This window comes from Balaenoptera musculus, chromosome 3, assembly GCF_009873245.2.
Source record: "Balaenoptera musculus isolate JJ_BM4_2016_0621 chromosome 3, mBalMus1.pri.v3, whole genome shotgun sequence".
Lineage (NCBI taxonomy): Eukaryota > Metazoa > Chordata > Mammalia > Artiodactyla > Balaenopteridae > Balaenoptera > Balaenoptera musculus.
Genome location: NC_045787.1, coordinates 136812816 through 136956994, shown reverse-complemented (window position 1 = coordinate 136956994; position 144179 = coordinate 136812816).

The following is a 144179-nucleotide window of genomic DNA, read 5'->3' as shown; positions in this document are numbered from 1 at the left end:
CACTGCTCCTTCCCCTGGGTCCTGATGCACACACTACTTTGTGTGTGCCCTCCAGGAGCGGAGTCTCTGTTTCCCCCAGTCCTGTTGAAGTCCTGCAATCAATTCCTGCTAGCCTTCAAAGTCTGATTCTCTAAGAATTCCTCCTCCCATTGCCGGACCCCCAGGTTGGGAAGTGTGACGTAGGGCTCAGAAGCTTCACTCCAGTGGATGGACTTCTGTGGTATAAGTGTTCTCCTGTTTGTGAGTCACCCATCCAGCCGTTACGGGATTTGATTTTATTGTGATTGCGCCCCTCCTACCGTCTCATTGTGGCTTCTCCTTTGTATTTGGATGTGGGGTATCTTTTTTTGGTGATTCCAGTGGCTTCATGTTGATGATTGTTCAGCAGTTAGTTGTGATTCCGGTGCTCTCGCAAGAGGGAGTGAGCGCACGTCCTTCTATTCAGCCATCTTGAACCAATCTCTACTCTTCTCTAAATGTTTGATAGAATTTGCCTGTGAAGGCATTTTCTCCTGGCCTTTTTTTTGTTGGAAGATTTTTAATCACAGTTTCAATTTCAGTGCTTGTGATTTGTCTGTTCATATTTTCTATTCCTTCCTGGTTCAGTCTTGGAAATTTGTGCTTTTGTAAGAATTTGTCCATTATTTCCAGGTTGTTCACTTTATTGGCTTATAGTTGCTTGTAGTAATCTCTCATGATCCTTTGTTTTTCTGCAGTGTCATTTGTTACTTCTCCTTTTTCATTTCTAATTCTGTTGATTTAAGTCTTCTCCCTTTTTTTCTTGATGAGTCTGGCTAATGGTTTATCAATTTTGTTTATCTTCTCAAAGAACCAGCTTTTAGTTTTATTGATCTTTGCTATCGTTTCCTTCATTTCTTTTTTCATTTATTTCTGGTCTGATTTTTATGATTTCTTTCCTTATGCTAACTTTGGGGGGTTTTTTTGTTCTTCTTTCTCTAATTGCTTTAGGTGTTAGGTTAGGTTGTTTATTTGAGATGTTTCTTGTTTCTTGAGGTAGGATTGTATTGCTATAAACTTCCCTCTTAGAACTGCTTTTGCTGCATCCCATAGGTTTTGGGTTGTCGTGTTTTCATCGTCATTTGTCTCTAGGTATTTTTTGATTTCCTCTTCGATGTCTTCAGTGATCTCTTGGTTATTTAGTAGCATATTGTTTAGCCTCCATGTGTTTGTATTTTTTAGGTTTTTTCCTGTAATTGATATCTAGTTGCATAGTGTTGTGGTCAGAAAAGATACTTGATACCATGTCAATTGTTTTTTTTTTTTTTTTTTGATTTACCATGGCTTGATTTGTGACCCAAGATATGATCTATCCTGGAGAATGTTCCATGAGCACTTGAGAAGAAAGTGTATTCTGTTGTTCTTGGATGGAATGTCCTATAAATATCAATTAAGTTCATCTTGTTTAATGTGTCATTTAAAGCTTGTGTTTCCTTATTTAGTTTCATTTTGGATGATCTATCTCTTGGTGAAAGTGGGGTGTTAAAGTCCCTACTATTATTGTGTTACTATCGATTTCCCCTTTTATGGCTGTTAGCATTTGCCTTAGGTATTGAGGTGCTCCTATGTTGGGTGCATAAATATTTTCAATTGTTATATCTTCTTCTTGGATTGATCCCTTGATCATTATCTAGTGTCCTGGTTTGTATCTTGAAATAGTCTTTATTTAAAGTCTATTTTGTCTGATATGAGAATTGCTACTCCAGCTTTCTTTTGATTTCTATTTGCATGGAATATGTTTTTCCATCCCCTCACTTTCAGTTTGTATGTGTCCCTAGGTCTGAAGTGGGTCTCCTGTAGACAGCATATATATGGGTCTTGTTTTTGTATCCATTCAGCCAGTCTATGTCTTTTGGTGGGAGCATTTAATCCATTTACATTTAAGGTAATTATCAATATGTATGCTCCTATTACCATTTTCTTAATTTTGGGGGGTTTGGTATTGTAGGTCTTTTACTTCTCGTGTGTTTCCTGCCTAGAGAAGTTCCTTTAGCATTTGTTTTAGAGCTGGTTTGGTGGTGCTGAATTCTCTTAGCTTTTGCTTGTCTGTAAATGTTTTAGTTTCTCCGTCAAGTCTGAATGAGATCCTTGCTGGGCAGAGTAATCTTGGTTGTAGGTTTTTCCCTTTCATCACTTTAAATATGTCCTTCCATTCCCTTCTGGCTTGCAGAGTTTCTGCTGAAAGATCAGCTGTTAACCTTTGGGTGTTCCCTTGTATGTTATTTGTTGCTTTTCCCTTGCTGCTTTTAATATTTTCTCTTTGTATTTAATTTTTGATAGTTTGTTAATATGTGTCTTGACATGTTTCTCCTTGGATTTATCCTGTATGGCACTCTCTTTGCTTCCTGGATTTGATTGACTCTTTCCTTTCTCATATTAGGGAAGTTTTCAACTATAATCTCTTCAAATATTTTCTTTGTCACTTTCTTTTTCTCTTCTTCTTCTGGGTCCTCTATAATTTGAATGTTAGTGTGTTTAATGTTGTCCCAGAGGTCTCTGACACTGTCCTCAATTCTTTTCATTCCTTTTTCTTTATTCTGCTCTGCAGTAATTATTTGCACTGTTTTATCTTCCAGGTCACTTATCCGTTCTTCTGCCTCAGTTATTCTGCTATTGATTCCTTCCAGACAATTTTTAATTTCATTTATTGTGTTGTTCATCATTGTTTGATTGCTCTTTAGTTCTTCTAGGTCCTTGTTAAATGTTTCTTGTATTTTCTGCATTCTGTTTCCAAGATTTTGTATCATCTTTACTATCATTACTCTGAGTCCTTTTTCAGGTAGACTGCCTATTTCCTCTTCATTTGTTTGGTCTGTTGGGTTTTTACCTTGCTCCTTCATGTGCTGTGTGTTTCTCTTTCTTGTCATTTTACTTCACTTACTGTGTTTGGGGTCTCCTTTTTGCAGGCTGCTGGTTCATAGTTCCTGTTGTTTTTGGTGTCTGTCCCCAGTCGGTAAGGTTGGTTCAGTGGGTTGTGTAGGCTTCCTGGTGGAAGGGACTGGTACCTTTGTTCTGGTAGATGAGGCTGTATTTTGTCTTTCTGTTGGGCAGGGCCGTGTCTGGTGGTGTGTTTTGGAGTGTCTGGGAACTATTATGATTTTAGGCAGCCTCTCTGGTAATGGGTGGGGTTGTGTTCCTGTCTTGCTAGTTGTTTGGCATGGGGTGTCCAGCACTGGAGCTTGCTGGTCGTTGAGTGGAGCTGGGGCTTAGCACTGAGACGGAGATCTCTGGTAGAGCTCTCGCCGATTGATACTATGTTGGGCCGGGAGGTCTCTGGTGGACCAGTGTCCTGAACTTGGCTCTCCCACCTTAGTGGTTCAGGCCTGGCACCCGGCCGGAGCACCAAGACCCTTTTGGGAAGCCTGAGGTCTTCTGCCAGCGTTCAGTATGTGCTCTGTAGGAGTTGTTCCACACGTAGATGTATTTTTGATGTATTTGTGGGGAGGAAGGTGATCTCCATGTCTTACTCTTCTGCCATCTTGAAGGTCTCCCCTAGAGCAATTCTTGACTCCTCTTTTCTTTAACACTTCACATCCAATCCATTTCAGTTTTCAAAATATCTCCACAGTCTGACCATGTTCCATCATCTTCATTGCTACCATCCTGGTTCAAGGCATCATCATCTCTTGCCAACATTATGATGACTACTTCCTATTTGGTCTCCCTACTTCTCTCATATTCTTACACAGCAGCCACATGATCCTTTAAAACCTCAGGTCTGATCATAGCTCAGAACTTTACAGTGGTTCTCTCATCTCCACTCTAGCTTCTTCCTCTGTCACTCATTCTGGACCAGTCACACACTAGTCTCCTGTCTGTTCCTGAGACATGACCACCTTGCACCTACCTCATGGACTTTTGTTCTAGCTCTTTCCTTTGTCTGAACTGCTTTATTCTTCGAGAAACCATTTGGCTAACTTCCCTGGCAATTTCAAGTCTGATCAAATCTCCCTTCAATGAGGACTAGTCTGACCACAATACTTTATACTGCAACTTGCACAATTCCCATTATTCTGCTCTATTTTTCTTTCCATTTTACATATCACCTTGCAACACAATATATATTTTACTTATTTTTCACATTCTTTATCTATATCCCTTCTAAAATGTAAACTCCGAAAGTGCAAGCATTTTTGTTTTGTTCATTGATGTTTCTCTAGCACATAAAAGAGTGCCTAGTAATAGTGAATGTTCAGTCAGTGCTTTTTGAATAAATGAATGAATTAAAATCAATAAAAAAGAAAGCTGGAAAGTGGGCAAGTGCTATAAACAGACAATTAGTTGAGCGGAACACTCAAATGACCAGTCAACATAGGAAAACCTGCTCTACATTGTAATAATTGGCAAAATGAAAAACTAAATGAAGATAGCATTTCCTTTTCATCTGACTGGCAAAACAAATTAAGTCTGGTAACACAAAGTGTTGGTGAGGATTTGTGGAAACAAGCAATGATACAAAGTCTGGTTTGAATGTAAATTTCAACAATCATTTTGAAGTTCACTTTAGTAATACTGAATAAAATTATACAAACTCTTTGAACCAGCACCATTACTTCTACATACTTTCCCCAAATAAACTCTCCCACATGGACAAGGAGATGTTGGCAGCACTGTTTATAATATTAAAAAAAGGGAAAACAATATAAATCCTTCAACAGGATAAATCAGTACTACATAAACCAGTACTACCTGTATTAACAAATTTAATGTGGAGTGAAAATAAATTAAAGAATATATACAGTCTATAACTCTATTTGAATTTTTTAAAGACACAAAATAGAAGAGAATATATATATATAACATATATATATACACATATGTATATATAATTCAAAAATACAAACTACAGAAAAAGCATGGGAATGGCAATGTTGACTTCAGGAGGGTGACAACCTCTGGGGAGGGAGTAAAAGAAGGTTTGGGCGGTAGGGCTTTTAGTGTTATCATTTATTAGTTTCTGGTAAAATATTTTAAGTATGATAACTATTAATATTTACTTAATCTCAGTTGTGGTAGTCTTTTATATTATTTTCTGTGATATAATGCTGAACTTAAAATTTTAAAAAATTAAGGTAACATTTTGGCAAGTAAGAGGAGAAACGAGAGGTAAAAAGAGAGATTGGTTGATAACAAAGGAACAGCGAGAAAAATGTAAAATTCTGTTTGGAGAGGGGAGATATAAGTATATTTGTAAGCAGAAGAGAAGGGGCTTTGAAGAAAGGTGAAATAGACAATATAAAAGGTAAAAGAGTAAAATCACGATGACACATGTAGGATGTCAAAACAAAGGCACACAGGTAGCTGTTAGTTTTGACATGAGGGAGTCATATTTCTTCTACAAGCAGAAGGAGGAAGGAAATACTGGTTGAACTTTCAGAGTAATACTGAGATATAGAAGAGAAAGTTAAAAAGAAATTAAACAAAGTTAATGTTGTCAATAAAGTTGAAGACAATGGTATATCAAGACTAATTCCAGTCAGTAAGGTACTCAAAGGTTTTGGTAATTTGAGAAGACAAGAGAAGACTTGAAACCTCTGCAGGTATTTAATAGTTTGTAACATACAAATAATAGTTACACACACAAATATTTATAATACACAGATAATAGTTACGAAGCAACCTTGTAAAAATAATTGTGTTAGGAATTAGTGGGTTTCATGCTGTACCTGATTTTTCAACTTCATCCAGCAGTGTTCAGAAGCCAAGGAGTATAGAAAACGGATTGGGAGAGGGAAAACTGACTCAGGGTTGAAAATCAACAGGATTGTTAAGTCAGAAAAGAAAAAAGGGGGAGGCAGGAATCTATGGTATTTTTTTTTTATTGAAGTATAATTGCTTTACAATACTGTGTTATTTCTGGTGTACAATGAAGTGAATCAGCTATATGTATCAAGGCTGAGGAAAGAGGAAAATGAGATCTTCCAAAATCTGATGGGAAGGGGAAATAGTAAGAAGTTGGAAATGTGAAGGTTATCATGAAGACAAAGTAATATTTTCAGCAAGATTGCAATGACAGGAGGAATAAAGCAGGAAGGTGAAGGTACACTGGAATTTTGGAGATTGTCATCTTAGACATTACTTAGTTGAGGATTAAATCATATGTTTAAAGCTGGGCAAAATGAGTGAAAGTGGTCATTAAAATGTGGAATAGTACTTTGAAATCCAAGTATTGGATGATATCACAAGTATTATTATTGAAATAGCCGATGGTGTTGGAAGTGATGAAGTGAAAAGAACGGCAAGATAGTTGTTGAATTATTAAAAAGAGAATACTACTATTAATTTAGGAACAAGGGTAAAGAGTGAATGCTAACTCCCTCTTGCAAGAACACTGGAATCACAGCTAACTGCTGAACAATCATTGACAGGAAGACTCTGGAACTCACCAAAAAAGATACCCCACATCCAAAGACAAAGGAGAAGCCACAGTGAGACGGTAGGAGGGGCGCAATCACAATAAAATCAAATCCTGTAACTGCTGGGTGGGTGACTCACAAACTGGAGAACACTTATACCACAGCAGTCCACCCACTGGAGTGAAGCTTCTGAACCTCACGTCAGGCTTCCCAACCTGGAGGTCCAGCAACAGGAGGAGGAATTCCTGGAGAATCAGACTTTGAAGGCTAGCGGGATTTGATTGCAGGGCTTCGACAGGACTGGGGGAAACAGAGACTCCACTCCTGGAGGGCACACACAAAATAGTGTATGCATCAAGACCCAGGGGGAAGGAGCAGTGACCCCACTGGAGACTGAACCAGACCTACCTGCTAGTGACGGAGGGTCTCCTGCAGAGGCAGGGGGTGGCTGTGTCTCACTGTGAGGACAAGGACACTGGCAGCAGAAGTTCTGGGAAGTATTACTTGGCGTGAGCCCTCCTGGAGTCCACCATTAGCCACACCAAAGGGCCTGTAGGCTTCAGTGCTGGGTCCCCTTGGCCAAACAACCAACAGGGAGGGAACTCAGCCACACCCATCAGCAGACAAGCGGATTAAAGTTTTACTCAGCTCTGCCCACCAGAGCAACACCCAGCTCTACCCACCACCAGTCCCTCCCATCAGGAAACCTGCACAAGCCTCTTAGATAGCCTCATCCACCAGAAGGGCAGACAGCAGAAGCAAGAAGAATTACAATCCTGCAACCTGTGGAACAAAAACCACGTTCACCGAAAGATAGACAAAATGAAAAGGCAGAGGACTATGTATCCGATGAAGGAACAAGATAAAACCCCAGTAAAACAACTAAATGAAGTGGAGATAGGCAACCTTCAAGAAAAAGAATTCAAGATAATGATAGTGAAAATGATCTAGGACCTCAGAAGTAGAATGGAGGTAAAGATCGAGAAGATGCAAGAAATGTTTAACAAAGATCTAGAAGAATTAAAAAACAGACAAACAGAGATGAACAATACAATAACTGAAAAGAAAAATACACTAGAAGGAATCAATAGCAGAATAACTGAGGCAGAAGAACGGATAAGTGACCTGGAAGACAGAATGGTGGAATTCACTGCTGCAGAACAGAATAAAGAAAAAAGAATGAAAAGAAATGAAGACAGCCTAAGAGACCTCTGGGACAACACTAAATGGAAAAACATTCGCATTATAGGGGTCCCAGAAGAAGAAGAGAGACAGAAAGGATCCGAGAAAATATTTGAAGCGATTAGAGTCGAAAACTTCCCTAACATGGGAAAGGAAATAGCCACCCAAGTCCAGGAAGCGCAGCAAGTCCCATACAGGATAAACCTAAGGAGAAACACGCCAAGACACGTAGTAATCAAATTGGCAAAAAGTAGAGACAAAGAAAAATTATTGAAAGCAGCAAGGGAAAAATGACAAATAACATGCAAGGGAATTCCCATAAGGTTAACAGCTGATCTCTCAGCAGAAACTCTACAATCCAGAAGGGAGTGGCATGATATACTTAAAGTGATGAAAGGGAAGAACCTACAACCAAGATTACTGTACCCGGCAAGGATCTCATTCAGATTCAAAGGAGAAATCAAAAGCTTTACAGACAAGCAAAAGTTAAGAGAATTCAGCACCACCAAACCAACTCTACAACAAATGCTAAAGAAACTTCTCTAAGTGGGAAACACAAGAGAAGAAAAGGACCTACAAAAACAAACCCAAAACAATTAAGAAAATGGTAATAGGAACATACATATCAATAATTACCTTAAACGTGAATGGATTAAATGTTCCAACCAAAAGACACAGGCTTGCTGAATGGATACAAAAACAAGACCCATATATATGCTGTCTACAAGAGACCCACTTCAGACCTAGAGACACATACAGCCTGAAAGTGAGGGGATGGAAAAAGATATTCCATGCAAATGGAAATCAAAGGAAAACTGGAGTAGCAATACTCATATCAGATAAAATAGACTTTAAAATAAAGAATGTTACAAGAGACAAGGAAGGACACTACATAATGATCAAGGAATCAATCCAAGAAGAAGATATAACAATTATAAATATATATACACACAACATAGGAGCACCTCAATACACAAGGCAACTGCTAACAGCTGTAAAAGAGGAAATCGACAGTAACACAATAATAGTGGGGGACTTTAACACCTCACTTACACCAATGGATAGATCATCCAAACAGAAAATTAATAAGGAAACAGAAGCTTTAAATGACACAATAGACCAGATAGATTTAATTGATATTTATAGGACATTCCATCCAAAAACAGCAGATTACACTTTCTTCTCAAGTGCGCAAAGAACATTCTCCAAGATAGATCACTTCTTGGGTCACAAATCAAGCCTCAGTAAATTTAAGAAAATTGAAATCATATGAAGCATCTTTTCTGACCACAACGTTATGAGATTAGAAATCAATTACAGGGAAAAAAAAGTAAAAAACACAAACACATGGAGGCTAAACAATATGTTACTAAATAACCAAGAGGTCACTGAAGAAATCAAAGAGGAAATCAAAAAATACTTAGAGACAAATGACAATGAAAACACGACGATCCAAAACCTATGGGATGCAGCAAAAGCAGTTCTAAGAGGGAGGTTTATAGCTACACAAGCCTACCTCAAGAAACAAAAATCTCAACTAAACAATCTAACCTTATACCTAAAGGAACTAGAGAAAGAAGAACAAAGAAAACCCAAATTTAGCAGAAGGAAAGAAATGATAAAGATCAGAGCAGAAATAAATGAAATAAAAATAAAGAAAACAATAGCAAGGATCAATAAAACTAAAAGCTGCTTCTTGGAGAAGATAAACACAATTGATAAACCATTAGCCAGACTCATCAAGAAAAAGAGGGAGAGGACTCAAATCAATAAAATTAGAAATGAAAAAGGAGAAGTTACAACAGGCACCGCAGAAATACAAAGCATCCTAAGAGGCTGCTACAAGCAACTGTATGCCAGTAAAATAGAAAACCTGGAAAAAATGGACAAATTCTTAGAAAAGCACAGTCTTCTGAGACTGAACCAGGAAGAAATAGAAAATATGAACAGACCAGTCAGAAGCACTGAAATAGAAACTGTGGTTGAGAATCTTCCAAGAAACAAGAGTCCAGGACCAGATGGCTTCACAGGTGAATTCTATCAAACATTTAGAGAAGAGCTAACACCCATCCTTCTCAAACTCTTCCAAAAAATTGCCGAGGAAAGAACACTCCCAAACTCATTCTATGAGGCTACCATCACCGTGAAACCAAAACCAGTCAGAGATACTACAAGAAAAAGAAAATTCCAGACCAATATTACTTAAGAATATAGATGCAAAAATCCTCAACAAAATACTAGCAAACAGAATCCAACAACACATTAAAAGGATCATACACCATGATCAAGTGGTATATATCACAGAGATGCAAGGATTCTTCAATATATGCAATCAGTCAGTGTGATACACCATATTAACAAACTGAAAAATAAAAACCATATGATCATCTCAACAGATGCAGAAAAAGTTTCTGACAAAATTCAACACCCATTTATGATAAAAACTCTCCAGAAAGTGGGCATAGCAGGAACCTACCTCAACATAATGCCATATATGACAACCCACAGCAAACATCATTCTCAATGGTGAAAAACTGAAAGATTTCCTCTATGGTCAGGAACAAGACAAGGATATCCAGTGTCACCACTTTTATTCAACACAGTTTTGGAAGTCCTAGCCACGGCAATCAGACAAGAAAAAAAAACGAGGAATACAAATTGGAAAAGAAGAATTAAAACTGTCACTGCTTGCAGATGACATGATACTATACATAGAGGATCCTAAAGATGCCACCAGAAAACTACTAGAGCTAATCAATGAATTTGGTAAAGTTGCAGGATACAAAATTAATGCACAGAAATTACTTGCATTCCTATACACTAATGATGAAAAATCTGAAGGAGAAATTAAGGAAAGAATCCTATTCACCATTGCAACAAAAAGAATAAAATAACTAGGAATAAACCTACCTAAGGAGGTTAAAGACCTGTACTCAGAAACCTATAAGACATTTATGAAAGAAATCAAAGTTGACACAAACAGATATAGAGATACACCATGTTCTTGGATTTGAAGAATCAATATTGTGAAAATGACTATACTACCCAAAGCAATCTACAGATTCAGTGCAATCCCTATCAAACTACCAATGGCATTTTTCACAGAACTAGAACAAAAAGTCTTAAAATTTGTATGGAGACAAAAAAGACCTCAAAGAGCCAAAGCAATCTTGAGGGAAGAAAACAGAGCTGGAGGAATCAGACTCCCTGATTTCAGACTATAGTACAAAGCTACAGTAATCTAGACAATATGGTACTGCCATAAAAACAGAAATATAGATCAATGGAACAAATAGAAAGCCCAGAGATAAACTCACGCACCTATGGTCAACTAATCTATGACAAAGGAGGCAAGGGTATACAATGGAGAAAAGACAGTCCCTTCAATAAGTGGTGCTGGAAAAACTGGACAGCTACATGTAAAAGAATAAAATTAGAACACTCCCTAATACCATACACAAAAATAAATTCAAAATGGATTAGAGACCTAAATATAAGACCAGACACTATAAAACTCTTAGAGGGAAACATAGGAAAAACACTCTTTGACATAAATCACAGCAAGATCTTTTTTGATCCACCTCCTAGGGTAATGGAAATAAAAACGAAAGTAAACAACTGGGACCTAATGAAACTTAAAAGCTTTTGCACAGCAGAGGGAACTCTAAAGACGACAAAAAGACAACCCTCAAAATGGTAGAAAATGTTTGCAAACGAATCAGCGGGCAAAGGATTAATTTCCAAAATATATAAACAGCTCATGCAGCTCAATATCAATTTTTTTATCTTGCCCTGATATAATAGTGCAGAAATAACAAACAACTCAATCAAAAAATGGGCAGAAGACCTAAATATACAGTTCTCCAAAGAAGACATACAGTTGGCCAAGAAGCACGTGAAAAGCTACTCAGCATCACTGATTATTAGAGAAATGCAAATCAAAAATACAATGAGGTATCACCTCACACTGGTTAGAATGGCCATCATCAGAAAATCTACAAACAACAAATGATGGAGAGGGTGTGGAGAAAAGGGGACCCTCTTGCACTGTTGGTGGGAATGTAAACTGATACAGCCACTATGGAGAACAGTATGGAGGTTCCTTAAAAAACTAAAAATAGAATTACCATATGACCCAGCAATCCTACTACTGGGCATATACCCAGAGAAAACCATAATTCAAAAAGAGTCATGTACCCCACTGCTTATTGCAGCACTATTTACAGTAGCCAGGTCATGGAAGCAACCTAAATGCCAATCGACAGATGAATGGATAAAGAAGTAGTGGTACATATATACAATGGAATATTACTCAGCTATAAAAAGGAACGAAATTGGGTCACTTGTAGAGATGTGGATGGACCTAGAGACTGTCATACAGAGTGAAGTAAGTCAGAAAGAGAAAAACAGATATCGTATATTAACGCATGTATGTGGAATCTAGAAAAATGGTATAGATCAACCAGTTTTGCAAGGCAGAAATAGAGACACAGATATAGAGAACAAACATATGGACACAAAGGGGGGAAAGCAGTGGTGTGTGGAGTAGGTGGTTGTGGTGGGATGAATTGGGAGATTGGGACTGTCATAGATACACTAATATATATAACATAGATAATAAGAACCCTGCTGTATAAAAAATAAATAAAATAAAATTATAAAAAAAAGAAAAATAGAGTGAATGCTGTTTCTATCTAAATATGTATAATTTTTTAGTCCATGTAATGTTATTTGAGATATAACCATATTGATAGCATGTATATCTAATCCTTTTAATTTTTCTACACTGTGTATTTGTACAAATATGCTAATATATTATCTACTCTCTAACTGATGGAAATTTAGGTTGTTTTCAATTTTTTTATCTCACCCTGACATAATAGTGCAAAAATAAATTTTATTTTAAATGTGTTTCATTATGTACCCATGAGGGAATATCTTTAGGACATTTATGTAGAAGAGAAATTCCTGGGTTGTAGGCATATACATCTTCAGCTGGAATATGCAAGGTGCAGGAAGATATATACAGTAAATACCATTTTTGTAAATTTTTAAGACATGAAAACTTTATGTACATGCATATCAACTAAAAATATAAAACTTGCTTAGGAAATACCAGGACAAATAATTACTCTAAAGAAGGAGAATTAATTGTTTATTGCTTTTTTAATATGTGTTTAAAATATATCATAATAAAAAGATAAAAATAATATGTTTTCAAAATGATGTAGTTCATTATAGAAAGTGCAATTAAAGAAGTAGCTGAAAAGAAAATAACCTTTCATCTCAGTACTCTGAAATAAGAACTCTTAATAATTTGGTATTATCTTTTTATTATGTATACACATATGTGAATATAAATGACTTATACTTTATATCATGTTTTAAAACATGCTTCTGTTTTACTTAACAGTACATCATAAATATGTTGCTAAACTTAAGGTTTTAACTCCAACATGTTAAGACGTTGGAAATTATCACTCACATCCTTAAAAAAAAAAAAACTGAATAAACTGAAAACGATTATTATTATTATTTTTGTGTTTTGGATCCATTAGTTAACTGAGGTTCCAGGGCAAAGTGCCACTGCAAAATCTAGAGAGGAAGGAGAGTTCAGAGAGGCATAGCTAAGCTCTGCATACTGGAGCAGATAGTGCTGGAGCCATAAACGGGTAGGAATGCTTAAATGGTAATTGTAGCGAATTGTTGGAGGCTGTGTGTGGATTTGCTTGAGAGTGAACAACTCCTTGGGGCGCCCTGGTCTCCGAGGTTCCCTATACATGAGTGAGCTTTACCTCTAGGAACCCCACCAGGTTCTCTTGGCAAAAAGCCAGGAAAGATCCCCCTCATGGCTCTGCCAGAGGAGGGGAAGGGTAAGCATTATGAAGTATGCCTAGTACATTATCCAAAATTAAGGTCTGCTCTCCAGAAAATACTTTACCAGAACCTTATCCAAAGTGGGGAAATATCCCATGGAGGGGTGGGGTAAGGATCTAGGAAATACTTTGTGAAGCTCACGGCCCAGGGACACATGACCACTAAATGATTGAGATGTAAGTATATGATTATGAAATGCTTCCCCATGTCCTGTATTTTATCACCATATGAAAACATTTCCAGTATAATGGCAGTGTATTAAAACTAAAAGAGCTGCAAGACACAGACTTGATCTGAGGAGGAGTTCTTAGAGAAGTCCAGAGAAAACATGGGTATCAAAATCCAGGCTTCTGGAGAACTTTGAAGCCTCTAGCACCTATAGCTATAACAGAGGTAAAGCACAGACCAACTGCAAGCCAGATTCATGTAAAACCTTAAACTGAAGGCCTATTTATCTCAGTTCTTATTACCTGCAAGGTATGCTAAAAAGTGAGTAAAAACATGGTCCTAAGTGACAAAGGAAACATGAGAACCAGACCTAGATATGGTAAAGATTTTGGCATTATCAATCAGAGAAATTTAAAATAACTATGATCAATTTGTTAAGAGCTCTAGTAGAAAAAAGAAGACAACATGCAAAAACAGATGGTCAGTGTAGTAAGAGAGTTGGATATTCTAAGAAAGAATCAGAAAGAAATGCTAGAAATAAAAAACACTGTAACACAAATGAAGGATACCTTTGGTGGTCTCATCAGTAGACTGGACGTGTCCAAGGAAAGAATCAGTAAGTTTGAAGATAAATTAGTAGAAAGTTTCCAAATTGAAATGAAAAGAGGAAAAAGAATGAAAAAATATAACAGAATAGAAATCCAGGGACTGCTGGTAACTTCACAATCTGGCATACACACAACTGGTATACCAGGGAGAAGAGAGAGAGAGAGAGAGAGAATGAAGCAGAAGAAATATTTGAAGGAATCATGGTCAAGAGTTTTCAAAAATCAGTGAAAGACACTATACCACAGATGAAGGTAACTTAGAGAACATCAAGCAGAATTAACACCAAAATATCTACATTTAGGCATATTGTATTCAAATTGCAGAGAACCAAAGACAAAGAGAAACTTTTGAAGAATTCCAGGGGTGGGAGAACACTTTCTCTACGGAGGATAAGAATCCAGTGGACTGGGCTTCCCTGGTGGCGCAGTGGTTGAGAATCTGCCTGCCAATGCAAGGGACACGGGTTCGAGCCCTGGTCTGGGAAGATCCCACATGCCGCGGAGCAACTAGGCCCGTGAGCCACAATTACTGAGTCTGCGCTTCTGGAGCCTGTGCTCCGCAACAAGAGAGGCCGCGATAGTGAGAGGCCTGTGCACCGCGATGAGGAGTGGCCCCCACTTGCCGCAACTAGAGAAAGCCCTCGCACAGAAATGAAGACCCAACACAGCCATAAATAAATAAATATACCTTTAAGAATCCAGTGGACTTTTTTTTTTTCCTCCAGTGGACTTTTCATCAGAACCATGCAAGGAAGAAGATGGTAGAGTGAAATATTTGAAGTGTTGAAAGAAACCACCAACCTGAAATTCTATATCCAGCAAAAGTGTCATTTAAAAATGAAGGATAAATAAAGACTTACTTGAAAAAAAATGAGGGAATTTGTCTCCAACAAACCTGCTCTGTAAGAAATGTTAAAAGGAGTTTTTCAGGTAGAAGGAAAATGTATGTCAGAAATTTAGATCTATATAAAGAAAAAAAGTGTTGGGAAAGGAACAAATTATGGTAACATTTTATTTTTTAATTTTTAATTGATTTTAAGTGAGAAAATCCAGTCTGAAAAGTTTACAAATTATATGATTCCAACTATATGACATGTTGAAAAAGGTAAAACTCGAACAATAATATAAAGGTCAGTGGTTGCCAGGGATTCAGGGTGTGGAGTTGTGTTGAATAGGTGAAACACGGGAATTTTTAGGGCAGTAAAACTATCCTGTGTGACAGCATAGTCATGGGTACATGGCACTGTGCATTAGTCAAAGCCCATAGAACTTTATAGCACAAAGAGTGAAATGTACACAAGTTTTTAAAAATTAATTTAATTGTTCAGGGGTTTCCAGGGTGGAAATCAGAATGTGATTTTTTAAAAATCTTAAGTGTATTACAAATCTACAAAATATTCGCACAGGAGAAAAGGTGCTGACCTAAGTAACATTGGATATGAGTAGAGTCTGCAAGAATAAAGTCAAAACAAACTATACATAAGCACTGTACTCTAGGTGATAAAGTTGATTCACACAGATGTATGAGTTAACAGTGCTGAAACTGATATCCATGTATCCTGAAATGGAAAAATTAAGTAAATGAATGACAAATGGTGGTAGCCAGGTTTCTCACTGTTGAAGTGGGAATTTATAGGTAAGCAAAGGGGAAAGTCTAGAATGACCCAGGTGATAATGGATTAAGAGTTGGAGACATCAATATGAACTCATATTTAGCTTAATACAGTTACAGATGGTTAAATATGGAACTATTTATAATTATGTATATATACTCTAGTTAGTATACTCATATATTCCATTGCTCTGTTAAGCATAGAAGCAATGACACCTCAATAGCAGTGAGCACACCTGCTACCCAGATTTTTGTTTCTAATACCATTCTTCAGTGAAGAGAACTAGGGCTCCTTTGTGAAATGACTGATTCTAGGTTTGGGGCAGAAAATGTAGAAGATGAGCATCTTATACTACAAGAGAGTAAGACAGTGCTAAAAACAAAACAAAAAACAAATAGACAAACAAAACAAAGCACAATGATGGGGGTATATTAAAGGGACATAAGAGTGAACTAAAAGAATATTCAATGGCCAAAGCTGAAACTAAGCAATAAAATAAAACAAATTAGAATATGACCTAAAGTATAAAATAAATATTCATAATTTTACGCTGATATAAATAAATTATTGAATAAATAAATAAATGGGAGAGAAGAGACAAATCTCCTATGCAGAAGAATTCTAAACAATTTATGTACATAGCCTGTTCTCAAGGAGTTGGAACGAAACTCCCCACTCCTAAAGTGTGGGCTGTGTGTAATGACTTCCTTCCAAAGAATAGTCTGAAAAGGGGGGAAAAAAGAGTAATTGTACAGTGAAGAAATCTGACAAACCCTGCTTCAGACAGGTGACCAAATTCAGTGTCAACAGTGATAAGCCATCCTTGCTATGACCTGATAAAAATGGCACATTATTCTGTGTCTCCTCCCCCAAAGCTGTAACTGCAGTCTATTTATTTGAGAAGTTGGGGAAAGTCTTCCTGAGAAAATAGCATTTGAGCTAAGCACTAAATGTTGACTGCTCTCTCCACAAATTAAATTCCTTTTACAATGGTGGCATCTAATCTTTTTCCCCATTTTGCGTGGATGAGACATGCTTATCACAGTGACACACTTACAGTTCCTTCGTGTGCCTCATGACAGGAGTTATTGGAAGTTAGGCACGTGGTGGCATGGGAGGCATCAGAAAACACCTGTGAAAATACAAGGCAAGTCACCAACAATGTTCATGAATCCACTTGAGGTGGCTTCGTTGAGCTGGTCAACGCTTCACTGCCCAGTTCGATAAAATATCCCTTTCACATGACCCTATTCTTGGTACCACAACAATGCCTGCTGAATCTTCACTGGGGCAAACTGTTTGGTATTCCATTTATTACTGTTCTTAGTTTTTTTTTTTTTTTTTCTTAGTTTTAAAATCTGTCAAAATGTACAGATTATAAAGAAGCATCTTCATGTCTGAGAGCACAGGTGCCTACTTGTGCTTGGTGGAAGGAAGGGAGGGGAGAAGGAGAGGAAGAATTGAGGGATGTAGAGAGGGAGAGAGGGAGGGAGGGAGGAAGGAAGGAAAGAAGGAGGGAAGGAGGGAGAAGGGGAAAAATAAAAAGGCAAAACAAAATAATTCCACCTTGTTTGAATAGGATTTATAATTTAGGTATATGATAAGGCTAATAGATAAGGAGATGACTGCCATTGAAAAGATAGTTCATTCTACTCAGTTCTCAAGGTTGAGCATACGTGTCGCACTAGAGAGTGGTACATGGCACACATGGGGTCGCTGGGGTCTGTCACAAGGCAGAGGAAGATGGGAACTGCATGCAAGCACCTTTACTGTGGTTTCCAAGGGAAGAAATGGCAAATCAGGGTAAAAAGGCCTAGGACTGGCTAGTGTGAATGATTTCAGGGGGGCTCTGGGGCAGAGGGCTTGTACCTCATTGTATGGTACCTGGCCTTGGGGTGATTACAGTGGGGTTATAGTGGCCAGGAGTGTGAGTGCCTGACATGGGAGATGTTCTGGGGTGTGGACTTAGCTGCTCAAGAAGAAGAATTAACTGGCCTTTAGCCAGGGCCTCAGAACAAGAACAAGACAGCATTTAAAAAACAGTATTACACATCTGAATGCTACCAGATCCAAAGAAGCAATTTATATGCTGTATACTTTCTTAGGGGGTGAGGGGGTGTATTCTCAGGTTTAGCCACTAATTTTCAGATGATTGAACAAACACAAAACCCAAACTAAAAATAGTCAAGTTCATAGAGAATTTGTTTTATCACTTTGCCTATTAAAAGCAGTGAAAGTCCATTACAACATACCAATTAAAACATCTTTATTTTAAACAGATATGAGGCAGGATTTATCTGAAGGAAAGGTAGTGCTACACTCCATTAATTATATTAATGTTTAATTTAGCACTATTCACAAATTTGAGGCAATTTATGCAGTTATATTTACCAGTAGCATTTTACTTGAAAATCATTAAATTCTGGTCTGTTATCAGTAATGTCAAAGCAGGTTTCATGTAAAGATTCAGGGGAAAGAGAATGAATTTGTGTGCTCAGAAGGCTAATTTGCAGGTGATGTAGAAAATGTCACTGGAAAGCCCAATGATGTAAGCTAGCATCAAGGTCATTAATTTTTGGTTTTACTAATAAAAATGGTGCTTTAATGAATTGGGAAAATTAAGAAAACAAGGACAGGTAGTTAAATTCTGTAGTTAAGTATATGACTCTCCATCTATCCAAATGGCTTGTATTGACATAATTTCTAATATGAATAAAACATCACCAAGATCAATATCTAGTGTTTGTTCCAACCAAAATGTGACAATAATCCATCCATGGCAGCATTTATTTGATCAAAGACTTTATGGTTCTTCAATCTATTTAACAAAAAAGCAATATCATTTTACTGAAAATTAAATTAGGGTTTTAAATGCAAGGCAGTATTCTTTCTAAAAGTATTTTGGCAGGAAGCATTCATTCCAACAGGGACATCTTTAATGATATCTAGCACTTATAAGGCATTCTCATCTTCTAAGTGTTTTACTAACACCGATTAATTAATTTTCATTATATTGCAACAAGATAGGTAAATAACAAGTTAAGGAGAAAGCCAGTTTTTTTCAGTCCAGACGGGAAGTCAATGTCAAAATTTAAATTATGCTTAGGATTTTGGCTTCAGTCCTTTGTCCCAATCATTAAGTAAACCGTACCTACCTCAGTATCGTCAAATGCTATGAAATCACGCCTTTCAAGAAAAAGAAAAAAAAAACCCACAAAGTCAAGAACTAAAGCTGAAAGGATGATTTCAATTTTTCAAGACTTCCTCTGTACTTTCCTCTAAAAGAAAAAGGTGGGGAGGGGAGAAAGAAAACAAGAGTAGTGCCTTCTAGTGCTTTCCCTATCTCCCTCTTTATAAAATATCTTTATAGTCTTGATAAGTTCAAACTGTAGTCCCTACAATATGAAGTCTGGTAGTTTTCAAATTATCTTTAAAAACAGACTATTTTTCATAAAAGTGTTGGTGAGAAAATACTGAAAAGAATCAGATGTGCAAACTGTTTGTTACTGCTCAAGGATGTCTGCATAACAATGTGAGAGAAAGAATTCTTTTCAAATACACTTACACTCAAGGTATCTTTATATAATGGAGACTTAAAAAAATTACTACAGGTTTGAATAATGCATACCTTCTTTTGTCACAAGATTCCATTCTTTAAATAAATAATAAATATCTCACAGGCTAGCCCTAAAAGAAAGCCACATGAAGATTTCAAACTGTGGTTAATGGCAACAAAGGCAGTCCCTTTGTCAGAGTGATTGGAATACTGGTGTAACTTTATATAGACTAAATGTATGTCCCTTTTCCCAAGTCATAGTTGTAAATGAGAGCAGTGTTAAAACCAAGGAAGTTTCTGGGCTATGTTAGAAAATCTTTGACCATTGGTTCCTTTTCAGGGATTGGCAAACTATGGCCAGTGTGGGTCAAATCCAGCCACCCACCTGTTTTTGTAAATAAAGTTTTATTGTGACATTGCAATGCACATTTGTTTACACATTGCCTATAGCCACTTTTGTACTTCAACACTGGACTTGAGTAGTTGCAGTAGAGACCACATGGCCAGAAAAAGTTAAGGTATTTACTCTCTGACCTTTTATGGAAAACATTTGTCAATTATCTGCTCTATTAAAGGTGACAAGTTGAGTCCCTGAGAAAAGTCAGACTATACTCATTGAAACAAGAAGGAGGCTACTAAATATGAAAAGGAAATGAATTTATATTTACATAGGGAGTCTCTACCTTCTGAGACAGGCGTGATCCAAAATTCATTTGTAAGTCACTTATTTCTCACTCTCTCATGTTCATCAACTCATAACATGACATGATTTATAGGCCAGACTATGGATATTTAAAGTATTGGTTCCCCCATCTTTTAAGAACTCCTGTGGGGGGACTTCTCTGGTGGTCCAGTGGTTAAGACTCTGCACTTCCACTGCAGGGGGTGCAGGTTTGATCCCTGCTTAGGGAACTAAGATCCCGCGTGCTGTGCGGTGAGGCCAAAATAAATTAATTTAATTAAATGTTAAAAAAAATAAAGTTAAAAAAAAAAACAACTCCTGTGGGTCCTGAAGTTACCTAGAGAAGATCAAAACAAATCCTGTTCATAGTACTTTATTCTTCTGAAGCCAGAAGATTCCATTGGGAGTGAGCAGTGTAACATGTCTAGCTTGTTTTAAAGGAGGTTTGTAGAGGTCACAAAAATGACTTCTTCACAATGGATAGGAAGGGGACTTATGCATTTTTTCTGGGGGATGTATATTTTGTGTGATGTTCATGTAAAGTAGACTCCTCTTATGTTTCTGACCTTCTCAGATTTCCTGGACCCGTGATGAAATCTTCAAGCTGTCTAACTTTTAGTGATGAGGATGACAATAATGATATATAACCCTTTCCAAGTGTGTACTGTGTTCTCTTCATCGTTTTAAGATTTGATATGTATTGATCAATCTTCATAGCAATCTCAAGAATTAGAATTATTATTACCCTTTACAGAAAAAGAGATAAATAAGTTCTAATAGGTTACACAGCTAATAAGGAATAGAGGAGAAAACAGGTCCCTATCAAAGCCTTAAAGATAAACTAATTTCCCTTAGCCTCATGAATCTCTTCAGAAGCCCTACTTCTATAGGTTTATTTCAACCCAGACAAGATACATATGCTTAAATTAGCTTTCAGTTAATTATCTATTATTGCCACTAGATAGTAAAACTCATGGTTTCTGAATTCTACCCTACTTCATTCCAACCCTGCCTCAATTTTATTTTTCATTAAGTTTTGTGAGTTTATGAACCAGAGGCTAGAAAATAGTGTTTGTTTTTAGTAGTATTTGGGAGGATTGGATTGAGTCACTGGAAGGAGGGGAAAAAAAGTTTAAAGCCTGTTAGAATTACATCTTTCAAAGAATGAATATATAGTGAGGTTTTTTGCCATTTACTTCAAAGATGGTTACATTTTAATTGTGGACAGGAGTAATGAATTGCTCACTGTACTAATACAGCAAAAGAGAGCAAAAACATTCAAAATGTGATCAGTAGTGTGCATGGTGGGTTCATTAGCTTTCAGCATCTGCTTGTAAACCTGGAATCAAATAATAGGCATACATATATATTACAAGTTATATATATATACATTCTTAATTAGTGGACCATATTTGTTAATAAATACTGGTTTTCTATGCTGTTTAACTATATTAGCTATTTTGTCAATCGGTTTTAGTAATATTAATACTGTCTTAAAATTTCCTTTACCTTTTCTCATACTCTGATCATTTAGTAATATGCAACATTACTTTTTATTATAAATTTATTTATTTATTTGTTTATTTATTTATTTTTGGCTCCGTTGGGTCTTCATTGCTGGCGTGGGCTTTCTCTAGTTGCGGCGAGCGGGGGCTACTCTTCGTTGTGGTGCGTGGGTTTCTCATTTCGGTGGCTTTTTTTGTTGTGGGGCACAGGCTCTAGGCGCGTGGGCTCAGTAGTTGTGGCTCACGGGCCCTAGAGTGCACGGGCTTAGTTGCTCTGTGGCATGTGGGATATTCCTGGACCAGGACTCGAACCCATGTCCCCTGCATTGGCAGGTGGATTCCCAACCACTGCGCCACCAGGGAAGTCCCAACATTACTTTTTTAATCAACTTACTTTACTAAAGAAAATCTAAATGCTAACTATTTCAGCTTTTGATCTAAATCATATAAACTTTTACATTATTATGAAAAATTGTATTATTTTATATTATTGTAAAGATTATTTAGACTTCAGCTTCTACTAATAAATCGCCAAGAAATTTGGACTAAATTTCTTTTTTTTTTTTTTTTAACACTTTTATTGTTTATTTATTTGTTTATTTTTTGGCTGTGTTGGGTCGTTTCTATGCGAGGGCTTTCTCCAGTTGTGGCAAGCGGGGTCCTCTCTTCATTGCGGTGCGCGGGCCTCTCACTATCGCGGCCTCTCTTTTTGCAGAGCACAGGCTCCAGTCGCACAGGCTCAGTAGTTGTGGCTCACGGGCCTAGTTGCTCCGCGGCACGTGGGATCCTCCCAGACCAGGGCTCGAACCCGTGTCCCCTGCATTGGCAGGCAGATTCTCAACCACTGCGCCACCAGGGAAGCCCTGGACTAAATTTCTTATGAAGACAGCTAGAAAACTTAAAATGTAAAAATGCCTATTTGAAACCTTTGGAGAACAAATAAGGTTGCTTGGCTGGGATCTATAAGATGGTGGAGGGCCTGAGAAGGATCCTATTCTTAGGGCTATTTTTCCTGGAGTGTTTTCTGATCATTAAGCTAATCACCTGAGAGACTGAAGATTATGCAGCACTATTAAATAGCTCATGGACCAGACAGGAGGTCAGAGCCCACAAGGGGAAGGAAAGGAGGCTGTTGTCAAACTCTGATCACTTTGGTTTGTGACTCTGTAGGACTGAATCCTTAGAGTAGCAGAAACTAGATAAATTCTCACAGGGACTGCAGATCGCTTTCAAACTAACCTAAATTGGAAATTGGATGGAAGAATCATAGGTTAATTGTGCCCCTGGGCATCTTATGAAAATAAATATTACTTTTTTTATCAAGAGGAAAAATAACATTATCCAAGACTTAAATTTCTACATTTGTTTAATTAAATGTTTAGTACACATTTTTAAAAGGAAGCATACAAATTTATGAGATAACATAAATAAAAGCCAGCACAAATAACTTACAGCGTGAATAAATGCCAACAGAAACAAAAGAGAGTAAAAACAGTTTCATGGAGACTTCAGATATTAAAGTTATGGAATATAGATTTTAAAGTAACCATAATTGCTATGATCAAGAAAACAAAAGAAAATGCTAAAATTATAGGAAAAAGTGAAAATAAGAAAAAAAATAGATATTTGAGAGCTGAGAAAATAGAATAACCAAAATTAAACACTCAGTAGGTAACTTTATCAGTGGATTAGACACAGACAGACTTAGTAAACTAGAAGATAAATAAGAAAATGTCCAAAATAAATCATAGACAAAAGTATAGAAAATCACAAGAAAGTATAAAAGACATAGAGGATATGATGAGAAGGTCTACAAATGTCAGGAATGAAAAATGTCAAAACTCCATATCTACAGATATTAAAAGGATAAAGATATGACAACTTTATGCCAATCAACATATACATTTACAGAATCAATTTTAAATCTAAGCATATCTAATTATTAAATTTAATTTATACATTAAAATCTTCCAAAAAATAAAATTTCAGGCCCAGGAAATTCTAGCAAACATTTTTGGAAGAAATGATGTTAATCTAGCACAGATTCTTTCAAAACCTAGAAAAAGGAGGAAATACCCGTTTTATGAGTTCAGCATAAATAATCTTGATACAAAAATCCTGAAAAGCTCATTATAAGGAAAAGAAATTAATGGCCAATATCACTCATGAACATAGATGAAAATATCCTAACCAAATTATTAACAAACCAAATTCAGCAATTTAAAAAAGAATAGTGCGTCATGAATAGGCTTATGCTTTGAATGCAAGGTTTATTTAATAGTTGAAAATAACTGTAATACAACATACTAACAGAAAAAGGGAAAACTATCATACAATTTTCACAAGAGATACAGAAAATTTTAATAAAATATAATTCTTTATTGATAAAAAGTTCAGCAAAATGAAAAGAGAACTTTCTTAATTTATAAAACTTACAAAACAAATTCAAAAATTAAAAAATAAACCACATCCAACATTATATTTAATGTAAAATATTGCAAGCTTTCTCTCTGAGATCAAGTGTAAGGCAAGTTTGCCTACTAACATAACTTCAGTTCAGTATTGCACTAAATGTTGTAGCCAATATAATAAATCAAGGGGAAAAAAAGAATCAGTAACAATTGGAAACCAAGAAATAAAACAGTTCATTTGCAGACAAATCTACATGAAAAGTCCAAAAAAGCTGACTTTAAAATGTTGGAATTATTAAGGTCAGTATATAAAATCAACTGTATTGACTATACTAAACAAGCAATTAGAAAATGAATTTTATAAAACCACACCATTTATGATAGTGTCAGAAAAACAAGCCACCTAGGAACAAATCTAATGAAAGCCATGCATAACTCTCCAAATGAAATAATATAGTATTGAGAGAAGATAAAGATGATCTAAATAAATTGAGTGGAGGTTTTAAAATTTTTCTTCTACTTGGTATAACTTGACATGTTGATGAACTTGACAAGTTGATGGTAAATGCATATGGAAATGCCAAGGGCCAAGAATAAACAGTATAATCTAGAAAAGATGAAGTTGGAAGAGTTATTCCACCCAGTAACAAGACTTTATTTTAAAGCTATGATAATTAAGGCAGAATAGTATTGCTGTAAATGTAGACAAACTAAGCAATGAAACAAAAATTCCATAAATAGCTTTATCCATGTACTGATTCTTGATTTATGACAAAGTTGGTACTGCAGCATGGGATAAGTACAGTCTTTTCAATAAATGCTGCTTATTCATTTGGAAATCCTCATAGAAAAAAATGACCCAACTTCATATCATACACAGAAATTAATTCCAGGTGAATTGTAACTTAAGTTGTGAAAGATAAAACAAAAACCTTTCTAGAACACAATATTTGGCATAGGGAAAATTTTTTAAGGAATATAATAGTCATAAACATAAAGAAAATTGGTAATTGGACTGCATTTATATTAGGAACATTGATATATTAAAGCATAGGATTAATGGGGTGAAAAATTAAGCCTCAGAGTGGGAGAATATATTTTCATTACATATTACACACAAAGGGCTTAAATCCAAAATATACAGAGGTCTCCTACAAATCATTTAGGAAAAGAGAGAGAGCACAATAGGGAAAAAAAAATGGATAAGTACTTGAACAGTCATTTCATAAAAGATGCCTGATACACATATGTTTATTGTGTGAGTCTCATTAGTTATCAGGGTTATGCAAATTAAACCCACAATGTGATTTGACTATACACCCAGCAGAATGCCTAAAAATAAAAAGCCTGAGAATACGAAATGCTGGCAAGGAAGTGGAGCTCCTGGAACTCTCACACACTGCCGGTCGGTTGGCACACCTTCTTTGGAAAAGCATCCTTTGGATTCTTAAATAATAAAGAAACATAACACAAAAAATTAACACATTCTTCTTGTCTTACCTCACACTTGTAAGTGTTGGATGCCATTGTAAACAAACATTGAGAAGTTCCTCTCAACAGCAGTCAAGTAAGTGGGTTACATCTTGGAGATCATATGTGTGAACTTTGCATAAGAGTGGGAAAACCAGCAAACAAAGTGTTCAAATGTTTTATGAAAACTGCAAGCTGCATGGTGTGGCAAAAAAAAAAAAAAAAAAATTAAGAAAAATTCTCTATTTCTAAAAAATTAGAATAAAGTGAAAATGATGTGAACTGGAAAAACTGTTAAGTAGGTCAAAAAGTGACTTTATTGGTGATGAAGACTGATGTTGAAAATGCCACTCAAGAGTTTGAATAAAATTGTTTCAGAAAATGTGAAAATATGAAAATATTCCTAGGTTAATAATTTTAAAATATCTGATTCTGCATATATGTTCAAACAAAAACTGTACATGAATGTTTATAGCAGCATTATACATAATAGCTAAGACGTAGAAACAATGCAGATGTCCGTCAACTGACTAATGGATAATCGAAAGTGGTATATGCATACAATGAAATACTATTGAGCCCTAAAAACGAATGGAGGATGGATATGTGCTACAACATAGATGAAGATTGAAAACATTATGCTAAGTAAAATAAGCCCAGGGAACTCTACTCAATACTCTGTAATGGCCTGTATGGGAAAAGAATGTGAAAAAAAAGAGTGGATATATGTATATGTAGAACTGATTTACTTTGCTGTATACCTGAAACTAACACAACATTGTAAATCAACTATACTCCAATAAAAATTTTTAAAAAATAACTCAGTTACAAAATACCACATATTATTCCTTTCCTATAAAATGACTGGAACAGGGAACACTGTAGTGAGAGAAAGCCTATTACTGGTTGCCTGAGGCTGGAAAAAGTGATGAACTGATAGAGAGGTGACAGCCAAAGGGTTTAAGCTTCTTAATGAAACTCTGAATATCTTAAAAAGCATTGAATTGTACTCTTTAAATAGGTGATTGGTACAATATGTAAATATATGTAAATAAAATGTTTAAAAACATCTAATCTTGAATAGGTATGTGTAACTAAATTGATAAATATAAGTAGACATTTGATGATTTCAACTGTAGCTCGAAAAGTATACATGTTCACACTAGCCCCAAACATTTCTTTGTAGATCTCCTCTTTGGGAAAATGGAGGCCCTCTCCAACTATATCTTGGTTAGCCATAGGAATGAAATAATGGGTCATTGTGAATGTTGAAGAATATCAGTTCAATCCATTTTCAATTCTTCCTGCCATGATTGTCCATACCAGTTTTGATCTCCATCCCTGGTCAATTACCACTTGGTCCATACTTTTCCCTTGACCATGTTTGAGTGTTGGAAGATGGAGGCAGGAACGGATTAAGACCTTATTGGTTCTAATCAGGGAATTGACCACATTGTCAACAGCTATACATAATTCAAAATAAGAGAAAACAAAATCTAACTCAAAATTTACATAAATGTGGAAATTAGAATAGCTTTCCAACTTTTTTGATTGTAAAACTCGAGATAAGTTCATCAAAACTGCCTTCTCTCTCCCCTTTCCCTTTTTCTTTTTGATCAGATGACATACTCTACAATGATGCCAGTGCCTTAAGTAATGTTTCATTTGCTGGTCAGTTGGCCGAGCATGGAAAGTGGGTAAAGGCAGATGCTGAGCATCAAGACATATCTTGCTTTGGCTCTGAGTAGAAAAATTAGCATGTATAGAAATGCAAGAGTGTAACTATGCTGTAGTTTTAGCGTTTGCATAGAGGCGCACAGATGACATTTTCCTTTCTTTTCTTTTAGAAATTTGCTTCTGCCATAAATCCTTAGTTTAAACCTTCCTGTCTCTGACAGTGTGTAAAAGATACCTTAAGTAATGGAGGGGTGGGGGAAGTGGGTCAAAGAGTTTGATTTGATATGGGTGAAAAGTAGCAGGAAAGTATTAAATTGATAAACCTAGTTTTCCTGTATATTTCTATAAAAATGAAAGAGGCTAATAGAAATACACAATCAGCATACACATGCAAGCATAAACCATGTCCGCCTGTGTTCTCCTAATGATTGAATCATTAGTGGTGCCATATTGTTATCGGTGTCTTCAACACTGCCTTAGGCATGACAGTCAAAATATGACTACTACACTCATTGACAGTTTGACAGTTTCCACCTGAATCAGAATCCTAAGACAAGCTTGCCATTTTAGAAGGTAACTACCACTGCAAAATTAAACCTAAAATAATTTACAAATATATCATACTATATTTTAAGCAGTCACTCTATTAGCATGTTTTAGGCCTTGTTAAAAAGGTTTTTATCTAGTTATTAATTGTTATTTTATTTTCTCACACAGTATGTTGAGACCCTTCTCTGCACTACTAAAATTAAAAAGAAATTTTAGTAACATGAAAATGCTAAGATGACAAACATTCACTAAAAATGGGGAAATCTTAAAATTTATTGTTTTAAATGTAACACCAAAAAAAAGAGACAGTTGAAAAAAATCAGAATATATTGAGGGATTTTATCTGTTTTATCCATAAGTTTAAGATCATGGAATGATTTTATGATTCTGGAGGCTTTTCAATATTATTCCTTCAGTAACTAACCTGCATTTACTCAGAATATCACTCAGCTGCATTTTTGTAGTGCATAAAACACTCTCTAATTAAGCTTTATTTAATTTGTTTTAACTCGGAGTGTAAAGGAGATGACACAATGTGAATTACTCATTATAGCAACCTCCCCTCAAGACTACAAATGGGTACGAAGTAATGTCTGTGTGTGTTTTTATACTGTAACGTCACTTACAGAAGGAGTTCCTCAGAAAGATAACAATAGTAATGACACTTAACATTTATATAAGCGTTCTCTCTCTTCACAACACTTTATAAACCTTAACTGAATAATAGTACTTGCTGGAATGAGGTTGCAACACCAGTGAATTAGCATGTCCCTTGCTGTAATGTTAGAGCTCAGAAACGTCACCTCACTGTGTCTGTACCTGTGGGAATGATTGCCCCCTCATGATGGATTAAAACCAGATACAATTGATTGGCTGATCTCTGCCTGCACTGTGAAAGAACCTTCATAACCTTTGGATGTTTATACTGATTAACTCAAGCAAAGGCATCTTTATTTGTGGTCTCAGACCAGCCCCCCATTGACATAGCCAAGTGGAGAGTTTCGGGTAATTATTTGGACAATTCAGTCCCAAATCTCCACTGGCTCAGAGTCAAAGAGGTAAGTTGCCTCATTACTCTATACCAGGGTTTCTCAGACTCAGCGGTATTGACATTCGGGGCTGGAAAATTCTTTGTTGTTAGGGCCATCCTGTGTATGGCAGGATGTTTAGCAGCATCTTTGGCCTCTATCCACCAGATGCCAGTAGCACCTACCCACCCCACCCCCTAGTTGTGAAAACCAAAACTGTCTCTAGACATCGACAAATGTTCCCTGAGGCTCAAAACTGTCCCCAGTTCAGAACCATTGCTCTGTGCTTTGCTGGTGGCCAGCATCCTTATCCTGCATCTCAGCACTACATATTTGTCTCCAGCAACACCTCCTTTGGCAGTGAGCTTTGGGTACATTATTCCAGTCTGAGTCTCACTAACCAGGAAACTCCAGTGTGTTGGTTTCGGAAACCTTCATTTCAAGTCAGTTTGGATGACATGTGGCCTTCCTACCTCCCCCAGTCAGCCCAGAGTCAGGAATCCTCCCACGCTGAGTACAGAACAGCGGTGTAAACATACCCTGAAAATCAGTTTAGCATTACAAGTTATGAAAAACTTATTTCACAGGGTTCTGAGAGAAGTTGACAGAGGCTAGTTTGAAAGCTCAGCCTTACACATTTTGCTTCTTAGCTGGGCTTAGAAAATTGTGATGACTGTAGTTGTAAGGAAGATACTACCTCAAGGCCCCATCATAACAGCTTCTATCTGCCAGATGTCTGCAGTTATTTTTGATTCTGTATTCAGTAAGTTTTATGTGGATCTAATTCCCAGAAAAACTCTCCAGTCTGTTTACATGGACAGGATAAACTGGCTGTGTTTTCTTTGTATTCCTAGTGTGAGCTGGTAATTATCCATCTACTGCTGGGATATTTCATGTAACTGGTGGACATTTTAGACACCATGTGCATCCTTAATCTCCCTAGGATTCTCTAGCAACAAAATTATTTGATATGAAAACCTTTGATATTACAAGTTGTGTTTAACATTTCAAGCCACATTTACATCAGTTCAGTTCAGTGAGCTGCTATGCATACAGGACGATGTATCATGGAGAGAAGGAAACCTATAGATGCACTCAGTAGCCTGAAGGTATATTACGCCAAATAAGAAGAGTGAACTGCTGAAGGAGTATCTAAAAATTTATTAGCACAGAGTACATTAGTGAGGCAGTTGAGCACCATCCCAGGATATTTTTCCAAATAAATAAATAAATGAGAAGATGGGTGGCCAGTAAAAATGATGATGAAGTTCTTGATGTATAGATTACATATAGTATGACTATGGCCTAATCTGTTGTGAACTAATTATCCAAGCGTGAATGTACCAAATCCTCTATCTATTTAAATACTACAGTTTAAAATCTCAGTCTTTTTTATTTTCTGCAAATCACTAAAGGCTTTGACAATTTCCATGCGGGCTAGAACTAGGCAAGCCCTCAAACAGTTACTGTAGATCAAGGAGGTACTAATGGCTGTAGCTGAAACACCTGCTAACCTGCTATTGTAAGCATTTATCCACTATTTGCCTGCGGCAGAAATAAATGAATAAATAAACTTTTGCTAGTCATATTACATGAGTTAATGCATTATAGCATTATGTAAATCAGCAAAGCGCATTCTTCTGGGGCTTTTTAAAAATCATTATTTGTGGCAGGTTAGAACATATCTGCTGGCTTCTCTGCTCCATTTTCCTCACTCAGGTTTCTGTCAGAGCCCTCACAACTACAGGGCTGGTTAGCCTTTGCTCTCTGAAGAGCACCATTGAGACAAACAGAATGCTGAATCCTCAGAGTTTGAAAATGGCATTGCAAACATGATGAATGTATTAAACACCTCAGCTGTCGATGAGCAGAATCAATAACAGTGGGTACCGAGCTTACGTTATATCTACTTACACAAGGTTTGCACATATTTGAAAAGGAGATCTTTTCTTTTGACAAGTTGGCACCAGCTGTTTCGAGAAATAACCCAGCTGTATATCCCCAACACACCTGGCTCTCCTTTTATAATTTAAGGAGAAAGGATATAAAGCAATGACCGGAAAGGGCAGACCACTGCTAGAAGCCTTATTAGCAGGTATATTTTCATTCGTATGTTTAAAAAGGCTAAATTATCAATTAAAAATAAAAATGTAGGTTGGTTGCTCTGATCTTTTAAAGCTATAAGGATACAATACTTTAGTCAGTAAAATATATAAAATACATCTCTACAAGACAGTATCATGAAACACAATGATTATAATGAATAGCATCACTGAACATAGTATGAATAAGAATGTGTTGTGCTTCAAAATACACTGTCCGTAGACTTGCCTTGATCTAAACTTCCAAGGTTAAATTTATGTTTGCATTTTCTATAGGATTTGCTCTAATTTTTGGAGATCTCTTTGCTTTCCTAATTCAGGAATCCTATACTGAAAATTGTGCATATTAGGACCTAATATGAGAGTATGCTTCCAGAGAGAGATGTCACCTAAAACAAAGGGAGAAGAGAGTTTAACTCTCATCATTTTTAGCATCCTCTTTAAACATTTGGTATTTTACTGCCTGTGGGAGAAATGTTCCTGATTTAACTTCTTCAGTTGTTGTTGCTTAATTTTCTTATACTGCAACAGGAATACTATGGTAGAAATTAAAAATGGAAAACATCCTTGGCATTATACAACTTTGCATAAAATTAGCAATGTGCCATATTTCCTTCCAAGACAATTGCCTAAATCATTTACATTTAATGCATTAAATTTTGGAATATATCTATGGAAATGATATTAAGAAAACAATACCATTTACAATAACATTAAGAAGAATAAAATAATTATTATGGAGCGTAAGACATGTACACTGAAAACTACAAAAATTTTGGAAGAAATTAAAGAAGATCTAAATAAATGGAAAGACGTCCAATGACCATGAATCAGAAGATTTAATATTGTTAAGATGGCAATATTCCTCAAATTGATCTACAGATTCAGCACAATCCCTATCAAAATCCCAGTGAGCTTTTTTGCAAAAATTGACAGACTAATCCAAAAATTCATGTAGAAATGCAAGGGAGAATATCCAAAACAATTTTATAAAAGAAGAATAAAGTTGGAAAACTCACACTTCCTGATTTCAAAACTTACTAAAAAGCTGTAATACTCAAAACAGTGTAGTACTGGCATGAGGATAGACATATAGATCAATGGAAGAGAATTGAGATTCCAGAAATAAAACCTTACATTTATGGCCAATTGATTTTCTACAAAGGTGGCAAATCAATTTTATGGGGAAAGACTGGTCTTTTTAACAGATGGTGTTGGACAACTGGATAGCCACGTACAAAAGATTGAATTTGGACCCCTACCTCACACCATACACAAAAAATTAACTCAAAATTAATTATAGACCTAAATGTAAGAGCTAAAACTTTTAAAATCCTGGAAGAACACATTGGAGTAAATCTTTGTGACCTTGGGTTAGGCAATTTTTTCATTTTTTTTAGATTTGAAAAGCAGCAAATAGATAAAGTAGACATCATTGAAATGAAATACCTTTATGCTTCAGAATACACAATAGAGAAAGTGAAAAAGCAACCCACAGAATGAGAGAAATATTTGCAAATCATGTGTCTAGTGACTTGTATCTTAGATATATAAAGAACTTTAAAAATTCAATAAAAAGAAAAATAATCCCATTAAAGAATGAGCAAAGGATCAGAATGGATATTTCTTCAAAGACTATGTACAAGTGACAAATAAGCACTTTAAAAGATACTCAACATCAATAGTCACTAGGGAAATGCAAATCAAAAACATAATGAGATATACCACTCCATACCCTCTAGGATTGATACATTAAAAAAGACAGACAATAATAAATGTTGAGGAGGTAGAGAAATTGGAAGTCTTGTACATTGCTGGCGGGAATCTAAATTGGTGCAATGACCTTAGAAAACAGTTCCTCAAAAAGCTAAACATAGAGTTATCATATGTCCCAAGTTATCATATTCCCGGGATAAATGAGAACACACATCCACCCAAAACTTTTACATAAATGTACAAAACTTGTGCATGTGTATTCATAGCAACATTATTCATAGTAGCCAAAAAGTGTAAACAATCCAGATATCTATCAACTGATGGATGGTTAAATGTGGTATATCCATTCAATGAACTATTATTCAACAGTAAAAATAAGTGAAATACTGATACATGTTATAACACAGATGACCTTGAAAATATTATGGTAATGAGAAAACTAATCATAAAAGACTATCATATAATTCCATATAGATATAATGTGTAATAATGAAGGATAACTAGACATAAAGCCTCTGTGTTTTCTTCAGCTTTTTTGTCAGTAACAAGTCTTAGTGTTTTTCAATATCCAGAAGATAAGATGCATGATATCTAATAGTGTTACCAAAGGAAAGAGTCATTACCATTTGGGAAATTTCTCTGAATTTTTTATTTTTATTGAAGGGAAGAGGTCTATGATTTGTGGCAAAACACTAAGGTTACTGGGTGTTATGTGTAAAAATAACTTCTATGAAGTAAAAAGTTGCTAAGTTCAGTCACTGATTTCAGCACAACTATGTAATGAACCCCTGCAATGTATCTAGTGCTATTTTAGGCCAAGGGTCTTTAATGGTGAACAAGCTTCTATGAAAACAGACACTAAACAAGTAAACAAATTAATAAAATGCTTGCAGATGGTAATAACTGTTATGAAGAAAACAAAAGAAGGTAATGAGATAGAGTATCTGGGGGAGGACTAAATGAGGGAAAAGATCTGCAGAATCCAAGGAAAGAGAGCTCCAGGCAAGTGTAAAAGGCAAAGACGGGCAGGTAAAGAGGAATGAGTTTGATGTCACCAGGAGCAGCAGGGAGCCTGTGCCTGTGGTGATTCACACGGAATGGGAGGAGGTCAGATGAATAGGCAAGACCAAACCATTTGAGGTCTGGTAAGACCACCGTGAAGTCTGGAATCTATTTAGAGTACAATAGCAAGTTGTTGGGGGGAGGGGGGTTTAAGGCGGGGAGGCGCCAGGATCAGATAGGATTTTAAAAATTATATTGGACACAGACCTACTAGAGAATGGACTTGAGGATATGGGGAGAGGGTGGGGTGAGATGTGACAGGGTAAGAGAGTGTCATGGACATATATACACTACCAAATGTAAAATAGATAGCTAGTGGGAAGCAGCCGCATAGCACAGGGAGATCAGCTCGGTGCTTTGTGACCACCTAGAGGGGTGGGATGGGGAGGGTGGGAGGGAGGGAGATGCAAGAGGGAAGAGAAATGGGAACATATTGTATATGTATAACTGATTCACTTTGTTATAAAGCAGAAGCTAACACACTATTGTAAGGCAATTATACTTCAATAAAGATGTTTAAAAAAAAAAAAAATTATATTGACTGTGTAGAAGAGTGTAGAGGCAGGGGCCTGTGTAGCTTTTCTTCAGGCCAAGGTCAGTGGTGCCGTGGATGTGGACGGCAGCCACGGAGATAGTGAAAAGAGCTCAGATCCCAGTTACTTAAGACATTTCTTTTTCTGTTTGATTTTGTTTTGTGGGTTGTAAGAATATCGAACATTTTGTTTAGAGTTTAAAAGTGAATTCTGACTGATTATCTGGTCTTGCCAAAATGAAAGGCACACAAAGGCATCTGTTTCTGGGCAGCTCTAGCCACCTCTACTTCAATTCTTAGGGTGTAATCAATAAACATAACAGAGGCTATTCATTCCACCAGGATGGATTCCAACAGAAGGGCTCTATTCACACTGGTAACAGGCGGACTTCACCCATTCCATCACAGTATGTATTATGACTAGCATCTTCAGTCACCTACCTGCTTTACTGCTTCATGGTGATGAAGTGCTCTGTTGGCGTAAGAATGACTATCAGCTGGGCTGTTTACACTTGTGGTGGCCAAGACGATGTCCTTCCAGTGGAGGGTGAGTCCCTGTGTATGATGACAGATCATTCACACGTTTGAAAGATTGTGAAATTTAGTGTCTGCTAAAGGTTTGGATTGGGTTTTAAAGGTGTTCTCCCAAAAAAATAGTATTTTCAGTGCAACCTTTTAAATTGGTGTTAATAGGTTTGGTGGATTTTAGTGGACACGTGGTACTGGTGACATTTAAACAAACGTGGTTTTTTTTGAGGCATGGTCATTATCTTCTGCCCAATCTCTTCCATGGTGAGGAGCCATCTACCTTTTCTTGGATTTGAATTCACCAGGCCAATGGCAGTATGGATACCTACAAGCCCTTATAAATAGTGAACATTCATTCACTTGAGCTTTTTCAGTAGAAGGCTGGTGTTCTGGGTTTATTTTAGAGCAATTAAATATGATTTATTTTCCATCATTTATTGACTTATTCATCCAGCAAATGATTATTGACTGCTTACTGCTATGTTATACAATGTGAGGCAGACAAAGCAGGCTAATTAATAATAATAATGGCTAGCATTTGTCAAATAGATACTAAGATCCAGCACTCAGTGCTTCATATGTTTATTTGACTTATTAAAAATACCTGACGATGCAGCTGCTATTGTTATTTACAATTTATGGAGAAGAAAACTGAGGCATAAAGAGTTTTAAAAATAAGCCCACGCTAGTACATGGTAGATCTGGGAAGTGAATTCAGGAACTCTGCCTCAGCAGCCCTTGCTTCAGTGCTAACATATTCAAACTGCCCAGAGATGGCTAACATCCTGTCCTCAAGAAGTTTGTATGCTGGTAGGGGAGAGGCCACTTAAGCAGACAAGGATAGTTCATAGTTAATTCAAATAAAAAAGCAGGTAAAAACAAAAAGCTATAGGTATTGAAAGAAAAAAGTCACTTCTATCCAAAAGCAGTGGTTCTCAATTTCGGCGGAAGGTTGTAATCGCCTGAGGAGTTTAAAAAATATATATTGATGCCTTGGTCCCAGCCCCAGAGATTTTGACTTAGTCGACCTAGCATGCCCTTAGGCAGCTGGAGTTTTGAGCGTTCCCGAGGTGATTTTCATGTGCAGCCAAGTTGAAAACCCTGGGCTAGAGGGACTAGGGAAGAAGTGAGGAAGGGGAGAGGTTCAGAGTTGTTTTGTCAAGAAGAAGTAACTATTTTGAAAGTCAAGAATGTCAGGGGTGCAAATGGGAGTGGAAGGTCATGCTGTGATATGGAAGAGGTCCTCGCTACTCAAATTGTGGTCCTGGGACCAGCGCACCGGCATCACCGTGGCGTTGGTTAGCAGATGTGGCATCCCAGGCTGTCCCAGACCCCATGAATCAGAATCTGCATCCCCAGGTGATTTGTGTGTACATTATAGTTGGAGAAGTGCCAGCACAGAACAAAAAAATCAAGATGGGAAACTACAGAGCATATTTGGTGGTTGGCAAATGGTACCAAGGGCCAGTAGGTGGCGTAGAGAGTGGAGCACGTGCGTTGGCCTGCTTTGATTGATAAAATAAGCAGGTAAAATTTTACCCTCTATGGTTGGAAGTTGAAAAACTTCCAAGCAAAAGTGATGTGTACAGGGACGGTTTAAGATAATAACCTGGTGATAAATTGCAGAACAGATAGGAGAAGGGAAGAGCCACAAGTGTAGAGGTGCTCAGAGAGGCCTCTGTGTGAATTCTCTATTCACAAACACCCAAAGAGTGAAACTCAGACCAGGGGGTGCAATTCAGTAGGCGAGTTCTTATCTTCAAAACACGTTGTTTTACTTTCAGGAATTCTTCTTTTCCAGCAGTCTGACTTTAGAGCTACATTATGTATCTGAGTAGAGATAGAGACTGCATGGCAGCCAGTGTGTATAGAACAGCTTTGCCATTTCATCCATAATACACTTTCCTCCCCAATAGTAGAAGACTAAATAGAGGAACAAGAACAGAATTCTAATGGTATAAGAAAAACATTTCTGTTTTTCCAGTAGCAATATGATAACTATTGTACTATAAATTTTTTATGTCATGATGGAACAGGATATTGATAAACTGTTCTGACTGTGAGAGGGGTTACTATGAATTCTTGGGAAATGGTATCTTCAGATATTACACCAGCTGAAAATACTTAATCCTGAACCCATATTGAATGTAATTTTTAAATTTGATAGTTATGACATTCTTTAAGATCAATAGCAATTACAGTGCCTAAGGATCATCATTAAAAGGGCAGCAACCATTTGATGCCTGAAAATGAGCTTATTTATAGAATTTTTGGTTGGCCAAGTGCTGGGCACATACACTGACATTATATTCTTTTAATCTAAGAGAAAACTTTTTATGATACAATGTCTGATACATTGTTTTGCACATAATAGTTCATTTGTTAAAGTAAGAAATGCAAAGTTTTGATATGAAAGGATATTGTATAATGAATAGACTTTAGAAATCAACTTTATAAGGATAAAACTTATGTAGGGCTTCCCTGGTCGCGCAGTGGTTGAGAATCTGCCTGCTAATGCAGGGGACACGGGTTCGAGCCCTGGTCTGGGAAGATCCCACATGCCGCGGAGCAACTAGGCCCGTGAGCCACAACTACTGAGCCTGCGCGTCTGGAGCCTGTGCTCCGCAACAAGAGAGGCCGCAATAGTGAGGCCCGCGCACCGCCATGAAGAGTGGCCCCCGCTCGCCGCAACTAGAGAAAGCCCTCACACAGAAATGAAGGCCCAACACAGCCAAAAATAAAAAAATAAATAAATAAAAATTAAAAAAAAAAAAAACTTATGTAAAATAAACTGCAGTTGTTTAAAGTGTATAGACTTTAAAATTGAAAATAACTGGATACTGAATAATCACCTGCATTACAAGTATCTTTGAAGTTATCTGTTAATAATATAATATATTACCACAGTGATCACAAGGTAATAACTCTTAGTGTGGTTCATATTTTTAAATTTAAACTTGCAGGTAGAAATTTCCAAAGTTTACCCATGTCTTAAAACTTGATATTGCAATTTGTCTGTGTTGCCACCAGATGATGGTGTTTGCTTTATTCATGATCACTTGATCTCAGCCACTGTTACCCTTATAAAACAAGTGAGGTGAACTGATATTCAAACTATGAACACCCAAATCTTTTTTCATTTGTCCAAAACAAAACCAAGAAAAACACTAACAGATTGCTTTTTTGTTGGCAGGCATTCACAATATAAATAAGAATAAGACATGGACTCAAGCCCTCAAATTATTCAATATCCTAGTAAGGTATTATAGAATACAATTACTATGATAGAGGAAATTATACAGTAAAAGAATTGTTAAATATAATATAAGAGGTAATAAAGCAGCACAGAGGGGAGAATGCTGAATTCTTCCTAGTGAAATCTGGGAATATTTCAGAATAATATTTTTCTATTAATCAAAGCTTTGAGGGATGAATAGTTCACCAAATGTGGAGAAGAAAAGGAGAATATGCATAGGGTAGGAAGCAAGACATGCCATGGCACAGAGCATAATTATAAGTAAAAAGATAGTCTGTGATCAAAATATGGGGTCCATGGCTGAAGTGGGGAAAGACAGTACCTGATAGTAGGTTTAAAATAGATGGTCAAGGGCAAGGCATACCCTACCGTTGGGTTTAAGTCTCATTTTTTAGGCAGTAGGGAACAATTGAAGATGTTTAAGAAAAAGATGTCATGATAAAATCTCAAAGATAAAGAGATTTTAAGAAATTTATGGATGTAATTTTGTCTTATTAGGAAGAAACACAGCTCGTAAGAAGATTCTTGGTGAGGAAACATTCTCAACAAGAATTTTCCAGTAGCCTCTCATTTCCTCTGCTTTTTTCCCTGCTAGATTATCAAATCAATTTGTGCTGCAGTCTCTTACCATTTGCCCTAACATTCAGGGAATGGAGTGACTTGTAGTTGCTTGTTAAAGCCTCTCTCTTGCTTCCTCCTCGGGACCTTCTCTCTAGCTGAAATGTGGTTGGGATGTATTTTTGGCCTTCTTTCCCCTCTTCTCTTTTTTCCTTCCAATGACCATGGCTGTGCCCTGGGCTGTTAGAGCTCTCTATAAAGGTTTGCAACCCATTTGGGATGAGGTTGGGGGTAGGAATGGGATAATTACTTTTCCTAATCTAAACCCTTTAATGGCTGCTTTGTTTATTGCTTGCCTTTACCTTGAGTGTTTAGTCTTTTTCTTAAAATAGAAGTGAGGGCAATGTGCCCTATATCTGTTTTGTTCTAAGAATAGTTGGTTTGCTCATATGGGGTGCTAAATGCTGCCTAACTCTGGGTGCCCTGGGATAAGGGCTACTTCTCTGTTTTCCATAGAAACTGCTTTTTGGAGCTGGCTTTTCTCTCCACTAGGCTTGCCAAAAGACCAAAGGCTCACAGTTTGGTCACTGATAATACTAATGCTCTCCGACAATTAGTTGGCAACCCTTCCTATTAGAATATCTTTGAAGTGTATCAGGTTGGGGCTGGAGGCTAGAATTTGGGCTGGCAGGAAAGGATGCAGGCTTTTTCATCTGAGAACCAAAAATACCCTCCCGACTCCTTATTTCTCAAACTTCATTGCACTGTGGAAGGCGTTCTGCCCCTCTCAGTCACCTTGCCGTCATTACAGGGCACTTCCAAGTGCTTTTGGAAGCCTGGCAGTGAATGTTGTCTCCTTACCAGAGAAATAAGGTTGCGAAGATGCAGCGAGTACAGCGTTCTTATTATAACTCACCTTCTCACCGGCATCTGGGCAGAGCTCTCACCTGCCCTTAATCTGTTACTTCTCTGAGCGTGTTTGTTGATGGCTGGGAACTGTTCAAAGGCTATAGGGAAGAAAAAAGAAAGAAAAATAGAAAGTTGAATTCCCAGCCATTCAATATCCCCTCCTTGAGCTAGTGCACGGTATACGGTGCCTCTTAGGATGTGGAGCATGTGAGGGGACCACAGCAGCAAAGGTTCCTGAAGCCTCTTGAAAGCACGTATAAGTGAGAGCAGCTTCTGAACTGTTTTTTGCTGCCACTTAACAGAATTGTACGCTGTAAGAAAGATCTTTCTCGATGTTGCCGCCATCCCTCTGCTCCTTCTTGCCTCCTCCCGGGCCCACCTTGAACAGCTTATTTTAAGCACCATCTTTTCTCCTGAAGGGAGCATACACCACCTCCAATACCACTGCTAACACTTAGGTAGTGTCCCATGCCCTTTCCATAGAATAACTCATTTTCTACTCACAACAACCCTAATGAAGTGTTAGTCGCCATTTCTTTGATGGAAAAACTGAGGCTTAAAGAGGTGGCATAACTTGCCTGAGATGACTGAGCTGGTGGAAAAAGAGGGTCAGATGTGCTCTGATGCATTACTCAATCATCTCTCTGTCTTTAGCATCTTTATATCTCACATCTGAAAGGAGCCTTATTAACGACACAACCATTAATGAGAACCCTGCTGCCAGTTAAGACCAGTGAATTGTGCACGTCTGTCTTACTGGATTCTAGCCCCTGTGCTGGATACCTGTTCTCGGAATAAACTTGTCCATTTCAGAGACTGTACATCCTGTTCATCTCATCAACCTTTTCATTACGGGGGGACACAGCTGAACCAACGGTTTCAGTGACATTACTCTGCTCCACTCACCATTTTTGGTGCCTGGAAGCCGTTGCAAATCATAGCATCTATTAATCTTTCAAAAGATGTTCACAGATATTGGAAACAAATGTGGAGAACTATTGTGCTGCCTGGGAATTTGTTGATATGTCTTTCAACAGGTCAGGCCACACAAGTTTGAGGGGGAGGAAGAAGAGGAGATGGAGGGAGAGAGAATGTTAGAATGAGTATTTTTTGTGCAGCACCTACTACAATCTGGCATTGCTAGGTGCTTTCCCCGTATGTCACAGATAATGCTCCCAACAAATCTAGGTGAGAAGTGGGTTTTTTTGACTCCATTTTATCAATATGATGATTGAGGTTCAGAGATGTCAAGTAATAAGGACCAGGGTGACACAGCTAGTAAGGGGCTGAGATCATGTGAAACTATCATCCGAAGCCCTTGCTCTTTCACTCTATTAAGATGCTCTTAAAGAAAGCATACGACAGTTGCTTTTAGCCAAAGGGAAATTGGAGGTTCATGACCCAGGACTTCATTCTCACCGTGGTGCCATGTCATTTGATGGTAATGAGGATTTTAGGGGCCTCGTCTGTGGGCAGAATGTCAGGTGATCCTGGGAGTATTTAAATATAGATCTTCACTTTGGAAATGAAGCTAAATCACCTTTGCCATGTGAATTAGTTTCACCAATAGGACATGTTGGCCTCATTTACTTTCTATGTGTTAATTTATTAGTGGGTCATCAGATACTGTAAAGGTAGTATTTTGTTGGAATTTCTGTCTTTTACTGCCTCTCATTTTCCTCTTCTTGCCCTCTCCCCTCTGCCCTTCCTTCTAGCATCATGGACAAGTGCTGAGGTGTGTCACAAGCTGTTCATGACCTTGGGTGAGCCACTTAACCTTTCTAATCCTCAGTTTCTCTGTCTGTAAAATGTGTATAACAATAGTACCTCAAACAGTTGTTTTGAGGAGAATATTAATTAACATGTTTATGCAAGGTGCTTGAACAATACCTAGAATACAGTAAGCTTAAATTCATCATTGTTACTCCTTAAATAAATAGGTATTAATCCAGACATGGTGCAAGGCAACTGGGAGTCTTTGCTGGGGCGCAAATGGAATTTCCCTGGTAGAGGGTATCACTAGTTTCCATCATGGTGCTCCTCTCCATTCTCTTGTATGATTATATTTCAAATATAGTTTAAAAATGGATTTTCAGAGTCTTTTTTTCTCATTCCCTGCTCCCTGGCGTCCCATCTCTTTGTCTCTTTTCTCTCAGAGTACTTGGCACCATGCCTCTGCGAGGGTACATGGGCTCAGGGAGCGATCTGGGAGGAAAACAAACCTAGTAATGTGGAAAACCAAGGTACACAGGAAAAATAACAATTATGTAGCCCTCACCAAATGTTTTTCATCTTGAAAGTGCTTTGAAAACATTAACTAATTAATTAATCAAAGAGAATTTCTACCAATCAGTGAAAATGCTCTTTACAATGTATTAAGCCTCTTGAAAGGTATGATTTATTCAGCGATGTTTCTATTTAGTCTTAAGGGAATCATCAGTTTCCTTCTTTGGAGACATTTCAGGAGATTTGGGGAAATCTCTGCACACCCCTCTGATTCTGTGCATCCCAGCCAGCATGAGCAAGTAAACACACACCCACACTCACCCCCATACACACAAACACAAAATATTCCTTTATCATGATGCCCCTTGACATTAAATATGGTAAAATATTACATAAGATTCTCTAATCTACTCTGCTTATCAACCTTTTATTGACCTGCCAGCAAAGTCAAGACAAAAAATTCCTGTTGAGTGTCGAGTATCAAGGTCACCTGTTACATCCATCTACTTTCCTGTCTCCTCTACTGGCCTGGGAGCCTCTCAAGAGCTGGGACTTTATTGCCATATCCTTAGAGCCTAGCTACTCATAGAAACTCCCCAACGTTAGCCCTATTCTCTAGCCTACAAAATGCCACTTCATCTCTTTGTGACATAGCAGGAGATTAGTAATAATAATCTTATGTTCATTCATTCAACAAATATTGAGCATCCGCCATTCATTTATTTATATATTCCTATAGCATACACTTTATTCAGTGCAAGTCTTTGTGTGACTCATGGTGATGGATTAAAAAATGATCCAGAAAAAAAAAAAAAAAATGATCCAGACAGGGTTACTGCATTCAAGAAGTTTGTTGTCCAGGAGGAAAGAGAAGGCAAGAACATGAATGACTTTAATGTAAGGGGAAAATGGTATTCACCTACAGTGAGTTACCTTCAGAAAAAGGGGAGAGGATTTCTGGCTGGGGCACTCAGGGAAGACTTTTGGAAATAGTTGATGACACCTGAGTGGGATATTTGAAGAGGAACTGGCTTGTGGAAATTGTGAAGGAGGCGATGGTGCGCCAGACAACGCGAAAGTAAGAGGGGCAATCCATGGACAAAGGAAAGCACGGTTGTATGGGAATCACTGATTTTTGCCTAGAGCCTAGGCTGGGGGAGAAGGTTAGGGGACATAATCTAGGAAAGGAGAATTGGTTCTATGTTCGGGAAATGCATGGCACATGCAGCACTATACTGGGTCAGACCTGGCAACAGCCATCACTAATCTATCTCAGCACTCAGAAAAATGTATTATAGTTCACAGGAATGTGGTGTCCAAATCCCTCTTCAGACCTCTCTCCAGGAAGTCACTTTTTTTTTAATTGAGGTATAGTTGATTTACAATATTGTGTTAGTTTCAGGTGTACAGCAAAGTGATTTGGTTATACATATTATATATGTATATATCTATATACTTTTCTATTCTTTTTCATTATAGTTTATTACAAGATAGTGAATATAGTTCTCTGTGCTATACAGTAAATCCCTATTGTTTATCTTTTATATATGGTATTGTTCATCTGTTAATTTCATACTCCCAATTTATCCCTCCCCACCCTTCCCGTTTGGTAACCATAAGTTTGTTTTCTATGTCTGTGAGTCTGTTTCTGTTTTGTAAATAAGTTCATTCATACTGCTTTTTAGATTCCACATATAAGATTCCATTATATGATATCATATAGTATTTATCTTTCTCTCTCTGACTTATATCACTTAGTATCAATCTAATTTCAAGATGCCTTGAAACACATTTGTTCAGGAGAGGAGAATCACAAGCCACTCCTGGGCCACACCATGGAGAGCCTTAAGTGATAGGCTGAGGAATCTAGGCTTTATTTCTCTGCCTTCAAGTAGTAATCAAGTATGGATTCAGAGTCAACACCATTAATATCATTTGCTGGACTATAATAATGTAATCCGAAGATATACAGAATTTCTGTTGAAATGTGGGTGTTCGGAGGCTTACCTGAACATTAAATTAAGCCTTTCAAACATTTTATGTAAAATTTAAATTTTATCTCCTCCTTTATTCTCTGGTTATCAGTTTCTATTTCTTGTTATTATTAAGTTTCTAACGAGATCTGTTTACCTCTTGTTTTCTAGTTCCCTACAGGCTTGTAAATTCAGACCTGTTGTAATATTACATAAAATTAAAATATGTAGGTTCTGAGCAGTTTTTTGAGGGGTTTTCAGAATTTAAATTCAGATACTATTACAACTATGCAAGCTACTCAGACATTATTTCTTTGACTGATTTTTGGAAAGATGAATGATTACTGTACAAGTTACAATCTCTACCATTAAGTTACAGAACCAAGACAGTCATCAGTTATTCTCTTCTATACAAGGTGTAGCCTATGCAAAAATGCAAATACTGGTACATGGGTAACTACTTGGCACCGAATTAATCTGGCTGGATAGAATCACATTCTGAGGGTCTTTCCTGACCTTTCTCAAAAGCAAAAATCTACTGAATTTTCAAAAGTATGTTTACAGACATTGGAAACAAATATAGAGAAGTGCAGTGATTTTAAAAAGCTTCTAAATTTCCCATTCTTATGAAAGTAAGACTTTTCCAGAATATTCTCTGTAAGGATTCTAGGAAATTGAAGAGAATATCTATTAAGAGTGAATGATCTGGGAATTGGTTGACAACCACATTGCAATGCTGTTTAAAAGGAAAGGGAATAAAGGCTTGTCAAAGGGGACTCAGAATGCTTTGCTCCAATGACACTCATTTTGATTGGGTCCTCCCACCAAGCTCGCTCGCACTCTCTCTCTCTCTCTCTCTCTCTCTCTCTCTCTCTCTATATATATATATATATATATATATATCAGATTTCTAATTTGCCAAATAAACTAAATAATGCTCCTTTCGAGGGGCTATCTAAACTGCATTTAGTTTCCTAGGAGGATAGAGATATTACCGTACTTAAATTATTGTGCACACCAAGGGCAAATTAGCCACTGCCCTCACCACCACCCCTCCCCACATCCAGCTCCACGTGCAAAGGGGTATCAGGAATTCAAGACAGCAGAATGTAGAGCTCACTACACAGGTGATGGCATCAGCGGACCTGGATTTGCATCCCAGGTCACTTACTCACTAGTTGTATAACTTTGCCCTAAAGGGTTTACTCTTTCAGAGCCTCTGTTTCTTAATCTGTAAAATGGGGATCATGACTGTACCTGCCTCAGAGAATTACTATGGGGAATAACTCTCCCAATCTCTGTTAAAGTACTCAGCAGTAGAATTATTAGGAGACTCCTCAAAAAGCTTTAAAGTTCCTTTCTTGGGGACCACCGCAGAATAGTCACTAACATTTCAGGTTTCCAACACAGCTTTCCTTGAAGGTTGCCCTTTGTGACTTTCTTAACGGGTTATCTTATCGTGAGTTAAAGATTCTGCTGCTCTCATGAGAAAAATCAGCAGCCTAACATATACATAGGAAGGTGTTATTGAGAATCCCAGAGAGCTTTCTGCCATCTGAGACATTCTCCAGGGGATAAATGTATTCTTAGGGGGAAGGAAAGAGGGTTAATATTTAACATTTTCTTAGTAACCCCTCACTCACTTTCTTCATAATATTTCAGTGTAGGGCAAGTTAATAGCCAGAGAGTTGCAGGAGACATATCCACAGTCAAGGGCCGGTATGTATTTATAGCCGGAGGTATATGTCTACAGCTGTGAGCTATGTAAGTACATGGACACAGTTTGTGGATGCTTTTTGTGTGCACAGAGAGGACAGAACAGGGAGATGAATACTAGAGATAGGGTAGAACATACATGGGATGGAGGTGTTTTTCCGTATCTAAGCATCTCATTCTTAAAGGCTAGGAATCTGCAAAGAGCTACACACCAATATCCCCTTTAGAGGTAATACTCCAAAATGGAAAGGTGTTTAACAAAAGCTTCCTATTCGTAATCAAAGCCTCCCCTTGTCACTGAGCAAGCCCAGCAGTCTGCTAGGAGCAGAACCATACAAAATGCAATTTTTACTTTCCTGTGGTTTGGAGCCACTGCTGGTGCTGAAAATGAGTGGGGAGGCAATGAGGCATTGAGTTCAAGGTCAGGCCTGAAAAGGCAGAGGAATGAGACCTAAAAAAAGGTAGAACCCAGAGGAGTGGTGACAGGTGGGAAGGGAGGTGCCAAAGGTTCGCTTGCTTCCCTGCAGCATTTCCTCCGAGGGCTCCCCAGGTCCCCGTCCCCTTCCCCAGCCAGGAACCTCTGAAAAGCTTGGATACTCTGTCTGCCACTCATGACTCTGTGCCACAAGTCTGTCGTGAAAGAGGCCTGGGTGTAAAACCTGGCTCTGCATGGTGACCACTGGCTGTGACCTGGATCAGGTAACTTTCAGTCTCTGAATCTCAGATTCCTTGTAAGATTTAATGGGAAAGAAAAGCACCAGCAGTGTCTTCCTCTTGGTAGACCCAGATGTATCCTCAGACCCAATAGCCTGGTTAAGCTGCAGACCCCATAATGACCCCCCAATCCCGATCTCCCTTGAAACTCTCAAATCAGGCCTAGGTTCAAATCCCAGCTCTGTGGCTTACTCGCTCTAAGACCTTGGGCAAGTTGCTTGATATTGTGTGTGTGTGTGTGTCTATGTGTGTGTGACAGTGAAAGAGAGAGAGAGACAGCGAGTGAGTTTAAAGTTTGCTAGGTACTATTGGATAAAATGGAAAATAAAAATAGATATCTCAGTTTTCCCCTCGAGTTTATAGTTTAGCAGATTTCTTTTTGTTGGGGAGCCTCAGTTTCCTCATCTATAAAATGGGAATCACAGCATTTAGCCAGAAGAATCATTGTTAAAGTTAAAATTAAAAAAGTTCTGAGCAAGGTGCCTGTCATGTGGTGGGTGCTCAGTAGTGGATTACTGATGTCCTATTGCATGCAGTTTCTACAATATTGAATTATCTCTGTATTCCTCCCACGATGCCATCCCCAGAAATCTGTCTACTGTATTTCCCATGAGCCACTTTTGCGTAGTCTGATTGGTTACTGGATAACATGAGCCAAGCAGCAGAGCCTGAGGGCTAGTCACGTGGACTTAAGCACCAGATGAACCTGTTTGAGTCCTTCTCTGCCACTTATCCAAATGTGTGACCTTGGGAAAGCTACTTAACCTCTCTTAGCCTCATGTTACTCATCTTTGAAATGGACTCCTACTCATCTTTGTAAGAACAGTTCCTACCCTAAGAATCATTGCTCCTGTTCTAAGAGTTGTGTGTGCACGCACCCATAAGAGAGAGAGTAAGTTTAACGTCTACCAGGTATTCTGAGATTAATAATATGGTCTAGAGAGTTGTGTGCATTGGGAAGACTGTACAAACTAAATCACAGCACTAATGGAAAATTGGAAATATGGCAACTTTTAAAAAGAAAAGTGAAATGATGCCTTGAAAGCCTATACTAAGGGGGATTTGACTCAGCCAGAGAGATCACAGTTGGCTTCCCTGAAGAAGTGACAGTGGAGTAGAAAACTGAAGGACAGATAGGAGTTTGCTAGATGAATAGGGAGGGAAGGACGTTCATTCCTAGCAAGCTTTCAGCATCTGCATCACAAGCATATGATTGCCATCTTCTCGTCAGACTATAACCTCAAAGAGCTCTGAGATGTGTCTTTGTCATCTTCTGTCACCTCTCAGTTCCTTGAAGGAAGTAAATGCTTAGTAAATTTCTTGAATGAGTGAATGTTAATAGGAAATCAATATGTGTTTGTTGAATGAAATAAAAAGTAACTGCTCTGCCCTCATCTCGTGGCTTTATTCAGGATGCACTTAAGGAAGACACATAATTTAGTAAAAAAAAACAAAACCAAAAACGACATGGACCTTGCAGGCGAACAGACCACGCCCTCCTTATTTTGGCCCTATCACCTTGAGGAAGTCACAGGACATCTCTGTGTCAGTCTCCTCATGCGTAAAATGGGAATAAGGGTAGCTTCTTTACAGGGTTATTTTAAAGGTTATTATGGTAAGTCTGCAGCGCCTAATTAAAAGGGTGACTCAGAGTACACAGTCAAGAGATGAGTGTTGTGAATATTATTAGTATTAGAACATTGGCAAATTGCAGGCATGCAGTTTTTCAAAGACTTGCAGATTGCTGAAGACAGGCTAGGTACCGCTTGAAGGCCAGAGGGTGTTATCATCTGGACATCCCACAGACCTTTACTTTGCTGGAAATGTCTAGAGTTCATCAATGCACTGCAATCTCTTTCCAGTGCCTGAGTCAAATTGCAGGTTCAGATTCCCGGATGCATTGGTTATCATTGACTAGCAGCAATTGGTAAAATATCCTGGGGCCTCAGTTTCCTTCTAGGGTTAATGATACAGTGTTTGCACAAGATAAAATCAGTTAATTCATGGGCATCTCATAGCACAAAGCCTGCACAGGATAAGTAAGCAATACCTGTTAGCTGTTACTATTTAGATGGCCAGGCCCTGCTGGATTTTCTGTCAACTACTCTGTAACTGAATCAGCCTTTCCTGGGCTGGGAATTGCTTCCTTTTGTAATTCCCTTTACGGAAGGAAGAAAAGCAACTCCCCGCTGAGGTCTGGAAGCCTAGCTTCCCGGGCATCGCACCCTCCTGGGCAGGTTCAGGGCCACTGAGGAGTCTAGGTGAGGCAGCTCAGCAGGGGCTAAAGGCTCTGGAAACTCTGCCTTCCCTCTGGAAACCACGGAGCTCGGCCCTACCCCTCTCTGCGTTCCTAACCCTGGAAGGCGCGATCTGCGGTTGCAGACGAGCAGTGGGCACGCTCGCAGCCCAAAGCAAGCTCGGGTCATCCGCGGGGCGCTCGGGCTTGCTGTGCTCCCCTGCGTGCAGGGACCCGGCTGCAGCTGCGGTGCCTCGGGTTTCGAAGAGCTGGAACCTCGGTGCGTGCAGCCAGGGAACCGAGCCTCCCCCCGCCAACCCCAGAGCAGAACTGAACTCTGCACCACCCGCGGCTCGCGCACTCGGTGTCTGGTCTTGGAAACGCCTGGTTGGGGGAATCTCTCTGCAGACAAAGGGGTGCACGAGCCCCTAGCGCCCCTCTTTCGCTGCCGTGATCCCCTCCCTGGTCCCATACCCCGCAGCCACAGCAGCTGCAGCCCCAGCGCCACCACCCAAGCCCCGGCGGCCTCGGCCTGTGCGCGCGCTCGGGGCCGGGGATTGGCTCGCACTCCCCATTCAGGGGCTGCGCAGGCTGGCGGGAGGTGCGCGGCGCTCCGTGTGTCGTGTGTGTGTTTGTGTCTATGTGTGTGCGCGCGCGCGTGCTTGTGGGCATGTGTGTGTGTGCGCGTGTGTGTCTGTGCGGCGCGCGGGCGGGCGCGTGTCTGTGCGCGCGGGGGCTCCAGTGCGGGAGCCACTGGGTGTGCGTGCGTGTGTTATGGGTTTGATTCCAGAGCAGGTTGCACACTGGTCCTGGGTGGCTCGCAGGCTCAGGTCGTGCTTGGGCGTCCTCCTCCTAATCGTTTCCGAAGTAGCAGAGGCCGCAGCACCAGCAGCAGCGGCAGGAGCCGCGGCACATCGGCAGCAGCTCAGCGGCACAGCCGGCAGCACTGTGCAGAAGCGAGCACCGTTTGGGGAGTCCGGGGGGCGGGTAAGAGGGAGGAGGGGGAAAGCCTGTCTTGGTCTTTGGGATTATTTTTCCCTTTCTTTCCCTCTCTCTCTTTCTTGAGGGTGTGTGTTACCCCCTCGAAGTGAAGGAATTTTGCTCCAGAGCGAGCTGGGACCGAAGACTCTAGGCTAAGTTATCTCTATGTAGATGGTGTCAGGGAGCGAAGCTACTGACCGAGCCGCTGGTAAATGTTTTTCACTTCTTACTCTTTAATGCTTAAGGCTTTTTCCCCCTCTTTTCTTTCTTCCCCATTTCCTTTCTGTTGCTCCTCATTCTGCAATCGTTCCTGAACCAGCCTGCAGTTTCCTTTTCTCTCTCTCCTTGCGTCTGTGCAGTTTGCAACTTGTTTCGTGGTTTTCTATGTATTTTTTTCCTCCTTCATCCTCAGATGAATGCTGGAACATTTAAATTCGGCACTTCGGGAGGTCATCATTAGTTGCATGAGTTTCAAGGGGGAGGGGAAAGATTGGTAGGGCAGACTGTTATTTCCCTGCAGAAGGACTGCCGTTTTCTCTCTAATGTTCATCGCAATTATAGGGATTTTTTTTTTTTTAGGATGCATTTTAACGTTGCGTTGATGTTTAAGGTTATCGTTCTTCAGGATTACAATGCATTTTGACTCAGTTTTGACAGCATGACAGAAGCCAGTGATTCCAGAGCTACTGTATGGTACATGCTGGCAAAAATATTCAAAATTAGAGGAAGAATCATTTGCATTCCAAAAGAGAATTTCTTAAAAATGCTGTTTTGCCTCACATTGCTGCAGACTTGCAGGAGGCAATAATAGACACCACTACTCATGTTGCTTGCAAAGATAATAAACATATAAGTGGTTTAGTGCATCACATACTGTCCTGTTCTCCAGTGTTTGAGCTTTTGCTTAAATTTACTTAGTAATAAATTTAGGACTATGGAAAAGGAGGGAGATTGCTGGTATTGTTTTATTTAAAATTGCAAGACATGTTCAGCAATTTCTAATCCCCAAACCAGCCCTTTCTTAGATCTTACTTGAAGTGGCATCTGGTCAATTGGGGAGGGGGAGGGCAGATTCTGCCATCCACATGGAACAAAATTATTTCAAATAGCCAGCATAATGCATGCAAATTGACCTCTTAACTCTTTTCTTAAAAATAGAACTGACTCTGTAACTCTTGCTTCCAGGATCTGTTTTAAATATTATTTAAAAATTAACATACCACAGTTCCTTCATGTATTCGTATTTAAGTTCTTTGGAGGGTCCTTAGCAGTTAACCATGTTTCGTTTGTTTTGCTCTTTTTCCCCCTAACTTTTCAGTTCCAGTTCAGTAGAAACACTGAAGGGTCAGTAAGTAAAGGCAAATCAGCAGTTTAAAAAGAAATCAGTTGATAGTTGCGAAAATTTCTGCTAAGCCATGGGAAAATAAGCTAAAATAATGACAGCTTAAATGTAGGGAGGGGAGTCGGGGGTAGAACGGATTGCAATTTCAGTATGTGTGTTACCATCCTGAGGAGCTCTGAACTCTAGATTCAGATGAGGATATCCAGTGCAGGGATACTCTGAGGCACACACATTTTACAGAGGGAAAATATTGTTATTTAAGGAAGCCTGTTTCTCTGTGGTTGCCACATCAGAGACCAGCAATTACCTAGGTGCAAAGAGTATGTTTGCAATAATACTGCTCAACTGTGTTTTAATGTAAACTTAGCTGATGTTGGAAGAGCAACATAAAACAGTTTAGGACTTGGAACAAAGCAAACTGTAAATTAACTCAAGTCAGACCTTCTTTTCTGTAGAAGAAAGCCTACTCCAAGACACCATGCAAATCCACCTGTTCTGGGCTGCCTGTGTTGACAAAAGCTTTTCTTGAAATTGTGGACAGGATTCCTAAGATCTAAAGCTTATTTCTTCTTTTGTAGTCTGCTGATGGTAATAAGACGTTTTATTTAGAATGAAAGCTCAGCTTACTCCTGGGTCCCTTGAGATGGCAATATTGCTATTTAAAATATTTTTACGGACCCTTGCCATTTACCATTTTGATCAAGTTGGAGGGAAAAACCCAGCTTCCATTCATTTGTATCACAGTTGTCTTTGAAGCATTTGTTTGCCTGGGTACGAAGGAAAAATGAATTCGTATAGTAAATTATGATCCTAAGAACCCAAGTCTTCTAAAGCATGGTTTTCTCATTCTAAGACCAAAACCAGAAAGTAATATATTCCATGCTGAGCAGCTGCATTATTTCTCTGGCATATTCCACAAACAGGGGCACAAACAGATAACTGACCAGGCTAAGGACTGATTTCACGTGGCCCATGAAGCAAGATTTCTAATTGTTATATAATATGTTCAGAGCATGAATTTATTTATGAAAGAGCACAATTAGCTTCAGTTTCAGCATCTTCACTAGTTACGAAGACCAAGAGTCCATTGATTTAAAGAACACATTCCTTCCTGCTGTGGTTGGTTTTTACCCACCCACCCCTTTCTACTTCTAGTTTCCTGGCAACTTCGGAAAAGCTCTGAGAGTTTGTGTTAAAATATAAACATAGCTATGTTTTGGGTGTATTGCCTGGTGAGATTGCTATTCAGTCAGCTGAATTTGTAATTACTCTTATATGGTTCTGTGTGGTATAGTGTTTGTGGCTTGTTGGTGGTTTTCTTATTATTGTTATTGATGTTAAGTTTTCCAATTAAATCTTAACTAAGCTCATTTTAACTTTCTGTGCCTGGTGTTGATCTCAGATTAATGTGTCAAAGTAATACCATCCTCTTGCTGAGCTTGTTGGTAAATTAGGTAGTTTACGTTCAATTGGTGTTTGTGTTGAATTTCAGCATTTCCAAAGGCATGGCATCTGACATCCTGGGGAGAAGGTAACTTTTTTGGGAGGACAAGCTGTGTAGCAAGAGACTTTTGGTTCATGGAACTTGACAATGACAATACATTTGCCTGTATTGTTAAGGCTCCTATTCTCATTTTGATAAGAGTAGAGTTTTATCTGCATGTGTGAGGTGTTTATTATGCTAGAGTTACTGAATGTTTCTTGAAAGTAATGACTTTTTTTTTTTTTTTTCATTGTGAATTGAAAGGAACTCTGCACTCCATGTGTGTTCTTGAGGAAAAGCTGTATTGGTGAGCTTTTCCATTGTTTTCTATTCTGTGTAGACTAATTTTGAGAAGTGACTTCTGGTGAAATATGGTCAAGGTCATTGCCAAGGGCCTTTTTATCCCTCTCCACTTAAAAACTCAAACTTAAACTGCCAGTCAGATTTATAGTGACAAAACTTATATCAGACTACTATCTCAAATGGGACTATGTGAAAAGCATATGTTTTTGTCTCTCATTACTTTGTGTGAAGCAACAGTTTTATTCTTTGACTTACTGGTTCCTAGTAGCCCTGATATACTCACAGGAAGAAACCTTCCATTCTGTACTCATAGTACATACAACAGATTTTCAGCCTTCAGGGAAGATTGTAAGGACATTTTTGGGGGGGGGGGGGAGGGATGGCTGTCTTTTCATATATTCTTAATGGAAAGAGGAACGTAACAATATTTCATAAAATGGGATGTCGATCTAATTAGATAATACCCCATTTAAAATTTTGTGAAACCAACAGTAATTTTATAAGAGTCATGTGCAGTGAGAGCAAATAGTAGCTTTGTCAAAGTATTTCTTTATACTTCTGCTTTCGCTTTTGCTTTGTAAACGGAATATCCACAATGTTCAGGACTTTGTACTACCAGTAAATTGTGTGCATATATGTATGTGTGTGTGTGTGTGTGTGTGTGTGTATATATATATGTATATATATATGATTGTTTTCTCTACCTAGCAAAGATAAACCATTACTTAACATATTATTTTAGTTCTGCTAAAAGTATCCTGTTCATATTTCTAGAAGATTTTATGAAGTTGAAGAGATATAAAATCTTCTCCCCAAAATTCATGTTACTCACTGCCACAAGTCTACTTAATATATTGCATTTTCCCATGTGATTTTGAACTTGAAATATTGCAGCCTTTTTGTATGAATTCCTCGTGGCTAAAAATGAAGCACCTTGAGAAACAGTTTGCAAATAAAGTTCCCTCATTTTTGCTGAAAGACTTTAATTGGTCTCCCTCTTCTAAGTGTAGCATTACCAACCTTTTAGACAAAAAGAATTATCCGGAAAAAAGTACGGTTATGTGCTTTTCAGCAGTAGTGTGGGTGAAAAGAGAGCAGGTGTTTTAACTCTTTGCATGTAAATTTAATGAATAGAAATTGAGATTAAATAATGCAGCTAATACGTTAAAATAAAATCTAGTTTCCCCAGCAAAGATTTTTTTCTCCTGGACAATATGAATTGATCTTTGACTCTGATGGAACGATTGAGTGTGTCTCTCATCTCATCACCAGAATATTGGTGGTGGGTACCAAAGATCCTGCATCCATTTTGGGAAAGTATGCGTGCGTGGTTTGGGAGGAAAGAGATGGTTTCTTTAAAAGTTTAGACTTCTTATGCTTTGACTGCAGTTCTTTCAGAGGAGACTCTGCTCTCCTTGATACTTGTTTAGATCACCTGTGAAGACCCCGCATTATTTCTCCTGTCCCGGATTTGGTTCTGCCACAGGTTATTCTAATATTAATATGATGCCAGATTTCTCAGCTTAGTTGTTCTCATCAATGCGTTAGTTTGTGATTTCTGGAATATGATGCAGATCTATAAAAGTTTAGGACCCAGCCTTATGAAAGATAGTCTATGTAATTGTTCTGGTGACTAAATTATTTAGCTATATAGGCTTAAGCCTGTTAAAAAATATTAGAAATTTTGTATGATCCATTTCTATCATTATGGCCTTGGTAAAGTACTTATTTTATAATCTATAAAAGGGAGTTATGGACCTTGTAAAATAAAGAATTTATTTATGAATTTGGTTCAAAAGAATAAGTCATTTTTGTTTGTTTGTTTAGTTGCCTCAATCTTCAATTTACCTATTAGGAGGCAAAAACTAAAGTTGGAGAATATAATTCACTTGGTGAAGATAAAATTGATACTAACAATAATATACTGATTTCACATCCTCAGAGAGGACAATTCTATGGAGGATTCTTTTGGCAAAGGCTGATGTTTAAATGTCATTTTTATTATTGCTTAGGATTTAACTGATACTCAATGTCTTGACATTTCTCCTCCTTTAATTAGAGGAATAAGAGTATATGTGGAAAAAGAAATACATCATTAAATAGAAATGATTAGGTTCTTAGATTATTTCTAAGAATGAAATTGCACTATTAGAGAAGATAGCTATGTCCACGTTTATGGCTAATTCAAACAGTAAATATCTACATAGCTAAAATTATAGTTATTATTAGGGAACTTACTGCAACAGACTTTGTGATCTTAACTGTGATAATTTTTCTAAGCCATTTCAAATGTAAGATTATATGGTTACATACTATACGTTTCAGTAGATATTACCTATTACCTAGAAGGAACATAGGCAAATTAAAGCTGCATGAAAGTGTATGTCAGTCTTTTATTTTTTTTTATTCCTTCAATAAGCAGTTTTTAGATTCCCAAGACAGGCCAGGTACTGTGCTCTGCTAAGAGCTAGATCTTATGCTAAGAGTAATTTGATGCCAAAGTGATGTCTAAGAAAGTAAATGAGAATAGAAGTGTTTTTTTTTTTTTTTTAATACAAGATAAAGCTTTGCTCTTTGTGTCACTTGAGAGTATATTAGAAAAGTGATTTAATTTAATTTTTTTTTAGGATTTGCTCAGACAATAATTGTATACAAATATCTTCTCATTCTCTGCCTTCTGTATGCCCAACTTATGTCTGTTCATGTAGTCTGGTGTGATATGACCTCTGGAATTGGAGACCTCAGTCAAAATGTGGCTCTGCCTGCATGGATTTAATGGAGGCATGAGGGCAAGGCAGTGTGAGTTTGTGGGAAGAGGATGCAGACCAGAGGGAAAGGCACTCTGTAGTTGGCTACCATTTCCTTATGGTAATAATCATGCCACCACTTTTATTTTTAGCCTCACCTAAACTTTTGGAGAAGATACAAACTGCTTCTCTAACCTTAAGAATAATAATATAATTATTACACAAACATTTCACAGTGGTTAGGGCTCTGCAATTTGTGTGACCTAACATCTAATTTTTCTCCTCTCTAATTCTGTTTATATATCCCCGCATATAATCAGACTCAGTCAGATGAAACCAATTACTAAGGGGAAAAAAATCAAATTTATTTATTATATTTATAGGGTGTGTCTGCTGCTTAATTATCCATTGGCACATTTACATGTGGCCATGGAGAGGGCCGTGGATGAGTGTGGAAAAATGATCAATGATCACTTCTCACAGTCCAGAGGAGGCTGCCAAGAAAACAAGAAAAAAATAAAAAATACAAACAAACAGAAAAACCCTACAACCCTACCCTTTCTCGTTGCTATCAACGTGGGAGACCTGAAAACTGAAAAACAAGTATCACCCGGAAAAATGCGTTTGGCTTGACATAGGAAAATCTGGAAAAGGTTGGAAGTTGTTTTCAGACTTCTTCATAACCACTAGATAGAATGTTAGGAAGAAATGTAAGGCGTTCCGTACGCTTTGAAACAGATAATGATTTAGATGTTCAAAGGAGTGTGTTGGAAAATGAACTCAAATTATCCTGTGAAGCAGATGACCAAACCCACCCCTTGGCTGTGAGTTGGACTGTGGAAAGATGGGGGAGGGATGGAGGGGAGGGTGAGGGGATCTGCAAGGGGCGTTTGCAAAGTGACTGACCCTTACGTGTAACTGCAGTGAGCTGATGCTAAGACAGCACTGTTAAAGCAGTGAATTAAAGTACATTTTGTTTCTGACCTTCGATGGTAAAGACATACACAGACTTTTATTTTTGGTGTCATGTGTTCTTGTTAAAAAAAAAATTCCTCCCCTCAAACAAAAATGTTTTCTTTTCTTTTTTACCCACTACCCCACCCCAGATTAATGGGATCCATCTTAAGCATGGCTTATTTCTTATTTTTTTCCCCACTTGCTCTCATCATACTTTTTTGGAAATATATCAGTGTGGAAGTTGTTCTTCAAAATAGATCATAAGTGAAATAACCACCGTTTAAAGTAGACGTGGCAAGGCTAAATTGTTACAGAAACATCATCTTATGTATGGAATTCTTCAATTCCGGGGACCGCTAAATTATCTGTTCTAGCCACACCGTTAAGGTAGAACGTGCGTATGAACTTCCGCGAGAAAAGCAGATCACTTTTGAATTTGAGGCATTTGAAGATTGTCTTCAAGGAAACACTGAATGAAGTGTGATTTTAGGAATTGTAGCACACCGTTAATGCATCCTTTAGAGAAGACAATGAGTAGATTATGATTTATTGCTAATTGCCATGTATTTGGAGATGCTGGTGTTGAAGAAACTATTTCAGCATTGTAGATTATGCTTTTGTTACATTTGGCTGCAAAGAAATTAAAATGGCAACATGAGTCTTGAGAATTGAGAGGGAAAGGTGGCTTTATACCTGTTGACTTAGCAAGAAAATATTAGCGATGAGGTACATTTTGCATTTATTCTATTCTGTATTTTAAAAGTTATTCTGTAAAAAAAAGGTTATTACAGAATAAAAGTTGCTCTCAGCTGAATTCACTGAAGAAGCCAAACAGTAAATAAAGAACCTGAACTCTCTTTCCTATGACAGTGATTTTTCACTAAGGACTCTCTCTCTAGGTATATAAGGGGCACTAGTTCTTTTTATATGATTTGTGTATGTTCCCATAGACTGAAGTCTATTCCTGGGCAATTTTCAAGTTAAAATTGTGTTACGGCTACCCTGAAGGTTGTCATTTCTTGGTTTTCTCTCTTGTCAGTCAATTCATAACTGTTTATTAAGCCCCCACGGGGTATATACAGAATCATATGCTATTTGGGTGTGTATACGTGTGTATGATTGGCTTCTGGTCTAGAAGCTTACAGTCTGTAGGCAAAAGTACCATTGTATGTGTGTGTGCATGTGTGTGTATAAAATAATACTTTAATTACAGAAGTTAGTAGTAGTTTTTTTTGCTTTGTTTTGTTTTTAATAACGTTGTACTGGAACTCCAAATGCATTTACTCTGAGAAAAGCATAGCTTCAAGTGAGGTCAGGGATATAACTTCTCAGCTTTCTTTCCTTTAAATTCAGATATAGCAGACATTTTTTTTTTTTAAATGAATTTATTTATTTATTTATTTATTTATTTATGGCTGTGTTGGGTCTTCGTTTCTGTGCGAGGGCTTTCTCTCGTTGCGGCGAGCGGGGGCCACTCTTCATCGCGGTGTGCGGGCCTCTCCCGCTGTGGAGCACAGGCTCCAGACACGCAGGCTCAGCAGTTGTGGCTCACGGGCTTAGTTGCTCCGCGGCATGTGGGATCCTCCCAGACCAGGGCTCGAACCCGTGTCCCCTGCATTGGCAGGCGGATTCCCAACCACTGCGCCACCAGGGAAGCCCTAGCAGGCATGTTTAAGTAAAGAAGAAAGCCAGAGGGCTAGTATTAAACTGGGGATTTTTGCCAGGTTAACATCTAGGTTTCAGAGTAAGGGCAGATCCTGATGCTGGTTATTTTTAGGACGTGCCTGTTACCTGTGTCAGTTGAGTCAGTGAATGGATGAATGACTTGATGCCCCAGAGCTGTCAATTTACATTTTTTTATGACCAATGAGTCAATTTATGATTTACCTTTTTTTTTTTTTTAAATGGAGGGTTTTGAAAAATGATAGGAGTTGTGAAGCAAAGAAAATTTCCAAGTGTTCCCATGGATGAAAAATGTTCTCTAAAGGAATATTTTCCCTGTTGTACTTGAAAGCGTATGGTGAATATGTAGGTTCAGGGATTTACTTTTCAAAACTTATTCACTTTCTTAAGTTTATCTTTTATCAGTCATTTGTAGGAATGATAATATGCTTGAAAACTACCTGGTGAATAGCTCTGAAAGTGGATGGCAAAGGAAGAGTGCATAGAGGCACTGACCCTTTTCACAGCCCCAGGTAATAGCTTGCTGGACTTCCGGCAGTCAGCTTTGACTTTTGATAGCCCTGGTCAGGCTCTTGATTAATGCTCATTTTTGCTGTGATTTTCAAGATGCGCATATCTCATTTCCAGCAAATTGTAGCTAACCCATCAAATTTCTTTTCCATCTTCTGTTCCTTGTGGATCTGAATCAGAGAAGCAATGGCTGAGAAAAATAGGAAGGGATCTTCATTTAAACTTTAACTCTTGGCTCTTTTCCTGTTGGATCCATGAATTTCTTAGAATTTCTGAGATCACTTCTCATCTGCTGCAGGAGAAGGATAGAAAGTTTCCTAGTCTTTGTGATAAGAACGTGTTCTTTACAACTCACAATATTGCAGGATCTCTTAATTTCCCAACAGTTTCTAAAATTAACCAACACAGAATAAAAGCACAATTTGACTTTTTATTTTTGATTGTGGGGTTGGGTTATGTTCATACTTGTAAGTTAGAGAGACTAATTGTGGCGAATGTAAACAGAAAGGGAATGCGTTAGAAAGATATTGGGAATCACGGAGTCCCCGGGAAAGGTTTGGAACCAGGCACTTGTGCTTCTGCCACTGAATACTGGGTGCCCAGCTGTAGCCCTCCGCATCCCTGACACTGGGCTTTGCCATTGCCTTTAGTATCAGCTAGCGCTGCAGTCCTGGAGGCTGCAGTGGTGCAATAGATGACTATTTGTACCAGGGCTGGAAGGAACCACTGTCCTTTCTTCTGGGGATCCCGGGCTCTCGATTCAAAGTTCTAATCCGGTGCATCCATCCAGTTGGCTGCATTTTGATCACGTGTCACATCCCTGTAACTAGAAAGTCTGGGAGATCAATAGTCTGGCCCTTTTATATTCTATAATGAGGCAAAAAGACTTAGACTTTGAGCAAGATGTAAATGGTGGAATTCCCTCAAAATAAAATGGGAGAGGCAGTCAACGAAACTGATAAACAAAAAGCCCCCAGCAAGTATTTACCATAAGTGACCTGTAGGATCTTAGGGGATGGACAGCAAGGGCTTCAGTGCATGAACTTGGAAGGCTAATAGCAGTGAGAACTGCTCTCTTGCTTAAAATGGATTGGAGGACATACCTGATGGTATTAAGGTATAATACCTAAAGGTATTAAGCAAAATGCCTTTGATTTTAGCACACACCAATCTCAGATATGTTCGTCATGAAGAATTCTTTTAGTTATCACCAAGAGCCGTATTAAAATGTTATTCATGTGAATTCTGCTCATGTTGAAATTAAAGATAATCCACCTAGAATGGGCTGAAGTTTGCCTATGCGTAAGTATGTAAAGTCGATAAATGGTATGAAAAAAGTGAAGATTTGTTTAAAGTACTGTAAGGAAGACATCTGGATGGCTGAGTAATTGCCTGCAAGGAAATTAGTAGGAGTTTGGTATAAAAGATCAGACCAACTTTCTACTTATAAATTGCTAATAAGAGCAGTTGTGGTACTTGAAAGAAATAAAACCACATTTCTTTTTTTCTGTGGTTTAGACTCTCTGAGGTTCAAACACATCTTCCTCACTAAATTATTAGCAAACGTAGTGAGATGTAGGACCCACACAAGTAATCCATGTATCTAGTAAAACTTTTGCATCTGAAGGCTCAGTCCTTTATTCTTCAATTCCAAATTAATATATTTATCCTTCCATCACTGTCTCTCAAGGATTTTGAGAATTAATTAGAAACAAAATCACTTTCAGTCCTTGGATGTTACATTCTGTGCTGAAAAACTATGAGATACTGAAGTGTTATTAATAATGACAAAGGTTCATCCAATAAAATAATCCGACTGAATTCTCACATGGTTGGTATTTTCTAATATAAATTACTGTAGGATTAGATAGTTAAATATTGAATATTGTCTCATTTAATGCAGTTGCATGAAATATTAATGATAATGATGGTTCTCCAGTTTGGGGAATAGGGAGGTTTTTTTTTTTTTAACTGACTAATAGCTTTGGCTGGTAACATAATAAGTTTCACAAGATGATAATGATGATGTTTAAATGAAGGTATAGCAGGAAATAAATGGCCGCTGAATTGATAGATTTCAAACAGGTCAAACATCACAAAATTTTTTTAGTCTTTGTATTAAATAGTTTTCTCTCTATTCTAACGTCACCACTGTGATCATTGTGGTTGGCCTTGAGAATTTGTTAAAAGAACAGATTTAGTCTATTAGGCCCTTGAAGAGGAGCATCGTTGATGTTGTTTCGTTGGCATGAGGTGTAAAAGTCCGAAAACTGGATTGGGCTTGGAAGGAAGGCTGGCCGTGTTGAATGTAACAGTTGAAATGGGATTGTTCATGAAGATAAAAAAAAAAAAAAAAAAAAGAAGGCAAAGGAAAAATAAGGAAAGAATGAAAGAGAGAAAGAAAGAGAACTCGTGACCAAATAGTGCAACTGGTAAAACTTAGGTCTACTTAGACTTCACTATTTAATGAATAGAGCAAAAAACTTTTAAATGAAGACTTTTTATTGTTCGATTAAAAAAATTCCCTGTTTTGAATTTTCTTCATGTTCTGGAGCCTGTGCACTTATATCTCAAATTAGGGAAATACAACCCAGTGATAAATAGGGTGACTATTATTGAAATATTTTGTCATGAATACAGAATAAGAACATAAACCAGTGCATCAAATTGGTTTAAATCGATTGTTTTCTCCACTCCCCCCTCCAGGGGAGAACTTTAATGTTTTGTGAGATGATTTTATTTGAAATTGCAGTTATCCTTGTTTCAGACCTAGTAATTTAACAGTTGAAAAAGCTTCCTTTTTTGTTCTGTGTAGTTAATGTATGTGGTGTGAGTGAATACATTTTATTTAAAAAAAGTGTTTTGGGGTAGCATTCTTTTCGCACAAACTTATTCCGTGATAAAGGAGCTGGCTGTAATTTGCAGAAATGACTGTTTCTTTTTCTTTAGTTGTTGGATAATTGCTCTTTGTATACACTGTGGAAATGTGCATATAGACCAGTGACAAAGCCTAGCAGATGCACTTGCAATTATCTGGAATTTAAGTAAATTTTGCATCTGATACACACAAAGCAAAGGCTTTGTCCAAGCAGGCTCACATACTGGCATGTAGATTGCTGTGAATACAGTGAGTAGATTTTTAATGGAAACAAATGGGCCTGTTAGTAAGTCTTGTCTTTTACTTGAAAAGACACCCGCTTTAGGCATGGCCTACAACTTATTCATATTCGTAGTTGTTTCAGTTCTAAATATGACCTTTGAAATTGAACAAAAATTTTAGATGTTTAAAACAAAATGTGTAACTGTGTTTTTATTGGAGTCACATTCATAGTTTTTTGGAAAAAGAATGGTGAAATAAATATTTGTTTCATATTTCAGTGTTACTCTTTTTCCACTGCTAAGGACAGCATTCACTTATTAAGACTCTAAAAATGTAAAAGGGGATTTCATGGTATAAATAAATCATGCTATAGATAAAAGATAATTACAATGTTACTTTAACAACCTCAGTTCACAAGGGGGACCGTATGAAGGAATATATAATGGGTCCAAACTCGACTTCTTATTATAAACAAAAGAGATCTAGCCAGAGGAATAGTTTTCTGCAAAAGCCTCTTTTCCGAGTTTTGTTTGAGATTAATCCTTTCCACTGTGTATTTTTTGTTGTTGTCAGATTTACGTAAGTGAGATATTTTTGAAGTCTTAATCTTTTGCTGTGTAGTTATTCTTAGAAAATATTAAATGTATGGATGGAGCTTCTTGGACTCTCTTAAATGCCTTTAGGTCTTTTGGCCGGGTGGGAGCAGGGTGGTTGGTTAAATTATTTCTACTTTCAATGGGAGAGTTATAAATAATTGGTCCAGTTGACTTCTTTTTCCTAGTTTAAAGGTGCTCCGTGCTATTCTGGCCTTTGAATGAAGCAAATTTCAAAAGTAACTCAGGCAACATGAAGGAGTGCCTATCTTGCCCATTTTCTCCTTTCTTCTCAATCTAAAATGGAATCTAATAATAACTGGAGATCTTTTCTAATTCTTTTAAGAATCAGAAGCCTCCAAGGGGTCTAAGGGTTGAGTAATTGTTGGAAAAAAAAAAAAGTGGGTAAAGTAGATTTGGGAAGAAATTTTTGAGAAGGAACGGGAGAGCCTGACAGAAGTATTTTGGGCTCTGAATTAGGGCAAGACAGATGTGCTGTTACTGGAATATCGTGCCTACAAAATATGCCTCCACCTTAACCATTTTTCCAAAAACAAAACTTCTCCAACTAAGGACTTTTTATAGAATTTTCAAAATGCCAGATTATTCTCTGTGTTCCACAATCTCTCCGGTGCCTGTCGTGACCTCTCCACTCACCCCTCCCCTCCCCCACTGCTGTTTACATTTCTTAAAGGATCACAGGCTATCTTTAGGCTTGGAGAGGAACCAGGTACTTTCTTTGGTATTTAAGCAGCTTGCTATTTTGAAATTCCCTTAGAGAACTGTGGGCATTTGTATTTCTGTGTCTTGAAGCATCTCTTTCCCTCTCTGAAGGAGAAGCTGCTTATATAATACCCAGAAGCAGACCCCTGGGAACCGCCGAGCTATTTTATGGATATTTTGCAGAAAAAGAAAAGCAAGTGCTCCTGTGTCATGCGCGCCTCCCACGGGGGTCTCAATTTGAGATATTTGCACAATAGCAGATTCTCTGAAGGATAAATATATACAAATCCATTTTTCAAATTGAGTGGGATCGGTGGGAAGCAGCACCTAGGAGGGTGAGAGCCCACTAATAGCTCAGACTGAAAGAGAGTCTTCAGCGGTTCCAGAGCCAGTAACCAACTGTCTGCAGAGCTTGCCAGAGAGACAGATGCTGCGTGTGGAAGACAGTTTTCCTCAGTTAGATATTTTGTTCTCGTCGATGGCCAACCATGACTCCTGGGGGAAATCGGAGAGACAGAGGAGAAAAGAAGAGTAAATTAATCATTTTATTAATCCTTATTGAAAATTCAGTCATGTAACTAAATGTCAACCTGGTGAACTTTCCATGCAACCAGAAGGGTTGTAAAGACAGTTGCGGGGTTTGAAAGTTATGCCAGGTGATAAAGCCATCTAATTTAACCTGCAGATGAAATGACTGACACAATTTCAGATGCATACCTGGAGAAAATAGTAGTGTAGGAATTATCAAATAATCCAGACTCAAAGCTTGCTTTTGAAGGATTGAAAGGACTTGAATCATTTTTCTCTTAGAGGTGATAGGTTTGTTCTCTGTTCTTTCTATATCTGTGTCTGTTTATGAAAATAGTTGTATATGTGAAAGATAATCTTTTCTTCACTGTTCTTCTCTTTCTCTCCCTCTCTCTCCATATGTGTGTGATGTGCATGTGTGTGTATGTATACACATATCACACCTACACAGATGTGTAACATTAAGCCCAGGTTACTGCTGCACCCTAAAATATCAGCTTTCATCCACATTTATCACGTACTTCCAGATCTCCTGACTCTGTAGCACATGCAGTTGATTAGATTAAAGCAGAACGTCTGCTATCTGAAAGATAGTAAAGTTCAGTTTTTGTAACTTATGACTATAGCCAGATTGTGAGTTTCTTTCAAATTTCTAGAAAGGGGTTAATATGGTAGATAATAGTCTTAGTTTCCTCTCTTTTCTTTTTTCTTTTTTTTTTTTTTTTTTAAAGTTTCCTCATTTCTTTTGAAAACAAACAAAAGAAGAGTTTGGTACAGTTTCCCAGATTCTCACTTGTTTGGGGCTGAGGACTTCAGGGTCCCTTTGAGCCAAGTTTATTTCATAGATCTACCCTGTAGGTCTCCAAAACTAGAAGAAGTTACATGTTTGAGTGCCTAACGGTAGCCCCTATGCCAGACTTTTGATCTATCATTTTTCTGATAGAGTCTCAGAAGTTTTCATTTTCCAATCTGCATGTCCTTCCTGAGTTGGGATGGCAGATGGCCAAAACTTGTGTGTTTGGGGAAAAAGCGGGCTTTTATTCCCCCCCCCCCCCGCCCCAATCAGCTATTTGGAGGGTACTCTAGGAACTGAAAATCACAGCTGTGGAGCCAATTTAGAGAGAATAATTCACAATTGACTTGGGGAAGATGTAGCCTGCCTTCTTGAGCCACTGCGCTTGTCTGGCCAATATGGAGCTGTCTGAGATGAGGCTCTTCACTCAAGGTTTACATGTCTCCACTGTATCTCATGTCAAATCAAGCCCTAGGAGACGAGCTTGTCAGTCTGCAGCACTCTCTGGGGAACTTGGGGTCTTGAAAACCCTGGGTCACATTGATCCTTGAGTAAAGGTTGTTGCATGTCTTCTGAGATTTATCAAAATAATGATGACAGTTTTCATTTGACTGTTTCAGACCCTTATTTGTGAATGCACCTAAAAGGTGAATGATTCTTGTCTACATGCCAGAGGTTGCTGTCTTTCACATTGCCTTGCACATAGTATGTGCTTGATAAATGTCTGTTGAGTGAAAGCATTGTGGATTTCTTTTCCTTTGGGAGCATGGAAGAATCTACCATGTGATTTTAATTTTTTTAAGACCATGGCTCATTGAATGAGTTATCTTGGTTTCATGGATATATATTGGAAGTAACGTTGTTCATGTTCTATTCTTTTATAAATAAGGAAATTGTCACAAATAAGACTGAAGGACAGATTCAGGTATTGAACAATAAGTGTGTGGCAGAATTAGAATTATTAGAGTCCTGAATTAGGAGTCCATCAAATGTTTAGTGTGACTGAAGATATTTTAAATAATTATGTTTACATTTTATCCTTCACATTATTTAAAAGATGCTATAGTAGTTGCTATATAGGAATGATAAAAGTAGCAATCTTTTTGGTATGAGAAAATGCATCATTATCACTTTCCATGTACAAAGAGGCCAGGTATATAGTGCCTTACTGGAAATTGGGAAATGAGCTAATAAAATTGGTTTAAGGTAGGGGTCAGCAAACTATAACCTGTGGGCCAGATTTGACCTAGTACCTGTTTTATATGCCCGTCAATGAAAAAAAACTAATCAATGGTCAATCTAAGAAAGAAATGGAAAATTTTATTCAAGCCAAACTGAGGATTATAACCTGGGAGACAGTCTCTCAGAGAGCTCTGAGAACTGTTCCAGAGAGGTAAAGGGGGAGGTCAGTATATATGTGATTTTGGCAAAGGGGGTACATGCAATGAAGCACACATCTCAGTAGAAGTTTGCTGCTAGCCATAAGGAAGAGACATCTTAGTTAATGGTTTTAGTGCTTTTGTAAGTATGGGAAGATGCAAGAATCTAGGTTCATAAAAAATTTCTCCCGAAAATATCTATCTGAAGTCCTGTTCTGCCGGTTTACCAGAACTGAGCATGGAGTGCCTCATCCTAATCTTTGCCCTGAATTCCTTTCAGAGTGTATTGTAGGTCAGTGACCGCAGTGGCTAATGACTTGATTCTTGCAGAACTGGATGGTGGGCAATGTTCTTTATTTTATAATCCCTTCCCTTTTGGTCTTCATTTCAACCGGTTTGGGAGGCGTGTCACGACCAATTTGTTACAGGGCACTAGGAATGCTCATTCCCAGGTCAGGCAAGGATTTCATTGATAGGCCACTCAGTGTGCTATTCCTGGAGTAGGGCTTGTTAACAGTAACCAGAAGTCTCTGGACCTCCTATCTTACTGGTCTGTTATGGTCCAGGAAATGGTTCCCTCTTGTTGCTTCTTCCCATATCTAGAGTTACCCTATCACAGTAATTGATCTTATAGAGCTATGTCTGAGGTTCAGTCACACATTTGATAATTCAGGAAACAATAATCTTGGGGGAAAAAAAAGGCAGAATACAAGTTAAACAGCTAGTACTATTAATAAGGTCATAAGTAAGTCTTTAAGCAAAGACCGTTTATTAGGTGCAGCCCAGCATCTCCCCAGGTTGTCTGACCAGTCTGTTCTGCACCAATCGCTGTCTTTAAGGGAAATGATATATTGATATTGTACATGAAGTCCACTGAAGATGTCTGCACATACAAGACAAGTGGTGGGTCCTCGTGACCCCCTTACAGGATTGAGAAAGGAATGTTAGCTTCTAAAAAGTTATGTAGCTGATGCCAGAAGGAGAAAAATTGATCTTTAAAGTTGAGCAGGTATTTGTGCCATTGGGAGGCCTGGTTAACACATAATGCAGATGCACAATGCACATTAGAGGGGCGGGAGGAGGCCAAAGGGCAGAGAAAACATTTTAGTTTGAAATTTTTCTTGTCTTGCCTTAAAATGCAAATTTTTATTTCATCATGCCCATAAGCCAAGAATGTTTTTCTATTTTCAAATGGCTGGTAAAAATATCAAAAGAAGGGTAATATTTCATGATACTTAAAAATTATGTACAATTGAAATGTCTGTGCCCATAAATAAAGTTTTATTGAAGCACAGCCATGCCCATTCCATTGCATGTTTTTGATGGCTGCTTTTGCAACAGCAGTGTTGATTAGTATGACCCACGATGCTAAAACATTTCCTATTTGTCCTTTTACAGAAAAACTGTGCTGGCCCTTATTTGAGGTTTACAGTGGTTCAAAGGCAATGCAACAAAACTGGTGCATTTATGTTGAACTAAAACATAAAGTGAAGTATGAGTCTAAATGAACAAGGCAGAAAATGGAAGCAGAAAGAAGGCAGACCAAGTATCACATGAAAAGGTGCAGAGGCCAGAGAGAGTGTGATGGATTTGGGGAAAAGAGACGTCTTCATTCACTTCATCTGAAGCAGAGCATCAGTGAAGGAGAGTGCTGGAAATTATAGAAGTCAGATCATTCATGAGTCACTGATTTATTTAGCAAACGTTTATTGAGATTCTGCTAAGTACCAGGCACTGATTTCAGAACAGGGGCAGTAAAAACACGTGTAGTTTATGGTTTAGTGGGATGAGATAGACAAAAAGATAAGTAAACAAATAGAAGATAAAAATAATTTCAGAAAATGATAAGGACTTGGAAGACAAGCGAGAGTGATATTTATGCACGTAAGTGTACATCTACTTGCATACATGCACCAGTTAATTTAGATAGGGTAGACAGAGAAGGCTTTTCTGAAGCAATGGTATTTGAGCTGAGACCTCAATAACAAGAAAGAATTGGGCACTTGGAAAGGTATGGGATTTTCTCAGGCAAAAGGAACAGTAAGTGCCAAGGCCTTGAAGTGGGAGTGAAAGTGGAGTGTTGGTGAGATGGAGAGAAGACCAGATGTGGTTATAAGGAGGTCAAGGAGAAAGAGAGTGGGCCATGATGAGATCTGGTCAGTGACCAGATTCTGAAAGATTCTGTAGGCCTCGGTGAAGAACTTTTAGATTTTATTCTCAATGCAGTAAGAATTTATTGGAGTATTTTAAGCAGAGGAGCGCTATAATCATATTAATATTTAAAAAAGATCACCCTCCCTTGAACGTTACTGTATCTAAATGGTACCTCAATGAATATGACTTAACGTGAATAGCTATCAAACTTCTAGCTCTAATAATTCGTAGGAAAGAGGGAAAGAGAAATATGTTTCAAAGACACTAGAGGGATATAATCAGCACAATTCTCATTTTGTCCTGAAACTCACAGGCACTGATGAACTCAGGTGCATGTTGTCATGGTAGTAAGATGCAATAGACATGGGATATGTTTTTGAGGTGGAGTTGGCAGCTCTTGTTTTGGCTGCAAAAAGTGAGGGTAAGAGAAGAAAGAAGGCTGACTTCTGAGGTTCTGGTTTGAGCATTAGAGTCAATGATGGCATCATTTATGGAGAAAGAATATCTTTAGGGGGTAAATGCCGAAACCACACCTAAAAGGAAGGGGGATCCACTGAAGATAGATTGACTGGTGGCAAGATCAAGAGTAGACTAGGTGGTTGAGTCTTGGAGTCAGGGAGTTGGAGGTGAAAGACCATGGTGGTGATTCTGATGAGATGCTGAGCACATTGACTCAATTAATGAAAGTTTGAATGGAGAGAAGGCAAGGGATCTAGAGCGTATTTTGGAAGAGGAGTCAACGTGACTTAATTGGAGGTGGGAAGGAAGGGAGAAGGAAGACTCTGTAGTGCCTTCAGGTTGATGGTGAGCATATACTAAATTATGGGCAGCTTCAGTCAGGGCAGAACAAGTGTTGGAGGAAGACATCAGAAGTCCAGCTTTGACCACCTGGTTTTGAGATGCCTTTAATAGGGCTGTCCTGTAGAATTAGATATATGAGTCTGAAGCTTAAGGGAGAGAGATGAACAAGAGCCTTCAGTAGTGTCAGTGTGAGCAAAATTGCCCAGAGAACTGGTAAGAAGAAGAGAAGAGAGAGGAGAAAAGAGAGCTGGACATAGGGTGTTGGGAAACACCAGTGTTTCCAGCTTAGACTGAGGAGAACGGAGTGTGGGGGAAGATTGAAAGGTGCAAGAGAGGAGGACCATGGGAGAGGAATGTTGTAAAACTAAGGCAGAAAAGAGTTTTAAGAGGCAGGGCACTGTAATCAGTGTCAGATACTGCAGAGGTGTTCATTAGATTTGGACTGGAAAGTATCCATCACATTTAGCTGTTAAGAAGCCACTGTTAAATTTTTTAGCAAGATCACAGTCAGTGGAAGGCAGAGCTACATTGGTTTAAGCAGTTAATGGGAGTTCAGAAAATGGAAACCAAGATACTTTATCCAGCCAAAAATTAGGTGAAAACCAAGTAGAAATTAGGAAGATCAAAAAGAAAAGAAAAAAAAAAAGTGCTATCAAATACCAAACATCTGTTTGAATTGTTCGAACTTTCCCTCTATTGCCGTTAGTAATCATGAGTTTTACTTTAATTTGCTTTATGGAATTGGACTGTTCATATGAAGGTTTTATGTTATCAGTCACAGTTTAGAGTTTATAATTGGGAGCACATTGGAAAGAAATCTGTAGCCAGACCTTTATAGTTCAAAAGTAACCTCTATCTACTAAATTCATATGTATATTTGTTGCTTAAAGAAAAGTCTACCAAAAATGTAGTGGATGAAGAATTCTATGTGCCAAAGATAGTAGATGTTTGGGCCATGATATAGAGTTGCTTTTTGAGTATATCATATATTTGTTCTGGTCTGATTGCTTAATTAAGAGCCATTTAGTTAATAAAATGGAGAAGGTAGATTGGAAAATTTAAAACAGTATTTTTAAACACATACGAATACCTTGCATAGAGCTAGTTTTTGGAATGAATAAATGGTTAAATTTATTATCAATGATCATGTATGAATAAATGATTATGCGTATAGATAAGCTTATTGGAACTTTTAGTTCTATTCATAGAAAGTTATTCATTTCAAAATTTAATCAGGTGGTTTAAAACTTTCTATAATTTACTCATGTAAAAGCTCTCTGATCGTTGGACTTTCTGGAGGAAAAGTAAGTTGTTCTTTGTGTGTTTTGTTTAAACTTTGTGCAGTTGTTGTTATTTCCTGGATTTCTATTTGCCTGACACAAAATGACAGTTTAGTCAATTAGCCAATACATTGGTTGATGGGTTAGTTAGTGAATTAACCAATTAATTAACTGATTAGAGATTTTTAAATATAGTGTTAATTAATTGGTTTGTCATCCTGTGGGGCTTTTGAGATAGAAATGTAGGCTGGTGCAAAAGCTACCTCAAAGATTCTGAAATCCAGAAGTTCCACATTTCTAAATTAAGATCCAATTTAATTTGATGAGAAGCTCTGAAGTGTGAAGCGGATCGGTGTACGTTTTCAAGGAGGAAAGTTTGGCCTTGCGGTCTTCATGCATAAGCCTTGGTTAAAGGTACTGAAGTTTGATATGAAAAGGAAATCACCTCCTAAGACTAACAGCATCATGAGTTACTCTCATTTTCAAGCTTATGGAAAAATTGTTCTCAAGGCATTCATACGTATTTCACATATCTTATTCTCCAGAGTGTAGGCAGTAATCTTAGATCCTGAATCTTGATTTCTTTACAGACCAGTACTGACCTGATTTGTGGGGTTGGAGGAGTTATGATGACATGCATAACTGCCGTTATACTTTATTGCATGAAAAGAGCATTGTCCAAGACCTACCCAAAGTGGAATTATAAAAAAATACGAACAGTAAGAACCAAAACAGGTTAAATGTTCCTTATTTTTGTACAGTCTTTGACTATTAGATTAGAGTCAATCAAAATTTAGGCTTTTTAAAAGCAGGCTGCAGGAACAACCACCCCCCCCCCCCCATCACATTTTATTACAAATGTTGCTTTGCATGTTATCCATGAGAACAGCCTACTGGATCAAAAGAAATAATGTTGTGTCCATGGCAGTGGCTGTTTTATACAGCAAAGCACATAGTACAAGCTTGTTGGTAGGTAGCTAGAATTTGACTACTCTTTTAGTTCTCCCTCTCTCTCTCTCCTTTTTTTAGTAGACAAATCTCATTGGAGTCTCCAAATGCTTATTTTATTTTGCTTTCTGATGCTCCTGCCTTTACTTATTCAGTGAGTTCCTTACAGAAGGTTGCTTGCCTGAGTTGATTTAATTCATATCATATAAAAACTCTTCTTGTACTTTTATGAAATTGATTCTATTATTCACAATAATATTTTACCGTTCTTCTAACAATAAAATGACGGGATATTTTTGGACAGACTGTATGGTTCATATGAAAAAGAACTAGGGAAAAAAACGGTCTTTTTCAGAAAAATATCACTGGAGTAGCTAGCCATTTCAGAGCTGTAAATCACTTAGGAGAACATTCAGTTTAACCTCCTAAAGGGGAAAATTTGGGCCTAAAGCAATGAAACAAGTTGTGAAAGCATCCATAAAACCTGTTGTATTGCCTAAATGAAACTAATCATAAGACATTAAATTGAATGTTAACTCTGTATTTTTAAAAAAGAAAATTAACACTATATTTAAAAATCTCATCTTGTGAAAAGAGTTATAAGCAGTCTGGAATGAAGTAAATTATAACCAAAATTTCTTAATAATCAATGAATAGTAATAATAGTTAATAATAATGTCTTTTAATTATTCCAGGTAAGAGTTTCCTCTTAAGAAGTATTAGACACTTGAGAGGTTATTTTGCAGTGATATGGATTTTTCTTCCCCTTTAAAGTTCCTCCACATAAAAAATAATTAAATGCAATTAATATATGTAAAGTTCTTTTTTTTTTGGTGACATTTTTTCATAAAACCCTCTAGGACTCATTTGAAAAGCTGCTTTGAAGTTAATTTCAGGCAGATCTTCCTGATTTGTAGTTGTGGTGAATTATTGTTAAACTAAAAGAAAAATATCTGAAAAACCCAAATCATCCAAACTTACCATTTGTTTTATCTTTTGTTTAAATTGGTTTACTTTAAACCAGGCAAGTGATACTGAGTAGTTCAAGTCTCTCATAAATTAAACGGACGTGATAAAAATCTTTCTATGAATTAATATAGGATACAGCAGAATTGCTGTTTAATAATCCAGGTGTCTTCACCCAAAAACAGTTATTAAGATACCTATCACCTCATTAAAATGTCCCTACAAATAAAAACCTCTTCCTGAGTGTTCTTTTCCTTTTAAACTGTCATTTGCATAATTGGGGGAAGGGTGTTTTCATTATGCAAATGATTTCCGAGGCTCAAATCAGAAGAGTTGCTTAATTGTCAGTGAATAGGTCAGTTTATACCTCCTCATTCATATTTGAAGTTTTAGTTGAAACCACTTAATGGCACAAGTGACAAGCTTCTGTCTTGTAGCATAATTTAATTTATTGTGACCAGGATGTCAGGTTTACTTTAAACTTTCTATGAGTGTGTATTTGTGATTGACAACCACCCTTTGTTGCCTGGTTAGAAAGGTAGAACTTCTTTTATGTCTTAAAATTATAAGGTCATTTTGAGATATGTGTAATTCAGGGCAAGGCAGTTGACAACCCTGCCAGTGTCTCATTTCTAGAAATACAGTAAAATTCAGTAAATAAATACTTTGATGATCTTGGAAGAGGGACTCATATTGTACAATAGAATGTAAAACGCTTTACATAACACATGTACTCTTTTCAGATGGTTCATTATTAACAAGGAGTGTGTCTAATGAGCATTTTAGCTTCTTACTTAGAAAATATACTCAACTCTCAGTTATAGGCTTTTGGACTCTAGTTTGTGGATTATCTGTAACAAAATGTTAATCCCAGCCATGATTCTGAGTCAATTCCTTTGCTCAGGAATTGTAATTCATTTTTAATATTAGCCTTAGGGGTAGAAACGTGATTAGAAATGCAGAATAATGCTTCCATTCGAAACCAATTAAAACAACTTCTGATTCTCCAACTTAATGGATAATTCACAGCACTGCATTTCTCCATTAGGATAGATTGAATTTGATGTATTGAAGGATGATTTAAGACTTAGTCACTGAAATATATTTCAAGAAAACATTTAATTTTAGTTTTTACTGATGAGGAAAATTCTTAGTTTTGTGCGTCATTTGAAATATACAAAATTGCATTATGTCTTGGCAAAAGAAAAGTTCAGTTTCTGTTTTTGATCTGTTGCAAAAATGATGTTTCATGTAAACTGTACTATATTTGTTTTAAGCTAGCTATTCGTTGCCCTGCAATAAAGTATCATTTTACAGTATATAGAGAAACCATCACTTACAAAAGTTATTTATTTGTGGCAGTATTGTGTAATCTGGTACTTTTTAAATTTCAGACAGGGATAAAAAACACAGTTGAAAAGAAGATGGTTAATGGCATATTCTGTAAAGTCTTATTGTATTTGCTAGATTCATTGGCTTTACTTTTTAGAGATCTTAGTGTTTAAAACCAAAGATGGGAAATGTTATTACTCTTTGAATAAGTACATGGCTTATTATTTGGTTATGAGTAGGTACCTTAGTAGGGAAATAAAACTTGATATATGAAAAGATTTTTAATAGTCTTCCAAGCTTGCAGACTGTGTTCCTTTCAGGCAGTATGTTCCACTGGGTTAGAAGGGACTTGCGTTGTTGAATGTCAAAGAAAAGCTTTTCTTCCGCTCTGCAGCCCACTTAAACGAAAGGAATGTGGGAAGGGAGCCTGTCAGATGTACTTTAAAATTAAGTAAAAAGAATTCTGTCTAACCATATTACTCATCTAGACCTTATTTCTTAACTGACCTTTCTTTCCAGCTGTTTTCCTAGGATGATTGGAATACTGAGTCAGGAAAACTACATTCATTCATTCATTCATTCATTTAAAAAAATTAAAAGGTATATATGTCCATGCCACTCTCTCACTTCATCCCAGCTTACCCTTTCCACTCCCCATGTCCTCAAGTCCATTCTCTACCAAATGTAAAATAGATAGCTAGTGGAAAGCAGCCGCATAGCACAGGGAAATCAGCTCTGTCTTTTGTGACCACCTAGAGGGGTGGGATAAGGAGGGTGGGAGAGAGACGCAAGAGGGAGGAGATATGGGGATGTATGTATATGTATAGCTGATTCACTTTGTTATACAGCAGAAACTAACACACCATTGTAAAGCAATTATACTCCAATAAAGATGTTTAAAAAAAAATAAGTTGCAAAGGGATTCATAAGCAGATAATGACAAATAAATCGAGAAATATTAAACATGAAAAAAAAAATTAAAAGGTCAAGAAAACGTCCACAGTGCAGATCATTAAGAAAAAAATAAAACAAAAAAAATTTTTTTTAACAAAAGTTCTAGAAAGGAAGTTGGTTTTGGTTTTGTTTTCCTTTCAACTGGGACTCTGTGAGTCTCTTTGCTGCCTCAGTGTTTGCACAGCAACGTGATATGGATTCAAGGGACTTCTTCTGTAGTGTCTTTTACTGTTTCCACATGCAGTGTGTATAATTTCATAGAAAGGTCTGTTGAATGTTGGGAATGGTCTGTGGAGGGTAGAAAACGTCTAAAAGATGTAAAGATTTGTCACCCGCTCCCTGGGTATCAAATATATTCATTTTATTAGTTTGTCAGTCAAGAGAATGCCAGTTTTTTATTGAAACCTGTAGGACATCCGCTAGGAGCACTGTTGATTTTTAATAATACTTATAGAATGTTACTCTGTTTCCACCATTTTGGACTTTTAAAATGTGGTTTTTTTTGACTTCTAAGAAGGCAGATGAGAAGATAATGTGTGGTAGACCAAACTTTTACCTTAGTGCTATGTTTCTGATATGCTGAATTTAAAAAAATTAATCTTTCCTTCTTTTGATCTATATGGATGTGCTTGCTGACAATGAATGCTCATTCTTATTCCAACTGCTGAAGTCTTTAATGAATTGTAGTAGGATCTAATAGAGCGGATGCAAATGCAAACCATTGAGCCTAGACTAGCTTTTTTAATCCTAAAGGACCTGAAGTCTTGGGTTCCCTCCCAACTTTACTGTCCTTTGAGCCAACCTGGGAGTCCTGAAATTGTGCATTCAGATCCCAGATATGTTATGGCCAGGCTAGCCAGGTTAATATACTTATTATGATTTTTACAAAAATGTAAGAGTAACCAGATGCCCGATACTTTTTAGAAAACTTTTGGTCAGTTCAACAGTAGAAGAGAATGTGCAGACCCTTTTCTATTCTTAATCTGTCAAAATTGCTAAGTAGACTGGAGCTTGTTTCTTTACAAGTATTTCCTTGTCCTTTTTTTTTTTTTTAAGCATATTGTTTTATCGTGTGATTTTACTTGATGAAAATGCTGAATCATGGCATTGTCTGAAAGTAAAACATCGCAGAAAAGTAAAAAGAAGAAACTTTAAAAATCAGCCATATTCCCAGAACCTACATCTAACTGATATCAACATTTAGGTGGTATGTTCTTCCAGAGAAATGCATTTTTATTTACTTGTATGTATTTGTGTACATACTGGAGCATAGGTACATGATATATTTAACTTTATGTAATGAATCATTTATTTATGCAGCACTCCATATTCCTTATTTTAACCTCATATTCTGTTATGCTTTTTTGGTCAATAAAAAATTTCAAAAATATAATTTCATGTCTGTGCAGTGCATGATTCTGTTTAATACATTTTAATGCATTTATTCATTCTCCTGCCATTGATTCCTTGCAGTTTTATAAATAATGGAAGTGCTTGCATTTTGAATATCATTATTGGCCTGCTTTAACATACATATTTCCATTTCTTTCTGCCTTATTCCTCCATTGCCCAGAATGACTGTGTCTGTTTGTCTGTTAATTTCAGGATCACATATATAGACTTAAGTCCCAAAGGCATTTCCCAGCTTTCAGTTAAAAGGATAAGCCTGTTGACTCTGAGAAAAGATTTTAACCTGAGCATTTCCAATTTAAGGAAAAACGCTCACAGAAGTTAATTTTGGTGGAGCATATTTAATTTTTTACCTTATTTGGCTGTTAATTTATGAATGCAATGCATGCACAGGCAAAACAAAAGTACACAAGTATATATGTATCCAGTTCTCTGTATATATGTTGCTAATTATTTCTGTTCATTCTTTCTTCAATCTACCCCTCCCATACCATCCTATGGTAACTCTTATGTTAATATTTTGATGCTTATCATTCCATACTTTAGTGTAGGCTTATATAAATAAATAAATAAGATACCCCACTCCCAGAAAAAACATTCTAATGCCTTATCATCCCCATTATTTTCTAACATGCTCCCCCCACTCCACTTAATCATGGTTAAATGTATATAACTAATTCATTCTTTCTACTGCACGTAATACAATGATTCTGCTTACATGAGTTACCTCAAATGGTCAAATTCATGGAGACAGAAAGTAAAATAGTGGTTGTCAAGGGCTGGGGAGAGGAAGGAATGAGGAGTTACTGTTTTATAGGTACAGAATTCTGAGTTTGGGAAGATGGAAAAGTTCTGGAGATGGATAGTGGTGATAGCTGCACAAGAATGTGAATGTATTTAATGACACCGAACCATACAGTTAAAAACAGTTAAAATGGTAAATTGTATGTTTTGCATATTTTACCAAAAAAATTAATAAATAAACATACATAAACGAGCACTTGAAAAAAATAGCACGTTAATACACCATTGTGCCCCAGGTGAGGTTCGGTCTTTCCACCTTTTTTGGGCCCACTGGCTCCTGGTGGGTTTTACTTCTGCCAGCCAGTACCTGCGTCTCTCTGAAGGGCTTGGCTCCAGCTGCCAGAGCTGCTTTACACCCACCTTGGGAGTAACCCAGAACCAGCGACTGACAGTTGCAGGGGGCTACCTGTGACAACACTGAACGCGACCCCGGCAGCCTCCAGAACTTTTCTATGTGACTGAGCCAGTTACCTGCTGTGGGACGCTGCTTAAAATTGCACAGTGGCCTCCCTCCCTTCCCTGTCCCCCTCCGCTAGCTGTTTTGCCCAGGAGCACTTCCTAATGAATCATTGTTGTACAAATCTCATCTCAGAGCCTGTTTCTGGGGAACTCAGTCTAAGACATAGAGTGCGTGTATGTTTTCTTCCCTGACAGTGGACATTTAAGTAGTTTATACTTTTGGCTCTTACAGCCTTTTCTTCATCATTCAAACTTGTACACACATCTTTACATATGGTTGTTTTTTCCTTTGTTGCAGGATAGATGCATTCTAACATTGAGATAGCTGAGTAAAAGAGTTGATGTAGTTTTTAAATTTTAATAAACAGAGCCAGAAGAAAATCCAGAAAATGATGGCAGAAATTCATACCCCTTCCAGCAATGGATGAATGCGCCTGCCTGTTTTCCTACACGTTGACCACATTGGGTGTTAACAGTTTTTAAAAATGTTCTTTATCTAATGAGTCAGAAATGGTTTTGGTTATAATTTTTATTTACCTGATTCCTAGAGTAGTTGGGCCTCCTTTCATATACGTTTCGTTTTTCATGTCAGTTTGGTTTGCCATTAGTTTTGCTATTCGTGTTATCTTCGTGAATTGGCAGTCTGTTCCACGTTGAGTGTGCTGTCTTTTTCTTATCCATTTGTAGGATATCTTTGCATTGGGATATCTTAATTCTTTGTCTCCATGTATATTGAAACTATGTTCTTCCAGCTGTCATTTGTTTGGACTTTGTTTTAAAAACTGTTTAGAAGGAGAGGCACATAAAAATACTGAGGATGTTTCCTTAGAAACATCCTCGGCTTGGGAACCGTGCCTGCCCATTTGCTTCCCAGGGTATTGATGTACACATTTGTGAATCATATGCATCGTTCCTATTTGGGTCAGTGTGCACAACTTGAGTAAATGCAGACTATCCTATTTATAGGCATACGCTTTAGGAATTCCCACAACAAAGCTTTTAGCATGAGTCCTGCAGGCTGTCCCACTTACAGCTTTGTGCTTCACATCAACACATGAGAGGAGGAAAGGGATCAGAGGCCTGGCTGTCCAAGTGTGTGGTTATCAGGCACTTGTGAGAAAATGAGCTTCCATCAGAAAACGTGAGAGGATCAACTCCACTGTGCCATAGGTTTCAACTCATTTACACCCTTCCACAGAGACATGAGCTCCCGAGTTAAATTTTAGGCTCGAATTATCTGTTGTGATAGTTTTTATTGATTAAATGATCAGCTGCACATGGGCACAGGCCCAGACACGCACCCGCCCTACCCCGTTCCATCCCCTCCCTTGGTTAACCTGAGCGAAGAAATAGAAACGTTCTTTCTTGCACTTTGGACTCCTTTTTGCCTTTCAACTTTTATTTCCTTTCTAACCCATTTATTAATTTTTCCATATTACTGCACCTCTCTGCTTATTTTTAATAATTAGAAGTATAAAAATATTTACATTTCAAAACAAATCGATGTCTACATAATTAACAGGCATTTTTGCCAAGTACACTTTTTTCCTTTGGAATAAAGTGTTAAAAATACAAAATAATACATAAGCAAAGAATATTTAAACTAAATGATATTTAAGCAATGGATTTCTGTATCTAGTTTGTACCCCTCAATGATAGTATAATTAAGTGACATGGTCCCAGGTTTATGGAGATAATCTTTTAAATCTCCAAATTCCTCAAAGCTTCTTTGGCCTTGGGGTTGTCGAACTTGCTTTTTTATTGATCTTTGCATTTCAACTTAGGCACCTAAAGTTTTCTCCCCCCATCACAGGAGAGGAACAACCCTGTGATATATGTATACGTCCCCTAATTGAAGCTTAAATCTAGTTCCCAGCAATTGCGCTTCTGAAATGTTGGAACCACAGAGTGAAATATTTTTAACTTTTTCCATCCATCACATTGGTTTTTAGGTTGCTAGTAATGTCAGCCAGAAAAATATCTGAATTAGGAGCATTTCTTCATAGAGACTGCTACTACGTTTCTTAAATGGGTAAGTTAGTATTAAAGATATCACTGGAATTTATCCCAAAATGTAACTGAATTTTTTATTGGTTTTGGGGTACAGTTCTTAGTTGTTCAGTTCAGATATGAACCATAGGAAGTAAAGAATGTGGCACAAGTTGGTGTCAGAACAGCAGTAAAATTTTACAAAGGAATTCTATCTTTTAGGACGTCAAACCCTTTGCCCAGAGATACTGTCCATTTGGTATTTTAATGGACAGCTTCTTGGATATGTGAACTAGGATGGCAGTGCTAGGTGAGAACATATGTAGTGTTACTTTTTGGCAACTAATTCATTATTTTGAAAATGAATAAAAATCTCCTGCTTGGATACCTAATAGAGTTGGCTCTTCTGCTGCTTTATGGCTATTTGGGCAAACCTCTAGTTCCTCCTTTAAAAATTTAATCATGGTATTTTATATTCCTCCCCAAAGAAGTACTATATTTGTTTTAAATAGGAAGAAGTGTTTTGATTCTATTTCTTCACTCTTTTTCCTTTTGTGTAACACAACTTTTATGAAACTAGGGCTATTGTTTTAACATGACAACAATGAAGGCCACAGCTTTTTGGATGAACAATGTTAAAGTGATACAATAGCAAATGATAAACAAATGTTAGGCTTTAGTCTGTGCCTGGTGTTTTGCCCAGCACTTTATAAAACATTACACCATTTATTCCTCATAACACCCATGTGCACAGGTAGTATAGTTATCCTTGTTTTATAGATGTGAAGAGAAAAACTTTAATAGGTCAGGTAACCTGGTCAGACTAATAATGTACCTTGGCTAATAAGGTAAAATTCCACAATTCCTTATTTGGAGTTTAGGACTTTTGGAACTATAAATTCTTTAGAAAGGCGATGTTAATGCCTTTTGGTTCTTGCACTAACTCAAGCTAACTGCTCATTACACTACATCCTCTGCTTTTCTTGTGCAAGGAAATGCTTAACACCGTTGACCTCGAGCAGGAGCCATTGTAACTGACAAAAAATGGTGAAATCCATAAACTTCTAAGCAATGAGTTATACCTTTGTAATTCCTTTGTACTATTAGGCCTGTTTAATAAACCTTGTCTTCATCACACAAAGGCAAACTTAAACCTAGCTATGGGTCATAATGTCTACAGTTCCCATTGTGAATGCTTAAATGTTTGGGTTTTATATATAGGAGCCTGAACATGTACAGTGTTTCAGTATTTATGGAAAGGTGCTCACTGTGAGTTTGAAAATGGAGTCTTACATGTCAATAATAGTAAGTCTTCGTGTTCTTTGGGCAGTTGATGAGGGAGGCTGAGAATCTTGCTCAGAGAGGATCTGGAGCCACAGCAGTTAAGCCAGGATAAGGCAAGGGTGAGAGGGAGTCCTTCTTGTTTGTTATATATATTTGCCGTGGCAGCCAAAGTTTGGGAGTCCCTCTTCTCCCTGTTAATAGGAGAATTTGAGGCCAGATATGAAGTTGGAGGTTTTGTCCCTTCTATTAGGAATCGAGTTACGTTGATTTCTTTGGTGAACTCACTTGGCAGGTGACATATACTATGGTTTCATTTCCTATCTGAGAAACTAATATCAGTAGTATAGATTTATGTCACAGGATATGCTTTGTTATTAGATTACTTTTGTCTTTGTTTTGGAATCAGGGTTATTGTAAAGCGTGTCATTCTGTTGGCTGTGAATTCGCTAAGGCATATTGTCATGGTTGATGGCCATGAAAGCTTTCAGCTTAGTCCTCTCTTCTGACTGTTGGTCCTCTTCTGTTGCTATCAAGATTCATCTCCTCGTGGGGTTGTGGCCTCTCAGTAATCATAAAAATCAGAATACAGAAGACAGAAACAATTTGGCTTACAGCACCTTCACAGATTTTATTGGCCTTTTACCATTTCTTTCTCTATAGAAGTCTTGCAGTGCCCCAGATCAAACACACTTGGAATGAAAAGCTTTCACAAAGATAATCACTAAACTTCTGAGTATGTCCATTGATTCCATTTTCCTTCCACACTAAACTCTAGTGCCTGCATCCAGCCATCGCTTAACACATATTTATCAAATGCTTCCAATACATCAGGCATGCCATTGGTTCTGGAGATACCGTGGTGACTAAGGCTGACAAGATCCCCTTGCTCTCAGAGCTCATATTCTCATGAGGAGAAGACAGATAATATCATATAAACAACCGGAATCAAGACAATTTCAGATGGTAGTAATTCAATAGAGATAACAAATGCATAGTGTACATAGAGAATGATGGGGCTGGGAAAGGGGTTTATTGTAGTCAGGGGAAGACTCTCAGAGGAGGTGACATGACCTGAAATCTGAGTGATGAGAAGGAATCAGATGTAAAAATTCTGGAGGAAGAGATTCCAAGCAGAGGGATTCTAGGGCTGCCATGGAAGGTTGTGTAGTATGTGCACTGAACAAAGGCACCTGGCCAAGGGAGAAGTAGGGGCTGAAATCTCATGCTTCTCTTACAAAGTTATGCTATCAGGCAAGGGGCTACATCTTCCCAGAGAACATCAGGACTTTTAAAAATTTTAACCACAAAGACTGTTCCTCTTGCTAAGCCTGAGGGGACCATGTCCACCAGAGGGTATGTATATGAGTTTTGTTTTGCTTTGTTTTGACCAAAGACCACTTTATAGGCTATAGTTTTGAGTGAATTAGTGTGTAAAGTTGACTTCTTAGAGCTTAATTAGATTGTAAGATTACTATTGATATATCATTGCAACGGATGTATAATAAAGCTTTCAAATATGATACATTCATCAGGGAATGTTGAAAAGCTTCTTGTGAGAACATAGCAGGTTGGCAAACTGAAGTACCTAGTATTGCAAAACACTGATACCATCAGCAAAATTGAAGTAGAACAAGTACATTGTCATTGACTGAATGAATCAGGATTCAAATGCATTATATAAGTTTATTTTGTGAAAAGCATGTATTAGATTGTAGGACTTAGGAATTATTTACTGGTGTTTGATGCCATCTCAGAAAACCAATCATTTCCCCCCCAAATGATCATGAGCTTTATAAGAGGAAGACCCTGACAGATATTTTTGGACTTAACGTTTCTGAACATCACAGAATTTGAATTTGACAATGGTTTTTGGAGAAAGGTAGAATAAAGCATGGGGTCTTTTAGGCTTAACAGTAGAGGAGAAGATTGTAGTGATCTGCTCTTAGCTCTAGGGAAAAGAAATGGAAAAAAAAAAAGACAGCAAACACTGAATTCAATGAGTCTTAATTTTCTCACTCTTCCTTCCCCCTTTCCCTAACTGTATTATAAAAGATCTGGCCCAATAAGGGAGTCTGCTTAAGGATTAGTTCCCTATTCCCATAAGGAAGGTGATAGCATGGGCAGGCCTGTGTTCTGAATTTTAATGGATTCCCCTCCCTTCCATCCCCCCAGGGTGAGGAGAGGTAAGAAACAAATGGGCCAAACAGACTAAACAGTACAATAACCCTACAGAACCCTGTTACATAAAGAGAAAGAACCCAGATGAGGTACTTCAACGTGAACAGATGTGGCTGGTTAATTCAGCTGCCCTGACCAAGCGATTAAGGGAATTAAACCTGGCCTGTTTCATTACGCTGAGTATCCTTACACCTACTCTTCTTTCGAGATACAATGCTGCTTGGAGTCTAAGAGTTATCGTCCAAGACCAGGGTGAAGCCAAACATTATCAATCCCAGATGTGACATTTCACCTTTTCCCTTAAATAAATGCATTTGTGAATGTAGGAAGCTTCTGCAGAGTCTGCCTAAATTAATCCCTTTTTAAAAGGGTACGCAAAAACTGTTACAGCTTTGCTTTGTGATTTAGCTGTCTATTAGAAGGGTCTAAAATTTATATAAACCATCATTATACAAACCTGTTCTCTAGCTGTAATGAAAGGCTTTCTTGCATGTAGTTTACACTATATATATGAAGTGTGTAGATGGTTTAAACGTTTTTCCAGCACATACTAGACTCTCAGTGAATGTCTTTAATTAGTGAATGTAAGAATGACAGGACTAATCTTTTGGTTTCCTATGATATTTTGAAACTCTAAATATTTTTGGTTTTTTAAGTGGTTGGGAAAAACAGAATCTTTTCTTCAAAATGCCACACTTTTCTAAAGTGTGATGGAAATATAGGGAACACAGTTAATTCTTTTTAGTTATATCCTTGCCGAGGACAACATTTATGATCATTTTTTAGATTTAAGTAGGGGTAGTAAACATCCTTTGCACAATGATATTTTAGCATGCAGGTGTTTGGCTGAGATTCCAACCTAGAAATCACTTTTTAAGCATAGGTATTTCTTCAAAGAGCATATGAAATGTCATAATCATAGCATACTAATACATTTTATGTTATGTTTACCATTTATTCATACACTTCCCAGGATTACTGGATGGTCTTCTTTGTAAATTCTTTGAATTCTTTGTAAAATAAGCTTGGAAAACTGTTTATCCATTACTTAGAAAATTGTTATTATGTAAGATAATACATGATTTCTGTAAAGTATTTGCACCTTGTAGTTTGTTTGTTTGTTTGACATCTTGCCATCTGTGTTTTCATGGTAAGGATACCAGCGTATACCATTGTGCACCTATTGCAAGTGGGTAAATCAAATCATTATGCTACAAGGACAAGATTTAAGGTTTTTGGTTTTTTCCCCCTCTGATTTGAATAGACTTACTGCTTCTCTAGTCTGCGATGTTGAGTCATCATGGTACTAACTCCAAATATATCAAGCCATTTCCCTTTCTGTCTCTCTTGTACCAATTTACTTTTCCCTTTTCTGCCCTGAGTAATCCTCAGAGGCTCACAAAGTGAGGAAAATTCTAGTGTTGGAATAGAGATGGAGGCCTCCTGTCTGCTGTCCTTACCTGAAAAATCATTAGTGTGCACTGTTAATCATATTGACAAATGCCATTTCTCAGGATAGTCTCTTTAATTTCTGTTTGTTTGTTTGTTTGTTTTTGCACGTATTAGAAAGGAGCTAGGACCCAAAACAAAAGAATTCCTAATTATGTGGGTAAAATACAAAATGAATACATGAATGCACTTTACGTTTGCAAGAATAGTTTTTCTCCTCTCTAATTTGTGGGTTGAAGGAAAAAGGTTGATAAACCTGAGCTAGTTCTTGTTTAATGAAACTTAAGTCATGAAACTAGGGTGGATCCATTCACTATGGCTGCTAACTCCCTCCTGGTTATTGGAACTGTCCTTGGAAGAAAGGATAAAGGAAAATGCTTTCATTCTTACTAATATCATCACTCATCTTAATGAGGTTAAGATAGATTTCCCTATGAGAGCAAGACACTTTTGTTTATGCCAAAGCCCACCTGATTACTACCTAATGAGAAAATGGGATTTGGTGATACCTGGATTGCAGAAGATTATTTGTCATGCGTATTTCTTAGAGATTTGTCAGCTGCTAACAGTAATGCCTCAGATTAAGGTACCTACTCATGCCCCAGATTAGAGCCTCTCAGCTTCTTGCCCTTCCTGTCTTGACTATAAGAGGTGGCAAAAAAATAAATAAAATATATATATATATATATATATATATATATATATATATATATGTATGTTATGAGAATTTCCTTCAGCAGTTTGATTGACTAGTAGGTATTTTCCCTTTCTGGGCTTATTACAAATAAAAATTCTTCACCTTGAATATTATACATGGGATTTTTCTTGTCTCCTGAGATGAATCAATATATTTCAACTAGGTTAATTCTGTCAAAATAAACCGACCAATTTCCAGCCCAGTGTTCTTGTGCTCCTTTGGCCATATAACTAAAGAACACCAGGGGAAATCTGAATTATTTATCTGGAAGCACTGTGGTATAATTATTTATATTGCAATAGAAAATTATATTATTTTTACTCTAAATGTTGTATGCACAGCCCCATCGTATTTTACACAGTGTTTGTAAATGTGTGTCCATTTTCTAGACATTCTGTCCAGTGGGAATTGATATTCATTGAAATCAGTGAAAATAACTAACATCCATTGAATGCTTACTGTGTGCCAAACACTTGCTATATTAGCCCATATAATCCTCAGAACAGCACTACGAGATAGGTATAGTCTCATTCTGAAATTTGGAGAAGTATTTTAAGTATTCAGATGCTTTTAGTTATAAGGAATAGTCTGATAGAAACTGATGAAAGCAATAAGGAAATTCTGTCTTATATAACTGGAAATCTAGAAATATATCAGGCAGGATCCGGTTAGAGTTCTGGCTTACTTTTGTGTGTGTGTGTGCGTGTGTGTGTGTCATTTTACTCACTCGGTCCTAATCTCTGTGTCAGTATTGTCCTCAGATTATTTTTCCTAATGGTTAGAAGAGAGCTGTGAAGATTCACTGGAGCAAAATACTTCCTTGTTCATATCCAGTGGTAGAGAGAGAGAAACTGGCTCCCTATTAGTCTCCGGGGAAAGGAAGAATTTTCCAAGAAACCTCTATTGTAAGCCTTTATTCAAATCACATTGATCACTCCTGATCTCCTGCCCATTCTTGAGCCGATCACTGGCAAAACAGAAGTGGATTACTATGATAAAGTTTATACATAACAGAGCTCAGGCCTGAAGGTGAAGGTGGGGGTCATAAGGAGGATGGGATAACTGAACACGGTTGAGATTCCCTGGAGAAGAGGGAAAGCATGCATGGGTTTCTAGGTAAAAATCATTGTCCACAGCAGGGGGACCGGGTGATCTATAAAGCCTTATAACTACTTACTGGTGGTCCCTAGTGGTAAATCTAGGTCTTTTTCATTTCAGAAGCCCAGGCTTCTTTATTGTCTCTTGTGATGAATATCCGGTCTTATCTAGGAGAATATATTTTCAATAAAACTTTAAAAGTAATCTGAGTAACCTTGGACATGTCATTTTCTCTTGGCCTCAGTTTCCCTATGCATACAAAGTAAGAGTGAATTGAAATATTTTAGGTTTTGGCACAATTACTCTGCCACTATAGCGTGAAAGCAGGCATGGGCGACGTGTAAATGAATGGGCGTAGCTGTGTTCCAAAACACATTATTTACGGTAACAGGTGGCGACCCATGGATTCTAGTTTGCCAACCCCTGAACTGGATGAGTTCTAATGTCTCTCTACTCTAAAATGTAGGCTTCCGATTATATACATCAGTAGCAGTTTTAATATATATTTTGAATCAGAAACTTTTATTCTAGTTGAACTTCTATATTTAATATAACAGATTTAAGAGATATTAAAATTCATAATTGCTAAGACTTTACATTATATATTTCCTAGTATAAAATTTTAAAATTTATCCTCTGTAGTTTGAATATCTGCAGGAAATTTGTCTTATTTGGAGTTGTCATAGCATTCTAGAAACATTTTCTCCCAGATCATGTTGACACTTGTGAAAGTAACATTCCTGTCTTTACTGGCATGTTGACCTGTTGGAGATGACAAATCCATGTCAGTAAAGGTAGGATAAAGGCCTTGGAAAAGAGAAAATGCGGGAGAGACCCTCAGCTGTTTATCGACATGTGATTATCAGGTGTCCATCTTTTATAAAAAACAAAGTTGCTCATGGAAGATAACATTGAATAGTCTTTTACAGTTCCTAATCTTCTTCATAATGTATTCTTCTCTTAATTATAAAATGTGCAAGTAGATAAAGGGTATATAAAGCCACTCAGTCACCTTCATTAACATTAAATGAACTACATTGCATATAAAAAGACTTGTTCAGTCAATTTCCCCTGAAATAATATATCACAATTCTTGTTACTCCCAGAGTAAAATAAATTGGTTTTAGTGTTTCGTTTTAGTGGGTCAGTGTTACACCCATAGCAAAGAGACAGGTGCTTGGCAGACAACAATAAAACTATCAAAGAGCTTGATAGCTGAAAAGCCATTTTACCTGTTTCTTTTTCTCCCCTAAATTCCACTTAAAAAAAAAAAAAAATATATATATATATATATATATATATACACACAAACCAGACATCATGTTTGAGTCATAGAATGAATAGCTTAATGAAGGTTCATTATGATCATAGTGTATGCCCTTTGCTTCTACTAAGAACAATATCTCATGAGAAATAGAGATTTTAATTTTAGGAATGCATATAAGTAATCACTCATTCATTCGTCCACATGTGTAAAATTGCAAATAACATGTGAGGAGATGAGATTTCTGCCTCAATCTAATCTGTGTGTCTTGATTCACTCTCACTGCCATGGAAATATTTGGGGAAAAATATCTAGAGTGTCTAAGGAAAAAAAAAGTGAAAGAAAACTTAAGGATGATCAGAACTTTTGAAGAAGGCAACCAGCTGGCAGAGGTCTGGAAGACTGTACCACAGTCTAGTTGATCAGGAAAAAAAGGCAATTCCATTCTTGCAGCTCCAATTCCCACATTTGTAAAATGAGACAATACCTTTCAGAGACCTGTTAAAATCAAATGAGGTAATATATGTGAAAATGCTTTGTAATCTAATGTGGCTGTATTGAAATGAAGGATTTAAAAATCTTTCCCAGAGTAGATTCCTTCTGAGGTCTGGTCTGTACACATAGATGCAAGCTCTGTCTTACTATTTTCTATCTATGTTGCTAATTCTTCTCTTCACTTTGATTTACCTTGTCTACAGATTACAGATTTAGATTAAGGCATATTCTCTTTTACTTATTCATCCATCCATCCAGCCATCCATCCACCCACCTATCCACCCATCCATTTATTCACTCAACATTCATTTTCTGTTATTTAGAGGGATTGAGGTGAGTCTCCAAAAGAGTAGCAATGATTCAACAGCCTGGATGGATGTTTTCTCCAGAGGGAAGGGCCTTCTGGAGAAATTGATGTAGGCAAGGTCAGAGAAGAATATGAGTGGCTAAGCCACTTGCTGTGGTTAGATGCCTGAGTGGGCATCACCATGGCCTGGTAAGGTTGGTTGGGGAGAGATTGTGAAAGACTCTCCTGAGCTATCTGCACTTCTTCATGGAAGGAACAAACAGCACAGTTCTAGAAATTTAGAGTGCTTCCATGAAGATTCTGGGGCTCTCAAGCCCTCAAAATTAGAATCAATTATTTTGACAAGCTTTGTTTCCTTCCAAAAAAAAAGAAAAAAGAATTCTCTTCAGGGCCAAGAGCAAGAAGGTAATCTACCAAATTCTAGTCCTTTGGGGGTGGGAGGTGGTGTAGGTCAGGGGAAAAGAAAAGAATGATAAAAAATGGAGGAAGAATAATAAAATATGGGAGAGTGTCAAAAAGATTTTTCCCATTTCTAAACTTTACATAGATCCAGCTCTATGCCCTGAAATTAGAAATATTCACCTAGTATTAAAGTTCTTTATCTTCTGGCCCATCCTGTCATGTCACCACGTATAAAACATTTTCTATGGGAAAATTATTCCAAGTGAAATTTACTCACAAACACTTTTGAGACATAGCATGTCCGTGAGCAGATAGTCAGCCTTGAGCTCAGGAAGAATTCTCTGTACACTGAAACACCTGAAGGTCAACATTCTATATGCCTGATGACTCAAGTTACCGGAAATCATTTTGGAAGCTACAGAATAGCGTTAAGAATGCTAGGAAGGGGCTTCCCTGGTGGTGCAGTAGTTAAGAACCCTCCTGCCAATGCAGGGGACACGGGTTCGAGCCCTGGTCTGGGAAGATCCCGCATGCTGCGGAGCAACTAAGGCCGTGAGCCACAACACTGAGCCTGTGCTCTAGAGCCCATGAGCCACACTACTGAGCCTGTGCTCTAGGGCCCATGAGCCACGACTACTGAGCCTGCACTCTAGATACTGCGTGCCACAACTACTGAAGCCCACACGCCTAGAGCCCGTGCTCCGCAACAAGAGAAGCCACCGCAATGAGAAGCCCGTACATCTCAATGAAGAGCAGCCCCCGCTAGACGCAACTAAAGAAAGCCCGTGTGCAACAACGGAGGTGCAGTGCAGCCAAAAATAAATAAATACATAAATGCATAAATAAATAAATTTCTTTAAAAAAAAAGAATGCTAGGAAGAAACTTGGCAATACTTTTTCCTCTTTTCGTTTCATAGCTGAAGAAAGAGGTTCACAGATGTGCAGTCCCTGGGTGTATTTGGTCTGCCCAGACATTCTCTATCCAGAAACTGTGAACAAGTTTTGCCTCACAGGGTAGAACAAAGGAAATCTTAAGGACTCTCTCCAAAATGGGCAAAAGATTACATTGGTCATTTCATCCCTTTGGATCTTAGATTCTTATCTGTAAAATAAAGTCTGTGGGCCAGATGAATCATAAGAGCCTCTTTATTGGCTAGTTGAGCCTTCCTTTTGGAGACATGGGTGTTTGCTGGTTTGAGTTGGAGGCAAAGTGAATTACCTCTCCTGTCTGTCTGCTCTTACCAAAGTTTGCCCATGGCTGATTTCGTAGGGAAGCACTGAAGACAGTGATGAAAGTTCGTGTATATCCTGTGTCTGCAGCATGTTTTATTCATTGCATAAAGAGGTCTTTTTTGAAAGAGGTATTAAAGGGATAGAGAATACCCTTAAAAGAAGACCTAAATTTCCTCCCGCTCTAAACACGCATAACCTTTCACATAAAATAAGGCAGACAGGTGAGTTGTCATGAAGTAAGTCAGGAAAAAGAAATGACTTATTTCTTTAATTTGGGGGATGGAATGATGAATCTGAGTTAAATTTACTCAAATGATTGCTGCAGAACCAAAATACAGTAGTACAGGAAATTAATTGTGGTAAAAATTTAAAATGCTATAAAGAACTGTGTTAATTTAATTTCCCGTTAACTTTGTGGTATGCACAGAACATAAAATTCACAGAATGACTCATAAAGCTGGTGGTATACTTTACTCTTCTGACTGTGAGGCTGTAGTCTCACCTTCATTTTGTTGTACTTTTTTTTTTTTTAAAGAGATTATCTTGAAAGAACTTTTTTTTTGGTCTCTGCATGCAAAAAGGGCATCACAGATTACACCATATGTTACTCTTTTGGATCTGGCAAATTTTTGTTCATGAACTTAACCTGAATTAAATTTCTCTGTCTCAGCTTTCTGTAAAACTGATAGATGTTTGCCTATATTTGTCTGTCTTTGAGGGGTTCCTGCTCATCAATTTTAGCTCTTTTTTGAAAGATTGTAGAGGAAATATCAAGGCTCTGGAGCTAGAACACCTGGAGTAGAATTCTGGTTCTGCTGTGTACTAACAGTGTGGCCCTGGGCAAGGTACTTAACTTCTCTGTGCCTCAGTGCTTCATCTGGAAAATGGGAATGATGAGAGAACCACAATTCATAGAAACTAGAGGATTAAATAATTTAAAGCATATAACGTGCTCAGAACAAGACCTGATGCACAATCTATGCTTAGAGGATGCTAGTTCTTATTATTGTTATTGTTGTTGTTATTTTGTCCTTGATTAAATTACCCACATTACAATGGAAGTTCACATAAGTTTATGTTCTTCAGCACCTATGTACAGGGTCTTCATATCACATTTTACCTGCCCTTGAACTTACCTCTGTGTATCTACTATCAAAAAAAAGAGGAAGTCTTTGCATCCAAGGGACTTTAATATCTACTTGTTAAAACAAGACTCACCTCCCCCCCAATTTTCAAAACCCAGAAACAGAGCAATTGAATAGCAAACTCTAATATAATGGTTCAAATTGAATACCCAGATGAAAAATCCATTGGAATTCATCAAGGCAGGGTTTTTTAAAGTTGGGGCAGCCCAGTGTTGAATCTAGCTTGCAGATATGGTTCACGTGTATGATTGCCAGATATGAGGATTGTCAGAGGATACACAGTGAAATCTGAACTCCCAAGTAAACAACCAATTGTTTTTAGTATAAGTGTATCCTATGCAACACTTAGGACATTCTTAAACTAAAATATTATTCATTGTTCATCTAAAATTCAAAATAAAACGGATTGCTGTAGTTTTATTTGCTGGTTCTGGCAACTCAGTTCACACTGGTGTCTTTATAAAAGTAGGTATTCATTGCCTGCTTCTAAATTTTGGAAGATTTTACATAGAAATACGAATTCTTATCTTCTTTTGAAAAACTAGGAGGTTTGGCAAAACTGGACCCAGGTGGCAATGACAAGCCAGGCTTGAAGCTTCTACTCCCTTTCCGTGGGGCATGTAATCTCCCATCAACACCGTCTCCCACTCCTCATGGTCCTTCTTCATTCTTCTGTCTCTAATTCCCATCACTTTCTTCTGGAGACCTTCGGTTTTGAGATCTTTACTATAACAGCTACATAGGAATTTGGAATTTTAATATATTTTGCTCATTTCAGTATGAATGCTTTTAATAATGGTTCAGTTATACACTAAATTAGTAAAGACTGAAACACAATCTATTTACTCTAAGGGTCTGTAGATAAATTTACCAAGGCATTATCTAGCCGAATGAAAACTCTTCCCTCTGAGCTGTCATGTGCTAATACAGCCTCTGGGACTTACTACCCACTGGCCCTCTTAAATGCTTCAGCCCCCTTCTGAGAATTTTAGCTTCTAAGATTCTGGCAGCTTGTAGATAGATGAGGAATAATAATTTTCATATTCTGCACTACTGGGGCCAATCCAAGGGCAGTAACAGGAATTCCTGCTCTCCCTTGCAACTAAACTTCATCAGCAGTTTCCAGCTAACTGTGTTTTAATGCATGGCATTCTGAAGTGGTTAAAATGTAATGAAGGGTATTAACATTAGTAATTTCTTAAATTGTGCTTGGCTTAATATGTGAAGAGTATTCCTTACATTATACCTGTCACACATGAGAAAGTCATACACCTGGATGAATGTCATCCTTTTATTGGTTTGCGTGGACACAAGCCATGAGAGAATTATTTGAACGTCTTTTGAGATTCAGAGAAATTAGGTGTGATGTTCGTACTGTGAATTCACTGTGTGAGTGTAAAAGTGTAGATAATTTTCAAACGTGAAATACATCTAATAAAAGTGCTATTCTTTTGTCTCTATATCCCTGAAGGGTGACTGTTTATATTTACACTGTTGACCAGAATGGCAGTAGAATCAGACAGTCAATGAATTAAAAGAGTCTCTTTGCAAAACCACTCTCTGTTATCTTCTCGGTTTTAATTACCCCCAAGACAACATGTTTGCTGAGAATGTACCTGTATGTCCAAAATAGAAATTGCAACATGAGAGTGTCTATATTATGATCAAGGAATAAAAATGAGCCACATAGTATAAGTCTACAAGTCCAGATTCAGCTGCATTTTTCTGTTCTACTGGTGAGACAGAACACAGAATTCCCTTCGTGACTTGTCGTCTGGTCAGCACTTTTCTTCTGAAAGCAAACTATTCAAGAAGGCTTGCTAATGGGAAGTACCATTAGCAAATAAATACATATTTATTTATTGGAATTTTAAAAAATTCACAAGCCTGGAATTTCACTCAAGGAAAACAGGCTTAATTTAAACTTTAATATATCCACGTTTCAAATTGAGGTAATAGGCTATTCAAATAAATGAACAAGCAATCAAATTAGCCTTAAGAACAGAGATTTACCAGAATTGAGTATCAATCAATTCTCTCTTTCTTCTGGATTTAGTTATTAGCTCTAAGACTTGGAAAAATATTATCTCAAAATTTTGGTAAACTATTTGAAAATTGAAGCATCATGGTTATAATTTGTTGCTAAATATTATGTGTGCATTCTCTTTTTCATTAAATAGTTATTGAGGTTCCCCTATTTGCCGGTCAGTGTTCTAGGCACTGGAGATAGAACAGTGGCTAATAGGGACCGGTCTCTTCTCCTGGAGCTCCCGTTCTAGGAGAGACCCGAGGTAAGCAGTAAACAAAGGATGTCAGACAGTGTCAGGGGTCACGAAGAAAATAAAATGAAGATGGGAGTGAGAGGCAGGGCTGGCAACACTACTTGAAATCATGGGATCAGGTTTGAACATGGAAACATGGGTAACAGAATGAACAGAGCCATCCATGTAAGGATCTATGCTATAAGCTTTGTAGGCAGAAGCAACAGCAAATATAAAAGGCTTAAAGTGGGATTAGCTTGGATATTTCAAGGAGCTGAAGGAAAGCCATTGTGAATGGATGCTAGTGAACCCTGGGGGAGAATTGTGAAGATGAGGCTGAGAGGTGAGTGGGCTGGACCAGACAGGAACATGCACTCATATACTCCTTTCAGCCCAGGACTTCCAGATTCACCTTTCTACAACATCTGATAGCACTTGGTTACTTCCTCTTTGAAAATCCTTTGGCATCTTCCCACTGTCTGCACGAGGAAGTTCAATCACTTTAGCATGGCATCTGATTCCTGACTGCAAGTACTCAATAGCCATATGTGGCTAGTGGCTGCTTTATTGGACAGTGAAGCTCTACAATATAACTCTAACCTGTTATCCAGCGTGACACAGTCGTGGTTAAAAAACTCGACTTTTGTAGTCAGATATTAATTAATTCAATCCCAGCTGTGTGCTGTGGGATTATAGATTGGTGAATGCCTGCCTGCCTTAATTCCCACATCTATTAAAGATGAATAATATTGTTACCCTGTTATCAGTAGTATTGAAGATGAAAACATAGGTCAAGTATCTAGCTCTACACCACAGACTTTCAGTTGGTTAGATTTTTCTTCTATCCCTTACCATTCCACCTATCCCATACTTAATCCTTTAACTCTGATGAATCTCTATGATAAAAATAATAATTAAAAGGACAAAGACTTTCATGTCTGTACACCTTTGGTTATGATCATCTTTCTCAACTTCCTTCATCTCTATCCTTTCTTTTCTCCTTTTCCTCCAGTGTCATTTTGTCCATAAAAATCCTGACCAAACAAGTCGATATGCATATATTAATATAGATTTGAAGATACTTTACTTCTGACACTGATTTGAATATCTTTTCCCACCAGGCTGTATAGTCTTTATCTGAGGAGTTATCCATTGGGGGCACACAGACCAAATTTGATCCACAGTCCTGTTTCATTTTGCCTAATACAGTGTTTGTTCATATAGGATTTAAAAATTGGTTGCTAGCATTTAAGAATCAACTAAATTTGCACAGAACCTAGATTTGCAGCTTCTCATGAAAAAAGAAAAAAAGGAGACAGAAGAAGTGTTGGCAACGCAAGGCCTGCATTTCTATATCATGACAGTCTACTGAGCCAAATTGAAGCTTTCCCTTTAGACAACATGTATTTTCCAGGTATCCAGTCTCCACCATTCGTTCTTGTCTTTTTTTTTTTAAATTTATTTATTATACAGCAGGTTCTTATTTGTTATCTATTTTATACACATCAGTGTATACATGTCAATCCCAATCTCCCAATCCATCACATCACCACCCCCCCCACCCCCGCTTTCCCCCCTTGGTGTCCATACATTTGTTATGTACATCTCTGTCTCTATTTCTGCCTTGCAAACCAGTTCATCTGTACCATTTTTCTAGATTTCAGATGTATGTGTTAATATACAGTATTTGTTTTTCTGACTTACTTCACTCTGTATGACAGTCTCTAGGTCCATCCACCTCACTACAAATAACTCAATTTCATTTCTTTTTATGGCTGAGTAATATTCCATTGCATATATGTACCACATCTTCTTTTTTTTTTTTTTTTTTAAATTATTTATTTATTTATTTATTTTTGGCTGTGTTGGGTCTTCGTTTCTGTGCGAGGGCTTTCTCTAGTTGCGGCGAGTGGGGGCCACTCTTCATCGCGGTGCGCGGACCTCTCACTATCGCGGCCTCTCTTGTTGCGGAGAACAGGTTCCAGACGCGCAGGCTCAGTAGTTGTGGCTCAGGGGCCCAGTTGCTCCGCGGCATGTGGGATCTTCCCAGACCAGGGCTCGAACCCGTGTCCCCTGCATTGGCAGGCAGATTCCCAACCACTGCGCCACCAGGGAAGCCCTGTACCACATCTTCTTTATCCATTCATCTGTCGATGGGCATTTAGGTTGCTTCCATGACCTGGCTATTGTAAATAGTGCTGCAATGAACATTGGGGTACTTGTGTCTTTTTGAATTATGGTTTTCTCTGGATATATGCCCAGTAGTGGGATTGCTGGGTCACCTTCTTGTCTTTTGACTGTAAAGCTAAATGCCAGCTGCTATTTATCGTCTCTCTTATACTTGCAATTTTTTTTTTAACCTGTTACCATTACTTCACTGGCTACAGCATGCTAATGAATTTATGACTTCTCTGTTTCAGTGTTAAATCTGCCCTCTTCAACTCCACACCCTTCCTGTCTTTCCAAAAGCAGCTAGAGCGTTTAACATATACAGACATTGGATCATTTTCTTCTGATTGCCAGTGCTCACTCTAGACTTTTGGAGATAGGACTTGAATATTATATTTGATGTGAGATGTGTGGGTGTCCTGGAATGTGTGTAGGCGAAAAGCTTCCACTTTTGGTGAAACCCCCCACCAAGTGATCTTCAAGCCTAAAGTACAGCCATGTTGTCGTCAATTCTCAACAGGATTTTTTGGAGAATGGCAGTAACATAGTGAATGAGCTGCTTGAGGGAGAGCCCACTGATGATTTTTCCAGATTAGTCAACATTTTCATGATGGTGTGATTGTATCTAAGATCCTAGCAAAGCCCTCAGGAAACAGAAGAACAGATAACATTTTTCAACCTCTGTCATTGAAACGAGACCACTAAAGTAGGAATTTATGTTGTTTAGTTCTTAAGAGTCTCTTCAAAGACTTCTGGAAGAATTTCAAATTTCCGTAGCTCCATTTAAAATATGACTTTATCCTATATAATCTAGAGTCATATTCAGATAGGGGTTGGGGATCATTTTGAGGGACTGTGAATTACTAAGGTATTATTATTATTATTATTGTTAGAAATGCCTTCAGAGGTCATCAAGCTCAAGTTTGTCATTTAATGCTTTAGTAAGTGAGGTCTAGGGAATGTTCACTGGCTAAGTCCAGTTCCCCCAGCTAGATAGCGATGAAGTCCCTATTTGAATTCAAATATCCTCTTACTTGGTAAAGCCCTGGAGATGCTTATTTATTAGCACTTACCTTAGATGCAAAATTATGTTAGGATCATAAATATAATTCTACTTGCTTGTTAAAACTGGTGAATATTAAATGTTACTTAGAAAAACTGTGCTATTAGTATAGATCATCTTGTGCTTTTATTTTCTTTTTTAGAAAAAGTACTTCTACTTCAGAAAAAAATCAAGCTAAAAAATATATATTTATTGGGGGTTTTTTTCTCCTGATTATAATGCACGATTATTTACATTCGACTTGAATGATTCAGGAACATATAAGGAAGAATGTAAGTGTCATCTAAAATCTTACATCCAAATATTATCACTGTTAATACTTTGGTGCATATTGTCCCAGACATCTCTTTATTCATACGATATAAAATTTTACATAAATGGAATCATGTATTTACATTTTAAGTATCTTTATTTTTTGCCCTCTTGGCAATAGAAACTTACCGTCATGCCCATGAACACAGAGCCATATAATTTATTATTGTGGTATAAGACTCTAATAAAATAAATATAATTTGTTTTACTAATATGACATATAAGTTATTTCTAACCTTTTTACTACACACATTAAAATGAACATCTTTATTCATGTACTTTTAGTCAACTCTCTAATCTTTTAAAAAGAATCCCTAGTATTAGAATTAATGAATCTGAGGGTATACATACACATTATATATTTTGATGCATATTGTGAAATTTCTTTCACAGAATTATCAACAAATATTTTGTGTTGATTTACTTGTATATTCACCAACAATGTGTTTTATCATACTTTTACTCTTTGCCAATCTAAGTGAAAAAATGTATCTCTTTGTTTTACATATCTTTGCTTACTATTTATTTTGTACATTTTTTCTACCAATTTTTGTAGGCAGATGTTTGCATTTTTCTTTAAAATGTGAAAGAACTCACTATATTAGATTTATCAAATATATATATATATATAGCAAATGTATATAGTAAGTAGTCATATTTTTTAACCTTTTCTTTCATGTATTTTTTTTCCTGAGAAAAACAATATCAAATTTAATGGGTCCATTTATTAAGGTAACAATAGACTATAAGTCAGTTTCATCTTTGAGGTGGTCAATAGGTATCCCAAGATGTCTAAGCTTTGCCACTAATGAGTCAATGTGATTCGAGGCTTGTATTCTCATTCTTTCTAATCTCAGTTTCCTAACTTAATACATGAGAGAGTTGTATGAGAGAAATTATTCATAAGGACTCTTTCAGGTCTAACATTCTTTGAACCTGTGTTACATTTTATTGGGGTTTTCTACATTATCACTGAAACTTTGAAAAACATTAATTTCTTAATAACAGGACATAAAAAAAAAATTGTAACTCAACAATCTAGTTTGATCATTAATCAGAGTTGTGCTTTATTTTAGTCTTTTTATCCAAGCCAGCCTAGTCACATATATTGTATGGATACAACATACACTGGATATTTGCAGTCGTAGAATGAGTACCCCAGTAAATACATCTCTTTGCTCCATTGTAACTTACAGTGTGAGAAGCTGCAGTACTTTCTTTTTCCTTCATATTCCATCTATTAATACAGACCCTTGACCTTTGTGGATTCTCAAGGTCATAAATATAGCAAGCATACTATTTTCTTCATAAAATGTAATTAAGAACAACTAGAATTCTTAAACAATCCCCTTTTGTGCTCTGATGAGTCAAACGATAATAGTATAAACAATGCTTCGGTTTATCTGAAACATTTTGGAAGGGTGGAAGGGGCATATTCAACATCTCCGTATTGTTGGATGCTGGCCCATACCCTTCCATTCTCTACACTCAGCACTAGGAGTGTAAACTGGTGATTAAAAACTCCTAAACATGGCTCCATTGCTTCCTAGGTACATGGGCATGTCACTTTGCAACCTCTCTAAATCATCCTCGTCTCTAAAATCAGGATTACATCAATTCCTTCCTCATGGGGTTGTTGTCAGAGATAACCCAGATATTAATGATGGCTGACATTTATCCAGTGCTGTGTGCCAGGGACTGTGGACTAGATTTGTTATTCTCACAACCTAATCCACACAATACTTGGCCCTCAATGAATGTTGCTTTATTAATTTCATAACCATCTTCCACAGGTGAAAATAATGAAACATTTTGTTCAGTTTATGTAACAGTTTCCAGTTACAAGGAATGGAAAGCAGGTGCTGGTTGGAGCCCTGGCTGGACCTTGCTAATTACCAGACTCACTCTGTCCAGGGGGCTGCCCTCCAGCTAGTGCTTCAAATCCTTACGGTTGGTGGCAGAATTACTAACAGCCGCATGGATGTTCCTATGATGTGGGCAGAAATAACCAGCGATTTCTTAGAAACAAGCAAGTTAAATCTATGACTGTCAGGGATCAACCAAGTACCCTGGCTAATCTTTAACAATTTCCTAGTCCTCTGTTCAGTAGTAACTGCAAGCCCATTCCTTTTCAGTTGTTCTACCTTGTGTTTTCCTTCCTGGGCTCTTTCATTCTTCACTGGTCACAATTCACACATCACACATCTTCTGGGGTAGTAAATGCAGGCTGGGGGCCCATTTGGTTGGTGGAATTTAAAAATATATATATATATAAATATATATATTTAAAAATATATAAATATATATAAATTAGTTATGAACACTTGAGTGTTAAGAATTGCAAACAAAATAAAATCTAGATTTCTGGCTTTCCTTGGAAAGAAAGAAAGGTAGGTATGGCAACCCTGGGCTTTTATTCCCAATTAATTGCAATTGGCTGGTGACCTTCTTAGATGGGTCACATGCTTTGTCCTGCACTATCCCCAGTGCTTTCTCTCCTTTCATTTCCCCACCTGCATCTTTACTGCGTGCCCGCTTGTGGACTCTGCCCTATGAGGATTCGGTTTTTCCTCCTAACTCCCATTTGCTTGCTTCTTTCTTCTGACCTTTCTCCTTCCTTCCCCACTTTCAGGAGTCAGCTCTGTGTTTGCATCTTTGCTGCTTCTTCTGGCTTCTGTCTCCATAGTAACAGGAACAGAACAGAGAAGTGAGAAATTCTGGGTACTACCAGCAGGGGGTGAGAGTCCTGAAAAGGAAGGGGAAGGAGAGTCTGCACAAAGGAAGAGGTGGCAACTCTGTCCCATGTTTAAACACAGCTGATGCCTGCCAGGCACCCTTTATTTACCACTCCTCGCCTCCTTTCACGGGACATCACTTCCTGCAGGGGTTCCTTGGAACGTTCTAGTGTGATCGAGCTGAAGGGCCTTAGTCCAGGGTCATCCGGTCCTGTGCCCAGGCTTTGCCTAAGGAGCCTCCTTAGCATCAACTCTCACAATTTGGATTCAGTAGAACCAGAATGGGACCTGGGAACATGTAGCTGTTAGAAGTGATCCACGTCTTGTAAGGAGCTGGTCCACAGAAAGACATCTAGAAACTGCTAAAAGCTTCATTTTGAGTATAGGAAACCTAAGACCCAGACAAGGGGCAAAACTGTCTAAGAGGCTCATCCTACAGACAGACTAGTGCTTACGTGCAGGATCCAAGATCTCTCCTTCATGTCGACGTTCACTGGAAGTACCAGAGAGTATTTGTTTTCCAGTTTAAGATCCAATTTAGACCGGCTTTCATCTGAGCCAAAAGTAAAGAGAATTTTAATATTGGAATGTTCACATTAGAAACAAATTAGATTTTTGGGCTTTCCTTGAGAAATGGCAACTCTGCATGCCCATACAACATGACTTAAGTTAGTAAACTTGCAGTCATCCGAGGACTCGAGTTGGTAGTTGATTCCAAAATAGGATAACCTCATAGGTATACATATATATGTACTTAGGCTTATAACAGGAATAGAATGAACAGCTTGTTAGGATAGAAAAGTTTTTTCCTCCACGCGTCTCCTTTTATCCTGTTGTGTACTTTGAATTCTTTAAAAGCCTCCTGAGTTGTTCAGTTCTCCTTGCTACTGAAGTGACCTTCGTATAGGTTCATTTGGTAGGTTCCCGCTGCAAGCAGTGAGCCACTCTGCAATCTTGCTTTGCCATCGTTAGAGATAGATAGCCACGATTGCTGGATTAAAACACCTACCTATGTGAACATGGAATTCAATGTTTTGACAGAATTGCACTGAGAGTCAAGAAAAGGATATTAATTTTAAGTAAATAAGTACAATTTTATTCACAGTCTGGGGAATATTATAAGATTACAGGTATAGCTAATTTCAAGAAATTTATGAGCTTTTGTAGAATACATACTCAAAGGTAAAACCACCAAAAAAAACTGCATGCATGTAATTGAGCAACAAATAAGCCACAATAGAGATGCCTAGGGGCACAATTTGCAAGTCTGGCCTTAGAATTCAGGTTGAATAATGTCCCTAGGATTCAGTGGTATATATATTTTTGCTGCCTTTGCTGTTGGGTTTCTGTATTGTCAAGGGTGGATCACAAAACAGTTATGATCATTAGTAGGAGAGTTTTTTTGAAGGGGGTGAGAAGCCTAGAAAGTAAAATCTTGGAAACCAACTAAATGCCCTTGTGTTTTATTAGCTAGCACTTTTTATAGCTCATAATAAAGTCAGCTCAGAAGGTCACTTCTTGAACATGGCTATGAATATTGTAGTGTATGAATTCTCAAATTGTTTATAAGCAGGCTGGGTGAGGATTTTTAATAAATACTTGGCCAAGAGAACTATTCTGATATATATGTATATGAATCATGCAATGAAAACTTGAATTGGATTCCTCTTCCTCTCTCTCCCTCCCATTACCTCACCCCAGGGCAGCAAGTCCCATCCACATTGAAGCTGTGGTTACTATATTCTTGTTTTGCCTTTTGCATTGATTATCTGTGGAAACCATGGGGATTACAGTACTGTTTACATACTTTATTTCTAACTTAGCTGAAGGATTTTGTCACCTTTATTTCCTGCCATCTTATATCTATTTCTTAATGTTTTTCTGTGGTGAATGCAAGGCTCCTACAGATAAAATTCTCACCTGAATTGCTTTATTTTTCAGCTCAAAAACTGACGTGTAATTATTGCAAGCAATACCAAGTAGGTGCATGTAGGCAGGGCGGTGGGAAAACTTCAGTGAAAGACAGAAGTTAGAAGGAGAAAGCACATAGGCTCACTTGCTAGAATAATTTTCTCAGTGTCACATGACAGATTGACAAGTGTTAGATCAAAGGGATAGGATCCAGTTTAGTAATATCTGAAGGAAAAGCGTTAACCTTAAAATCAATCGTATATTGTGATTAAGCACATATATAATTCACATCTCTTTATTCTTGCTGGTTTTTGAGAAAATTCACTTCATGAAATGATGCATTCAGTCCAATAAAATGGACCTAATATCCAACGTTGCTGATGTACTGATATTCTTCTACTTGATTTATGGAACAAGGTGAACAGAATAAAGCAGTTTGGCCCAAGTTCAGTTTCCATCCACTTGAATTCCATCTTTAGAGCTGTAGATTTGTACATCATGTTGTCGCTGATACTCGTTTTCCGTAGTTACGAAGTTAATTGTGACAAGCTGATTGTTGTCTTTAACCCTGATGAGTAGCCTGTGAAAGGTGTGTTTGCAATTTTACTGGATATTTCTTTCTGTTGAAGGTGCAGTTTGAAAAGTGAAAGCCAGCTAGTCAGTTTCAGTTTATTTTATAGAGATTTTGTAGTTTCTCTTTCCTGTCTTTTTTTATGAAAATATATTACGGACTTTCTGTACCTAATACTAAAGAGAGATGACAATGAAACTTTAAAATGGCATCATTTAAAAGAAGGTAAGCATATGAACATAAGTACCTTAACCATATTATTCTGAATAACGCTGATACTCATTAGGGGAAGCCTTTTTGTTTTTAGCAAATATAAGTAAACACGCTGCAAACACCAAACTGTCATTCAACATTTGTAACGCAATACAATTTTTGGGGGGTTGGGGGGTGGAGTATGGTGTTCAGATTTTTTTTTTTTTTGGATGTGATACGATACTACAAAATAAAATTCTTGTATTGTTGCAGGGTCTATCGATTTTTCCCACTTCAAATAAAAATTCAAGAAAAAAGAGAAAAATCTTTTGCATGACCCATTTTTCATGCATATTTGGTAAGTCAGTATGCATGTTTTTCTGACCATACATGCACCTTGACTTTCCTAAATCCTTAAGGTAATTAGGAAAATAGACATTTGTCTATGTCTAAAAGCCCCAGTGATAAAATGCTATATCGGAGTTGGGAACTTCACACGTCTTGAGCGGCGGGGTGGCAGGGGTGATAGTGGTTGGGCATTTCAGGAAAGTGAGAGAAACCTGCTCTAACCTACATGGAAAAACCTAGAGGAGATGTTAGGAATAAGAAAATGACACTGGATATTCCTGTGTGCTTTCCTACTTTCCAGACCAGCCCAAATAACCCCCCCAAACCACTGATGAGTCTTGTTGCCTTATGCAATCTGGAGGGTTCAGCAGCAAAGACTAGTTCATCCTTTCAGGGTTTCACTTCACTTAGATATGTTAGAATTAGGTGATGTAACAATTGGTTGTCCCAAATTGATATCCCAGCACTGAACTCCTTCCTCTCACAATAAGGAGGAAAAGATAGCAAAAAGAGAGGAAGGTGTCCATGTGAAATTATTTTAAAATAGTGGTTCAGGAAAATGAGTTGAATTATGATTATTATTGTCTTCCAGTAGTTGTTCCAAGTGACTGTTGAACTGTGTTGGTAATTTCTGAGTCTCTTTGAGGCTGAAAGCCATGGGTTGGCTATTTACGCTACTTCACTTGATTTCAGGTTGACCACTCTGGTCACATCTTACGGGCATAGGGACCCTTAGCTGCCATAGAAATTAGTGCTGTCTTCTAAGGCTCCAAAATTCCTCCTCAAAAAGGAAAACATTCTTCTGGAGTAGGTTAAAAACCTTTGTGTTGGTGATTTTCTATTATAAATGAAAGTGTTTTTATATATCTTGGTTTGTGGGCCACGTTATATTTTGTAATAAATAATACAACAAACCTACATACATATTATAATGGTTTAGGCTGGGTGGGAGTACATTAAACCATCAGTTTTTCATAGGCTGACTTTGCATTCAGGTGCCCAGATGCAATTTGAAATTGAATAGCGATTTAATTCTTGTTCTTCATTCTTTCCATTCCTGAAACGTCACCACAGACTCTACTTTATTTGAAACATATACACACAGAGATATTACCATGCATAGTAGTTCTTTAACTGCAGCATATTTCATTAGGTTGCATGCATTAATTCTACTCCATTGGAAAAAGAAAAAAGAAAACTGGAAGTAACTACATGGCAGTTAACTTCATATGGATTTTCATGAGTAAATATAGGCACTGGCTTGATGCTATTAGATGAGTGAGATCCTCGAAAGTTCATTATTCGAGGCCCTAATATGACCCAATGTGTAATTACAGAATTGGCAGTGTAACCACTCTGAAGAATTCGTGTTCATGCGTCTGCTGATTTAAAAAACTTTTGCCTAAATTTAGATTCTTTGCTGTTAGACATTGGTAATGATGTCATCTACCACCATTGTCTATGTTACATCTACTTTCTTCCACTCTTGGTGGTATTTGCACAGTCTCCTAACTGTCAGCCAGGTTACGTTTATTCATTTATTCAGTGATCATTTATGGAGGGAGCTATTATTGAGGCTAAGGCCACAGTAGTAAAGGAAGCAAGGAGAGTGCCTTCACAGAGCTTGTATTGGGAGCCGAGGGTGGGGTGGCAGGAAGAAGCCAGGAAACAAGCAGTGAAGTGACTCTAGGGTAGTTTTAGACAGTGATAAGTCCCGCAAAGAGAATTAAACAGGATGAGAATGAGATTCTGCCTTGGTAGGAAGGTCAGCTTTAAGTATGCTGGTCAGAGAAGGCCTTCTGAGGAGGGGACATCTGCCCTGACTCCCTCCTGGGGAAGATCCAGGGGGAGGAGTGTTCTAGGATGAGGGAAGAACCATTGCAAGGGACCACAGGCAGACCAAGATGGAAGGTTTGTTTTAAAGTTTGGAGCTATTATGTATGCACATGAATAAAGTCAGAAAGAGATGAAACTCAACAGGTAAGTGGGGATCAGACTATTTCAGGCTATATTCTTCATTGTGACTCATCTGCCTTGTTTGGAGTAATTGTTCAGCATTTCTAAGATAGCTTATAAACAAATTACACCCTTCAAGATCTTAGTTTTTAAAAATTCTTTAGACCAATAATACAATGATCACATTTCAATATGTAATCTTCATTTCTCTTCTATTTTAATTATATTACGGGTTTTCACATTATATCAATAAAATGTCTTTGCTTTGAATTCTTATATTCTACTTAGACATAAACACTTCTTTTTTTCCAGAGTTGAGGTATATTTCATGAAGTTTTTCTTCCCTTACCTATTATTATTTTACATCTTTGAGTGGGAAAGTCAAATGATGTTGGTGATTATTTTCCTGAGGCACTGAATGCAGGATTTCTTTAATTGTCTGCATAATCAGTTGAATTTGTTTTGAGCCATCCTGTTTTCCAAGGGCCTCATCCTGTTAAATATGTGCACTTTCTCAAAGTCTTTTTTTTATTTGCTCCTGTATTCCTAACCTCCAAAGACTTCTTATTATCTCTCACCAGTGTTTGCCCCTCATACCAATTTAATACTACCTGTAGGTTTAATTAACTTGTTGTTTATTTCTCTGGCCTGGACCATTAATGAAGATGTTAAGTAAGACCAGGCAGACCCTCCTACACTGAATATGCTTTGCCATTTAAATTCTATTTTGCTCTGGGATCTTCAATTAAATTTTCAACAAAATACTCCTCCCTTAATCTGAATCCGGTTTGGAAAGCAGATTGAATCTTGAGTGTCTATTTAAAAAAAAAAAAATAGGTGCATGATGAATGTATATAAAGATCTATTGGTTTCTTCAGTCCTGGTAAGGACATTTTGCATTGCATTTTGAGGAAGGTTTTAGCAAACCACTTCACAGACTTTGCTATCTTCCTGTTGTTAGAAGAGCAACTCCTCCATACCATTGCTCTGTAAGCTTTAAGTTATGTTATGATAATTTGATTTCTTGAGGCACTTCAGTGGTCATATGAGGAGAAAAATTTTCTTGGCTGATCTCAGGTCTTAGACATCACTTGTATTTATTCCTGCTGTTTTCACTCAGTTCTGTGATTTGGAGCTTTTTGTTTTTAAGGTCTTCATTTAGACCCCCATTCAAATATATTCAAAAATAAGAATAATGGTTTACAGAGTCATTGCCAGTTGTTTCCAGTTTGTAGCAGGAAGTTACATTAGGATTATCTCTGTTTTTCATCTTAGGCCCTGATTACTTTCATTCCAACACAGGATCCTAGCCCAACCATGCAAAACTTGCAGAAGTGCCCAAGAACTGGTTTTGACACCTTCTCACCACCAACCGCCTTCTTGTTAAAGCAGCTGGAGGAGCTGAAAGGGGAACTGGAAATGGAGGGTGACATTTCTTGGAAGGAGCCGTAGGGTCTTGTGAAGGGGCGAGGAGTGGACCTCTTGGGTCCACCGAGCAAGGCTCCAGAGACTGACTGACTCAGGTTCCCTGCTAACACTTAGGCACAGAGTATGGTGCTGGGACCATTCCTGGAGCAGAGGAGATGAGAAAACATGACCTAGATTAGGGAGCAGGGAGAGGGGCTGCTTTGGGAATGGTCTGTGCTCCTGGGCTCTATTGTAGGGAAAAATGTGTAAGTGTCTTCTGTGGGCTTTGGGGGAGAAACTTTCCTAGAGGAGGTTTCTTAGAAGGCAAGACAGGCCCAGGAGAAGGAGACTGGAGATGTATCGTGAAGCACAGGAGAAGGAGACTGGAGATGTATCATGAAATGAAGACTGAGGGGCATTCCTTATAGCAGCCAATGGAGACCCTTAGGGGGTCTGTGATGAAGATGTCCTCGTGATGGCAGAAGGTGGGGGAGGAGTCCTTGAACAATCAGGCATTAAATGTCTTTCATGACCCAACGACTCCAAGGCCAGGTTACATCAGTGCTAGTCAAGTAAGTGGTAGTGTACCCTGTACCTTTTATCCCTTCTCTGCTTCCCCACTCCAGTTCTGGAGGGATCAGAATTCAAGGCAGACAAGCTAGGAATTGGGAAAGAGGAGAAACTCGAAGCAGTAAACAGAAATTCAGGGGACTGCAATGGCCCTTCTCCATGACCGTGTAGTTTAGGCTTGAAATAGGACTGAAGGAGGAGAGAGGGAATAAGTTAGCTTTAAATGAACTTTGGAGTTTTAACTAGTACCTAGGACTGGGCATCTTAACTATAGAAGATTTTTTTTTAACTGAAAAGCATTTTAGTTAACTAAAAGTCACTTAAAGACTTTCATTATCTCAGAGTGGTTAGAAGAGTCCTGGGGTTGGCTAGATTGTCCTTAAAGGAGAGAGAAAATCCATTGCCACAAGAATGAGCTTGAATGAGGTTCATGACCAAGCCTAACTTTTTGCACCTGTGCCTTGTGTAGCTCTGCGCTTTCAACCTAACCTTTACCTTTTTGCTTTTAGAGATTACTAGGAATATTAACTAAGTGATGAGACTTTCTTTCAGTTTAACAGCTCAGAATCTGCTTGGAGTCAGCACCCTCAGCCTTTATTTGATATCTACATTTTGTCTCTTTGGTCTGTAGAAGTGAAGCCCAAATCTGGCTGTGGAGAAATTCAGTAGGAAATGTAGGCATCAGGAAAAGGTGACAGGATGATGAAGGGTCTGAGATCCTTCCCATATGAAGAACAGATATAAGGGCAAGGGGCATATTTAGTGTGTAAAAAATTGAGAGAATCTGGCACCTATCTTCATGTATCATGGATGAAGGACTGTATTTAATTCTGTATGTCTTCATAGAATCAAACTTGGGAGCATTCTAGGGAGAGAGATGATATGCTAACCAAATTACAACTTTAAAATGTTCAGAGCTGTTTTTAAATCCTGGAACCAGGTGTGCCTAAGAGAGTATGCTACTGTTTCTAGGTATTTGCAAGCAGAGACCAACTGGCTAAATGCAGGGGATGCTGCAGGAGACCCCTGCTTTGGGGAGAATCTCCGATTTCATAGCGTAAGATCCCTTGCCAGTGCTGAGGTTCTGGGTGTTGGTAGCATGTCCTTGAAGAGGCACTGCTCAGGAACCCAGACCATCACAGTTCTGCAGTTACCACTGTAATACACACCTGAGGCACCTTTGCACACAGCGCCTGCACTAATATGTTTGTTCCATCACGCCCAATATGGCTACTGCCCATACTGCAGTTGTATAGCTGGATTTTGTTTTCCTTTCTGGTTGTGGTAGCTAGCAAATGGAAACAACACAGAAGACAGATGCAGTATTAACTGCAAAAATAGAAGGTTGAAGCCACATCAAATTTTAATTTAGTGTTACCAAAAACATCTGTGCATCTATAATGTGTGAAGCCTTATGTCAGTGTTAGTACTGGTTTCACTTTAAAGACTTAGTTTTCCAAAGTTATAAATATATCTCTAATCAAAATAACTAAAGGTTCTGAAATGAAGGCTCAGTTTACAGAAGTTGCTCTTTCATTGTCATAAAAAAAAGAGAAAAGCACAAGTCCTCACCTGCTCAGTTAATGCTTCACCAACATACATCCTGAGGGGAGTTGAGTTTGAAGGCCTGGCTGCATTCTGTATGTCTCTTCTGGGATTTAGTTTCCAAACTGAAACTCTAATAATCTTCTGCTTCTGCTATTTACAATAGGAGTTCATCTGTCAGCATAAAGACATAGCCTTCTCTCTGGCAGCAGAAATAGGGCTTCTAGGATCCATTCATTGAGCCATATATTTTTAAAGATGCAAACATGCTGTTATTTTCACTACGTTAAAACACACACACACACACACAAATCTCTTCATCTTACACTCCTATCTAGCTAACACCCTGTTTATCTGCTTTTCAGCAGAACTTTCCAGGAGCTTTCTATTCTTGTGGTCTTCAGTTCTTCTCAAAGCATCCTTTCTTGAACTAAGTACCTTGCAGATCTCAAATATTCTTACAGTTTTAAGATCATTCCCAATATATACTACTATCCCAGACATTTCACTTGCCAAAACCAGGGAACAGACATGGTTACCAGAGGAGATAAGCTTTGACATGAATCTTGAAGTTGAAGTTAAAAATTTAGACAAGTTAGAAGTTGGCTGGCAGAAGGCTGAACGTGAAGTCCCCAGGTCAGACACATGACCAGGTGGGTCTAGATGCTGAGAGAATAAAAGGCAGTCTTCTTGTGGAATTAGGGTCAGGAACACAGAAGGCAGTAAAAGAGTTGGCAGAACAGAGGTGAGATGCCAGACTTCCTGTGAGAAGAAACACTAGCAGAGACCTAAAAGAAGTATTTGAGACACTAAATCTCTAATTATATCTATTTTCCTTGTGTCTGAATCTGGTTCTGGAAAATTCTTCGTTTCCAACACTTACTTTTCCTTGTAGAGGCCTTTACCGTGCAAAGGAAAAAAAAAAATCTATACACTGTATTTTAATAAATGCTGAAAATTACATGAATAATATTTCCTCCGCTGGCAGTTACTAATCTTACTTTACTGTAGCTCGAAGGCCATAAATACATTGAGCTTTAATGAATCTTTGAGATAAATTATTGATGATCATGAATTTCCTCACACTGAAGCCAACTTAGAGCTATACCCCTGCAGTTTTATGAAAGTAAATTGTGTCTGTATATTATAAGTCTATTAAGAGAATCATGACTTCCTGCTGATGAGAGCTGTGGGTAGTATCATTTAGCAACATGGTGGTCAGTTTTCAGTAACCCTTAAGTTATTAGATACCAATTAGATGCATTTTCTTTTTCATGACACATCAGGCCTTTGGTGAAAGGGGAGCAGAGCACAATAAACGAATAGCCGCGTGCATGTAGATAGTAAACCATATAGACATCATGCATTTCCTCAGCAATTGGCATTGAATTTGTGACAAGTCAGCCTTTATTGAGTGCAATTGCCTGGGTGTATTCAACATTTACCTGGCACTGATCACTAATATCAGTGCAGATGTGGATCTCATTAAGGATATGGAAATAATACATAAGGGATGTCTTAAGGAATGCCTTTGGTTGGGAAGATACCCCCAGCAGGCCATAATTTATGCAACCAGCCTTAACTAAAGATTTCAAAAATCCATAACCGCCACCAATGCATATGGAAGCAGAGTTCCTGAAACAGATTCTGATACTTTGGACTTGAGCAAGGGAACCACGTGTAGGCTGATGTTCTTGGCTGTGAACAAATTCATCTTCACTCTTCCCACCAAGTGTCTAATTACCAAATAGGCAAATTGTGAAAGTGTTCAGAGTCCTAAGAAAGCAGGGACACCAAAACGTTTCTAACAATCAGCATTAAAAAGACAAACTTGAACTTTGTAACCAAAGGAATCTGGAAAAACTCCATTTTAATTTCAGCACGTGCATGAAATTATGTGTTTTATGATTTAGTTTTTTTTTTTTAAATTACAAACTCAGGAGGAAGTATCAAAATATTTTCAGGTTTTAGTGCCCTTTAAAGGTCTTCAGCTGACCTTGTTCTGCACTGAAATGGAAGCAAAGCCCCTCTCTGAGAGCGCACATGTGTCCCAGACTGTGTGCTGGTCCGGCGGCGTCTTTGTGACCCAGAAGGTAATTAGTCTGAGCCCAGAAGGATGATTGGATTACCCTTATCTGCACGTGAGCTTGCAGCGTGACAAACTTTATTAATGGTCATAAAATTATCTGATCCCTTTTTAACACCAGCCTTAGCATTTGTCTCTCTGACCTCGTGCAGGAGTTATTCCCACAGGCTGACCAATGTGCTGGGCGAAGATGAATTCCTTTTTATTGGTTTGAAATTTATTGTCCGTTAATTTCATCGATCAAAGGGAATAAAAGATCAAAGAAAGGGTAGCCCATTACATGAAGATACAAATCATTATTACTTTCTTTAATATTTTTGACATTAACATTAATCACTATGAATTATGGCAGTGCTCCTTTGGATATAATATGCAACTTCAAATACATTTTATTTGAATACCACATTATTGCTCACCATGTTACTTAAGCAAGTTTTCTTTTAGCACAGTTTTTTTTTTTTCCTCATTTGCAACCAAATGGGGGGAAAAGCATCATGTTTGTATCTCTAGAGGCTGTAATCACACATCTGTGTACCTGTATCTGCTTTTGCAGCAAAATACTTAATATTTAATAGACGTGACTGTGCTGTGTTCTTTCCTCAATAGACTACACCAACTTGAAAGGCATATAAATATTCAAGATCTGTGGAATCAAAGACAAATTTTATATTTTGGGGGAGAAACTTAGAGCTGTGAATGATAATAGGATTGTGTACTTGATTTGAAAATGTGAGGGAAAAGATAGAAAGATGTCTTTGATGCATCTATAAAGACATACATTTCCTAGCCAAAGGACTGTTTTCCAAGACAGTTTTGTGGGGATTTTTTAGAGCTAAGTATGAAATATTCAATTATATGCGTACTTTTGGGAAGATTGTTGGGAGCAATTTGTTATTTCTTCGTATTCAATACACATCTTTGATTATTTACAACAAAGAGGATTTTTTTTTTTTTTTTTGTCCTTTTTTTTTTTCTTTAGTCCTTTCTTTTGAATGTCTGCCTGTGTGGTCAGTTATGATCTCATACAACAAAATAGATATTTGAAAGCTGGAGAGATTTTCGAGATTATTCTATGCAGCTCACTTTACAGGTGGAATGTTTGGATGAAGCAGAGATAAAAGATTTGTCTAAGGATTCACAGCTGGCCAGTGACACCACAGGCTGTGGAACTACACATTCTGACTTCCAATTTATTGATCTCCAAAATAAATCTCATTTGTTCTATGGCTAAATTGCTTCAAAGGCATACTGATTATTTTCAAAATAATTGAGGTTGCCTGTTTATTTGCTTGAGCTTAAAACTGAAGGTTCTCGTCCATCAAATGTCAAGTGGAGTTCAACAGTCATTTACTCAGCATCTCCTGTGTGATAGGCCCTGAGCCAGGTACTGGAAAAAGCAAAATGATTGAAAAGGGAGCTCTTGATTTCAAAGTCTTAGTGAGGCAGACAGGCTCAGGTAAAAATCAAATTGCAATATAGTGTAAAGTGTAAATGCTAGAAACTTCATGCTGTTTGTACATGCCTTCAAGGAAGGGAGGGCTTATCTCTGGGCAAGATCAAAAACTGTTTCAGGAAGAAGATAATTCTTGTCTGTGTGAGGTATTGAAGATAAAATAGGTGTTTTCTTGGCAAAAAAATAGGAGGGGGGGAATTCAAAGTGGAAAAGGAAAACTGAATGTGTAAATATCCAGAGATGTGAAGAATTACAGTGTGTTCAGAACACTCAGCTGTGCAGGAGATATGGGGACAAGGGTGCACGTGGTGGGAGATGGGGCTGAAGAGGAAGACAGCATCCAGATCCTGCACAGCCTGGCTAAGGAAGTTGGCGAAGCCAGAGCCAGGTTTATGCAGATGTAAAGCATCTGCATCCTTTAGGTCTGATTTGTGTTTTAGAGATACTGTTGTGAGGACAGTAAAGAGGACTGGTTAAAGGGGGCAGGGGTAGGACTGGAGACAGAGGACATAGGCCATCTCCTTGGCCCAGGAAAGAGTGACAAGGGCCTGAAGTGTGACAAAGTGTGGTGGTTCGTTAGAGAGGATTTGGTAGACTGAGGAATTATGAGGGAGGAAGAAAAGGCTGTCCTGGAGATTGAAGTGTCAAGTGTAACTTCCAGAGTTTTGGCGTCTATTTTTGACGTGTGATATAAAGTGACTTTGAGGTGAGGAAGAAGGGTAGGAACACAGTGAGCTCAGTTTGGAATATGTTGAGTTTGAGGTCACATTATTCATCCATGTGGTCATTGTGCCTAATACCCAGTGGGATGTACAGTTCTGGTTTTCAGATGAGAAATCCAGGTCGGTGGTATAGGTGAACAGATCATCAGTGTGTACAGGTCACTTCAGCTTGTGAGAGATTGTGAGCATCCCGAGGGTGCGTAGAGAGGTAGCAGAAAAGAAGGACACAGATGGAACTCTCAGTGCCACCAATATTTCTGAGACATTTAAATGAAGAGCCACTGGTGTAGAAGCTGGCTAAGGGATGGAGAGCCGGCAGACTGAGATTTTAGAAAAGAAGGGCAGAATGTTTCAATGAACCAGAAGCCTAAGGTCATGGTAAGATGTGTGCTGACAAGTGTCCACTTGACTTGTCCACTCGTGGAATACTGGTGACTTCAGCAGAGGCAGTTCTGGGCATGGCGGGGCAGAGGTCTATTCCAGAGGCAAGAGAGGATAATGGGCAAAACCAAGTACAGTTGACCCTGGAAAAAATGATGAGGGTTAGGGATGCCAACACCCTCACAATTAAAAATCAGAATATCACTTTAGAGTGGGCCTTCCAAATCCACAGTGCTGCATCCTGGTATTCAACCAACTGCAAATCATGTAATACAGTAGTATTTATTGAAAAATTATCTGTTTATAAGTGGACCCACCCATGCCGTTCACACCCACGTTGTTCAAGGGTCAACCGTACAGACAGTGACAAAGTGGTGATGGTCAGAGAAAGTCCAGGGGTCAAGGAATAGAATTGGGGTGAACAGATCGGAGCAGTTTTAGAGACTGATGGGGAAGAAGACTCTAGAATGGGAGAGACTGGACCTAGAGGTGAGGGGGCAAATTAAAGGAGAACGTTACTGGATAACATGGTCCCAGCACAGAGGGAAAGCCGCCTTTGACAAGGAGGAGGGAGGCTTCACACTTTGAAACTACAGAGGAGGAGAGGGTGATGTAGACTTGCTTGAGGGAGAAGATGTGACGTGGAGAACCCTCCCAAACTGCATTATTTGGAATATAAATCCTGACTTACTGGCTGTGTGTCCTTTGCAAGTTTTATTCTCTCTCTTTTCTTCAGTTTTCTCATCTGTAAAATCGTGACACTAATTATCTAAACCTTATTGAGTTATGTGGATTAAATGAGATAAAGCCTATACAATTCTCAGTTCACTACCTAACACAATGTAAGTGCTTGACAATGGTGGCTCTGATGAAGGGCCAGCTGAAGAGCTTTCATCCCTACATCCTTCCTGACTTTTTTCATTCCCTTCTGCAGATATAGCTTCTCTCCATTCCCTTTTCCTTCCTCCACCTTACAGCCCTACCTTGGCATCTTCCTCGTCCAATACAGAGGTCACTCTTCAGAGTTGGAAGTCAGTTTATTATGAATGGCCTCTTGTTCTTCTGTATTTAAGATTGTACATGGTTCAAAGGGAAAGCACAACTAGTCTATCATTATCAAGCTGTCTCTTTTTTCCCAGGTCATTCACTCAGCTTGTTTGCATGAAGCAACTGTAAGCCAGGCAGAGTATGCATCACAGTGTAAAGACAGACCTGCCCATTTCAGGGGAGCAAAGAGAATTGCTGGAGGCAATTCTCCAGAATCTGGAGGCAAAACAGTAGTTATTTGCCCAGACGCTGAGCTCTGGACACAAGGAATTCAGTCTGCACTTTCCAACACTGATGGTTGCTTGGCTCTTCATTTGTGCCTTGAGGAGAATGAGTGACGGCAGGGGGATGAGCGGAGAGAGTAACCTATACTCATCTTCTCTGATCAGTTTCTCTTAGACTGAAAGATCAGTTGTCTTCAACATGATGCTCAACCACATCTCTTAGTCCCTGTCTCAAAATTTGTCAAAGTTCCTTAAGACATCCCAATATAGCCACTTACTTGTGAGCACACAGAGCAAAAAGGTAACTAATCAAGAACTCACTGGAAAAAAAGGCAAAAGGGTCTCCTTCCAAATCATAGTCACGCTGAGAATAACCATGTGTGAACCCCCGTCACTTGTCTCCCTGCCCAGTCTCCTATACACGAACACTCCAAGAGGTAATATGAGAATTTTTCCCCAAATATTTTGTTTATTTCCATGGTGAAAAAGAATCGTGTGATTTATTAGTCCATTGAAAACCCATTAAAGATCTACTTGCCTTGATTAAATGGCACCATTTTAAAGGTTAATCAGTGTCATTTTTTTGTATTTAAAACTTAAAGGTACAGTGCTTCTTACTTACTGAAAATTACCACCAAAAAATGGAATGAGAGCAGTCGTTGAAATGCATACTTACTAAAAGCGTGGAATAAATAGTGTGAATCATTTCTTAGTCAGAGCCTATGGGTCAGTATGCTACTAATAATACACATTTTTCTCACTTCTAGTAACTCCAAGGTCAGTATGAGTGTCCCTATTTATAGTTTTCTCCATGCATCTCTATACGAAGCAGGCTGAAGAATTTCCCCTTTTTCTCTGTCCTTTGATTTCCAACAAACTGTGTTGGTAGATCTCTTGCCACCAACGTGGAAAACTGTGCCCTAGACTAATGGAGAAATACTCTGTTTTTCTTTATGTAGCTTTTTATTACAATTTGCTTTACTCTCATGTATTTTCTTAATTTTTATATTATAGTTAATATCTAAATATTCTTCTCATACGTAGGGTTGAATCATCACAGATAAAAGTCGTCTTTGACCTTCCTCCCACATCTGGTCCCCTCACAGATTCTCTAATCAGCTTGACGTAGGTAATCATTCTATTTTTTAACATCAAAACGTCATTCTGTAGGTGTTCATCTGTACCTGGCATATTTCAACCTCTGTTATATCCTAGAGATAGCTTATTTTGCTTTCTTAATTTATCTTGTGAGACTTACAAAAAAAATGTTCAAATGAGTTTTGGAACTATTGAAAAGGAGAAAAACCCTTCACATGTAACTCAATTATGAGTAGGAATTAGAAGGTAAATCCTGCAACTGTTTAAGTAAGCTTCTTGGCCTTATTAGGTAATAAGAGAGAGGCTAGTTTATATTATCTCTTGAGATCTTGACGATCTCCCATCCTGAGATTCTGTTTTGAAGACTTTTCCCCAATTGTCTATATAGAGTGTGGTTTCCTTGCTGATGACTCTCATCATAGTAAGTCTTTAGTTGTGAGAACTCAGTGGTGATGTTCCTTATGTGATTGCCTGGTTTTTGCTTTTCAGTGAATTCCTGCATCAGGGAACAAGCATCCTCTTTTAATATGACGCAAGCACACTAGTGTTGGATAACTTATCTGTGCTTCATCGCTAGAGAGAGAAAGAAGAAAGACCCTATAGCAAAAGCCTGTACACAGCATGCTCTTTTTTGTGTAAAACATATTGAAGAAGCAATACCACTTTGATAGTGCTATGCTCAGTGGCTTTGCCACAGATAGAAGAATTCAATAAGAAAAAAAAAAATCTGGATGAATTTAATCTGCATTCATGAATAATTATTTGGCTGTGATTTCCTTATTTACCAAGTAATTATGGTTTTAAAATCTGTTTGGGTTAGCATTTAGCATTTCTCCATCCAAGGGAATCATAACATTGATGGAATATCTATCAGCCCATTCTTATGAGCTAAAGTAATTTAAAAAAATTCTTTATTATTCTCTGTATGATAGTAACCTATAATAAATTTGGAATGAGTTGCTCAAATATTGACTATCAAAGCAATGTACTTCTGCTTCACTGCATAAAGGTGGAGGGGGGAAGAATTTGAAGGGCTTTAGGCTTTAATGACACTCATGATTTCAGAATCACCCAGACATTGGAAAAGAAATGAATGAGGTTTAGTCACACCACACATACACAGGACCAACCACAAAATTATATGCAATGTGATGCCAATATTCATCAGACCTACAGAAATGAAGTTAGAATCTGAACTTTAGAAGCGTGAAATTTTAGGGCTGTTATGTGGTAAGTTATGATTCAGTACTTTCTTTTGATTAAGTTAAATCAGGAAATTCACCCTTTTAAAAATGTGCCCCATCTCATTACTCTATATAAATGAGCAGCCATTATAAAATTATTGCTGCTAAACAAAAACACCTATTTGGGTTATTTTCTATCTTGAGTTACTTTCTAAATTAGGTATAATACTACAAGGAATTAAAAAAAAAAATCTTCCAACAAAGTGAGGGCATTGGACAAGAATATGTCTCAGGTCTGACTGCTACCATTGTATAATAATTCTAAGATAGCTATCATGCCAACAAAGATTCTTTGATTTGTTTCCCTTTGAAAATGTTATTTGTAGCTATTTAAAATTTGCAAGTGAGGATGGTGGAGCAGAGATAGGGGTTCTCAGCAGGTACTGGGAGAACAGTGTACTTTTTTTTTATAAGAACCACAATGTTGAAAGTACGTAATTACATAGTAACTGTTGACCTTGTAATTACACTGTAAGTACCTGTAGTGACAAGATAAATGCATGGTTATTTCAGTCTTTTAAGCTATAGGGCTATCATGTGACCCTAACAATGTAAGCTACATAGTAATTTATTTGTAGAGTAAATAGTGCTTACCCACAAGTAATACCCACACATGTGCAGTGCTTGCTACACAGAGCCATAGAAATGTGGTAAATCCGTGCCCTCTAGGCACTTTTATTAAAATGACACACAAGCCACATGCATGTATATCACTAGGATTACTTAATTTATTTGTGGGCCATTTGGAGGTTTTCATCACTACCTTTTTTCCTAAAATGTCCTTGTCTCTACATAAATAGAGTGAGCTCTTTTTATTGATAATTCTTTTTTTTTGTTACAATAGCATGTAATTATATGGTTTGTTGACCGGGAGTCCTCTTACTTTTACAGGTTTCCTTCACTTAAAATAAAGGCACTTTCACAAAAAAAATGCACATGCATCAAACAATGTTTTAACAAGTTTTAAGTGATCATCTTTATATGATTGTGCAGTAGAAATAGTAGTTGTGAAGAATTTTCTAAATCATACATGCTTTTGTAATGTAAACAATAATCGTTTGTGCTACAGTTTATTGAATGCATATTAAGCCCTAGGACATCATGAGAATTTTGCCATGCCTAACCAAGTTCGGATTTCAACATACTGAATGTTTTTTGACAATTTGATAAGAACTAAGAAGATAGATGACTTCTTTTTCAGTCATTTATTCATTCAGAATATTTGTTTTCAGTCTCTCCATTGTACCGGATACTGTGCTATGTAGTCTTTAGAGACTAAGCATAATGTGAGAGAAAATTGAACCACTTATTTCAAATCTATTGTATAAAAATTATAGTGAGCATAAAATACAATGGTAATCAGTGGACGTTTTCCAGTCATTAGGGCAAAGGAGGACTTGTGATGGAGGAGGAGTGTTCCGGCTGAGGGGACAGCATGGTACAAATACCCAGAGACCAAGGAGAAATGAGAGGGGAGATTTGAAGCCTCTGTGCCTGGGACTTGGAGTTTGAGAGTCTGAGCTTGTGGAGAAAAGACCCCAAAAGACAGGCTCTGTTCCTCGAACAACCTTATAGTGGGGAGTCGGGATTTCCTCCTGGGGTCAGAGAACATTAAAGAAGGTAAACAGAAGAATGTAAAGAGAATATAACACCTAGATCAGAGGCCCCTCCCCTATTCTGTCTGCATAGTTCTTCACTCTGGAGTGTTTGGTGTCACCGCCCTTAGTGAATATTATACATTTGTCCAGGTCCAATGTAAATGCAAGGTGGGTTGACTGATGGCACTGGAAGAATCAGTCTGGAACTATTAACTGGCCAAGGTCTAGTCAAGATGCTTATAATTGGACACTGAATTTGATGTATTGCACACTAGTGTTTATAAGTTCTGTAGGTGGGAGTTTGTCAGCCTGAAGCTGGTTTCAGCTCATGAGACATACTTCAGTCTTCCCTTGTCTAAAACATTGAATCATTCAATAAATAAGCCACTGGCATTTTTTCCCCTGTGGCCTCTCTGTTGATCCTGTAACCAACACTCAGTTTTCACATGGCATATTTGTTCCTTTTTCTGACAAGGGTTTGTGAGTGAACCTCCCTAGGAGAGACTATATATGTGCACCACTCCGAAGGGCTTATGGAAAGCTAAATTGGGACTGTTTTTCTTAGCACATCAGTGTATAATCATGAGAAAAGAAAAAAAAAAAAAAAAAAAAGCAAAAGGCAAACTTTTGTTTGGATTCAAATGTCATCTTTGCCTGTGCCGCATTTATTTTTACTTCCTCTCTGACAAGGAATGTTAACTTTCCAGGAAAACTCAACTTCTCTAAGAGAACAGCCAACACAAACAATTTTTGTTAAAGGTGCGATTTTCCTTGAGGCTGTGATTTTATCATTTGGAGCAAATGGTGGTTTGGAAAAAAAGAAAGCTTGGAGTGTACATTTCCTTTACTGGGACATCAGCTGGAATCATGCTTTGGATATTGTGACTCTAGTTTTCCAGTCCTTTGCCTCTCAGGAGACCCTGATGTGAAACAAAATGGAAAACTCTATTCACATTTTCTTTGGGTCAGATCTCCAGGGGACCTGAGGAAGGTGAAAGAAACTTCTGCTTGCTCATGACATACTCTAGACAGACATGTTCCCTGAACATATTTGCATGATCAGCTTTTGATATTGGGGCAAGGTGGATTTTCTGAAATGAAAGCAGCATTTTCCTTTCTTAAAAGGCAAAAAAAAAACAACCCACTCTATTTGGGTAGGATGTTCTCAAAACAGTTCTTTATATAAAATATTCAGCTATACAAAGATCTGAATTCCCTAATTTTTGCCCATGTCTCTTCTGTATTGCAGATCAAAGATAATATATATTTATTTCTATTTTTTCAATTCATTTAAAGCTTAAGTAGATTTCTCTATTCCTTCTACGTGTTAAGAGAGACCCGTATTCACTTGCAGGATTTTCTTGGTGCTTTTGAATTTGAATTAATATCTTCTGCTTATAATATTTATATGTTTTACAATTTGCAGCATAAACAATTGGCAGGTAAAGCCATTCATGTCCTCCATTTATTATGACAAAAGACTAAGCTCATTTATATATGGTGTTTCGCATTTTAATCCCATCTTATTAGTTCTTTTATAATCCTAAACTGTATCAATGATTGTTATTTAGAAAATAGGTAGAGTAGAAAGGGTGGAGAATAGCTCAAGAATATAAGCTCACTAATATTTATAATTATGTGACATCTAGAATTCTACCAAATACTTGAGCTTTACTTTTTCCTTGAACTTTTACTATTAATGATATTCAGGCTAAAAAAAAAAAAAAAAAGGTTGAAATGCCAACATCATATTGGAAGACAAATTTACATTTCATTCCCAACACTGTAATTTAATAAAAGTTTTATGGTGCTATGGGTACTTAATTATGCTTGAAGCAGAGCTGGAATTTAACTTTGTTCCACATACAGAGAGGATTTGGTGGTGCTTTATTTTAAAAAGATCCTTTGAAAGAGCATTGTACTCTGTGATACACCAAATATGCTGCTTTTAAAAGACACTTTGGAAAATAATGAATTACTTAAATTGTATTTCATTTCTGTTACAGAGAATAAACTCTTATAATTCACTTAAGGTGATTTAATATATGAGGTTACTGGATTATCATGCCTTAAAGTATTCATTCCTCTTAGAACTGCAACTCTGTTGATGTTACTATGATATAGACTGTGTATGCAGCTTTTACAATTGTAAGCCAAGACATGAGTTTTCTGACTTTTTTTTTAAGTAAACATTATTTAATTCTTGGGGGCACCCTTGGAGATAGGTTTATCCCTCCTTCCCTCTTCTAATATCTAATCAACAGTCCTATTGATTAGATCCTTTTAAAACTCAGTGAGAATCATGTTATCCTCTTCTGCTTAAAATCGTTCAAAGCCTTCTTCCCCAGTGTTGACAAAATCTAGTCCAAACCGCCACTTACAGTTCTCCAGTCTGGCTTCTCCCTACTTTTATTTGCATCCCTCATATCCTGACCAAACTCCAGTCCTCAGAACAGGACGGTCTCTGCACTCCTGTTGCTTCATGCTGTTCCCTCTAGTAGGATTCTTCCGCTCTTCCCATTTCCACCTGGTGATTTTTTTCATCTTTCCAGACTTGACCCATATGCTCCTTCTTTCTCAAACAAAAGTTTTTTTCCAACATTGGCTTCCTTTACTATATTCTTTATTTTCCTTTACATTTCGACTTAGAAAAGAATTTTTTTTCTTATACATATGACATCTCTGTGTTAACTTCCAAGATCCTGATCAGAAGTCTATACATCTCACGCATGCCCTGAAGCACTTGTACAGTGTCTTCTACGTAGTAGCTACTTCATCGTTGTTTGTGGAATGAATAAATTCAATTTTGGAGCAGATGTTTGTAGGTGTTCAAAGCGACTGAGTGGCCACACCTCTTTTCCTTTGAATAAATTTTACTTAAGGTCTCCATTTAAACTGATTATAATGTCAAAACTACCACTATAAACTATTACCCTTATCTATGCATGAAGTCTTCCACCATTAGGAATTCCTGATTGGTTGGAAGTGTCCCTTTTTCCATCCACTTTACCCAACAGAGTATCTTTTATGTTAACCTCATCATCTTGTAGGGTTGCATGACTAACATAGCTGTTCCCAGGCATAGCTATTTTGAGAGTGAGGGATTTTTTTAAATTAATAAACTTTATTTTTAAGAGCAATTTTAGGTTCACAACAAAATTGAAAGAGTTCCCATAAATCCCCTGTCCTTATGCACACACAGTCCCCTTCACTATCAACTTACCACACCTGAATGGTGTATTTTTTACAATCCATGAACCTAAATTGACATTTCATTACCACTCAAAGTCCGTAGTTTACATTAGGGTTCACTTTTGGTATTAGACTTTCTGTGCATTTCCACAAATGTATAATGACATGTACCCACCAATATTATATCATGTAGAATAGTTTCACTGCCTTAAAACTCCTCTATGTTCTGCCTCTTCATCTTTTTCTCCTCACTAACTGCCGGCAACCACTAATCTTTTTACTGTCTCCATAATTTTGCCTTTTCCAGAATGCCTTATAGTTGGAATCATACAGTGTGAAGCTTTTTCAGATTGGCTTCTTTCACTTAGTAATATGGATATAAGAATCCTCCATTTCTTTTCATGGCTTGATAGCTCATATGTTTTTAGTGCTGAATAAAATTTCATCGTTAGGATGTACCACAGTTTATCCACTCACCTACTGAAGAACAGCTTGGTTGCTTCCAAGTTTTGGCAATTATAAATAAAGCAGATATAAACACTCATGTGCAGGTTTTTGTGTGGACATAAGTTTTTGGTTCATTGGGGTAGATAACCATGGAGTGTGAATGTCAGATCTTATGGTAAGCATGTATTTAGTTTTGTAAGAAACTGACAAACTGTCTTCCAAAGTGGTTGTATCATTTTGCATTCAGGCCAGCAAATGAATTACATTTCCTGTTGCTCCACATTCTCACCAGCATGTGATATTGTCAGTGTTTTGGATTCGGGCCATTCTAGTAGGTGCATAGTGGTATTGTTTTCATTTGCAATTCCCTAATGACATGTGATATGGAATATCTTTTCATATGCTTACTTGCTGTCTGTATATAGTCTTTGGTGATGTATCTGTTCAGGCCTTTTGCCCTTTTTTAAAAACAGATTTGTTATTTTTGTTATTGTTGAGTTTTAAGACTTCTTTGTATATTTTGTATAACAGCCTTTTATCAGATGTGTCTTTTGCAAATACCTTCTCTCAGTCTGTGACTTGTCTTATCATTCTCTTAACATCTCTTTCACAGAGCAGGAGTTTTTAATTTTAATGAAGTCCAGCTTATCAATGATTTCTTTCATGGATCATGCCTTTGGTGTTGTATCTAAAAATTCACACCCATATCCAAGGTCATCTAGGTTTACTCTATGTTACCTTCTAGGAATTTTATAGTTTTATGTTTACCTTTAGGTCTGTGTTAATTTTGAGTTAATCTTTGAAGTGAGTAAGATCTGAGTCTAGATGTATTTTTGCATGTCATGTCCAGTTGTTCTAGCACCAGTTGTTGAAGAGACTATCTTTGCTCCATTATTATCCCTTCATGAATAGTGTGAGTACTTCATAACAAAATATCCCTAATTCCTCCCTCCAGTTTCTTATATCATTGCTATTATTCATTTCACTTATATATAGCTTACCTAAGGATCTAGAATTCTAGATTGGTAGGGTTTTTTCCTCTCAAAACGTTGAGTGTTTCACTCCCTTATCTTCATGCTTGCATGATTTCTGCAGAGAAGTTGGATGTAATTCTTATTTTGCTCCTCTGTAGGTAAAGTGTTTTTTTTCCTCTAGCTTCTTTAAAGATTTTTTCTTTATCTTTGATTTTCTGAAGTTTGAACATTATCTAATTTTAGTTTGTTAGGCATTTATTCTGTTTGGTGTCCTCTGATTTTCCTGGATTTGTGGTTTGGTATCAACACTAATTTTGGGGAAATTCTCAGTTATTGTTGCTTCAAGTATTGCTTTTGTTGCCTTCTCTCTTCTTTTTCTGTTACTCCCATTACACATGTTACACGTTTTGTAGTTGTCCCACAGTTCTTGTATATTTTGTCCTTTATTTTTTTCCCTTTGTTTTCAGTTTGGAAGTTTCTACTGTCATATCCTCTAGTTTAGAGATTCTTTCCTCCGTCTTATCCAGTCTACTAATGGGCCTATCAAAGACATTATTTATTTATGTTAGTGATTCTGACTTATTTCTTTTTGATTCTTTCTTAGAATTTCCATTTCTCTACTTACATTATCCTATTCTTGTGTGCTGTCCACATTTTCCATTAGAACCCTCAGCCTATTAATCATAGTTTAAAAAAATTATAGTCTAATAATTCTAATATTCTTGCTATTTCTGACTCTGGTTCTGTTGCTTGTTAAGTCCTTTCAGACTATGCTTCTTGCCTTTCAGTATGCCTTATAATTTTTCTTTTTTTGTTGTTGTTGTTGAAAGGCAGACATGCAGTACTGGATAGAAGGAATTGTGTTAAGCAGATCTTTAGTAGTGTGGTGGTAAGGTATGGGGGGAGGGTAAGTGTTCTATAGTCCTATGATTAAGTCTCAGTAAACTTGGACTATGAACTTTACCAGTGCTTCTCAGTGTTCCCCTACATGAAAGACTGTAAAGAACTGGAATTGGACATTTCCCTTCCCACAGATTGGTTAGTGTCTGATGAATCCCTGCCAGCTTAAACTCTGGTAATATAGTTTCTCCTGAGATCAGGCCTTGTTAAGAAGTATAGAATGTTCTAGCATATTTCAAAATGATTTCTTTTCCTCTCCCTTGCCAAAAGCACAAGGGAATTTTTCTCCGATATTCACTGTGAGAACCTGATAGAGCTTCTGGAGGTAAAACTCACAAAAGTTTGGGAGACTCACTCTGACTGTGGTGCCCCTGGAGTTTTTAACTCTCAGACTTGTCCAAATTGAGCCTCCAGCAATTTGTTAATTATAGTTCAGATTTTCTTATCCGCCGCTGGTTCCCATGGAGGTTTCTGATTGTGGGTTTCTGCTCTGTTAATTTGTGATTCTCTGTATCTGCCTATCTCTCCAATTTTTTACCAGTTTTTTTTTTGTTTGTTTTTTGTTTTTTTTTTTATAAAGTCCTTCAATCAGTTATTTATTTATTTATTTCTTTATGGCTGTGTTGGGTCTTCGTTTCTGTGCGAGGGCTTTCTCTAGTTGCGGCAAGCGGGGGCCACTCTTCATCGCGGTGCGCGGGCCTTACACTATCGCGGCCTCTCTTGTTGCGGAGAACAGGCTCCAGACGCGCAGGCTCGGTAAATTGTGGCTCACGGGCCCAGTTGCTCTGTGGCATGTGGGATCTTCCCAGACCAGGGCTCGAACCCGTGTCCCCTGCATTAGCAGGCAGAGTCTCAACCACTGCGCCACCAGGGAAGCCCTATCTCTCCAATTTTTAAGGGGCAGCCTCACTTCTCTGTCATATCAAACCCGAGTTGTGACTTTTCTGTTTGTTCAGCTTTTTACTTGTTAGGACAGAGTGGCAACTTCTAATCATCTTACACGCCAGATAGGAACTAGAATTTGAGAGTCAGTTTTTAATTTTTGTTGACTCTTTCACTGTTTGAGTCCCTACCTCTTAAAAGGATAGCAACATTTTGGTTAAAATACTTTATCTTCAGAATTTCATAAGACTTCCCAGTCATCACAAGAATTTTTAACCATGGATTAATAAAAACAACACAATAAATAAAGATAAAGATAAGAAATAGAAGAATTTAGATTACAATAATCATTTGAACTCCCTATTTGAATCATGTGATAATTTCTTTTAGAAAAACATGGGGATCTTGACATTGAGATGTATCTGTAGATAGATTATAAGGTATGGGCTGTTTGAGAGTAGAGACTTGGATACATAATAGGCATTCTACAAATGTATTCTACAAATACTTGTTGACTCATCAACTGATTGACTGATATAATCTATACTAAATGTCAATCTGAGATAGTTATTGCAGTGGTGCAATACATGATGACTTTTACGAACTCTGATAATTAAAATGTGTCAAAAGTAACAAAGCTCTAAATAGCTATTTTTATTAGGTGTGTTTTTTCCCTTAAAAAGAACAGAATTTTGCATTTTACTTCCTAAAACATTTAAAACTGTGTAGTCCTACAGTTCTCAAACTGGGCTGAGGCAACTGTGTGAACCTTAGCCAACTCACTTGGAACCTATGAGATACTTAAAATATTTAAACACAGCAACATCTGTCTAAACCACTATTGTTAAGTTGTTTGGGCCTAATTGCTTAATAACTGGAACTGTTATATAATTCTTTGCCCTAGGGGCATCATGAAAATATTACTGAGACATTAAGGGTACCATGAACTGAGAAAGTTTGGGGACCTCTGATAAAACCCTTCATAAAAATATGAGTATATAGTGGAGGTGGGGACAAACAAAGAATAAAATATGAGTATATGGTATACATCAGGGACGTTAAGACTGAAATTGACTCATTATTAAAGCATATAAAGTGATATGAAAATAAATGTATGAACCTCACTTTAGTAGAGTAATAATGGATAATTTGGAGTATCAGTAGTAATTCCAGATAAGTTGGTTTCAGAAGGTACAATTTGTGTCAGCTCTTTAGAATTCATAGTACGGTTGACCATTGAACAGTGAGAAGATTAGGGCCACCAAGCCTCCTCACAGTGGAAAATATGTATATAACTTTACATATCTGTGGCCCTGCATATCTGTGGTTGCACATGTGCTGATTCAACCAACTGCAAATTGTTTAGCACTGTAGTATGTATTATTGGAAAAAATCAGCATATAAGTGGAGCCACGCAGTTCAAACCCATGTTGTTCAAGTGTCAACTGTACATTGGCCAATAGAGAGGATATTAACAAGGGTAATTATGTTCCCACATACCCATATAAACCTATTTATCTCATTACATAGCTAATGCCAATTACAACCATACTGGATTATACCTGACAGTTTTCTTGCCGAATGTTTCTACTTCTCTGTGGACAAGACTGAATGAAAGATCCTACTTTGTGGTGGGTTTTCTAAACAGTGTCCATACACACGAACATGCATACATATATCACACCCCAAGGGAATTCATAATTAAAGCAAACACCAGTCACACATGAGATTTGATAATCATTGAATGGTAGTTAAGGATAGTTAATGCTTCAAGTTTTTTTTTTTTCTTCAATACAAAATACTTTATTATATCTTTGTCAGATCTTTAGAAGTATTCAAAAATATGTTACATACTAAAATTTTTATTATACACACCTTTGTCCTGATTTTAATTTAGAATTCTTTTTTTTAATTAATTAATTTGTTTATTTAGTTTTGGGTGCGTTGGGTCTTCATTGCCGCGTGTGGGCTTTCTCTAGTTGCGGTGAGCAGGGGCTACTCTTCGTAGCGGTGTGCGGGCTTCTCATTGCAGTGGCTTCTCTTGTTGCAGAGCACGGGCTCTAGGCGTGCGGGCTTCAGTAGTTGTGGCTCGCGGGCTCTAGGGCACAGGCTCAGTAGTTGTGGTTTATGGGCTTAGTTGCCCCGCGGCATGTGGGATCTTCCCGGACCAGGGCTCAAACCCGTGTCCCCTGCATTGGCAGGCGGATTCTTAACCACTGAGCCACCAGAGAAGCCCTAGAATTCTTTTACTACCTTTATCTTAGAATGAGAGTGTCAACCAGTGTCGCCCCCCACCCCCCAATGTGAAAATGAGTTCACAAGGAAATATGTCAATTGACATACCAATATGAGCTACATATATAATTTAAAATTTTACAGTACCCACACTAAAACCAAGTAAAAAATTAATTTTAGTAATGTATTTTATGAAACATATCTAAAATATTATCAACATGTAACAAATAAAAATTATTCAGAAGATATTTCATATCTGTTTTCTTATTGAGTCTAAAATCTAGTGTGTATTTTTTACATTCAGTGCACCTCATTTTGGAGTAGCCACATTTTAAATGCTTAGTGGCTACGTTATTGGACAATACAGGTACAGACTGTAGTAGAATCACCTGTTGTTGCTTATTAAAAATTCAGATTCCTGAGTCTTCCCTGACACTTGCTGAATCAGAATCTCTGAGGGAGAGTCTAGTGATCTGAAATTTAAAAAAACTCCAACTGATTCTTCTGCATGTTAACATTTAAGAACCACTTTAATTCTAAGAGTGGTGAATGATTAATCTCTTCCTACCTCCTCTCTCTCTCACACACACACACACACACACACACACAGACACACAGACACACAGACACACATACACTATTAATCTTGGTTAATTACTATCTTCCTGGTAGAAGGAGTAAATTCTCTTTCTTCTATCACCCCTTCCGTAAATATATGGTGCTGAAAAACATGTGTGTTTTCCACAATGATAAGAAAAGACAAGTAGGGCTTCCCTGGTGGTGCAGTGGTTAAGAATCCGCCTGCCAGTGCAGGGACATGGGTTCGAGCCCTGGTCCGGGAAGATCCCACACGCCGCAGAGCAACTAAGCCCGTGCACCACAAATACCGAGCCTGCGCTCTAGAGCCCGCGAGCCACAACTACTGAGGCCGCATACCACAACTACTGAAGCCCGTGCGCCTAGAGCCCATGCTCCGCAACAAGAGAAGCCACCGCCATGAGAAGCCCACACACTGCAACGAAGAGTAGCCCCCTCTCGCTGCAACTAGAAAAAGCCCGCGAGCAGCAGCGAAGAGCCAATGCAGCCAAAAATAAAATAAAATAAAATAAAATAATAAATTTTAAAATAGACAAGTAATGTGACACTTTATAAATAAAAGGAATGCTAACAAATATTAATATCTTAAGTCAGTCTGAATAATTTAATAATTCATGAGTCCATTTTATATTTTCAAAATGTAAATCATACATTTTTTGTTATAAGAATACATGACAGTCATTAGATAACTTTATTGGGCTGCTTTTATATTTTAACTCCAAAGAATTCAGTTATGAGAGAATAGGCATCATAGCACAGTGCTGGCTAAGAACCTGGGATGTGGGATCAGGTAGATCTAGGTCCAAGGTCCAGCTCTATGGAGTGTCCTTGGACAATATGTTTAATATTTCTGTGCTTAGGTGTTCTTGTTTGTAAAAATGGGAATGATGAGTGTTCTAATAGCATAGGTACGATCGTAACAATGAATGGGATAAAATGAAGTAAGGCTCAGTACTTAATATGGCGTGGTTCTTGTATGGTTAGCACACCATCTTTTCATGCCAGTCAATGAGAAAATAAACCCTAACGTTCCTTATGCACATATTTATTTTTTTGAACTATATTTGTTGGCAGAACTAATTCACCTGTTTTTATTGAAAGATTTCAAATTTTGAGAATGTCTGCTAGGCAAGAGCAACATTTTGGCCATGCATAGCTGCCACTGATCCTGAAGTTGAGCAATTCTGTTCTAGTTAATTGGTGGCTACTCAAAGCGATTTACAATGAACACAGATAATTTAACACGCACAAGTTATTAGATTCCTCCCTTTTTCCGAGTTAAAGCATTTTCAGTCACTTTTATACTTAAGGGTTGAGAAAACTTTACTCACTACTTTCTGAATGAGTTTGGGACACTCAGGGAATTGGTAAGGGTCGCTAATAACATTTTTTCCTCACAGAGATCATTGATTATCACATCCCCAGAAGTGACAAATGGCAGTGAAAGTGAAAGAAAAGAGTTAAAAATATTAATATCTCAAAAGGATCATTCAAGCTCTTTTCTAGAGGCAGGTAACTTTTTACACACCTCCTATTGGTGAAGCAAGTACAAACTGAATTCTTGTGTTAAATGTGATTACTTTTGCCCAGAAATATAGTAATACAGAGTGTGTTTCAATTAAAAGGAAGCCTGAAGCAAAAATGTGTTACAGTCAGGGGTAGAAGCAGAGTGTATCATTATCTCATAGGTACAGCAGTCAAGATAATGAACAGCTAAGAAGACTGGACAATGGTAGGTGAAGGATGACTTGTCATGGAACTGTCGATAGAATCGGAGCTCCCTTTCCATTAGAAGGTGCCATCCAATTGCGGGGATGTGCTGAGCAGCTGGAGGAAAAAAAATAAAATAAAAGTAGCCTGATAGTACTTAGTAATTTTAAGCCTGATTTAATATTTTGACATTATTACCAAAAGCCTTAAATCAATGATTTCAGTGTTTAATTCCTCTTATTCTATGAGTTGACGGTCTGGGTTTATCAAGTTTATCAAGACTATTGCCTTGACCTTGAAACAGAAATTCCTCAAGGATTCTTCCTTTGAGGGTTTTTTGTTGTTGTCGTTGTTCTTTAGTATGGAGTGGAAGATTTGAATAAGGTTTGGAATTCTGTCCCTGGTGAGGGGCATTAGGAGACTTTATAAGTTATAATGAGAGATGGGCTGAAGATGTATTGGGTTGGCATAAACATGGGTTGCTACTGAACTGAGTCCAAGAGTAAGCCTCTTCAGTGGAGAAAAGCTAGATAACATATGGGCCAAAAGAATCAGGTTGGATTTCAAATGAAAAATTCACTAATGCTAATATAATCCACTAATATAAATCCAAGAAGGTATATTATAGAAAATAATCGATGTCTGGTGATAGACGGGATCAAGGAACAGTAAATATAACTATTTTTGGTTTATTTATTCATTCATTCAACATGTATTGGATACCCACTTCATTGCCAGGTGTTGTTCTAGGTGTTCTAGGTCCTGGGACAGGGGAATGACAGGCAAGTCCTCTGCTCCCATGTAGGGAGACGGATAAAGAGGTGGATAAACAAATGAACACATTGATTTCACATCGCAGTAAATGAGATGAGGAAAATAGAACAGAGCATTATGGGAGAGCAACTGGGGGTCCAGGACAGCTGCTCAATAACAATCTCTCTGGAGAGAAAGTATTTTCAATCCAGAGGGAGAGGAAGCTAGAAGAAGGGAGATCTAAATGGATTCGAGTCTAAACAGAGGAAGGATGCAGGAATAAGCTGCAGTGTTTCTGGCTTCCTCTTTAGTGCTTAAATTCAACCTTCTTCCCCTAAACAATCAGAGCCCTACCTAGGCATAGCTGTTAAGGTCTTTTTGGTAAGTCTAGTGGTTTCTTCCTTCCCAAATCTTCTAGAAATGTCCAAATTGACAGACACATTATAAATTGCTGGGAAGTTGCTCAGGGCTTTTTCACTCACTTTAGTTCTTGTATAAGAATCTTTCTGCTCTCGTAATACTAGACAGTCTATTGCCTCTTCCTAGAGCCACCCATTGAGCCATCCAAAAATAAAATCTTGTGTCTTACAGATTCTATGTATACCAAGCACCCAGTGCCAGGTACACAGTAGATACTATATAAATATTTTCTGCATAAAAGAAAGAATGGGCAAGAAAGTCTCAAAAAGTCAAGCTGTTAGTTCCTGAATATACTTCCAGGAGTTGTCAAGCTCAAGATCTAGGATCGATTTCAAAAGAGCAAGGAAATTTTAAAATTCCTGGGTCTTACCTTTAGAGACTCTTATTCAGTGGATCCGGAGTGATAACCTGTGCATCTGATTTTTTTTCTCCCCCCCCCCCCCCCCCCGAGTTCTCCAACTAAATTCTTATCAGCAAGCAGTTTCGTGAGTGCTATCAGACTTAGGGAGGGAGACAGGGGAGAAACAAGCTTTCCAAGCTTCCTGGACTTTTGTTGTTGTTTTAGTAAGTGGTGTATTTGAATTGGAGCCAACGATCAAGATTATTCTTATTGTGTTTAAGAATATAGCAGATAAAGGTAAAGGTAAATTTTGTTGTTTAAATTCAAAATTCAGAAAGCAGATGGGGCAAGATACAGGTCTTCTCTTTGGAAATATGCTCAAAGTCTGCCTGTCTGTACCAGCCCCCAACCTGACAGTGAAATCAGTTCTTTTAATAGGCAGAAAGTTACACAAATTGAACTGTATTCAGTTGTTTCGATATTCACATACTGAAAGCTTTGGATAGTTAGGATTTTAGATTAGAATTCAACTTTTCCCCCTATTAAGTGCCAGCCAGGCGAGTTGCATTAATGACTGTGGTTATGTTTGAATGTAAATGGGGGACATCTGGCGATATCAGGAGATCAAACGCTGGGAGTCTGCATGATGATTCTCATCTGTTTGTCACCCAGCAGGTGTAATGGATGGCAGGCATGTGGGCTCTTTGCCCAAGTTAATGTACAGACCTAATCTATCGAGGAGAGAAGTTTTCCTTTGCAATTTTAAAGTGTCACAGCTCAAGATAGGTGTATGGGGAGGGTGTTGGGGGGGAGGCGGGGTGGATATTTCCTATTGCACCCATTTCTTTAGTAAAATCGCCGCTTTCTAGCCTACAGGCATTTCCCTTGTCCCGTTTCAGCAAACTTCCACAGCCCAATTTGTTATTCAAAAATTTATGGAAAATGTATGTTAAAGTGAAAAGGGTATATTGTGCAGAAGAGGGAAGCAGCTTGTAAGCATATCATTATGTGTGAGCGATGGGGCCCGCAGATGGCACTTCTCCTCAGAAACGAGAGTGGTGCCAAAAGCTGAACTCTAAATACGTTTAAATCACATATCTTTCCTTAAAAATGGAGTATTTTGGAAGGAAAAGCAGATGTATTTAAGTACACAAGTGGTATTCTTTTGTTCCTCATAGAATAGAGCCCTTTACAAAAGTCGTTGCCTTCTAAGTGTGCAGTAAGCCTTTGATTCCTCAAATTCGCCAGAGGATTTAGTGGCAGTGCATGGCTCAGTTCTTAATAGGATTAACCACTGAGGTAGTACCTTACTAGGAGAATGACTCAAGTCTCCTTACAGTTACTGAAAATTAAAGGATTTGTTTTGATGACTGTGTTCAACGCTAGCAGCAAACCTTTGTTTTGTACATTAGAAATAGTAACAAAAAATTATCATGACATACGGGCTTCTTATTTTAATTGAAAATAAATTTAGTTCTTAGACTGTGCCAATCTTTAATTAAGGGGAGGGTAGCCAAAGAGACGAAGGCATTTATTTGCTACTTAATATGATTTCCTGGGAATATATATGTATATATATTTTTTAATCAGTTTTTGTTTTCTAATTTATTTATTTTTTATTAAAAAAAATTTTTTTTTGGCTGCGTTGGGTCTCTGTTGCTGCATGTGGACTTTCTCAAGTTGCGGCGAGCGGGGGCTACTCTTCGTTGCGGTGCACGGGCTCTAGGTGCGAGGGCTTCAGTAGTTGCGGCATGCTGGCTCAGTAGTTGTGTTTTGCGGGCTCTAGAAAGCAGGCTCAGTAGTTGTGGTGCACAGGCTTAGTTCCTCCGTAAATGTGGGATCTTCCTGGACCAGATTCTTAACCACTGCACCACCAGGGCGGCCCTATATTTTTTAATACAGTAATCCTGCTGATTTCTTGTTTGGGGTTTGTTTGTATTTATTCTTATTGGAGAATTTATATTTTAAAGGGTGCAGTTCATGTTGGTGAGATGAACATGGTAAATAACCAGTTCATTTTTATTTCTTCTTCTGGAAGAATGGCATTCTTTCCACCAGCACCTTATATAATGAGTGTTTTAGCTCTGAAATTAATGGTGACTGGGTATCCTTAATTTTTATTGATGCCATTAGATCTGACAGCAATGTGATTAAAATAGGCATTATTTGTATTAAAAATTTTAGAACATAACATTTTAATATTCTCACAGCTTCATCTGTTTAGTGATTGTACTTTTAGAAAATATAAAAGTATAATTATACCTATATGACATTTCGGATATGGGATTTTTAATTTTCAAAATATTGCGAACACGTTATTTCCAAATTTCTCCATATCCTTTTTCCTCTCTTATTCTGAAATAGTGAACATAGAGTAAATCTCTTCCAATTGTAAATGCCTGTAATGAGTTGATGTGTATGTGTGTGTGAGAGAAAATATGTGTGTGTTTGTTTGTACCCATGTATGAGTAGTGTGCCTGAAGGGGAGAAACATGATTTGTTTTTTTTTTAATGCAATTTCATTATTTTCATCTAACTACAAGTAAAACATAGTGATGGCTGATAAAATGTCGGTAAATAGAAGTCCACTGGCAGCTATTCTTAATGCAAAAATATGAATCAATTGTGATTTTTAGTAAACTGATCATTTCAAACTGAGTGCAGTTAAAGCAAATTTAAAGGTGCTTCAAAAGTTTTTGTTCACAGACTGGCTAGCTGTATTGATTGTGTTAATTTTTGTGAAAAATTTCCTACTCTGTCTTCACTGTGAAAAATTATCATAGACCAGCCCTGGTCAGTGTTCATGTATTTGGAAACGAAATTCCTTATGCTTTTTTTCTTTGGCTTCTTTTGTAGCTTTATAGCATTTGGTGGAATGCTGTGCCTATTTGTATTCTACAGTTATTCTGTATTCCGGGTCAGGCTCTCACCAGGGATGACTGTGTGTTGATGTAAAGTTTTAGGTGGTAGGCTGACTTGATACCTTGTTGGCTTACTCACTTGAATAACCCTCCCTGGGTGGTGAGAATGCAGGGCCACGAGTGAGCAGAAAAGGAGTTCAGCTGTCTCCATATCAGGGAATTAATACTATGAACAGCTAGGTAACCCTTTGAGGGTGTCGTGGGAGATAGTTGAGGCGATCAGATTAACAAATTAAATAGTTTGCTCATAAACAAGGGTTAAATACGTTGATTACTTTATAATGAAACCACCTGAGTAGGCTGAGACATCAGGTGAAAAGAGATGGCTACCATACACAAAGATCAAACTCTTTTTCTGATTTCAAAAGCACTCTTATTCCGTGGGTTAGTTGTCCATCTATCCCTATTTAAAAATAGATGATAGTTTTATAAACGTGTGTTTATGTTTCAGTGCAAATCCAATGCCCCAGAATGTGTCAGCGTAAATCAATGCTAGGCAATGCCTTTTGTCAAGTTTTTATTTTTCCTTAAAGATTTCAAAATTTCTCTGAAGGACCCACATACATTCCTCAACATAAAAGAAATAATCATCAAGGGATTCACAGGGACCTACAGGTTTCTGCTTGAACCAATTTGTCTCCTAACACAGTATATTGTATCCTAAAGCTATTCAGAAAATAAAAACAGTGCTTATATGATCGAGTCCTCTTTTGATTGCACTCTGGGCCTCCATATGAATGCTCTTTTAAATACTTTAGCAAAAGCAAATGAATCTCAACTATCTATGAATTAATTATAATTAGTGCCTGATTTAATGTTTTCTTTTGCATTCCTTTTTATATGTATCCCTCTGAAACAAACATTATTCTAGGCTGCAGTACACAATTATTAGTTCAGGTTGAAGTGATTCTGTATAAAATTGGCCTCATATTTATTCATTCAAAAAATGAGCAGGGAGAGAGTAAATATTTTATAAAACTCCAGTAATATCTCTATCAAAAAACTCTGAAGCAAAATAAGATTCGACCCTTTCAAAATTGCTTAAAGAATTGGTATTACACAGGGTATCTTTTTAAACTTTTGTCGATTATTTTTTTCTTTTTATTGAAACTGTTGAACATAAGCTTCGGATCACATATTCTGCATTTGAAAGTTGAAAATATGATTGTGTTTTGACTGGTTTGGTGCATCTCTATGATAGAAACCACATATTCTGAGCAAAATTATGCCAGAATTTGACAGGTTATTGTGGAAATCTCTGTGTGGGAGAGAAGATGATTTAAATTAATTGAAATGTTATCCTAAAGCGTGAACAGTTCAGAGATTCCATACAGTGAGAAAAGGAGACTTCTTTGGTCAGAAGTGGTTTTGGAGGGAATAAAACATATTATAAAAATAGATATTATTCTAAGCATACCTTCCTGTTATTATGTGGGATATTGGTCAGAGCCACCAATGATCGTGCTCTGCTAATTAACCTCTAACGTTTACTTGACAGTTCTGTAATCTATTTGTCACAGCCTTCAGGTCCTTAGGGGGGCTTCAGGGACCTCTGGAGGTTTTGAAATGTTTTCTCGGGGCTTTCTCCTCTACAGATCTAACTTAGCTGGCTTGGAGATATCGATGAATTTCAAATAGCATTTGTGTTGAGGCCGCTCTCTTGCTCCACTGTACAAATTTACCATTAAAAGCAAATAAAATATGAGCTCCCCCTCCCTCCTCTGAAGCCCGAGGAGCACGCACCACCACCCCAGTGGTACATTCTGCACCGCAGATTGACCTAATGCTCCCCTCATGACAAAAGAAGTGAGATGCATTGAACAACCATAACTGTATTAGAGACTTCTTTGCAAAAAGCAGTGTTATGTTTTAAGTTGTTCATATTTAATAGCTTTGCTATTTACGTGACTTTTGATGTGTCTTTCTAATGCATATGACTAGGTGGTAAGATTTCACGGGTTGACTTGCAGCTCACACTTTAATGCACCTTCCTCTGTGTCTGACACACAGGTCCTTAAACAGCCTTAGTGCCCGACCACAAGCATGCATACATGAATACAAAGACCTGATTTCCTTGTTAACTACTGTCATCTTCTTGGGAAGGGCTGTGCAATAGAAATATAATGCAAACGACATATGTTATTTTAAATGTTCTAATAGGCACATGAATTAAAAGAAGCTGGTGAAATTAATTATGTGAATAAATTTTATTTAACTCAATATATTCAACATTATCTTTTCAATGTGTAATAACCAATATAAAAATATTATTGAGTTAGTTTACATCTTTCTACTAAATCTGTGAAATCACGTGTGTGTTTTCCATTTACAGCACATGTCATTGCAGACTAGCCACATTTTAAGTGCTCAATAGCCAATAAGTACCCATATGTGGCTGGTTGCTACTCTGTTGGACAACACAGATCTAGAGCTCAAAGTAATATCTGATATATGATCAATTAGGTATTTGTCAAATGAATGCATGAATGTCACTAGTTTACTGATTTTAGTATATCTAGATCAATTAATACTTCACTACCTCATAAAATTATTTTATTGCAGGTCAAAATGCCTCATTATCAAATTTCCTTATTGAGTAGTAGAGAGATCTTCTATTTGGACTTAGAATATTCCATTTTTGAATAAGGCTGAAGTTTCAAAACATTTATGTAGAAAGCAAAATGGCTTGAGTGTTCTGAAATTCATTTGAACTCATCATTTCATTTTCTTCTGCCATGTGCAATGAAACTCATATGCTCATATTTTTATGTTTATGAAATATTTTTATTCATTAGAAAGAAGTCAATTAATTTGCATTTGCTAATCTCCCATTCCTCACATTGTAATATCATTCTCTTTATATCTCAAGGGAAAATTGTTCATATTTCTTTTAAGCCTATAAACTTAATTTCCATTAAGGGAACTGGTAGTTTGAAGATAACAACATCTTGCAAGTTTTACTCCTATTGTCTGGCTTTTTATAGGTTTGTCTGTATCATTTCGTTTTGTGGCGTTTGTGTAAAATACATAGTCTGGTATTTGTTTAATTTTTCTGATATGTTTAATGGTGGAAAAGTCTATCTGAAAGATGCAAATTAAGGCATTCCTAAGTTACTCCCCAAATGTCAATAATATTTAATTAATTTAAATTACTCATTTTATAATACTTCTAAAAGAAGATTTAGAATTCTCAAATTTCCTATAAACATTAAATGAAAAGTTAAAATAATTTGATTGAATCAACAGTGGACCCAGATTAACTGCCATCAGTAATCTAGAAAATGTATTTCTATTAGAGAAAAGGGTTTGGAATAAAAATAGATAGATGGCATTGTCCTGTGTATGCACAATTTTGTGTATTCCATGTGAATTTATTTATAAAGAGAAGTCTAGGAGGTTGCTCACCAACATGTAAGCAGCAGTTATCACCGGCTGATGTGCTTTTTTTTTTTTTTTAATTGGAGTATAGTTGCTTTACACTGCTCTGTCGGTTTGATGTGCTTTTGAACGACTTTTACTGTCTTTGTCTTTATTTAACTGTACCTTTTTTTAACAATGATACTATAAAAGAATATTCAAAAATAAATTTGAAAATATAGATTTCATTGTAGTTACATAAAGTCTATAAAATCTAACAAAAATTTATATTTTAGAAAAAAAATTACAGTTTGGGTTGGGTTAGTTTCATTATAATTTAATTAATAAGATATTTAATTTCAGTCAATATATGCATTATCTGACATATCAGTGTAGACGGAAACCTAATAAATAACAACATTTAGTAAATATATTGCCTTAAAGCATGCATCATTTGTTACTGAATATTTGATAAGTGAACTATACTGGTCAAAAAATCATTTCCATTTATCCAATTGACAAATATTCATAATGCATGTAATATGAGGTAAATTTGATACTTCAGAAAGCAGATTTTTATGTAATTCTACTTCACTAATAAAAAATAATAATAGCTAACATTCAGTATGTACCAGTCATTAAGTGAATTATCTATGTAATCTTTACAACAACCCTGTAAGTTAGATATCGTTATTATCCCTATTTTTCCCAGGAGGAGTCTAAGGAACATAGAGGTTTGAAATTTGTCTTGGAATCCATGGCTAGTGTGTCTTTGTCACATGTTAAACCCAAGCAGTTTAACTGTAGAGCCTAGAGATTTATTAATCATTAGGCTGTACTAAATATACTATGTACACTGACCATGCCTGCTTTTATTTTACATTCTAGCAACAGGCTTTTAAATTTATAATTAACATGATTTGAAGTAACAAAGCCAGTAACATATCTCTTGCTTAAAATTAACAGCTGTCTTGTTATAGAGAATTCCTAACTTCTCTGTAAAATAAATTTGTGATCTAGCTGAAACAAAGATTTGACTTAAGTGCAGGCTTATTTACAGGTCCAAAGATGAAGGTCAGTGACCTGTCCAAGGCTGTACAACTAGTCCATGGGAAGGCATACAAGCTCCATGTGTTTCTACTGTTGAGGCTTACTTTTATGACTTGGTGCTATTCCTAATTATAAAAATAAGTTTTAGATTCAACCCATTAGTGAATCTTCAAAATATTCTCTCAAATTTATTTAGTAATAAAATTGTTAAATTGTGGCTCTTATTAGCATTAAAAACTAATATTCAAGAGAGATTAAAGGATCAGAACTGCACAAGTGAGTAAACAGACTTGATTATAAGGACACCTAATTATTACAAGGTAGGATATAATTAAGTGCTAAAGTTGTACAATATAAAGACAATAAAGGCTGCGGAGTTTCTAAGGAGGAAATCAAAGAACTGTATTGCTTTGCTGGGCTGTGATTGCCAGGTTGAAAACTTGGGGAAAAAAACAAAATAACAACAAAGCAAGTTGACACAAGGTCTTATAATTCTGTCTAGTCTTGTCAGTTTGTCTTTTAAAGACACATAGTCTTGATCAGACAATTCTATCATTTCCTTATAATCAGACTATCAGTGTACCAAAATAAGCAAGATAGCAGAGCAAGGAAAGCAGAAATTGCGATGAACATTTGTTGTATGCCTACTGTGTTCTAGAAACATTTTCTTTCCCTATTCAAATTTGTGTTGTAGGAGTTTTGCCCCTGCTCCCATTTTACAGATAAGTAGACTGAGGCTCAGAGGGTCTGAGGAACCTTGTATAAGATTGTATTTATTAGTGATAGAGACACAATTCAAACTCAGGTCTGCTGTGACTTAAGTTCTGTACTCTCCATTGCTCTATGGCAAGCCCTCTTCCTGTCTGGAAGATCAGGAAGCTAGCACCCAGTATTTATTACATCCTACCAGAAGTCGTTGTGGAGGGCTGGAAGGCTTTTCAGAGTGGCCAGGGAAGATAGAGCCATCAGTCTGAAAATAACTCTTGCCCTTGGGAGGAAGGTGATTAGGAGTGTGGTATCCAGCTCTGGCCACATCTGGGCACTGGAGATGGGCTCAGTCAGACTGGCCCCTCTCTTGCTCACCAGCACTGTCTGGGAACCTACCTGGGTTGGCTGATTGGTGGGGGATGGCTCCTTTTGACATGTGGATGTCTACGTTAGTACTCAGGATGAGAATGACTGGAACAGAGCTGGGAAATTAGAACCATTCATTTTCAACTGTTGTTTCTCTTTGTTGACCTTTCTTTTCATGTTTGCATTATTTGTGAAATTCCTTTGCAAACTTAAGAAATCTCCCTGTGCCTCCATCACTGCCCCAGTCCTACTGCCAGGGGAGAAGGGAATCTAATGAATAGTGAATGTCTTAAGCAAATTCACTTAATTTGTGGACTTTTTTGAAAGGGGGAGGGGTGTGTGTGAATTTTAAAGAGTTAATCGTTGGGAAATGAGCACAAAAATCTCTGTTGATGATTTCGGACCTGTGGCCTTGGAGTCGTGGTAACAACTATGACAACAATGACAGCTGACAAGTAATGTAGGGGTGCCGTGTGCCAGGCACTGTACTAAGTGCTTTGATAGATTTTTGTGTTTAATTTTCACAACATTTCTGTGAAATAGGTGCTGTTATATCCAATTTTTAGGTAAGGAGAGCTTAGGTTATTTGTCCAAAGCAAGTTGTGTTAGAGTCAGGGGGCTTCCCATATCCTATTGACTATGGCACCAACTAGCAAGTATTTGAATTTAAAAGTTGACAAAATAACACTCAAACTGTATGGGTGAGCAAACAGTACATTTTAAGATGAAATAAATCATTCATAAATGTGAAGAGCAGACCTAAAATCTGTATATTGCTAGAAAGATGCCTTTAAACTCTTCTCCCATTCTAATACTGTGCATTTCAGTGTTATAATATTATAAACAGCATCACATTTGAAGGATAACAAATGGGTATGCTATTGTATCTTAATGGGAATGGTGTGCCATAGTCAAAATAACTGAACTAATATGTTTTATACCATATTGTACATTCCTCTTCTGAAAGATATTCGAAAGGGTAAGGTATGCAATTAAGCTAATTTAGCTCCCAATTCCAGCTTCCCTACATATTGAAGATATATGGTATTTATTTGCATTTTTATTCTTTTTTTGTTTTGTTTTATGTGCTCATTTTAATCTTATCTATTTTCTTTTTTTTTTTTTTTTTAACAGTCACATCCAGCTTTTTATTGCCTAAGCAGTCTGGGGCTTGCTTCGTCACTTGGCTTTGCTGTGGAGTACTCCTGTAGAGCTCCCTGTTGCACATTGAAGATCCACCATTTTGGTGAGTGGAATCATAGCTACAATTTTGTGTTTTGCTGTGCCTCAAGTTCTGTTTGCATTGTTGACCAAAGTGCTTTCATACAGAGCACAAAATAGGGCTTTTCCAGCTCTGTGCAGGAAAGCTGGCTTTTCCTTATGGACAAAAGTAATTAGTACTGTTATTTTCTCTCTCTGAAATCTGCGATTGTCTCTCTTGCTCCCAACCCAAGAGAATGACTTTACCATTCTTCAGTCATGCATCTGGTTCTTATCTACCTGGATGGACTCCCCCTCCAGCCCCCGATTCCTCATTCCCTAGCCTCTAAGAATAATTTGGCCACCACACTTTTGGTATTTGTTATGTACATATGGAAATAAAAGGTGATGGTTTTGATTAGCTGGACCACATAGCATCACATTGTCGAGTGTAAAGACCTTTTGGATAGAAAAATTTGTTCCCCTTGATCTGTTTAATGTTGTTAATCTGTGCAGGCAGAAAGCAAAAAGGAAGCCAGCAACTCTCTCTAATGCTCCTAGTAAAATCCTTTCTGCTTTTATTATCCCTGAACTGGCATCCTCAATATATTTCTACGCATCTAACATCATATATCAAATGTCTTCCTAAGGCTTTCTTGGGCTTCCTACATCCATTTTTCTCTAGTGTTTTGCTTTCTTCGATCTTGCTTTTATATTTTTACAAGTCAAATCCTACCAAGTTTGACCCGTAGATGGGTTCTGTGGGGACAACTAATATATTATGCAGTTCTAATTTGGGGATGGGACATCTGACTTAGCTAAAACAGTAGTTACAGAATAATTTCAGTAATCTGAGTACGTATAGAGACTTTGTGGCCAAGGAGGAGGTATGAGAGGAGGTCCAGTAAAGACTCCTAAGTGATTAGATGGATAAATGGAAAAGGTATCTGGATTAAATCCTTTTTTTCTTTTTCTTTATTCTTTATTGCTTGCAGAAGCTTTTTCAATGAAAATGAGGCCAGTGAGTATAGGTCTACCATGGCTGAGGGAGTGGGCATGGGAATAAGGGAGGGGTGAGGATGGGAATACCCTCAGGAAGGAGGTGTGTGTAATACAGTCATCAGACAGCCTTAGTTCAATCAGTCAGTTTAGAGTCTACTTTCTCTAAAGTATCGTTGTTCCTAGTGTCTTGGAGATCAGATCCAAAGTGGGTTGTAGAGGGAAAACTTGATTTTGTTAGAGCACAGCTCTGACTTCGCGGTTGCTCACGCACAGATCAGCCACCATCCTCTCCCAGGATCATCTCCCGGTTCCACTTTCTGTCTCGGAAACCTGGGTCCATCATTGTTTCTGTTCTTAAGGAAGTATCACCAAGTGTTGGAAATCCATTATAAATGCAGAGTTGTTAATTTTGGAAGAAATAGGAGGGCGTACGGCGAAGCGGACCTAAGACTCTGACATATCCATGCTAGCCCATCTGTCCTCTCCCAGAGCAAGTAACAGAGAACACTGCAGAGTTAGAGGAGGTGAGTTTGGTGGGGCAGGACCTAGAAGAATGAATCCTGCATTGGAGAAGGAGGCCTGTATTTAGGATTCCTAGAGGATTTTCCTGACCTTGTTAGAGCCGGCAATTGTCCCCTGTTTTTCCCTTTCTTGCTCATCATCCTACGTTTATCATCTAAAAAGCTTATAACCTTTTGATTAGGTTTTCTGGAGAAGATGGGTCTTTGGTGCACGGTGGTCAGGCAGAGGATAATGAGGAGTAGCGTGTAGATGTGGGAAGAGGGAGAAGAGGCTACATGGTCTTAGGAACTTCCTTGATAATGAAAGCAAGTCTCCAAATGTCAGTGATCTGCCTAACGTGCTGGCCTGAAAATTCATTACTCTTTCTTAATGTTCTCGTTAGGTTTTGCCATCATTTTAGTTAGGGCAGTACTTTGGTAATTGACTATTGAAACCAAAAATGCCTTGAATTTTGGCGGAATAACAAGCCAGTCAGTGAGGCCGGGCTTGGTTTTCAGAAAACTACTATTAACTTTGAGAAGAAGTTCTTCACGATAACTCTCTGGCATCATATTTTATATTCTATTGAACTTGTTCTCAAGAAATACCCACCTACTTGGAAAAGGACTCTGCAAGGCTTCTGCCTTCTGCTGTTCATTCAGAGTGTCATTTGCAGCCCTAATAGAATCAATGAGAGTAGCTTTCCCAGACAATAAGAGGCTTTATAAATATAAGCTGGTGTTTGCCCAGGTTTTCACTTTCCTCCTAGACCACCAATGGCTTTTTTTCTTTTCAATTTAGGCTTACGCCTGAAGTTTTAAATGATACTCTCTTTGCTCATAAGAGGCAGAATAAAGTATACAGTTTTTCTGGCCAGGGATCTACCTTAAACGTTTCCATGTGGCTCCTTTTGCTTCACTGGTAGTATATAAAATGGTTTTTACTCCATGGTGGATTGATAGAAAACACAAGATTTAAATGGAGGTTCTTATAGTTCTAAGACAGTCGTATCTGCTTTCAACCAGACTAGGATGAAATGCAAGCTGTGATTTTGTCATCACTAAAACATGCTTTTTGGCTATTTTTCACTATTTTAAAAATGAAGATGAAAGAGAAAGCAACTTAAAAATCATAGAAGAAACTGTGATACTTTGAAAGATTGCCTTTGATAAGGGCTACACAGAAAGAATGTTTCTTGATTTCCGATATTATTGAAATGAAACCCTACTTTAGGTAGAGAATTTGGGAAAATCAACAGACCTACATGAAGGCTGTGTTTTCAGCTACACATCGGCAGTGGGTGAGATGTGGATTTAATTCCCCATCAATAGAAAGCAAGTGACATTTTTCACTTTCCTTCCCATTTAAAGAGTTCATAATAATCAGTATGTACTGAATATATATGACCACGTCTCTTTAAAAAAATAAGATTAACACATTTATTCTCTAGTTTCAAATCCACTTCTATGCAAGAACTGAAATTATTAGCACCATTTTGAAAGTATTACACTAAGCTCTTTTTTTTCCCTTTTCCTTTTTTGCCAGCAGAGAAACACCCTTTAATGCTCAACATCTAACCTTTAAGATGAGTGCATTTTGAGATTATTTTTTTTTCCCTGCATTACATGCCTGAGTTGCTTCTTAACATTGTGAGACTTACAACAGGTTTTCTTTAAATATTTCACATTCTCTCACATACAGTCGTGCAATATTATATATTTTACAAAATATTTTCTTGAAGATTTAAAGAATAAAGTAGAACATATAATCAGAACTAATATATGATGCTTGTGGTGTTTTAATATAACAATTATGAATAGATGAAAAGTAGAAAGGAACAGTTATTAAATGCATACCATGTACCACATTTAAAAAATGTTTTCTCCTTAATATAAATTATTTTATTTAACATAAAAACAAAGTCTTATTTAATCCTAAAATCTGCGATCCAAGAGGTTAAATATTTTGTTCAAGGGAACCAAGTTTTTGGGTCCAATCTGTTACTCCAGATACTAATCCACTGATTGAACATTTTTTGACCAGCGAAAATATGGGATTATTCTAGAGAAAACCATATGTTTTATTATAAAGAATTACATAACTTTCTAAATTATGGATTGTCTTGTTTAAATTCCCGCTGTTGTCACTTATGCTGAAGTGGGACTAATGTACTTAGCATTTTTGCCAACCATCACTGGATGCAGATTTTGGTTTCCATGTCCCTGAATATATCAATATATGTCAAGGAGATATTTGTAACATGGACTAAGAAAATTATAAAATGCTATTTAAATTTTTAAGTAGCTCATTTGGAAAATTGACATGGAATACCTTTGAATGACTTTGTTTACTATTACAAAACAGTTACAAAAAGAAGAAAAGTATCCTATAGCTGTTTATTGTATCTTCAGAACTATGCAAAACAGGATGAACAAATGGAACAGAATTTGAGTAAAACCAAGCATTTCAACAAGGTGTTGAGTAAATAAAGGAAAATAAGTAAATGAGTTCAATTTAACTGAAAAACTAAAACATAAATATATATTGTTAAAAGGTCAGTTTAATATAAATTAAATACCATCATACATAATATAAATTATAAATAAGTCAAAAGATTATAGTCAAGGTCTTTAAATGGATATTTGCGTGTGTGTGCGTGTTGTGTTCATGCATATCATACCCAGTTCCATAGAAAATGGGTTGCAAAAGTAAGGCATCCTAATAAAGAATGTAAGAATGCAAGATCATAGTCATACAAAGAATAAAATATCAAGAACATAGGGAAAATAAATAAATACAGTTGAGTCTCCTTATTTGTGGTAGTCATGTTCTATAAAGCTGTCTAAAACACTGAATTAGCAAATGCTGAATCACTGCTCCTAGGGGAAATAGAGGATTAAGTAAGTGCAACCCTGTGGTCGCAACGTTTTTATCAATCAACAGATCAATACGTAACCTTGTTTTATGTGTGTTTCTGTTTAAAGACTTCTTATTTAATATACATTGTTGACTGTTAACAGTGAACTCGCAGACAACAGCACTATAACTCCCCCCTGAACAAAGCTGAACATCTAGCGCATGTCCTTTCTCCATTAGGCACATCACAGCCTTTTTGGACTTAAGATCACTACACAGTGCTTCAGTACAATGCTTGGGGGTCATTTTAAATAGCAAAATCACGAACAATATGCGCAAAAATGTAAAAATGTGACACTATGGAGACAGTGAAAAAGGCTTATTTATAATATGAGCACTGACACCACAGGCAGTTGCCTTGTTCCGTCTCAGCTGGAAACCTGCATCAGGTGATTCAGAGTTTTCACTGCTCTGTGCCAGGAGTCTTGGTTTCAGAGTTAACAAATATTTTTAGTTTCTCTGTAAAAAGAAGTTGAAAGTGGATATACCTGTGTTCAGTAATTAATGTTTCGGTATTTTATCTTATTTGGAAATTATCTAGATATTCATTGAATAGTCATCGTTTAACTTATCTCAGTACAGATGGTTCCTGACTGACGATGGTTTGACTTGAGATTTTTCAACTTTATGATGGTGCAAAAGAGATTCACGTTCAGTAGAAACAGTACTTCGAATTTTGATCTTTTTTCCGGCTAGTACATGTAGTACGATGCTCTCTCGTGATGCTGGGCAGCGGCAGTGAACTGCAGCTCCCAGTCTGATATTCAGTCATGAGGGTCAAAAAGCGATACACTTAAAACCATTCTATACCCGCAC